General features: G+C 44.1%; 2 protein-coding genes across 2 annotated transcripts in view; both read right to left on the reverse strand.

Annotated features, from left to right (window-relative positions):
* Window positions 1–43,196: 43,196 nt before the first annotated feature.
* On the reverse strand, window positions 43,197–82,508 carry ONECUT2 (one cut homeobox 2). The gene is made up of 2 exons (XM_065890316.1): window positions 81,272–82,508; window positions 43,197–44,238 (listed from the first exon to the last, which is right to left on the reverse strand). The coding sequence occupies exons 1-2, from the start codon at window positions 82,506–82,508 to the stop codon at window positions 43,952–43,954; spliced, it is 1,524 nt and encodes a 507-aa protein (XP_065746388.1). The 3' UTR covers window positions 43,197–43,951.
* A 61,591-nt stretch (window positions 82,509–144,099) lies between these two features.
* ST8SIA3 (ST8 alpha-N-acetyl-neuraminide alpha-2,8-sialyltransferase 3) overlaps window positions 144,100–144,179 on the reverse strand; it is a 7,472-nt gene continuing 7,392 nt past the window's right edge. Inside the window, exon 4 of the mRNA XM_065890236.1 lies at window positions 144,100–144,179. This exon is cut by the window's right edge and continues 203 nt beyond it. Within this exon, the coding sequence (XP_065746308.1) occupies window positions 144,100–144,179 (80 nt within the window).

Below are 144,179 nucleotides of genomic sequence, written 5' to 3' on the forward strand. Positions count from 1 at the left end.
TCGTTCAGTTTCTCCGTCTTAATATGGAAATCCTCAGAGAAAGACAAAAGCTAATCTTTTCTTTCCTTATTTCTAAAAATTATAAAATTAAAAACATTTCATCAAGGTTGTACCCCAGACTTTGTAAATATCATTCCTAGGAGTGTTGTTCTAATTGCCTAATAATAGAGAGTCCATTGTAAAAAAACCCCTTCAGTAACTTCTCCCAGTCCAGTTGGCCTTCTGTGACATTCAGCTTTCTTTTTATAGAAGCTAGCGTCATAAGGTTTCAGGGAATGCACATCAAATGAATTAAGCCTGAATATCGGATGGCTCAAGAAACCTGAATTCTGCTTAAATCATTGCCAGTTGAAATATTTAATCATGTCATAATTATATTGAAGTTTTGTATGCTTGCTTTCTAACATTCCTGGTTAATTCAAACAGTGGCACCTGAAAACTTGATCTTTTTTTTGCTAGATTTCTTCCGGCTGGACAGTTGTGTGGTATGACTATTATCTAATCTTTGCCTTAAAAGACATGCTTCTTTTCTTAATACACTTATTTTGGAAAGTATAAAGTGTGCCAAGCCATAAGGCACCGAGGTGAGTGGTGGGTACCGGTGGGCAGTCCAGAGAAAGAAGCTGATGCTGTCAGTATTCGCTGAATGGCACCAACGTGACAAGCAACAGCAGTGGGCGCCCTTTAGCGGAACCATGGCTCCCAGCGTGAGATGAGTCTTAGGAGGGCTCTGGGGAGTGGGTGACCTCCAGAGAACACATTCACAATCTAGGCTCCCAGGAGAGGAAGAAGTGCTTCTGCTTTTGCTGTGGGAATCTTATTAAGCCTTTCTACAGGGAAGAGGAAGTGGAAAACAAATGCACCCGTGATAATCAGTTTCTTACAATACACTCTGATAGTGTCGGCTTAATCGTTTCTAGCTGAAATCATTAGCTTCCATTTTTAGCATTAACAGCTCCTGGCTAAATTAGTCTACGGTAAGCCATTAGGAGGGATGTTGGAATTAAAAACATCTTTGGAAAGAAGCCTGGTTTGAACCTGTGTTATAAGCCCTTGGGCAGGAGTCGCCGGGTCCTGTTTCTGGTTGTTTGACAGCTGTCACTCTGATGTTCCAGGTGCTGTCTCAGCAGCCGCAGGCCGGCTTTTTTCCTTCCACTCTCCCCAAGGGGTTGAAGCTTTACTTTCCTGACATATTAAGAAGTAATAGATTTTACCCTGAGAATTCATGAGGTATTTTTACCTTTTCCTTATTTAAAAAAAAATTATATACATGAGATGGGATTAACTGCACAGGCATACAAGCAGGGGCTTGCTGGCCAATTGTTCAAATTTCAGGTTGCTACACATAGCAATTATTAAAAGTGTTATATCTTACAGTTTAATTATATTTTAAAAAGTAACAAATACTCAAAAATCATTTCCCTATTATTTTACTATATTTTATCATCTTTATTCTAGAGGTTATTTATGTTTATGATACCTATATGGTGAAAATACTATATAATGATGATGAGCTACTGTACGTCTCCAGCTTTGTTCAGTGACCGCGTTGGTAGCTTGAAATTGGCTACAGTAGGGCTATTTACGTTTGGAAATCAGCAAATACTACAACGTAGGGCTTCCTTGATTGTTTTGTTGATTACCTAGACTTAAAGTGGTGGAAAAAATGTTCATACATATTAAAAGTTGTCATGTCGTTAGCCATTACATCGTGAATAGCACGAAAATTTGAGGAAATATCCTCCCATTATGTGAAAACTAATAGCCGATTTATCCAAGTGAAGTTTTGATATACAAAGTTGTTTTACGTTTGTATCACTCATTAATGTAAATGAAAACATCAGCATTCATGGCAGAACTATATAGGGTGGCTACAGATGTGAGAGCTTGATAAAAGTCAACAAAAGCATTCTCTGAGAATTGATTATATGGAATTTACGGTAAAGAGAATTATGTATTTTATTATTACTTGTAAATTGTGCATCCTGTATCTTTTATACTGGTAAAAGTTATAATAAACATACACACATGTACGTAAAGATTGTTTTTTTCAGAGAGCTGGTTGGTGACCATTTACCAAAACACTACTGCCTCAAACGGAACTTTTCTGGGATGATGGACGTGGTCTATGTGGATCGCATACTTGCGTTGTTCCCAGATTCATTATATAGAGAGAGGTAGCTCGCTCTGTAGATCGCTGTCTCTTTAGAGTGGAAGCTACCCCATGGTTACTAGAAATTTTAATCTTTTTAGTAAGATGCCAGTTGTGTCCAACAAAATCCCACGGGCCTGTTGTACTAACAGGGGCCCTGAGAGGCGAAGGTTTGCTTATATCTGATAAACATCCTTATAGACAGAATCTTTGGACATATTCTCAGTCATTTCCACAGGAAATATCCCTTAGAAGTGGGTTTTCTGGATCAAAGGATATTTATGCAGATTTTAAAAAGAGGATTAAATGAGATCACATGCCTAATGTATTTAGTAAGGTGCAGTGTTTGGGTGGGGTGTGTGTGTGTGTGTGTGTGTGTGTGTGTGTGTGTTAAAGGCCCAATAAATGGTAGCTATTATTGACTTGTGTTACTCACTTGGTTAGCAGACGATGGCTGTCTTGTTCTCAGTGTGACTTTATTCTAGGAGGTGGAATTTTACTCTGTTGTTTTTTCATGAAGATGTGATGGCAGAACGAATGTTATCCTCAAAGTTCAGAGCACTCACAGAGCCTCTAGGAATCAGGGATCAATTCTCTAGTCCTGCCTTTTATGTTCCTTGTTGCATTTACTTTGGGTCACTTGCCCTGAGAAGGTCACAGGTAGAGAGAGAAGAGACAGACTCTAAAGCTGTCGATCCTCCTTCATCAGTAACTTTGCAAAGAGTTTGAATGTTGGGAGAAAGTTGAGTTTCAGGTTTAAACAACTTGGGGGATTATGTGTGGATTTCACTTACCCTTTACGGGTCTGCAGGTACCTGAGAGTTGCCTGTGTGTGTCCCGCCTGCCAGCCTGTCGCCGTGTGGCTCTCAGAGGGCAGGGCCGTCCATCAAAGCCGGGCCGGCCTCCAACTCAGGTAACCACTGCACTTACACAATTGTCCCTTTAAGAAACGTCAGCAGGGAATGTGTTCCTTCCTGTTTCTGCGCTTCTGAAGGTTTTCATGTCCATGCTAACCCACTGCGGGTCTCGGCCAAGGCCCAGTTGCCCATCAATATTGTAAAGTAGCAGCGTTATAAAATTTATGGAAGACGCACAAAGGACAATTCCCTGAAGTGACCAGCCTGCTGAGAGGGGATATTGGATAAAAGGGGATTTCCCACTTGGAAACAGTGTGACATCAAGTGCCCAGCTGGGGAGACCCTTTATACTCGTGGGCTCGGAGCTTGGGGAAGAAGGAAATCTGACCTGGTTTCAAATCCCACCTACAACTGTTAATTTATTTGGTTATCTATTAACAGTCTCCTGGCAGCTTACTTTTATGTTTAAAATTAAGTGCTTGATTGATTATTTTATGGAACAGTGATGGGCTGTTGTTCTATACATAAACCAACCCATTAGTGGGCTCTCTCATTACTGATCTCTTTCCTTCTTTCTTGGCTCATTTTGTGTGCGTGTGTGTGTGTGTGTGTGTGTGCGCGCGCGCGTGCATGCACCTGAAGGTTGGGAGAGCTGGAGGAAAGGACTCTTTGTTCTGGGCTTGTATACATTCCCCAAACTACACATCCACAAGGATTTTCCAGCGTCCAAGGATTAATTCTCAGAGTCCCAGAGAATCTGTTATTATGCTGATTTCATTTTATCAAAAAATCTTAGCATAAGCTCTTAGTTTTAAAAACCTCTACTCTCCTTTTATCTGCTTTTGGAGACATCTTCAAATCTTTCTGTCTTTCTAAGATTTGCGTCTGATGGTTGGGACACTATTATTACTTTAAGTTGGGTTTATTAAGTATTAAATAGGTAGTCAGAGATATCTGTAAGGGAGAACCTGCTGACTCCTGTGCTCGGGAAGGTTTCTCGTGGTCTGGCTGCTTGCTGGTCTCTCGGCCCTTGCGGTGGACAGAGGTGGCCTACACTGGCCTGACCTCCCAGGATGTTCATCTCTAGCCATCAGAACAGTATTGTTCCAGGCTCCTCAGAGCAGCACATACAAAGCAGGATCTGACCTGTGTTCTACCTGAAAAAGGTTGGGAGACGCTGGAAAGAGGTGTCAAGGATGACAATCGAATGCACCTCTGTGTCCACAGTACCGTGTAAGAAGTAAACCGTGTTGTTCTTTTTCTAAGCTGCCCTCATTTGGGGTAGATGGTCCTTCCGATCTATAGATGAGAAGAACAGGTACAGGGACAGGTGATCCAGTCCATCAGCCCTCCCTGCTGCTTTGCCTGTCATCTTAGGAGATCCATCTTAGAAGGAAGTCCAGCTCCCTTCATCTCACAACCCGAGGGTTCATCGTGAATAAACAAGCAATCTGTACCGTGGACCATACTTTAAGTAAGAAGCGTGTCCCTAAGATTTCTATGGAAGCGGGTTTTGTAAATCTAATTACATTTTTCTTTCCTCTCCTTTTTTTTTTGTGGCCATGCTGTGCGGCTTGTGGGATCTTAGTTCCCCGACCAGGGATGGAATCTGTGCCCCCTGCAATAGAATTGCGGAGTCCTGACCACTAGACCACCAGGGAAATTCCTAAATCTAATTACATTTAACATGTATTTTGGGAGGCAAAGGAATCTAAAGGGAAGCATCAACAAAGTAAAGAATGTTTCTCTAACACACTCTCACCTCGGCTAATTTGTAAATCTGGGTTTTGGACTCAGGCTAGAACATGTCTGGGGTCAGTTGCCAGGTCTTCCTGAGAAAGAAACTGGGCTCCATTAGGCAAAAAGTAGATGGAATAATAGTCCCAAAAGCCATTATTAGAAGCTGTATAATGGTAAAGGGCATGAGGACGGCACGTTGGTGTCTGGGCTGGGGGGGGGGGGGGGTGTTAATTTTCCAGGTGGCCTTTTCGTTCTCATCCCTCCTGCAAGAATAGAAATTTCAGTTTGACAGGACCTGCTGCTGGCAGCACACAGGTAGGGTCGGCTCCCTCTGGATCCACAAGTCCTAAAAATGCGCACAACTTTTCCGAGAGGAAATCCTTATTCCATCTCATCTCAGTTCGCGAGGGCTGCTGTAACAATGTACCTCAAACTCAGTGGCTTAAAAATCCCAGAAATTTATTCTGTCTCTGTTTGGAAAGCAAGTCCAAGGTGCTGGCATGGCTGTGCTCACCACAGAGGCTCTAGGGAGGACCTTTCCTCGGCTTTTTCAGCTTCTGGTGGTGCCAGGTGTTTCTTGGCTTGTGGCTGCATCACTTCAATCTCTGCCTCCATCTTCCCCTGGCTTCTCCTCAGTGTCTGCATCTTCGCTGTCATCTCAGACAAGGAGATGTGTCGTTGGATTTAGAGCCCACCAGGGTAGTCCAGGGTGATCTCACCTTAAGATCCTTCATTACATCTGCAGGGACTCTTTTTCCAAAATGGGTCACATCCTAGGTCCTGTGGGTTAAGCCACAGACATGTGTTTTAGGGAGATCCCTTGCAACCCCCTGGAGCCCCCGTCTTGCCTTTCCCAGAAGCCTCTCCCACACGTGCCTCAGGATCTGGGATGCTCCCATCTCCTGCTTTATGGTCAGAGCATAGAAATGGGGTCCCAGGGCTGAGGTGGGTGGTTATAAGCACAAGCCTGGATTCCAACAGGACCTGGAACCCAGCCCTGGCTCCCCATGTACCAGACATGAGACCTGAGTAACCAAACCTCTCAGGATGCTGGTTCCTCATCTCTAGGATAAGAGTAATATCTACTAGCAGCTTGTTGTAAAGAAAAACCGAGACGACAGGTAAAAAGCAAATGCTGTGGACCAGAGTGATCACTCACTATGGTAGCCATTATTATGGGCTGGGAATGGAGGAACCTGGGTGCTTCCATCTTGCCTGGTCCCGGTTAGCCACGAGACCTCTGGTGGGTCCTGCCCTCTCTGAGTATCAATGAAACAGATAAAGAGGCAGTACTCTGACAAAGTGATGCCCAGCCCTTTCCAGCCACAGTGGCCTTGAACCCTCAACCAGGCAGAGACTACCCAGGAGTGCTCCGAGGCTCTGGCAGCTCTCAGTTTTGACCAGCTTTAGTGGAGTTCCTATATACCCTTAGACTGGGCTTCCAAAATAGTGTGGGGAATTTTGCAGCCCATTTAAAAATAATGTTTGCTGCTCAGTTATCCTTTGGAAAATGGTTTTGGTGGGTTGTACTTCACTTCCTGAGAAGGAAGCAGGTTATGGGATTCCTGAGTTAAAGAACAGGGTTAGAGAGCCAGTTCTTTAGTCCATTCTCCCGTGTCGAGGTACGATTGTCCAGAAACAGAGGAATCATGACAGATTAGAGGTTGTCCTGGCACCTGAGCAGAGCCTGTGCTGAGCAGGCCCTAGGAAGGCACAAGTGCGATTTGAATTTACAGATGAAGAAATCGAAGCTCAGAGAGGTGAGGTGACCTGGCCAAGGTCACACAGAGCTGGTCTTCCAACTCTCAGACCAGCATTCTTTCTTTCTAGGGTTCTTATTTCATCCACAATGACTTTTAGGTCCCACTGTTCAGGACACATTGTTATTCAACGCAGTTGTGCTCCTGTTCAGATATCATTAAAAATTTAGTCACCCCTCCCAGGGAAATGACCATCTGATGTGAAGTTAAAAGGAAAGGAGGAGGGTGGCTGTATGAGATAGAGCAGAAAGAAGATTCTTCCAAATGGAGGGTCTGCAATGAGGGCCTGGATGATCCTATATAATGTTTCCATTTCACAATAGAAGACACATTTTATTTGCAAACCAAATCTTTATTTAAAATGATAAGGCACATCTATGTTTTTCTACCCGTGGTCTAGTCTCCGAACAGAACTTTTGCTCATACGAGGTTATTGGGCAACGTTCTCAAGATCTATTCATCAGTTTCCCAGCACCAGGATCTGCTCTGGCTAAGCTAGATATCCTTTGATGTATATTTTTTAAAGAAATGAAACTGCTATAGTAATAAACAATGAGAGCACCGCCTGTTCAGCTCCCGAACTATTTGAATTGTATTTCTCATCAATTCAGAAATTAGTCTGACCTTTGCCCAGGGGCATGTGTGCCAGGTATTAAGGGCTGATGAGGGACAATCTGTGTGGTATGGGAGGTGACATCTGTTCTGCAGAACATGACCTGCTTTGTGGGGCTAACCTTTCACCTATCTGACACCTATCTGATCTTGTCTTTCTTATTGGCTGTGTGATCCACTGCCTCTCAGCCTGTTTCTGAGAACGGTTCTGGTGGCCAAGGAGAAAGCCCTTGGCCTTTGATGGGCCTCACACATCTGTCCACGGCAGGCTTCGCCGCCGGGCAAAACTTAGGAAAGGAAAATGCTTGATTTTCGAATGGTGGTGGCGTATTGACCAGCGTGTGTGTGTGTGTGTGTGTGTGTGTGTGTGTGTGTGTGCGCGCGCGCACGCACGTGCCCTTGCATGTGGATGGGTGGAGGACGAGGGGAGGAAACCAATTTATAAATCACATCTTACAAATCCTTCCATTTTGAGCAGGTTGTAAACTCATTTCTTTGCTCTTCTCAAGCTTTGGTTTATGTGTCGGGATCATGGGATTTGTGTCCCTTCTTCTGGTCTAAGTTTGGGTTTAGCAAGATGCTCCATAAAAATGTTCAGTAATTTGCATGCTCTGGGCTGATTGAGTTGCATCCTTCATATGACCATTTTTAGATGGATTGTCGCTGTGGGCCTCTGTCCTTTTGTTTTCTGGGGTTCAGAGGTTACATCAAAAACCTCCCTGCCTGCCGCCTGATGTGACCTTTGAACTCCAAAGGGCACAAGATCATGAGGCCATAAAATCAGGCACAAACACTAAAGGTGTCATTCTGATTGACCTCCGAGGACAGGAGTTTAGGGCTGGATCACATGATTCCGGGTGGAGGAAATACTGAGAGAGCAAAAAAGCAGGGAGCACTGCACATCTGAATCTCAATCCATGGCCAGGAAGGATGTGAGAGAGCCTCGGGGGAGGGACATTACGCCAATTGCTAAAAATGTCAGCTGCATCTTTCTCAGCCATTTCTGGAAGGACAGTCCCAAGAGTATGCAGCGTCCCCAATCTGAGCCTGCTGGGTGGAAGATGTTATTTTTTAATTCATCTTAACCAGGCTCACTTTTCTGTGTGCTGCCTGCCTTGGCCAGCAGGAAGGCGGCAGGAAGTTATCAGGAGAGGGTCTCTGTGCTGACATTCAGTGTTCAAGCTCTCAGGAAGGACAGCAAACCAAGGCTGAAATCTGAGAGCTGCTGCCTGCCCGGCGTGGAAAGAAGACTTCTATATTAGCCGCTGTTTTTTTTAAAAGGGGAAGAAGCACGGGCTCAGTGTCCAACCTCCCCAGAGTCTGTCATTACAAAGGGGAGAAATCTATTTGGAATAATGATAAAGGTCTCCTTGTGGCTGGCTAGCATTTCAGGGCAAACCAAAACAAACATGCAAGGGAAACTCAGCGGAGCCCTGCGGGGCCCAGGTGGAAAGTGAGGGTTCAGGCTCCTTGACACCAAATAAATTATCCAGAATATTCTAAAATCATAAATGGGCTGCTACTGATTTATGCTGAGGCTTCCAAGATCTTTCAAAAATACACGTGAGGAGCGTTTCCACTCCGCAGCGGCCTGGGAAATGCTCCACGGCAGCAGGAAGGACCGGAGCCCAGCCCGGCTCAAGACCTGCAGCTGCAAATAAGATGCCGAGGTGGGAAAAAGCCTGTAAACAGGATCAGAAGTGGGTGAGAGGGGTGTCCTTGGAGAGAGGTCAGGGTCCACTCTGGATTGCACAGAGGGGGACACTGAGCCCCATGACGAAGGTGACCCCAAGATATCTGTCCCCAGATGTTGTTCTCACACCCAAACCAAGTGGAGGGAAGGGCCGTTTTTTTTTGCGGTACGCGGGCCTCTCACTGTTGTGGCCTCTCCCGTTGCGGAGCACAGGCTCTGGATGTGCAGGCCCAGCAGCCATGGCTCACGGGCCCAGCCGCTCCGTGGCATGTGAGATCCTCCCGGACCGGGGCACGAACCCATGTCCCCTGCATCGGCAGGCGGACTCTCAACCACTGCGCCACCAGGGAAGCCCTGGGACGTTTTCAAAGGAGCAGAGATGTGTGGAAATCTGAGGTCCCGCCTCAGGGGCACAGAAAGGGACGCTCCTGGCCTGAAACTCTGACCAGGGGGCTGTGGGTTTGAGGACCTTAGAGGGCCAGGCAGATATTTGAGAATTTTAAGCTAAATACTTGAGAGTCAGCTGAAGCTAAGGAATGAGGGTCCACGAAGGGATGCTAGAGGGAGAATGGGGGGCCTGGGGGCAGCCAGTAGGCCCGAGAAGAGCCTCAGAGGGAAGAGGGCGCTCACTAGGACGGTGGGTTCTTCTCAAGCTGGGGAGGGATTTGCAAATGTGAGACAGAATGCAGGAAGGACATTTTCTCTGGAATGGCTAGGTTTTATACTTGCTGCAGGCCCTGGGCATTTAGGGATTAGCTCCCAGGAAGAGCCGAGCTGCTGCAGCAAAACTCTTACCTGTCTCTACCTCTTAGAGCAGCTGTTTTGAAGGTGGGGCCTGGTTCCACTGAGAATTGACTGAGTTTGGAGTATCTGATGCACCAATGACTTTGAAAGGTGGCGTCCGCCCAGGGATGAGACCGGGTCTCCTGTCATCTCTGATCACCTGCGTCGTCTCTTGACATCTGCTCCATCGGAGGTCAGAGGGCCCCATCTGGATCCTTGTGCTTTGTTGGATTTAGACCAGTGGCGGTTTAAAGACCCCGAGTTTCCCTGGTTGGCCTGCTAGAGAGAGAAGTCACCCTGTCGGGGAAGGGGGTAAACCCCAAGGCTGTAGGAGAGCAATGAATGGAGGATGATTTAGATTGGCTGCTGGAGCAGGTTGGAGAGAGGGCAGAGAACAGCTTCTCTTTCACAGTGGGGTGGGGAAGATGCTCCTTCAAGCGCCCACACAGCTGGTTACCTTGGTCTGTGGGCCTGCGGTGTGCTGCCTGCACACCACTGTTTGAAGCCCACCTTTCCTCAAAAGACCTGGTTAAATACCCACCCACCTCCAGGAAGTCTTCCTGGGCCAGCCAGACCAGAGTGAGCTTTCATTTCAGATCACGCGGAGTACCATTCATTCAGCGTGTATTATGCTTGGCTTCCTACTGTCAATTAAATAGACGGCACAGGGACATATGCATTTTTATGTGTATTTATCTACATCAACAACTAAATCCTCCTGCAGCTTAATTAAAGGTTCCTCCAGAGCAGGACATATGTCTTTCCTCTCACTCATCCCCCTCTCTAAAAATATTTATTGGTTAATTGATATATTGACATCTCAGGTGCACCACACATCTTCCTTGGGTGGACGTTGATCTTATTAGAAGCTTAGCAGAACAATGAGTGCAAATCCTCCCCAGCTTCCCTACTTCAATGCTCCGTGAGTCAATGGATGTGTAGAACATCCACCCAAATGACAGCACCGTCCCGTGTCACTTCCACACAGTGGTGCTCTTGGAAGGTCCAGGGCATAAGAGAATTCAGTTTTGGTGGCTGTACAGGGTGAATCAGGCCAGAAACCGGGGCTCTGACACCTGGACCCCACCCTCAGAGATTCTGATGTAAGTGGTCTGAGTTGCGACCTTGGTGTAAGTATTTCTGGCAAGCTCCCCAGATAGCTCTAATGTGTAATCAGGGTTGGGGATCACTGGTCCGTATGGTGAAGTAAGACTGGCTCCTGGCTCCTGTGTTTACCTGTTACAGTTTGCACCCACACAGGTCTGCAGTCTCTCTCAATTCCAAATCAGTGGGAGAGGACATTTGATTGGCTGAGCTTGGGATCAGGGGTCCACTTTGGTCCAATTAACCATGGCCGGGGTGGCAGTGGTAGCGGTAAAGTCATGAATTACCAACCAGGCAATCGCTACTACTTTAAATTTGGAGTCTGTTTCCCAAGAGTGGGAGGTTGTGAGCTGGGAAGACATCCCCAGAGATGACCGGTACTCCCTGTGCCATTACAGTATCAAATTGTTTTGAGGTCTGTGAGCTCTTCAAAGACAGAGCCTGTCATTTGGGGAAACCCCATGTATTAATCATCGTTTTTATTTTCTACGTGGTGTGATGCTTTGACATCTTGGGGCCTTGAAGACCAGGAAGAAATTGGCCCTCCCAGCGTTAGCTAATTCCTAGAGCTAGCAAACAACTGTCTGCAAGCATGCCTTTGATATGCAAACCAGCCAATCCCCAAGTCCATACACCACACTCACCTCCTTTCATCAGGCTCCACAGTCTAGGACATTATCCTCTGGTCCTAAATCACCCCAGGGCTGGGTACCAGAGAAGTGGGGACCACCTCTCTATAGCTCAGAGCCTGTGGAAGTTCTTCAAACTATCCAATGCCAAGCTTGCTCCACTGCTCACCCTGCCTCACCCATTCCTCCCCATGAAAACCACCATAAAGGACTTCCCTGGTGGCGCGGTGGTGAAGAATCCACCTGTCAATGCAGGGGACATGGGTTCGAGCCCTGGTCGGGAAGATCCCACATGCCACGGAACAACTAAGCCCGTGCGCCACAACTACTGAGCCCGCGTGCCACAACTACTGAAGCCTGCACGCGCCTAGAGCCCGTGCTCCGCAACAAAGAGTAGCCCCTGCTCGCCGCAACTAGAGAAACCCTGCGCACAGCAACGAAGACCCAACGCAGCCAAAAATAAATAAATAAAATAAGTAAGTTTATTAAAAAAAAAGGAAAAAAGAAAACCACCATAAAGACACTTGCCCTTGCTTTCTCCTTGCTTCTTCTGCCTCCTGACTGACCCTGGCGCTTCCCTGTGTGGCCCTGCTATGGCATGGTGTGGTGTGGCATGGCGCACACCCTCCTCTTGGGAACTATAAGGATCAAACTATCTTTTCTTTTTCATGTTTGTATTCATCCACATAACAGCCACGCAGAGCATCTTATGTAACACTTTCAGCATCCCAGAAATTTCCTCCGTACCCCTTGAAAGTCAACACCCACCCACCCGGAGGTAACCCCTATTCTGACTTCTGTAAGTTTTAGATGTTCTTGAACCTCATGTCAGTGGAACTCTTTTGCATCTGTCTTCTGACACTCAACATTATCTCCAAGATTCGTTCACGTCATTGCATGTATTTGTAGCTTGTTCTCTTTTTATTGCTGTGCAGTATTCCACTGCATCAAGATGGAATCTATAGGACTTGCTGATGGGTGTCAGAAACTGTCTTTTAGGGGCAGTTATCTCCTGATCTGTTAGCCTTGCTGAACCCGAATTAAAACCAAAATCCTTGGTACATTTTAAAACACCCCAGCACCTGGCACAGTGCCTGTCACAGAGAAGGTGAGTGATAGAAATTTGTTGAATTGAATGGGTGGACTTGGATGAATGCACGGACGGACGAGCAGACCCTTGAGAATCTAGTGGGGGCACGGCTGTGACGTGATATGCTCGATCCAGCCCGGGGGACGGATGCCCGTGCTTCTTCTCGCAAGCTCCCTTCCTCTGTCGTAAGAGGAGCCATAGGTAATTACAGTGGAAGAACAGAATGGAGGGACCACGTGACTCCCTGGAAAACAGCAATCAGACTGAAGACCCAGGGCAGAAGAAAAGACGTGAGTTCAGTGGCCGTGATCTTGTGGGAGCCCTTCTCGGTGTTTGTAAACAGAAATGATGAATGAGTAGGTTCTGACATTTATGTCACTGTGCCGGGCTTTCTGTCCCCTTCTCCTCACGTTCTCTCTCCAGGATAAAAGGTGCTTGGCACCAGAGGACTGTTTTCCCTTCCAGTCAGAACTGGGGAAACTGACAAACTCAATTCTGCTTCATTAGAGCCCTGGGTGAATTATGGGAAGTGGAGGGCAATCGTGACCGGAGCACAGTTAATGAACCCAGGACCTCCAGTGATGGATGGATGGATGGAAATGAACATTAATCTACTCTCACTTGCTCCTATGATGTCATTTTGAACCAGCTGTGAACATCACCCAGAAACCAACCTGGAGCCAGAGCAGTGATAATGGGGGTGGCGTTGCTGAGGAGAAACGTTAGCCGGATCTCAGGATTCTGACAGTTGGTCCTGCCACGAGTTCATTTAAATGCTCCGTTTAGCTCTTGAATTAAAACAAGACAGGGCTAAAACTTTAATCAATCCAGTTCAGCCGCCACACTCAGGCAAGAGCGGAGAATAAAATGAAGGTCACAGGAGAAGTCTGCGAGAGAGAATTTGACAGTCTGTGCAGATGAATGGGGGGATGCCAAGTGGCCTTTGAGATGAAAAGGAGGCCCCAGGCGGGCAGTTCCTTTAGGACAGGAGTGGCGATCTGTTGATAGCTGGTGCCAGATTCCTGGTCCCTGTTTTTCTGGAGCGTGCAGATGTGTGTGTGTGTGTGTGTGTGTGTGTGTGTGTGTGTGTGTGTGTGTTCACCGGCCCAAGTGGAAAAATAGGTAAGAAACTGCTAAAAAAGACCAAAACAAAACTCCTCTTCCATCACGTTCACCTAACTAGAGACTTATTTATGTTATTTAGCAACCACTTTCCACGGAAGGTTAGTCCATATTTTGATGTTCACGGCATTTCTCCACAGAATCTGATTGCTTTAGCCTAGATTCCTGAGCTCAAGGAAGGGGTGGGGATTTCAAAACCAGGGTGTATACATGACAGGCCAGGCCCGCGGCAGCATGAACAGCAGGGGACACGGGGGCACCAGGGCCCAAAGAGCAGCTTCTCCTCTGGACTTTTCTTAGCAACCTTCAGGCACCCCTCCACAAGGTATGGGGAGGCCCACTGTCTTCTGCGTGCTTAGGAGAGGCCCAGGGGTGGGGAGAGGACAGTGGGCTCAGAGGCCCGGCAGCGGGGAGCCAGGAAGATGCCGTGGAGACCTTGGGGACCATCGGTCACATCTGATGTGACTGCAGCCCAGACATTCTCCCCGTGACACCCACCTTCATTGCCTTGGCCCTTCATAGTCTGGTACTTAGACACTATCCTGGGAAAGGAGGAGAGAGGCCTTGTATTGAGTATGGCTGCTTCCGTCCTGCCTGCCCAGATAGCCTGATTGTGCCCGTCCTCCTCGCAACCTCTCTGACTTCGTCTCTCCCACCATCTCCCTCTCTCTCTCCACTCTAGCCACACTGGACTCCTTGCAGATCTGTCTACGCCAAGACACACTCTGTCTCAGGGCCTTTGCACTTGCTGTTCTCACTTCCTAGGACATTCTATGCCCAAATATCTCATGATGCCCTTCCTACTTCACTGTTGAAATGTCACATTTTCGGATAGGCCTTCCCTGAAAACTTATTTAAAATAATACCACCATCCATCCTGCTTAGTCCTCTTTATTTGTTTATTTTTTGTCTGCAGCGCCCTCATCACCACTGACATTATATGTATACACCTCCCCCATATATACATTTGTTTGTTTTTTTATTGTCTCTTTCCCCCTGTTAGGATGTCAGCTCCATGACAGCAAGGACTCCATCTATTTATATCTACGGTGCCCGGACAGAACGGTGCCTTCCCGGATGAATGGGCGAATCCACATAACCCCCTACTCTACTGCTCGGCTGTGCAAGGAGCACAGGGGACTGGGCTTCAACCTGCACCTCAGGGGTTCTGTCACAGACCCTCTGCCTTTGGGACCCACCGTTTAAGCCCTCTCTTCCTTCTCTACTTCTCAGCTCCCTCAGCCCAGAGAAACTTTATCTTGCCTGGGGCAGAGCTGTCTGCCTCTGACCGATCACAGTATTCTTCCAAATCTATTATTTATGCCTCAACCGTATGCCCTGAGTCCTTCAGGCCTGAGGCTTCTTAGGCTCAAAAGCCAGGCTTTGAAACACATAAAGCTTTCTCCCCTTCTTAAAACTCTAGTCTCTGCTGTTTCCAAAAGCCTATTTTGTAACACAGAAGCAAAAGCTGATTCCTTTTGCTGCATTTTGCAATGTTATCACTTTCCTAATGCAGGTCTTGTGAATGTCCCTGTGGCTGCCTGTATCAGAGGGCAGGCCAAAGGGTAAGGAAGAAGGTAGGGTTGGTAGGGCAAAACTATTATCTGCCACATACTCTATAGTAGAGGAACTCCCACTAAGTGTTACAAGTGCAAATGACCTCAGGAAAATCTCTTGAAAGGCACTTTCTAATGGGTGCTAAGGAATTAACAAACAAACGAAAAACAGTAAAACCCAGGGTTGCTGGGAATGTGCGGAAACACGATACATTGCTGACGCTGCACTCGTTTGCACCAGGATTTCTAGAGAGCAGACTGACGAAAGCATAACAAACAGGAGCTACGAAAGAGTTAAACCCCTGGTGATGCATTGGTATTGCCCCTGGTCAGCCCATCTGGAGAATATACTCGATGAGTATAAGCCAGAAGGAACAAAGGAAACAGTGTAATTTGTTCAAAGATAGTCGTAGCGTTATTTTGCAACAATGAAAACACCCAAGACAGGAGGGGGCAGCAGACTATGATCTGTTAAGATGTAGCTGCTCTAACAAACAGTACCAAGCCTTGGTGGCTTATCACAGTAGAAGTTTATTTCTTGCCACAGCACAAGCCAACGGGGGGCTTGGTTGGAGGAAGGAGTTTCACTACACCATATAGTCACTCAGGGACCCACGCTCCTGCCATTAATGGCTCCACTGTTTCCTCTCTGCATAGCATAGGTGGATGAGGGAACAAGGGCAACAGAGGACAGAAGGGGAGCTTTCATGAACCAGATCTGGAGGTCTGGAGGCAACCTTACTTCTTCCTATAGCCAGAACTCAGTCATCTGGCTGCACTTAACTGCAAGGAAGTTACATTGTTACGTGCCCAGGGTGGAAGGGCGACAGGGTTGGGTGAACACAGCAACGACTGCCACATCTTAAAATGATGTGCGTGTTGACTATGCTGACACGTGGAAATTTAAATATTAAATAATATTAAACAGAAAAAGCAGAACACAGAAGCACCAATTAGGACTAATTACTAGTAAATATATAATTGCAACTATGTAGATTCACCAACTGGGAAGTGATTTTAGAGTATTGTGAGCTTTTTAGCTCTTAGGGATCTTTTTTCCTCCTGTGAAATGCAAACATGTGATAAGGTGGAAAGACAGGGGTTGTGGAATCATGTGACTGGAAGTTAAGTTCCATTATGCTGTTTACCTTTTTGAGAGTTTTTCACGAAAAACATGGGTGCTTTTTCAATTATTTTTTTTCCTGGCTAGAAAAATAAATGCCTTTCCTTGTAGAAAATTAGAAATATATTTTTGAAAGTATATAATCATTTTTCAACTCACTGGTAACCACGGTGGACATTGCTTTCCAGTGTTTTTTCTTAGGCCTATGTTTATATATTTAAGATCTTATACTATAGACCATTTGCAGCCAGCATTTTTTCACTTAACACTATCTCATAAATATTTTCCCCTGCCACTAAAATTATTAGAAGATTAATGTCTTTATATCATTCCATTCTGTAGCTATGCCATAATTTAAACCACTCTCCTGTTGGGGGGACATTGTTTCCATATTTTATTGGTATAAATTACTCTTGAAAGAATGTCTTTTACATACATCTCAGCCTACATTTCTGATCACTTTTTAGATATTATAGAGGAATTACCAAGTCAGAGAACATGATTATTTTCAAGGTTCTTGATACTCATTGCCAAACTGCCTTCCAGAAAGGTCATACAATTTATATTCCTCTCACTTCACCTCTGTAGTGTCTAGTGCTATAAATCTTTCCATATTTTACTAATTTGATAAGCAAGAAGCTGTTATTTGGTGACTTTGTATTTAATTTCTTTGATTACTTTTTGTGGCTGAATAGCTTTTCTTATGTGTATTAGGCAGACATGTATTTTCTCTTTTGTAAATTGTCTATTCATAACCTTTGCCCATTTTTCTATTTCTTTTCCTTATTGATTTGTATAGATCTTTTAAATAGTAAGAATATTAACCTTTTGCCTGTCATGTATATGGCTAATATTTTTCCAGTTTGTTTGCTTTGCTTTTAATTTTTTAAAACTAGACATCAACATCTTTGTGTGGTATACTCTGTTAGTATTTTCCTTTGTGATTTTCCACATTGTTTGATGTTTGAAGAATTCTTCCAATCCGGGGATCAGAAATAAATATTTACCTACATTTTATTATAGCTTTTTTATAATGGGAGGGTAATATAATTTTAACACGTCTGCAATTTATTTTATTTTATGATGTGAAATGAGGATTTAGATATTTCCCACCACCAAGACAGCCAATGTTTCTAAAATCACATTTGAATAATTAATTCCTTTTTCCCTGACTTGTAATACCTCCTTTATTAGCTATGAGGCTCTTATCAAAGTGCAGATTTTAAAATCTGTAAGGTGGAAATAGTCATCTGTCATTCAGCACCCAGAGCTGTCATGAAAATAGAATGAGATAAATCTATGTGACATGGTTTCTCAAATCCTGAAACATTCTACAAATGCTTTGGTGGCTAATGAAACTTAAGAAAGAGAAAGGAAAGAGAACATCGATGCCAAAGTGTTTACCATTTTCCTAAAGCAAATGTATGTGATAACATCCAGTCACTGTTGATTACCTTGGGTTTGAACCACCATGAGGGTTATTGGACTTTTCAATCTTTCTCTTTCGTAATTATGTCTCTCTTTGCTTGTAATCACACTTTGCAAAGCCAGGAGAGAAGAAAAGATAGACTGTTTTCCAGCCAAGTCTTATGAAGATGGGAAGGAAATTATTTTGGGCCCGGGGGGGGGGGGGGGGGGGGGGGCGGGGAGTGGGAGGTTACAGGACAAGAGAAATTAACAACAGAAATGACATTTGGGCACTGTTTAGAAGTTTCCATTCTCTCTTGTTATCCTTATTCCCCAGGTCTCCAGATGAGAGCTGGCTGGATTCAACAGCTCAGTCAACCAAACAAGGATTTATTGAGGCTCTGCCATGAGCACTGCACCGGGTCTTGGTGAGAAATACACTGAAATGTAATGGACTATTTTGTGCTCAAGGAGAGAAGACTGTCACCCATGAAAAAGCCAGCCGAACTAAGGCCCTATATAGGCAAGTGCCAAATGCGATCACAGAAGAGCCAGTGACTCATAAATGTTCCTGGTGATGGGAAATAGAAAAAACAAACAAACAACCACCAATAAATCTATACCATTTTGTGTGTCTGCCCAGTTTAGAAAAGAAGACGATGAAATGACAGCAGTGGGCAAGTTCAGAGTACTATACAAACAAAGATGACCTGACATCAAGTTTAGGTCTGCTCCGTTGGGGAGCCGACCTGAAAGGAGTTCTTCTTCTGATGGGGAATAGGCCCCAAAGGGGAGAATGATGTCAGTGTGAAGAGTGTGAGAGATGGTCAGATTTGTTTGTCCGCTGCTAGAAAGCTATTTCCCATAGCAGAAACTTAGGGGTGGGAATGGGTTTAAGAGGAGACGTCTGGGGGAACAAGGAGCAATGGAGAAACAGCTGAACATTTTTGTGGCGTTTTATTTCACCATACAAACTATTAGACGACAGTGGTTTTCCAAAGATTACATACTCCATGTGTTTAGTCAGCTCTGGGCTGGTATACTCCTGGTAGACTTGATCTGTGATTTTGCTGGAACGTTTGCCTCGTTGGGATTTGACAGCGTGCCACGAATAGAAGAAGACCCTCACTCTTGCTTTCCTATGGATCTGACCAGGCCCATCCCAGTCACGCAGATCCCAGCGTTCAAGTACTCACAGCCTTCCTGCATTGCCGACTTTGCTTCTTCTATTTCAAAACCAGACGAAGTCATGTTGTTCCATATTCAGAAAGCTGAGAGTCTGGACAGGGTTGTTTTTTTTTTTTTTTTCATGGGGGACAATGGTGAAAGATCTACTATCCGCTCCACATGGCCTTTGGTAATTTTTTCTGTCATCTTTTTTTTTTTTTTTTTTCTTGCGGCACGCGGGCCCCTCACCGCTGCAGCCCCTTCCGTTGCGGAGCACAGGCTCCCGACGCGCAGGCTCAGCGGTCATGGCTCACGGGCCCAGCCGCTCCGCGGCACGTGGGAACCTCCCGGACCGGGGCACGAACCCGAGTCCCCTGCATCGGCAGGCGGACGCTCAACCACTGCGCCACCAGGGAAGCCCTTTTCTGTCATCTTTAAGGATGATGCACAATGTGTGAATATGGCCCACAACTGAGGCCTAATTACGGTTTTCCAGCAAGTGTGCTGCATTTTGGAGAAAGCCTTAAATGAGCCCTTAAGCGGTAATGCCTCTGAGTACACCGCTGGGGGTCTGGAGCAGAGCTCTGATCCCTGTACCCGGAGCTGACGGCTCCCGCGCTGCTCCCACGAGCACTTTTATCACCAAGTTATTAGACCATTATGGTCTACGATTGTCTTTTACTGCCTTTGATTTTTTTTCTGTTGTCAGACGTGAGGAAAGTGATGTGTAATGTGATCCAAAATGCTGTTGTTTGTTTTAATCTACCCTTTTAATATATTATGGCTTCCTGCCATTACCCTTCTCTGGCAGGGCCCTGGGGCCCCTTGGAGACAGTGGGGTCCTGCAACGTGCCAGGCACTTTGGTGCAAAGTGCGGGCACGTGTGCTGCTGCCAGGTGGGGACTCAGAGGTCACCGGGAAGGGAGGTGGCCTGGGGACGGGGCAAGTGGAAATGTCCCCCCAGGAGGTCTCTTACAAGCTGTGAGTTCCAGCAGGTGTTTGCACAGATTTGGGGTCCAAAGCCTTCCTGGGCTTGAAGTTAAAGTCACTGTCCGCAAACCCATCTTGGCAATATTAAAGAAGATGCTCATCTCCGGGAAATGCTTCGCAGTGAGACATTCATTGTTGGGGGCTGTCGTATGTGACAATCACACGCAGGCCTGAGAAACTCTGGTCTTCGCTCTGTCGCTAACTGGGCAAGTCTCTTTCCCTCTCAGGGCCACTTGGGCCCTCATTTCTAAAAGGAGAGTGTGAGACTAAATGACCACGGGCCCTTTCATAGTTCACAACCCTTTCCTGTGGACCCCCCGTCATCTCCCCAGCCTTCCTGGGGGTGATTGAGTATCTTATACACAGGCTGTGATTCCTCTTCCCCCTCATGAGAAACTGTTGGCTTGGGAAGACCGGCGGTCAGTGAACCAGGGAAGGCCGCGAGCAGAGCTATCTGTGCTTCCTCTGCTTTTGTGGTGATCCCCAAAGTCGTTCTGGAAAGTCCTCTGGGAGAGATGGCAGAGCCTGGCCCACTCTGCACGCCCAGCTGGATGCCGGCAGGGAGGCTGATCGCCCCTGTTGGCCTTTAGCCACAGAGCAGGCAGGCTCTTAAAACGAGACACGTGCCTTAAACTCTTCATTGGATCAACCAAAAAAATTGAGTGAATATGTGTCAGTGCACTAGCTCTTCTCCTCCTATATGGCCCCGTGAGAAATGCAGGGAGAGTATTTATGCCGTCTTTACGGCTGAGGCAGCTGAGGCTCAGAAGTGTTAGGGAACCATCGCCAGAACCGAGAGCAAGTACACAGAGACTAGAATCCATGTCCCCTCACCATTAGGTCAGTGCTTTCCACTATATTACAGATGACAAAGCACAGACAAACCCTTATCCCTCTACCAAAGCACTCATTGTTAGGGGAGAAGGAGAGGGGAAATGACTGGCAGAGTCTCTATACACCCCTTAAAAATGTTTCAACTTAAATCGTTGGGCATGAAAATTGGGCTCTGTTTAAACTTCCATTGAGACAGATCATTATTTAACAGTGAAAAAAAACTATGGCCAATAGAAGTTCTGCCATGAAAGTCAAATTCAAAAGTCATACCCTTGTTCATTTTTTTATGGGAAACAATGGCTTTAGGAGAGGAGGAATACTGCCCTTAAAGACAAGTGGTCTTTTGGTTCAAGATGGCAGATGAACACAAAATCCCAGTGAAATGACAGTGAAGAATAAATCTATCACAGAGCAAGCATGGAACTGGGGAGGCCCTCTGAAGCCCAGAGATTCTGATTTCTGTAAGAGATTCAGTTAATAAACCCAAACAGTTATCTACAGGAAGGAAGCACGCTGTCTGGAGAAGGCTAGGGCTTCTCCTGTGTGTGCTGGTGTCGTACAGTAAAACTCTTTTCAATTTTTGGCAATGAGTTAGGGAGGGGGTATAAGGAGGTGCCAGCTCTCAAGAAGTGAGTTCCCCATCAGCCACCACTACTGCCCTGATTCAGGTAAGAGCCAGGTGATGTGTGGAAATGCACATCTTCTTAGAGGAAACCCATCGTGGCTTCCTATACCAGTCACCTGAGCTTTTCATTCGTAAATATGAATGGGTAGTCCGAGATCAGCAGACAAGAAAGAAAACAACAACACAGGAGAAGATTAACATAAACAAAACCCAAAGGAAAAAGGTACCTCAGGAATGGAGAGAATTTTAATAAATCTGATTAGAATCCTCAGAGAGATCCAAGATCTTATACCCATAAAGCGGGAACAGGCGGCTATGAAAAAAATCTCCAGGAAAACCAAAAGACTCATTGGAAATTAAAAACATGACTGCTAACATAAAAGTAATAAAATGGCTGAAGATGCATTTGATGAAATCTCTCAGAGCACAGAGCAAAATAATGAAAAGATGAAAAATATGAGAGGAGAATTATGAGGCATAAATCCTTAGTCCAGACGATCCAGCATTGAAGTAATGAGAGGTCTGGAAAGAATGGATGTAAGGGAGAGAAAATGATGACACAAATTGTAGTAGCATTTGTCTAACAAGAAAAGAAAAACACACATTTTAAAAGTCAACAGGCACCCCGATTTCTGAGCAGGAAAATGAAAAACGACCCATATTTTTAGGTGAAGCGATACACCACAAAAATAAGAAGGTTTTAGACCTGCGCTGTCCAACAGAGCCAGCTGTCACATGTGGCTGTTAAGCCTGTGACATGTAGCTAGTCCAGACCGAGATGTGCTACCACTGTAAAATATACACTGGATTTCAAAGGTTTAGTGTGAGAAAAAGAATGTGAAGTATCTAAATAATAACATGTAAATTATTCACTACATGTTGAGATTCTACTTTGGATATATTGGATTAAGTGCAAATATGCTATAAAATTAATTTCATCTGTTTCTTTTTACTTTTAAGTGGCTGCTAGAAAAATTTTAAATTACATGTATGGCTCACATTATATTTCTATTGTACGTTGCTGTTCTAGAAGCATCTAGAGAAAGAGAGAGAGAGGGAGGGGTTACTAATAAAAGAATGAGTATTACAGGCATAAGACTTCTTAGCAAAACACTGGAGGACAGAAATAATGGTCTTTAAATTTCTGAGGGGAAAAAAAAGATCTTAAATCTAGAATTTAATATCCAGCCAAACTTATCAATTAAATATGAAGGGAAAGGGACTTCCCTGGTGGTCCAGTGGTTAAGACTCTGTGCTCCCAATGCAGGGAGCCCAGGTTCGATCCCTAGTCAGGGAACTAGATCCTACATTCTGCAACTAAGAGCCTGTATGCCACAATTAAGACCCGGGGCAGCCAAATAAATAAATATTTAAAGAATATATGAAGGTAAAATAAACACTTTTCCAGCCATGTTGGATTCAGAATGATTTCAGAATCCTTATGTACCAAGCAACCTTTCTTTTTAAAAAGTTTACAATATTTGAGGATGTACTCTGTTGAGAGTACAGGAGGGAGAGAAGCAGCTTATGGCTCAGGAAACAGTGGGGGAATTCTAGGTGTGAAATGGAAAGGATGACACCTCTGCAGCAGCCCGAAAAACACAGCTCAGATTAAAACACCAGATCAAAAGACCCTAAAAGGAATTCCTTCAAGAATAGAAAGAGGAAGATTTAACAGGCAGGACAATTAAGAAGCTGGGAGTTCTTAGCCCAGTGGGGAAGAAGACAGGTTTATTTTCCTCTCAACAAGAAAAAAGAAGCCCAAGAAACCAGAAATGCCAAGAAAACAATTGAAAAATTAGAGAAGAAAGTGTTGATTCAAATACAAGACGAGCAAAACTGTGGCCTGATCATTTGATGGAATATAAGAGAGGTCATTTGACTTTAACCCTTGGGACTTTCTCCTTTGAGAGAATCGGTGACAAATTATATTTCATTTTCAGTGGACCTAATCACACTACTTCTGCAGTGACAAATAGTTGAATGATCACATTTACATAATTATAATTAGATGGTTACTAGTTTCAATTTCTATAATCAAAACATAAGACCTGGGGCTTCCCTGGTGGCGCAGTGGTTGAGAGTCCGCCTGCCGATGCAGGGGACACGGGTTCGTGCCCCGATCCGGGAAGATCCCACATGCCGCGGAGCGGCTAGGCCCGTGAGCCATGGCTGCTGAGCCTGCGTGTCTGGAGCCTGTGCTCTGCAATGGGAGAGGCCACAACAGCGAGAGGCCCCCGTAACGCAAACAAACAAACAAACAAACAAACAAACATAAGACCTAATTTTAGTTATAGAATAGAATGTGCAGGTCATAAAAGACATTGTTAAGGTAACGCTCCAGCTGGCAGAAGTCAAGTTGAGAGCAGGGAGAAGGAAGGGCGAGTGTAGGGGCGCAACTTTCCTCATTTTACTTTGGGATGATACAAGAGATACTGTGTAAAGAAGACGGAACGAAAATACAGGATTATGTATACATCACTTAAAAGTATAAAGACAACTGATAGAAAAACCACACACACTAATATAACTAGCAAAACTCAGGGGAGAGAGAGGGACAAGTGGAGATGTGAGCTGAATTTCTTGTCTATCAAAGAGGATGGAAATGACTTGATTTCTACTGCTGGTAAATTAAGAAACTGAGATCTTAGCATATCATTTAGAATTATGGTGGTAACTTATCAGAAGAATTAAAAACAAAATGTTTGAAGGGACTTCCAATGAAGTGTGGGACTTGGGTAGGCGAGGTGATACGGAGTTTTTATTTAATAACAGTAAAGTACATGCTGTTTGAATTTTGAAACTGTGCACACGTTTTAAAATGTTTTTGAAAATACATTTATAAAAAATTGGTGTTAATAGGTATAAAGAAAGCCCTAATTAAAGAGTAATTCTTCCCTGCTGGTGACATTTACTAGCTTCGGTCGTCAGCTAACGATGCATCTACTTGTCCTTTGGGGGGTCGCTGCTCTGCGGCTAAGTTCTTGTTCTTTGTGTTGACACACTCCATCATTCTAAATCAACATGTGCACTTAACAGTGCTATTTCAGCCTTAATAAATATTGTATCAACATTCGCAGGAGATGGTATGAAAAGAGGTGGGAGCTCATGAGACACGGATTTTTCTTATCAGGGCCATTGTGCATATATTTGTCAAAGAGATGCACACAAAAAGGAAACATTTTCACTGAGGTTTTGGAAAACTGGATGGAGAAACTTAAGTGTCTTTATACATTTCCTCAGGAACGGGAGAAAAGCCAAGGGCTTTCTGGACTGCTCGGGGCTCATCTCCTGGCCCCAAGTACGTTAATCTGTTTCTTCCATTTGGTTTGCAGCCCCTGCGTGTTGTCAGCTGCATGGTCACCCAGAGAACACAGTGTCTGGGCGCTTTTCAGAGCCTTCCCACGGAAAGTAAAGCCCCCCCCATTCTACTCCAGCTGACACCAGGACTTGCCCGAGCCAGGGAATGGTAGCCTCCACCGGAAGCCATCTCTCCCCGGCTCCAACCTGGGGCTCAGGACCCCTCTTCCCAACAGAGCTCTGCTTACCCCTGCTCTCTGCTTTCGTCAGTTCTCTGCCGAGGAAAGGGCTGCTAACACTTGGCCGGTTCCTGACTGCACTTCTCTTGCTTTGTTGGGTGGCTCCTGGCTCCTCTCCCCCGGGACTGACCCTTCCCATTTTCATTGTTGCCCACTTGCCTCTAAATCTCCCATCCCCCTTTGTGAAGATAAGAGACCGGTGACGCAAAAATGAGTAAAGTTCAGCCCTGCTTCAAAGCAGCTCACAGGGCGGTAAGGAAGGTGGCGAGTGATGACGAGTCATGAGTGGCGAGTCTCAGGCTGGTAGAAACACAGGGCTGCAGGGACGTGCATGGCAGAGACCCCTAATCCAGATATGTGCCTTAAAAGCTAAATAGGAGTTCATCAGCCCAAAAAAAGGTGTTCTAGAAAGAGGGAAGAGAGGGCAAGGGGCAAGAAGTAGACGGAGCCTTTTAGGTACCTATGACTGGCACTCCAAAATTAGGATCTAAGGTGGGAGGCTGGATGGCAACGCTGCCGAGCCAAGTTCATTTTGCCTGACGCATAGCAAGCCCAAATGCTGAGACACAGAGGTCTGCAGCAGAGAGGCCTTGCCGAGCAAAGAGACAGAAGAACAAACCGCAAATCTACCTCCCGAGGGCAACGGGATGGGGATATTTATAGGATAACGAATAAAGAGGCAGGGCTGTCTGAGGCGTGGGGAGCGTGGGAAGTATGGGGAACGTGGGGAAAGGTGATTGGAAAAAGGTGTGATAGTCATCGTTCTGCGCAGGTGTAACTAAGTTACAGGCCTCTGACGTCAAAAGGTCACTGAGCGGACACTCGCGCATGCCCGGTTGAAGCGACGGTGGTCCTATCCAATCTCCACCAGCTCAGCTTCAACCAGACACAGCTGATTTCAAGTTCCTGGAAAACAACTCTTATTGTTTAGGCTACATACTGCTTGGAGGATATGCAAGTCTTAAAATGAACTTGATTAGTGAAGGCAGGTGAAATAGATTTGACTAATTACCCACGTTTTCAGTAACAGGCGAGGCTGGAGATGTGGGCAGATTTCAGATCGAGAAAAGCCTTGAAAGACATGCTAAAGACTTGGGATTTTATCCGAGAACATTGGAGAACCACCGAAGTTATTTAAGTAAGGAAGGGACAAAATCAGATTCATGATTTAGAAAAAGATCTGGCTGCATTGTAGACAATGAATTTGAGGGAGACAGTCCTGGAGGCAAGAAGATTAGTCAAGACACTTTGTAACGATCCAACGATGAAATGATGGGTGTGAGGCCTTGAACCAGGGCAGTGAGACAGGGAAAGGGGCAGATCTGAGAGATACTGAGCAAGGGTAATTGTCACCAATTAGGTAAGGGAGAAAAAGGATCCAAGGATGACTCCCAGTTTCTGGATTGGGCGATGGAGTGGCCATTCACTATGATGCAGAACACAGGGCTGAATTTGGAGGAAAATGAGGAGTTGAGTTTTAAGTTGGTTTTCTGAGTTTCAGATAGCTATGGAATATCTATATAATATGCAATTAGATATATTTATAAGAAGCCCAGGAGAAAGATTTGGGCTATAAATAAAGTTTTGAGAGTTTTGAGAGTCCTCAAATAGCATATGGGTGAGATCAGTCGGGAAGACTCTTTAGAGAAGATAGACACTAGGGGCTTTTTTTTTTTTTTTTTTTGTGGTACGCGGGCCTCTCGCTGTTGTGGCCTCTCCCATTGCGGAGCACAGGCTCCGGACGCGCAGGCTCAGCGGCCATGGCTCACGGGCCCAGCCGCTCTGCGGCATGTGGGATCTTCCCGGACCGGGGCACGAACCCGTGTTCCCTGCATCGGCAGGCGGACTCTCAACCACTGCGCCACCAGGGAAACCCAGGTACAACTTATTTTTTTTTTTTTTTTTTGCGGTACGCGGGCCTCTCACTGTTGTGGCCTCTCCCGTTTTGGAGCACAGGCTCCAGACGCGCAGGCTCAGCGGCCATGTCTCACGGGCCTAGCTGCTCCGCGGCATGTGGGATCCTCCCGGACCGGGGCATGAACCCGTGTACCCTGCATTGGCAGGTGGACTCTCAACCACTGCGCCACCAGGGAAGACCTAGCCTCTTAATTTTCTATTTCTGATCTTCGAGAGTCCTATCTAGCTGTTTGGGGGAAGAGGGTAGAAACCGAGTCTTACTCTGTCACAATATCTCAGTCTCTTGCTGTTGAAACAATCTGTTTTAGGAAAGAGCTGAATCTTACAGATTTCCTCCCCTTTCCTTCCTCCTTCTCCAAGTGAGTGTCTGGCATTTTCATGGGAGGGGAGAGTGAAGGGGAAGAAGGCCTATAAGTGGGTGTCGTAGGTTAGGTTCCCTGGGAGGCAGACCCCAAGATCCACACACAGGAGGTATTGGGAAGCGCTCTTGGGAACAACCCCTATGAGGGGGCAGGAGAGCAGGACGGAACAGAGGGAAATGCTGGCCTGCAGTCTCGGGGGTAAGTTCAACTTGGGAGGATTTTATTAGGAAGTGCCTTTGGTCACAAATCCAATCCAACGTCTCCAATTCAGCTCTACCAATAAAACAGATTTAAAAATTTTAATGTTTAATTATTGTCTTGTTTCTTAATTAGTTCTGCACTCGAAGGGGAAGACGGGGGTTATTTATTGGTCTCCTTAAAATCCAGCCAGAGTGCTGAAGGTGAAGATAATAATGACAATACCATGATAATGATGATATCGAGGACCACGTGAAGCTCAAATGAGGTTACTCAAAAATAATCCTGTTAGGAGATGTATTTGTAGCCACTGGTTCATACCAACACCAGCTACTTTCTTTGTGGTTTCAATTTTGCAGCTTAGTATCCTTTAAAAATTCATTTTTGTGGGCAGTTTGAGTACCCACAGCCAACAGTGAGATCTTACCTGCACTTCTGTGTACTTCTCTGTGGTCTGGGAAGTCCCAAATCATTGCTTGTCAGCTCCGTGGAGTTCCATGCACATGTCCTGGATGGAGTTCCCCAAGGGCGAAATGAAGACTTGGAGCTGTGAGCAAATTCTGAGCCATAACCTACAGCATCCCATCTGCGAACACATCTGGTGGAGATGTTGGGGGGACATTTGAACTGTTTGTCTTCGCTTCCACCCACCTCTACTGCTTAGTGATCAGGGCCTCCTGTTGGAAGAACGCAGGAGTAGGAGTCCCAGCTGTGAGCACGATAGTCTAAGCTCTGCCATTAACCCAAGGAAACGCTACACAAGTAAGAGCTTAGCCCTGGAGTCAGGCTGCCTCCTGCGTGACCTGCAGCAAGTTACCCAATCTCTCAACACGTGTTTTCATCTGTAATGTGGAGATAATTATAGCACCTGCCTCATGCAGTAGTTGGTCGAACAAGATGAGATAAACCGCACACATGGTAAATATCCATCCATGTGAGCTGTTATTATTAGGTGACTATGAAACCCTTCACACTTAATTATTCCATGGGAATAATAATACCTGCACTACTGGTTGCAGGAAAAGTGAGATGAATAAATAAAGGAATAGGAAAGTAGTTTTTAAATGCCAGTGTAAAGTGTCATTATTTATATTGAAATTAACACATGCTCTCCGATCATTTCTAACACAGGATGTGGATAAAGCCTGAACTGCTGTTGTAATGACCGTGACTTACTGTAACAGGCCAGAGCACAGAGAGTGTGGTGGAATGTGTGTGCTGGTTTGTTCAAGCTTCGATCTGGGGGAAGTAAGTTGTCCTCATCAAGGGTGTGCAGCCCTGGGTGGTCAGGGAACATGGTTTCTGAAGGGTCTCACTCCGGGGCAGCCACCGCTCACACTAGTGCTTCAGCCATCTACGTCTCAGTCAATGCCAGGCTCTGCTAATCAGCCCACCGAATACCAGAAGTGGCATCTTAATGGTGAAAATAGTAGCCTGTCAATTACCACGAGAAATGTGACCAATGGACTTTGGTGACGGTAAGATTAAAGGTGTTAAGATAGGTGTGTTAGAGAGAGAATGCCTCCTGCACTCCCTTGTCTGCGCAGAATGGAAGAATCTCTGAAACCTTTCGCCAGAACCCTTGGGGAATGCAAGGGAGGTCTGATCCCTAAAGGACCCTGTGTTCCATCTTTGGTTTAGGAGGTTGCCTGTTGTCTGATGCTCATACGGCATCTGTATAAGGATAAGGTCAGGATGGGTTATCTCTGAAGTTTCAATGGGTTAAGAATAAGGTAATCTTTCTTTACAGGGGCATCCCTAAGCTTTTGTAACCGAAGGCATGGATGACAGATCTGGTGATGATAAAACGTGCCTTGCATCCTGTCAGAGGTAAGCAGTTGCAGTCTTGCCAAGCAGAACAACTTTACTGCTGTTCTTTGTGAAACCACAGTGGGATGCAGTAGGGAGAAGGATGCTTAATCCTTTCCGCGGAAAGAGAAAGAAGCCAGCTGAGACATGGTCAATGAATGAAAGCAGTTTATTTGACATTAATTGCAGGATTTACAGCACTACCATTTAATGAGAGGAATAAAAACAGAAAGAATCCAGTGTAAGCAATGTTGCAGACAAAACATCAGGGTGGGAAATGAGCGAAATTGAAAATGCAATTAACATTCGAAGAAATCTTCCAAAGGATTGGGAGCTTAGCAAGGGGTGAGCAGCCCCCCGAGAATGGTGTGTGATCCTCTTCCTCGCCAGGATTTCAGGGCAGCCACTGAACATTTACCCTGTTGACCATCCCTGGAAAATCTTTCAGCACAGTCTGACTTAACATGTCTGAGATGGGGCAAAAATCCGGGTTATATGTTTGGAAATATAGCTTAGGGTGAAAAGAAAATAAGAATGTGAATTAACTAGGGTGTGGGGTTTTTCTTTTTCAAAACAGACGTGAGTACAAATTTTAGGGGTGTGTTTTCCTGATTTTAAGTAGGAGAGGTGATGTCAAAGGGATTGACTAAAAATAAAAGTTTGAAGTTTTCCCCTATGATTTTCTTGGAGATAATATCTGCAAAAGCAAGGAAATAGAACAAGAGGTATGCATGTGACTCTTTGGTCTCTTATCTTGGAATCTGGATAGAGACCTATGAAAGGTGCCTGGACTTCTACTAAAGGGCTGGGTTTCTGGAAAAGCTTACCGACCGAGAAGCCCCATGGTTGAGCACGGGCTCTGACAGGGATGGTTAACCATGGTATAGCCATTTTCCCATGGCTTATTGAGTCTTCTCTTTCCCTTTTTAAACTTTAAATAGAGCTGGGGCAAATTCTTCTCACTTTCCATCTTCCTTCCCTCGTTTTAGTCACTTTCAAAATCATAAAGCAACCAACAGGTTGGAAAGGATTCAAGCCCCACAGGCCAGCATGTGAAATTAAAAGGTGTTTTTAATACCCCAAATTAATACATCTGAGGTCATCAGGGTCTAAAGTGAGAAAACAGCCCAAACTGACTCAATCCTGAGAACAAAAACCAATGAAAGAAAAGATATTGGAACTTGTCCTCACTCACTTTTGGTGGGAAATAGTTTCTCTAGTAAGAATTCATTGACCAAGAGAGAATCTACAGCACCTGTACCAATAAAATATTAATTTGGGTAGAAGTATTAGAATAGGAAGGATGCAAAAATTGGCCAGGCTCTTTCCCTGCAGTCCAGGAAAACACCTTCTTGGAGAAAAGCAAAGGATGAAGAAGAGAACTAATGGGAATGCTGGTCAATCCCGAATTATCTTTGCCCATAAAATTCTTTGGCATCTGAGACCAGGAGAGGAGAGACTGAATGGTTCTAGGGTTGAGGGGGAAAAAATAAGAGTTGGTGATTGGAAATATGGATTAAAAGAGAAACCAGCACCAAGATTATGTCCGTATCACTTCAGCCCTTGCCTGCCAAACTCAGACGTTCTTTATCATTTTGTCAGCGTGAAGGTCGTCTTCTTGCTTCCGGAATTCCAACTTGCCAGGTGTCTTATAACCTTTCATGGTAAGAAGTTTGCTGGCCCCGTTTAGACTTGTGTAACACAAAACGACATAGTAAAGAAAGGAAGTAATATTCTAGCTTCAAGGAAGTATCTGTTAATGGTATGACTAGGTAGTCATTGAAGAGTTAACCCTGCTTCCCAGGTAGCAGGTTTCCTGTCATAATTTGAAAATAACTTTCCTAGACAGTAACCAGACTCTGAAGCTAAATGCCAAATTGGGTCAAAGTAAGGGAGACGGGACACTCCCAAGCTGTATAGCTTTTAGACTAGGATTTTCAAGCAGAGATAAAGGAGGCACTGGTGGGCCATGTTCTTGATTGGCTCAATAGCTATGGTTCAGCCTGTCCTCTAAGAAAGACCAGTAACATGGGCAGTGTGCATGGCCCCCTGAGAGAGGAGCCAGGCACAGAGAGGCACTGGGGTCTCCTTTTCTCTTGTCTATTTTCCAGATCACAGAACTAGAAAGAGCCAAAATATAAACTAGAAACAAAATGACAGAAAAACCCATTCACACCTTTCTTGGTTTTCCAAATACTTATTTGCCAAAGCTATAGATGGACTCACTAAACCAGGATGCAGAGGAAGAGTGATGAGGGAGATTCTGATTTAGAAGAGCCCCACTGCATTGTGGGCACCTGGAGCCTTTGCAGTAAAGTGATGGCGCAGGTAAAGCCAACCAGATGGGCCGCCCACAACTTTGACTGGTGGAGCCCAGCTTGAGGATAGGTGAGTGCCTGGTGGGCGACAGAAGATTCAGGATGGCTATGTTCTCTTCCTTGTCCTTCCTGTAAGAATCGGGGTCTGCCTTCATGCTGGCATGTGCTTAAGGCCAAGGTATCTCAGAGAAGTGCTGGGGTCAAGAAAGTGAGGTTAGAAAGTTTGGACCCAGCTCTCTTCAAAGCTGATAGTTACGGAGATCTCCTCCTAGAGCCAGACTCTACCTTCTAGCCCATGACCTTTCATTTCCCAGGCCAGGCCCATGTGTCCCCATGAGAGCAGGAGTGAAATCCAGGCCAAGCTGAGGTAATTCCACAGTTCTGTGTCTCCAAGGAAAAGGACATCCACCGGCACAAAGCATTGAGTAAAAACCCTTTAATAACAAAATAACATTCACGATGTAGCTACTTCAGTTGTCTGGAAAACCCAGCTTACACTTGATTCAACATACCACTTTCCACAAAGTTTGAAAAAAAAAAAGGACATAAAATGGCATAACAAAATATACCTCGAGTTTCATAAGACAAGTCTTCTTGGCAAACCTCGTGAGCCAGACCCATGCATCTCTCGTAATAAAAATTGTTGGGTACACAACAAACAGAGTAAACTCCTCTGTTTACTTTGGATCGAAAATACATTTGAACTTCATAGATTCTACAACATCTGCATTGTGTGTAGGTTTGTGAGTGTGAACAGAACTTGACTGAAACAAACATCGATTTGGTTTATTGCAGAAGAACACGTAAAGCTTTCTGGAAGAGCAAGCACTACTACAGTCATTAACTGTCTCGCAAAAGCCAACTTAAAATTCTTGTATCCATTCCCGTCTTTGGCAGATTAATAAGGGGAGAAATCAAAAAGACTGTGTCTTACAAAGCTTTCATTATCACAATCTACTTTATAAGGCCAAATAAAATACGTTTCTTTGTATTATGAAAGAAAGCACATGCTCAATATATTCCCATTGACAGGTCATATGAACGCTCTACCATTGATGATTGCCAATATGTGGCAGAGCTGGCTGCTGCTTTCCCACCGCTTTCCTAAGCTGCATTCCTATGGAAAATAAAGTGTGCTTGGCAATCGATTTGGCTTTATGTCAAGCATACTGATTTGGGGAATAGGTATGAAACTTGAGAATGGGTCTCAGAACCCAAATATAAGAAAGAATGAGTTTGCCCAATCCACCACAAATGAAAGCTACTTTTTGAGATATAGGCGGGTCAGATAATTAGGGAGTTTATACAAAGACGGTTTTCCTAAACGAGATTTCAAACCTTCTTATGCCCCCTTTAGGATAGATGTAACATTGTTGGGCAGAAAAGAGTAAATTAGAATCATCTCTCACTCTAGGGAGGAAATATCGTGATATGGCTGCACAGGTTATGTTTTGGGGAATGGCCATCTATTTTTGCCCCAAAGACTGGAACAGCTTGTGGAGTTGTCCAGGAGAATGGACAAAAAGCCAGAGAAGAATTATTGATATTGATGCCATTTGAATTGACCTGACAGCAAAATACTCTAGTATTCTTCCAAGAAACCAAGCAAAAAGTGGCCATTCCCAAGCAAAGATCCAGGAGAGGCTAGAGCTGGATGAATTCGCCTCTCCATACACGTGGCCAGTTACGTCTGAGGTCATGAACATAAAGCCAAAATGACTCCTTTTCACGGAAACTTAAGATGCAGAGTTGTTTTTCAATGCTTGTTTCCAAACCCCTCTCGCATGGAAGTGAGACAGCTGGGTTCTGAGGATCTAACCACAGAATGTGAGTCGGCGAACTCAAACTTGGAATGACCCTTCTTATAACCTTTGAACTCAATTTAATCTGACTCATTTTGAAATCCCAACAGAGGTCAAGGTATTTTCGAGGTGAGACATCTCCCAATAAAACCAATATTACCACTGTCTGAGGCTGAACTGTGTACATTTTCACAGTTTAATGTATACACAACTGTTCCACAACCGCTAACGAACAACTGGCGCCCATGCATAAATAAAGTCCATTGAACCAAAGGGGAAGATCTAGTTCAAAATGAAAAATGTTGCTATTAAGACCACAATGCATCACACTGCTAAATTTTTAGCCTCATGCATAAAATTATAGCACTGATTGGCAGTTGCTAATTATAATACTACACTGTTAACACAGGACAACTCATTGTTCAGACCAAGTGGCACACATGTAGAAAATAAGAATTTTCTTTTTCAACAGAGCAAATGAACACAGATTGTTTCTTCAGCAAAATAGGAAACTGTAAACTTTGGGCTCATTCTGCAACTTTCCCCAATCCAGAATAAATAAAATCCAAAGGGGAAAAAAAAGAACACATTTTTTTTAAGCGCACCTTTTCGTCTATTACAAAAGCACAACCTAAAACGTATAAAGCTTTTTTTCTTTTTTTTTTTTTAAATCACAGTTACCAAAAGAAACAGTGAATAATTTATTACATACGCTATAATAACATTACTCTAAACACTATTATCTATGAGGTATATCTGAGAAAATTCGGTAAGGAATTGCGCGGTCTGCATTGCCAACATGCCCAGGTTCATATTAAAGCTTTGGAACCGTGAAGAACTAGAAAAGGGAGAAGGACAGGGAAGGCAGAGGAGGAGAGATAGAGAAAAAACCTTTGGTATTAGTACAAATCTCGTTCTTTGCAGGGTTGCATTGCAAAGCACCACAGTACAATAAGCCCACCAATGTACTGTATGGAGGCCCAGTGGAAGCTGAGGTATTCACAGGAAGGATTAAAAAAAGCACAGAGAAGTCCAGACTGGCTAAATCGTTGCTTTGGTTCAAGCAAGGCACTCGTCCCGTGGTTACGTCACACTTTGCAAGTGAAGCATGGGGCTGAGGGGGGATTGCTGAGGAGAGGTCTGCCAATCGGGGATGTTTTCTGTGTTCAGGCCGCCACCGGTCTGCCTACGTTCCCTCTTCTAGGGGCTCGGTGGTCGGAAGGCTGGGGAGGGCGGTGTTGGCTTATAGAGGAGCACTTCGCTGCTCAATGAAAAGATCTTTGTTGTGTCTCCCAGGTATCTGGAGAATTCTACTTCCAATAGGAATTTGGGAAGAAAACCAAAGCAATTTGCTGTTTGGAAGGCAGGCCTTACATCTCTGCCTGGTATGGAGGGGAGATGGAGCTTTGAGCCTGTTTGGACAGGAGAGAACTCTCACATGTGTCAGTACGGTGCTTGCAAACTACAGGAAGGGGGTAAGTGAGGGTTTCTTAACATCTGTCAACCTAACCTCTGATTTCTTCCACTGGCTGCACTCTGGATGCAGGGATCGGATGAGTTGACTGGTCTTTTCCCTTCTTAGCTTCTTTGTCTAAATTGTCTCTTAAAAAGCTAAAAGAGAACTACGTTATGTGAAATGCAAAATACTAGTACTCAATAAGGAACCATACAGGCTAGAGGCCGGTCTTTGCATATGTCTGAAACCCATTTGGTCAAAAACTGAGAATGATTCATTGGCTAACATACAAATCACAGTGATGACTGAATCTTAGTAGTGACTTAATCATTTAATGGAATCGGAAGAAACTTAAACAAGACCAATTCATTTCATGAGTAAGAAGGGAAAAGAATCAATTTTAAGTAATCATGTCTTAAACTGGCATATTGATTTCTCTGAAATTTTGAGGTCATCTTTTGTTTCCAATGAGTAATTTTTCAGCATCCAGTGAGGTAAGGCTTAAAGAAGTTCTCTCATAAATACAAAAAGTTGCCCTAGAAATGATGTATCAAGTCAAGGGGAAAGGGAAAAAGCTGAAGAGCTTAAATGTCACGTGTGCAAACAGTGATCAGACTCCCTCCCTCTGATAAATACTGACCTAAAAATATGCGTAATAGTTCAACTCAACAGACCAAGAATGCACTTTCTCTTCTCCCTTAATTAGAAGTTTATATATACAACACTCTGGAATGGGGAGGTTTTACAGTGATCTCACTGGATCAGTGTGTACTTCCAGGCTGTAAACCCCTCTATGAGCTCTAATAAATTAAGGCTGGCCACCTTTACAAGCAATTGATCATATGTGACTTTACGTTGAGATTCTAACTAGACAGATACTGAAATGCCTGTGACTATTTTTACAGAGTAAAAATGTTCAGTGACAAGCCCCAGGCCCCCTTCCTCTTTGCCAACGTGTGGCCCATCTCGGCAGAGGCAGCACTGAGCAACGGGCACAGACTGGAGGAGAAGGCGGGAGGCTTGTCTGGGCTTTGCCTCTAGATAGATACTTGTGTTGGATAACTATTTCACTCCCCCGGGCCTCCAGGGGCTGGACTAAAAGATTCCTAAGGTCCCTTCCAGCTCTACTATTCAATGATTAGAATTTCTATGGTCTAATCATTGGAAATCTCAACTGCGATAGCTCCAAAGCAGGGAACAGAGCTGGGACTGAAGGCCACTTCCAACCAGTCTTCTTCACCAATTTGGAGTTTGAATTTCAGGAATCCAATTACAGCAGCATCTGAACTTGCACCCTGAACATGTGGAGGGGACAGCAAACAAATGAGAGAAACACAGAAAATATCCCTTTCCAAATTAGCAGCCACTGTCGCATACATAACTATTTCTTTGGGGTATCTGAGCTGTGGCTGTACATACCATATGTCAGAGAGAATAGTTAAAATTATAAAAGAGCACAAGCAAAATGCAGACCGCACAGAGAAAGAAATCTTTGGTATCTTTGGTGTCATCAACACGATTAAAATTACAAATGGAAAAAGTCAGTGAGGTAGCCTTCTTTGGTTCTCACTAGAAATAGAAAGTTTTTCCTTTTTTTTTTTTTTCTTTTTTCTGCTTTTTTTTTTTCTTTTCCTTTTTTGTTTTGTTGTTTTACACGCACACAGAGTTCATTCTTGGAAGCAGCTAGTTTAAGGGTTTCCCTCTTTTTGCTGTTCTGATTTTTTTTTTTAATCTATTTTTTCCAGTTTCTGTACAGAAGCCCCAAAATCCAGGCTGGTGAAGCAGGGTCTCGGCTTACGTTTTCTGAATGCACGGGTTCGGGTTGAATAGTCATTGCTTGTCCACAAACTTTGCTCTGTTGTTCTGACAGCAAACAAACTGCAGTGCTCTCTATTGTTTTAAATAAAAAATATAAACTATATCGTGCACCTTTTGCAGGTGCTGAATAAGTTAAATAAATAAGTTACAATATGAAGGCTCTGAGGGCCCCAATAATTAAAAGGTGAAGTTCGCCTGGTACCAGGTGGGGCTGTGAACTTAAATTAAATAATTTAATCACTGCTACTTAAACTATTTTCAAAGTTAATTCAAGAAGGAAAAATACCTCGACATTTTTTTTGTAACCTGTATTTCTCCCCTGTGTGTAACAGAACTTCTCTGCTTTATAAAGCAAAACTTCAAGGGAATTCTAAAAGGGACTGTGCATCTCTGATGCACAATTGGTCTAGGTTTTCATAAATAAGCACAAAGAGTAAAACCAAAGTAAAGAAAGATGATTAAATAATTACTAAAATCCTATACATTTGTGTGCTAAAATCTAATTTAAATAAATTAATTACATTAATGGTACTTAGCTTGTTGGTCATAACCCAAAGAGATGAAGGGAAAAAAAAAAAGGTTTCTTTTGACTGTCTTCATTTTTCGATGGACAAAATGTATAGCTTCTTTCCATAGTCTAAATGAAAATAAAGCAGGAAATTCTAACGTCTACACTTTCTCACTTTCAAAAAGACCATTTAAGTGTGACAAGCATGAAAAAAAAATCACCACGTTCCCTGCTCTTAGCTAGTGCAGCATCCCCAAGACCATGTCACCATTTCCTCCACCCTGGAAACCAGAACTCACTTTCTCCTTATTAGTTCATGCTTTACTTTGCCATTTTTTCCTTCTTTTTCTTTTTTTTTGGTGTGTGTCCTTTTTCAGGTCTTTGGATTTAGCTTTAGTTATGAGAGATCCAGAATAAAGCTATTCAACCGAAGTTATCAAGCACGTGTCATTCTTACACAGATGATTAAATAATATCCAAGTTTTCTTGAAAGTTGAGTTTATCTTGGATGTGCCCAAATGAAGGTAATTCCAAGTGTACAGAATGAAGATGCTGGGATACTTTTTTTTTTCCTGCACTTTAGTTTTCAATGTTACAATAAATAATAAAAAACAATGTACATTGTAGAAGTACCACATACATGTTAAATGATCATTTAAAATGTATTTATTGTAACAGATCACTATTTATGTACATATGAATGTGTCTGTGCACACGTGTCTGTGCAGTCTGAACACTCAGAGGCAATGTGTGTCGCTGTGAGGATGTCTATGAGAATGCATGTTGAAAGGTGCATCTAAATCTGTATACACCCAAGCTGACAGACTGTATAAGGTTTAGGCAAACTTATCTACCAAGGTTTACGCTGTGAGAAATGCCTCTGCTAAAGATGGAACAGAGTGGAAGACTTCCATGGAATGAACGGACCTGTAGCAATGTGTCTTTTTTTTTTCCTATACACATTTTCTCCACTAAAAGGGAATTAGCTGGTTAATTCCAGGCAACCAAACTCAAAACTGGTAAGGAAAGCTTAGGCTCAAGCTTCAACTTGCCTCAGACTGTCAGAACCTTTTTGGTATCTGAGAACAATGAATACTTCCGGTCCCCATGGGTTTCATGGAATAGCCCATCAGCTTCAACTGTAAGTTCTGTGTCTACCTATGTGAAGCCCTATGTTATTTTAATATATATATGTATATGTATATATACGCACACACACACACACACACACACACATATATATATATAATTTTATAACCCATTCTGAGACTTTCTAAAACAAACAAACCCTCCCTTCCCCCTGCCCTTGGAAAGAAACAAATCAAAGGTAGAAAATAGGCACTGGGACATCCATATTTAAAGCCAATGTCATTAACTTAGGAGATTTATACAGCAAACTTGGGTGCACCTTCTGCCTTTAGTAAGGATTTTGTGGCCTTATCTGAAAACTAGAATCTCCTGTTGTTTTAGAGGTGACTTGGTCTTAACTAAACGTACAAAAGTATTAAGTTCTCCAGTCTTACAGGTAAACATCCGAATGTTACAGACATAACAGCTCTATCCCTTTTCTGTCTACTGTCTTTCACTCTCTCTTCCTGGTTAGACTAACAAGTCTGAATCACAAGGCATCAGCAGCAACAGCAACAAAAAATCAGCTCTGATCTGTTAGGATTCGGGACAGTTATCATCACAGTACCTGTGTCTGGGCTTTGGGGTCAACCTTGACCACACGTATCACCTCTTTTTCTCTACTTTTTCATATACTCCATTATTCTTCAACAACACTGGAACCCAGCCTGTTCTTCTTCTATGTTTAAAAATTCCTACTATACAACCTCCTGAAAAACAGAGTTCACCAAAAAGGTATACTGTCATGACATTTCGGTAACGGTAATCAAAAAGACACTTCTATAATTCTACCAGCATTTTTAGAAGTGGGAAAGTGTTCGCCCTGCACCCAGTAATGATATAAAAAAAAAATATGTTCAACTTTAATTTATTGGCATGACTAGGTGGGCACCCAGCACAGGTAAAGTAAAATGGGTGATCATCTAAAAGGTATTTATGACAACACTGTAAAGCAGTTATACTCCAATAAAGATGTAAAAAAATAAATAAATAAAAAAATAAAAGGTACTTATATTTGGCTTTGAAATACATTGTTTGATTTACAAAAATGTATGTATGTGTATCAGATTTATTCCTAATTTTGATTTTATTTTAGCTAGTAATAAAAATTAGCTTGAATTTCCAAAGCCCATAATTGCCAAGAGCCTGCAGGAAAAGAGACACTGCAGAGGTGATGCCTTGATTTCTTCAAAGTGTCACGTTGGTACCTTCCTGCCTCATTCCCGCCTGTACTGTTAAGTGGTACAACCTACACACTACTTTACATTTTAGAAAAGGCTTTAAATATTGTGGATGAGTTTTTATTGTTGTTGCTGTTTTCTTTTTAAAAAGAAATATATTGGCTCTTTTTTTTAATAAAAATTTCTTGGAATGAAAGAATTATATCCCCAGGACCAAAATCACATTGAAAACAAAAGTAAGCAAGCCTATTTCCCTAAAGAAACAGAGAATTTTCCACTCAATAGCCTTTGGATTTCTGTTGCTTCGAGAATGTGAATTTTGGTTCAGAACTGTCCCTTCACACTGCCCCTTTCATTGCTGATGGCTGAGGCATGCCTGGAATTTTTCTTGGATTGAGGAAATGGATCCTCAATCCAACAGGTTAAACGTTGAAGTCCAAAGAGTTATTTTTTTCTGAAATTATTAACTTAAAGTAAGGTTTAAAAATGTTTGAGGAAACTTACTGGGTCAAATTCCATTACCTTCCAGTTTGCAGGGTTTTTTTTTTTTTTTCTTTCAGCTTTTTAACAAACTGAAATTCTGTAGGGCTTAATTTTTCAATACACAGATATACAGATACACAGATGTATTTATATATGTACGTAAATAATTTTTTAGAAGCAAGCACTTCTCTCTGGTATGGCATTATCTGGTATGAGACATTTATCAAAAGTCCCTAGCGGGAAGTTCTTGCCTTTTTTTACATTATGACATCTTCCTCTGGTCACCAGGAGTGCTGAGGGTGTATGTGACTACACCTGGTTTGACCAGGGTTGAAATCTCAGGCCACAAAGGCAGCCTTTTTCAGTTTAGACATCTTCATAGGATGCCAGAGACCTAGATGCTGACATTAGCATGCCAAAGGATCACTAACCAAAGCAAGCAGGCTCGGTTCCTCAGTCCAATCTCTAGAAGAACAAGCATTTCCATCGGCCATGAGTCACAAGGATTCATTTAGAGATACCCAAGTTGAAATTCATTTTGATCCACCCATAGGAGAGTTCCCCTGCTGAAATATGCTCTTTTCTTGGTCATTCGACAAAGGAGACATGGAGAATGGGCAAGAGACAAAGTGACACAGGGCAAAGTCAAGGAACATCCCCAGGTAGGATGAGTTATAGAAGCCATGGAAAGTCGCCTTCTTTAGTGGCTACATGGCTGCTGCCCCTGCAAAGGGAGACCCACACAGTGGGAGGAAGGAGGTGGCATAATAGACAATGGGGTTCCCAAGGGCAGGACTCTGGGGTTCTCCCCAAACCCTGCCTTGTGTTTTCTCTCTAGGACTGAGACACCCGCACCCCCCAACACCGCTGCCTCACCCCAGTGCCGGCCGTGGCTGCACACAGGCTTGTCTAAACTAATTGGTCATTACCACCCTGAGGAAACCTGATCAACCCATTGCAGCAGGAGTTGGACTTCCCCTGTGAGAAGTCCCTTCGGTGGATCTACTTACTGAGGGGCATCTGGAACACCCTGATGGGACAGGGCGGTTCCTGGAGAACAGACCTCTGGGCTGGCCTCATCTCTGTAACTGGTGGGAATGGACCACTGAGCTTTCCCAGCAGTTAGAGAAGATGAACACTCCCTGGCCACGGCCCAGAACTGGTGGATGGACCTCACTCACCACCCTGATCATGGTTGAGACATAGAATAGAGAAGACTCAAAATACAAATAAAACTCATTCGTCCCATGGGTCCACTTAGCAACAGGTTAACTGTTGAAATGCTTAAACTTGACTTTCAACCTTTCCCAGGAATTTTCACAGAAATCTGAATACTCTAAATCATCCACAGCAGCAAATATACTCTGGGATGGCATGAGAAAGGAGCACAGTTCTGAACTGAATACTTAAGAAATGAAGCACTTGACAAAAACAAGATGTGAATTTGAACAGCAATAACTTTGGGTTATCACCAGTGTCAAGTTGAATCTATATATGTATTCATATATTATATATATCTCTTTCTTTAGAAATGCAACCTTTACAGCTGATTTTTAAAAAGCTAATAGAAAAGTAGAAACTGACAATTATTTTTACACATTTTCCCCCACCCCCCTGTTAGGATGTAGCAATCATGTGAAGACGAGGCTTGTCAATTCCTCTATAAATTCTTTGGTTCTGTGGCTTGGGAGAGGATGTGTCACCGAGACCCCTACCCTTGACCCTCACTCCCCTTCCCTCCCCTGATGATGAGACTCTGAACATAGAAGGAACCAAGACTAAGGATTAAGCATAACATTCAAGTGACAATATTATTCCCCACGCTCTGCTGAGCAGAGAGGAGAACTGTTCAGTATCCCAACATCTTAAACTTGGATTCCATGGAACCTTTTGAGAGATTCCATGTCGGGTAGAAAGCCATAAAACAAAATGATAGGGAAACAATAAAACCAAACAAATGACCCTTTCCTTTCGTGGCTCAGAAACAAAATTGATTACCTTTACACAGATCAATGGCGCTATTAGTATTTAAGCCAGGCAAGAGGAGATAATGAACTGAAACAAAGGTGTGAGAAATCCTCATCTTTGGTATTGTAGCTGTTGAGGTTTCTGTTGCTCTGTTCCGTGTTCTTTTGAAAAACTGCATAGGCACAAATTAAAGACAATCTTCAACTTTTAGATTACCGCATGAGTTGTCAAATGAAGCAGCAGCCACGGAGGCTTTTCCTTATTTCTCTTCCTGTCTCAACCCTTTCTTTAAAATCTGCTTCCAAAAAATGTCCCAAGAGGTCTGTTTGAACACAGTGTGTCTCGCTGTTTTTCTGTTTCTGGTTTTTGTTTTTTTGTTTTTTTCCTTTTCTGGCGAGCTTCCTTCTCGTTGGTGGTGATTTTCGGTGATTTACGTTTTTATCTATTTATTCATTTTAATGGGACAGTTTTGTTTGTTGCAGAAGTAGGCGCAGAAAAAGTTTCTTTGGTTTCGATTAAGTAATTCATAAAAAAAGTCAGTCTCAAGTGTCTGTAAAGAATCATTGCAGTGTTTGGCTTGCTTTGAACACCCCCGTGGTGCCCACCTGGGGCCATTCACTGGTAAATATGCACATGGTGACCTTTGCAATCTCCCAGGGTTCTGTGGGTGCTCTTCCATTTGCCGTGGGAAGGTGACAGCCAGGAACCAGAAAGCCACTCGCTGGGTGGCTTGGCTAACATCCTTGGTGTAGCCGGTCCACTCAGCCCGACGATGAACCAAATGCAAGAGCTGAATGCCATTCGGAGTTGCAGAGGTTTTCTGACTTCTAAGAAGTAATCACAGTATTTTTCAGGCTAGAAAATGGCAAGTAATAAATGTCTTTGGTTTGCAGTATTCTGCTTCTTTGGTGTGCTGTGTTTTCTCCAGATTTATTCAGCTGTTTTGCTAGATGATTCAACAATGGAAGAGATTCAGGACCAGATGACGGTTATGAGTAACACGTATGGTGGTTTGAATTATTTATTTTTTCCTTGCTATGAAACACTGAAAACGTCCCTACCGATGGGATGGACAAGGGAACAACCCAAATCTGAAGGAGCGAGAATGTATCATGTGGTCATAACGCACAATAGGAGGAACCAGGTGACAGATAACCAAGAAGGATACATTTGTGATCTAAAAAAATCTAGATCTTTTAAAATGCTGCATTTGCTCCGTGTACTGTAACAGTTAAATTGGCCTCCTGAGTGTGCGTCTGCATTATGTACAAACAGAATTTGTAGCAAACTGCAAAATGTGCTTGAAGCCATATTCCCAATGATTCCCTCATGACTTCCTAACTGGTGTCTTGAAAATCGAGATGCGGTGAATCCAGAACCTTCCTGACTTCTCTGTTTATCTTCGTTGTGCTTGATACTTTGAGCTCAAGTGAACTGATCTGGTTTTTTTTTTTGTTTTTTTTTTTTTGATGGATCCAAGACCACGTGAGATCTCCAGGAGGTAAGGAAAAGAAAATTGTAAACTGGATCAACTCAAAGCATTCTAAACCATTCAATGAAAAAGAGGCCTGAGTTGGAAAAACAGGTCCTCGGATTCTTTTTTTTAACTTCCATATTTAAAACTTGTGCTCAGTAATTGTCATTCTGATGTTTTTTTATGTTATGGCTGTGAACGTCGATGAACTATGGTATGATGAGGCTAAGCACTTGGAAAGCAAATGAGGTCGTTCTTGTTGCTAGATTCTTCTCTTGTTGTAGCATCTTGGGAGCCCAAACTGAGAGTCCTTACACAGGCCAGAGTCCCACTATTACTCACGGGAACTTCGACTGCAAGAGGCTGGCGGGACTCAGAGCGGGACCGTTGACATTCTAAGCAATCCTGAGCTTGACTGACACCACGCTGAAACTGACTTGCTGCAGAAAGGCCCCATTTGGGTTTCTGAGGTGCTCAACGTACTTGCTCAGAGGACAAGGTCCGGTTCAAAGAGATTAGTTTTCAGCTTGCACTTGGACTCCATAGCCACTAAAAACCAACGAACGAAAAGAACACCTGGCCTATGATTACAGCTAGAATAGAATTTTCTTTTCAAGAGAATTGTGCTTTCAAATCACCAGTGAAGGGCCCCAGCTAAGAATCCAGCGTCTTTTTCCTTTGCATTTTCTTTTGGTATCTTTTGTCCTCATTTGGAGGTGACTTGTGCCCAACTGAGAGTCCTTCCATCACGCTTTGGTACAGGTGCCGGAGGCGGACGAGGGGCCCCCCGTGCTCAGATCGTCCTGCCACTTCTCCAGGCTGCGGCGCCGGGCATTCATGAAGAAGTTGCTGACGGTCGTAAGCTCCAGGCCCAGCTGCTGGGAAATGGTGATCTGCATCTCCTTGGATGGGCGTTTGTTCTCCTTGAAGATGGCGAAGAGCGTTCGGCGTTGGAGGTCGGTGAACACCAGGCGGGATTTCTTCTGGGAATTGTTCCTGTCTTTGTTTGGTTCTTGCTCTTTGCGTTTGCACGCTTGAAGGGGAAGAGAAGAAGGAGAGAGTCAGTGCGAGCGTGAGAACGTGATCCACTGAGAACATTGACAAAGTCAATGGGGATGGAAAGTCAAAGGGGATGTAAACCGTTAAACTTTATTGTGCAAATTGCCCAGCTGTCAATAACCAGCCTTCCCAGTTCATCTATGGGTGATGGAAAGCCTCGGTTAGTGGGGGAAGGGAGAAAGGAGAAAAGAGCAGGGCTGTTTACACAGTCTGGTTTTGAACCAAATGCTTTCTCTTTCACTCCCTACCCCCCACTGCCACCCCCTTAAAACTCTTTACCTGTGAAATCAGGTGCTCTGAAGGGATAAGTGACTTCCCCAGGGGGAAGCCTGGTTACTAAGTTCCTCTTTCATGGTCACCCTCTGGAATTGTTTACAGATGAGCCACAGTGACTTTCTGGAGTCAAAACTTAAAAGTGCGTAATTTCTCAGAATCAAAGCTTCCACCCTCGTGACTCAAAGAATTGTTAACAGAATGAAATTAGAAGTGACAGAGTGATGGTATCATCCTGACCCCAAATCCCGTTCTTCTAGACTTTTGAAAAATAAAAAAAATAAACAGGAGGGAAAGACTGTGAAAAAATTGGTTTAACCAGTTTTAATTTGGCTGGTCTGAAGTAAAGCCAGTACAAGAAGACCAGGGCTGAGGTTGGCCAAAGAACCCAAATTTACAGTGGATTATTTTAGGGCCCTAGATGTGTCAATTAGTAGATGCAGAGTCTCTGATTCAGTAGATGGGTATCCACATCTGGGGTGCCATGTGCAGCCAGGACATTAATTTATGTGTCACTACCTCTGCCTTACCCTACAAGTTTCTAGAAGGCAGGGATCAGGTCTGTGTGATATTTCCGACTGGCTCTTTCTGGAGCCGCGGACATAAATGAACACTTGGGATGCTGATGACAAGTGGTGTCTTGACTCTTTCAGGAATTTGCACACTTCACAGACAGATTGGGTCTCAGAAAAGTAACTTTTAAGGGCTAAATAATATTGTGCATACAAATCACAAATTTAAACATGGGAACACGTGTTAAAATCACTGGACAGAAACCACAGCTCATCCAGGGGTTCTGTACCGCCTCAGCAGAGCTAATCCAGGAAAGGCGAGGAGGGAGCAGAGGGCCGGCTTTGAGCATCCTTCCCTGGATCAAGTCCTACTGGACATTCTGGCTCCAGGTTGAGAATTTCTTTGTACTCAACTGACACTCCCCTAAGGCTAGCAGTCGTCTGGAGTGCTGTCTGGAAGCCTTTTCATACTTCTCAAAGCCCTGATTTGTGAGTTTTGCTTCTGAGCTTTGGGTCAGGCCATTTTCTACTCTTTGCATTCTGCAGGGAGCATTTGGTATAGTGGGGCCGCTGGCTGCAGTTTGAGTATCAGGGGAACATCCTTCAGACTGATGGGTCTTCGGATTTAACCTAAGGACCAACACTCATAGCAAAGATATTCTGGAAGCTGAACTTCCCCCTACCCAACTGGCCATCCTCTCTGGTGGATGCTATCCGCCATGAAGGATCACTCCTGAAATAAGTGAAGAGCCATGATAAAAAGGGCAGGAACAGGAGAACCCTCAAAAAGGAACACTGTTGGGCTACGTCAGCTTTGCGGAACCCTCTCTTCCTGACTTCTCCTTCTCTCGTTTCTAAAAGTAAACGTATTACCTTTGAAAATTAAACACAACACACACATACACACCTATAAAAACAGTATGTTTCCATCCCAAACCCCATTCTCTTGGGAGGTTTGGACGTTTTCAGATAAGGGGCGCTTCCCCCGAAATGGGAACTCAGAGAGAAAGGGCTGAAACGGCTTACAGTCACCCTTCTCCCACAGGAATTTCCCGGTAATGATTTCTTCTTTGATTATCCCTGGGAGGATCTTACACTTCTGTTGGATTTTTGGATAGTTACCATAACCTCATCTGTAGACTTCCTCTCTCTAGTGCAATCCTCTACAACAGTGCTTCTAAAGTTCAAGGTGCACAGGGATCATTGGGAAGCTTGCTCAAATGCAGATTCTGAGGCAGTCAACCCAGGTGGGGCCCGAGAACCTGCATTTCTAACGAGCTCCCAGGTCATGCTGCTGCTGCTGGCCCATATGCCTCGGTTTAACTAGCGAGCATCTACCTGATTTCTAAAATCTCAGAGGAGCACCCTGATGGAATGGAATGTTCTGGAACCAGATGCCTGGATTCTCTCACCTGCGCTCCTTCACCTACAAGACTTGGGACCTCGGTAAATGACTTAACCTTTCAGTGCCCGTCTTCCTCACCTGCATAATGGAAATAAGGTGCTCACCTCTGTAGAGGCTTACGTGAGGCAAAGTGTGTGAATGCTCCCTCCCCACCTTCCCTCTGGCTGCATAACCCCAGTAATCCTGAGGACGATAAAAAGCAGAATTATTCTCATTTTAAAATGAAATAAATGGAGACCTGAGGGTGTAAGCGATTGACCTGAGGTCACATTCCAAGTTGGCTGCAGACCCAGGGCAAGAATCCAGCCCTTGGGTCTGTCCATCTTTCTCCCCTATAGAAATGGCACCCCACGCCATTGGCACCTTAGAGGGACTCTATCTGCACGGCAGCCTCGGAGGTTCTACCCCCCCACCCCGAGATTCTGACTTTTACCTGGGGGGGCAGTGTTCTGGAATCTGGGGAGATATTGAATATAGTTCCCTGTGCGGTACGGTAGGTCCTGTTCTTTATTTTATATACAGTAGTCTGCATATGTTAATCCCAAACTCCTAATTTCTTTCTCCCTCCCCATCCCCTGCTATCCCCTTTGGTAACCATACGTTTGTTTCCTATGTCTGTGAGTCTATTTTTTGTTCGTAAATAAGTTCATCTGTATCACTTTTTAGATTCCACATACAAGTGATATCATATATTTGTCTTTCTCTGTCTTACTTCACTTAATATGATAATCTCTAGGTCCACCCATGTTGCTGCAGATGGCATTATTTCATTCTTTTTATGGCTGAGTAGTATTCCATTGTGTGTGTGTGTGTGTGTGTGTACCACATCTTCTTTATCCATGAATCTGTCAATGGATATTTATGTTGCTTCCACGTCTTGGCTATGGTAAATAGTGCTGCTATGAACATTGGGGTGCATATATCTTTTCAAATTAAGAGTTTTCTCTGGATATATGCCCAGGAGTGGGGTTTCAGGGTCATATGGTAGCTCTATTTTTAGTTTAGTTTTTTTTTTTAAGTTTTTGGCACGGGGGATCCTAGGTCCCCGACCAGGGATCAAACCCATACCCCCTGCATTGGAAGCGTGGAGTCTTAACCACTGGACTGCCAGGAAGTCCTACTTTTAGTTTTCTAAGGAACCTCCATACTGTTCTCCATAGTGGCTCCACCAATTTACATTCCCGGCAACAGTGTAGGAGGGTTCCCTTTTCTCCACACCCTCTCCAGCATTTATTATTTGTAGACTTTTTAATGATGGTCCTTCTGACTGGTGTGGTGGTGTATTTGCACTTTTAATAGGGAGTTTAGACAGTATTGATGCAGGTCCATGTTGGCCTGTCAGGTACATATGATTTAAGAAACAAATGTTAAAAGTTTAACGTTCAGCAGCCTGCAGAGAGAGAACAGATCATCAGATCCTGTGTATGCCTTGCCAACAGCTCTCCAAAGACAACAGACTCTACGTCAACAAATGCAGAGCTGCAGCTTGTGGTCGGCCAACGTACGGCAAGTCCAAAAGCCCAAAATAATGAGGCCGCAGGTACATGACCGGCCCCAAGTCCTCACAGCTGACAGTTGCCACTTCATGATTCTTACAAAAGCAGTTGGTCAGGAGCTGAAGGAAAATACAAACAAGAGGGCAAACACCTGCTTTGAAAGTCTAAGAAAAAGTAGACGGATTGAATGATGTCTGGAAGCTGGCAGGAAGGTGGGAACCTCAGAATTTCTCAGACAAGGTGTGGAGCTAGCTTTGCCCAGAGGCACAGTCAGAGTGTAAATGGTTTGGGTGTTAGAACATTACACGCTACAAATGCCCATTTCAAAACAGCTAGGGAAATGTCAAGTAGCTCCCTACGGCCCAGGAATGTGTGTTAGAAACCCAACAGACGGTGTTCATCAGTGGTGTGGATGGAGTGGGTTCCTGCCACTCACGATAAACTCTGCTCCAGGAGGGTGAGAGGTTAGCCCAGACTCCTGCAGGCACTGGGATCTGCTTCTCTTCCCTCTTCTAGGAAGGAAGCAGGGAGGGCGTACCATGGGGTGATGTGTGTGTTGCCTGACGGGAAGAGAGAGAAATCCCTCATTCTCCATCTTCCTTCCTCTTCGGGGGAAGTGGTCCCTGTGTGGGTCATGGAGGTTTGAGGGCTCATTTCTATTTCAAAGACAGGGAGAAATCATGTTTTTGCCCACAATGAGGCTACCTCCTGGGGCCACAGTGCCTTTTCCCTCCTTTTGGGGGCAGGAACGATATCAGCTCAGATGGGGAAGGCTGCCTGTCCCCCGTGGACCAGGACCTGGGACTCGCAGGTATATACAGATAGGGGTATCTGTGATTAGTAACAGAGGTGATAGCTACTGCCTAAGTAGGGTCCTGGGTAGACAAATTTTTTAAACCACTGGGTTCCCAGGGTGAAATAATAAGAAGGGAAGCCCTGGTTCAAGGCACAAGCCCTCCCCGAGACCGTGAGATGCCAATTCACCTTTTCCCAGGTGGTCACCCTCAGAGGGTCAGAGACAAAAGTGCATCTCGAAGCATGCGCCACTTCCCTGGAGCTGATCTTCCTAAACCAGGAGAGAAAGAAGAACTTCTCTCTACCACTGGCCCTTTCTCTCTGCTCCGCACACGGTCAGGCTGCTCCTGGGCATTCTCAGGAGCCCAGCTGTCCTCGGGCGCCCAGGGGAACTGGCCATAGCGCTGTCCAGCGCCCGCACACGGACAGCACGAAGGCGCGCCCCGTCAGGCACGTGGCAAGGTTGTAAAGCCAGAAGTCATTCCCATTAGAAGGCGGCTCACAGGCAGGTGAGGCAGGGTGAGGGGCGGTACCAGAGGCTCAAGAAATAATATTAAGGAGGCCACGGAAAGCAGTGCGTCACTCCGGTGAGGGCCCTGGCGCCGACCCCAGAGGGCAGTGACTGTGTCGTTTCTCTGATGGAAAAGGCTTATTTTCACCCACCCCTAATTTTACTTCTTGGGACAAAGGTCTTTGGTATTTGCCTGCTAGGGGTGGAGAGCTGTGGGAAGCCAGGGCCCGAGCCGCGGGGCGGGGAAGGGAGGCAGGCTGGGAGGGAGAAGCAAAGCTGGGGAGGGCCGCCACCTCTGCGCCGCCCGCCTGGTTTTCGCCGTGGTCTCCTCTGGGAGGGCCCGTGCCTAGACGCGGGCGGGCGGAGCGACCTCGGCTGTCAGTGTCTGCAGGGTAAGGGGGGTGGTAAGGAGCTAGTTCTACGAGGCAGATCCAGGCCGGGGGTCATCGGAACCGCGCTTCGCTTTAACGCCTGGTCCCACAGCCGCAGGGGCTTCAGCTCTTCAAGGCCCCTGCGCGTCTCCCTCCGCCCGTAACTCCATCATCACGCCTGAGTCACAGAACGACGGCGCTCCTGTCGGGTCTGGGGCTGTTGGTTTCACGTGGGGAGCTAGAGGTCAGCGAGGTGAGCCTGAGAGGCAGGCAAGGTCTGGACTCCCATGAGCACTTTCTCTCTTTATTTTTATTTTATTTTTAAATTTTTGGCCATACCCCGTGGCATGCGGGATCTTAGTTCCCTGACCAGGGATTGAACCCATGCCCCCTGCATTGGCGCGTCTTAACCACTGGACCGCCGGGGAAGTCCCAGCACTTTCCACAGGCTCTTTGACGGGAACGTGGGGCAGAGGTGTGGATTCCCATTCTGCACGTGGTGAAGGTTCAGTGACTTGTTTAGGGTGACACAACTAGCGTCAGGGCTGAGACGTTGGCCTGGAAACCCCTTCCCAGCCCCGCCTCGGTCCTGAGGGGCCGGGGAAGTAAGAGGCACCCAAAACCGGCCCGAATCCTCGGTCCTCCCTGCTCTGGAGCTGAAACTACCCACGCTACTGGGATTTTGACCCAAGAATTCAGGTCCCTGTTGAACAACTTCTGCTGTATTCTGCTGGCCTGAAACGCTCCCATTTGTTTTTGGAGAATCCGGCCCCATCTCATGATTTGCTACAGAGTTACGAGTACCGGAAGGGTCCCTCGGGCTCCTTCAACAAGCTGACAGGAAAGGAAAATGTCTCATGGAAATGAATTACAGACTTGAAACAAAAGCCTTTGTAGTTTTATTTTTCTTGAGGCAACTGATGGGGGGAGAAGACTAAAATGGACGAGGGCAGGGCGGTTTCCATCCAACCTAAGCTCAAATTCAGCTCGGCCATTCACTAGCCGTGTGACCTGGGTATGATCACCGGGCCTCCCTCTCCCTTGGGGTGACTGGGCCAGAAATGATTGACGGGTCCATTCCATCCTTCGGATGGATTTGCCCTCCATGGTCCTCTCCCTCTGCCTGGTACCATACAAATGCTGTCTTCCTCAGTGACATCTCCTGGAGGGGTCAGAAGAATTAAGGACATCGTTGGCTGTTAATCTGCGAGCTGTTATACACAATCCACTCTGCCTCTCAAGTCCCATGTTGGGCAGGTGCCCCTTTGGGGGATACTTGCCCCACCTGCCTTAGTGAGAAATGGAATCGGGGCTTTTCTTTCCTTCTGGACTTGAAGCTTCTGTGTCTTTAACCTCCAGGACCGCCTCGCAGGGGTCATGAATGACCTGCTGGTGAAGGTGCCGAGCGTGAGTTAGCAGCAGGGCAGTCGTGCTACAATGTGGTGTCGAGGTCTGGAATCGTCGGCCCCCTTTGGCTTGTCCTCTCATCTCTGATCTTGCCGATTTGTTTGTTCTCCGCTGGTTGTCTCCTTCTCATGAGCTTTCTGGCCTGTCCCAGTCCTCCAGGAATCCAGCAGCCCTTCCCTCTTCTGCCCCCGTGCTCCCCTTCCTGCCCCCCAGCTCCACGCTTCTCCTCCCTCACAGCCCAGCATCACCTCCCGTGTTGACCGGTTAGCCCTGGTGTCCTGCGGAAATGGACCTTTCCTTCCAACCCTCCTCCCTGGAAACCACAAACACACAGGCCGAAGAGAGGTCCTTGCAGAGGCCCTGGGGAGGTGAGGGGCCGAGCCCCCGCAGAGGAGGGGAACTCTGGCTCCACGAACATGATACCATGTCCAGAGATGCTCGAGGATGGGCAACGGAAAGCCACCCTCCAAGAGGTATCTGGAAGAAGCGCCAAAGTCTCAGGTGTAGGCCTAGAAGAATCTTTTTCAGTGTGGTTTCTGCCCCCCGGCTGGCTGCCCCGACCCCAGGCTCCCCTCCTGTGCTGGCTGATGCTGAAAGCCTCCTGCTTCAGCTTAATCCAGTCAGTGGAAGGCTTAACCCCTGCCAGACTGACTGCACCCCTCCCCCTTTGGAAGAGGGCCGTGTAAATCCCCCTCCGCAGTCATTCTGTGCAACGTCCTCAGTACAAGTGAGACGCGGCTCTGAGCGCAGGCTTGGAGATGGGGGAGCTGAGGCTTCCGGGAAGCAAGGCAGCCCCACAGTGGGCAGTGAGGCTGGCTAACTGCAAAACTGGCCCCAGTTCTTCTCGTCCCACCATCCCTGTCCCCTGCAATGTCGCTCTGCAGCTCCCCTCCAGCACGGGATGGAGTTCGTCTGTCTTTCCCGGATCTGGGCCGGTCTGGCGATTTGCTTTGGCCAACTGAATGCGGCAGAAGGGACAGCCCAGGCCTCGAGAAGCCGAGTGCTTTGTTCACGCTCTTGGAGCTCTGGCCGCCACATGACAAGCCCAGGCCTGCCCGGGTCAGCCCACCCCAGCTGCCCCAGCAGCTGACTGCAGCGAGCCCAGCTGAGACCCCTCAAGCGTGGCCTGGACCAGCAGAACTGCCCAGCTGACCTGGAGACTCCTGAGCAAAAATAAACGTTCATGGCTTTATGCCATCGGTTTTGTGGTTCTGTGTTACGTGGCATTCCTGTGGTGATATACAGCTGACAAAGAAGCAAAGAACAGCTGTTGCCTTCCTGCCCAGGCAGGGAGTCACATGTAGGGTAAGAAGTCTCAGCTTGAAGTCATGACCTTGTTTCAGATTCCACATTGGCCACTTATCAGCTGCATGACCTTGAGCCTCAGTTTCCTCATCTATAAAGTGGGGATACTAATTGCAAACCCCTCTGGACATCAAGGGGCTAGCTGTAATGTCGGTGTGCACAGTAGGTGCTCAGTAAATATCCTTCCTTCCATCATAGAGAAGGAAGAAAGAGGAAGGGGGGTGAGAAAGTGAGGTTAAGAATTCATAGTCTGAAATGATTTGCCAAGACTTACTCAACGGTAGATGAAGTGTCCAGAGGGCTTATAGCAAACAAAAGGTTAAAGATTTTTGTTTTCCTTGTGAAGCAGTCTCAGAGCCAATTCCCAGCCTCGTAGAAAAGGTAAGACTGTGATGTGTTTTTACATATGTGTCAGAGATCCTAATAGGTTTTGGACCCCTGGTGTTTCCTAACATCACTAATTTATGTCCAAATACATTCTACATATGATGGGTATTGTTAGCCCCTAATAAATAATGCAGACGTGCTCTACTCTCCTTGCATTCAGTGAATACTTTCCCTGAATTGCTCAATGTGATCTCGCCAGGGCACCGGGTGGGGTGGGGAAGGAAGTCATCGGGGTGTGCATTTTTCAGCGTGGTCACTTAACCTCCGAGTATATGGGTTTGAAAACGATGCCGAAGGAGAATCATTTCCAGCTTTCAGCTGGAAAGCCTGAAGCTGCCATCTTCCAAGGGCTGTGCAGAGCGGGAGAGTGACCCTCTCCAGCAACAAGGGCACACCCACAGGGGCTGGAGTCGGGTTGGAAAGATCAACTGAGGCAACCAACTGGGTTATGCTGGAAAAATCAATTACAAAAGTAAGGTCGTATTTGTACCTCCAGCCTTGTTCGGAGAATTCTGTGGGGTTTGGAGGTAAGAAGAGGGAAATCAACTCCTTTTACTTCCCTTTGTTACTGTCAGGATGGGAAGGAGTGATGGCGTCCAGGAAGGCTCCCTTCCTCTGTAACTAATTTGCATATTCAAGAGCTTTTAAAATAATAACAGCATCCCTTGCATTCAAATAGGGAAGCAAGAATAGAAGAGTTACATACTCTGATAGTACATATTTAATGTTCAGGAAGCCATCAGTGCTGAACAATGCCATCAATGCAGGCTCCTCGGGCCAGCAAAGGGAGAGGTGCTGGCACACTGCTACAGGGACCTGGAGAGGAGGGGTGTGACACACAGGACTTGGGGTTCAGGCTCTGAGCATTGGCCACTAAGGCCAGAAGGTGGCGCACCAATCACTCACCGGGGAGGCGCGAGGGCTTGATGAAGGGGGAGGGGCTGCAAAGGACAAGATCTTTTCATCATCATTTGATTATCTTGTGCTCTTTAAAACTTGGAAACTATAAGTAGTTTGCAGTTAGATGCTTTACAGTTTTCCCTGCTTCTCTTTGATTCCTGACCTTATTACTGAACTCCACCTTGGTCCAGATGGTCACAGAGCCAGTAGGGTGAACTTGGCCCCTGAGAGCTAAACTCCAACTTCCCTCTTGTTTCTCCAAACATCCCTGGCCTGAGTCTAAGGGGAAACTTAATGGCTTTGTCTCCGGGATGGAGCTGGCTTTTCTCACAGACCAGATGCCCATCCGCTCAGGCAGCAGAGCCAGTGACATCCAGACCAGCATCCATTTGGGTGGCCAAGAGCAGAGACAGGGAAGTTGCACGGTGCAAATGGATTTGGAGTCATTCCCGGTCCCTGGGGTTTTAGCCCTCCTTTCACCCCCTTCTAACTGGCCTTCCGTGGCGAGAAAAACCTCTAAACCATTTAGCAAATTATCCTGGACAGACAAGGCAACAGGATCCGGGCTGAACAACCCATGTGCCAGTGAGGTAGCTGCTGCCCGGCCTATTAGAGCAAATATCACGGGCGGGAGATGCCAGAGCAGGAGGGAAAGAGGAGAGAGGAGGGAGAAAAAACAAGAGAGCAGGGGACCACGCATGCGTGAGCACACACCCCTCATTCTGGAGGCTCTGGAAGGGGTCGCATCCAAAGTGCAGAAAAGTCAGGAACCTCAGGAAGCCTGGCATTGCCTGGAACGCTTGAGCCCCACCTTAAGCTTCACTTCTGACCTGGGGCACGTCTCTGCCCATCTGGGTATCCCTGTGGTGCCCTCTTCTTCCCATTTGGAAATCACGGGTGATAACTCTCTGCGCTCCCTCAAAACCCCACCGCCCATGACTTCACTTGGGTTGGGTTATAAACACGTTGGTTGTGACAAACCAGCACCTCCCAGGTCTATTTATTGTCGCATGAGAGGCAGCCATCCGGTCACCATTCGCAGTTCCCTTGCCTCAAAGACATCCTCTGAAGAAAACAAGTTTAATTTCCTATCCCTATTTTCCCTTCAATACAAAGTCACTGAAGGGGACTCAGCAAATGGGGTCCTTTGATGACTGAAACTTGCTTATACAGAGGCCCAGTGTGGCCCCAGAGGGTGGATCTCCAGAGGAGGGTCGCCAGTCCTCTGCACCCGAGTTGCCCACTCCTCCTACTGTCCCTCCCAGCAGGTTCTGCCTGTAGCTGGGGCTCGCTCACCCAGCGTGGATGTGCCTTCTCCTCCTCGGCTTCCCTTTCAGCAGAAACTCTGGGAGTAAAAGGGGAGCCCCAAGGAACAGGTTTCTAACAGCAGATGTTCCAGGCCAGCTGGTAAAATCACCGAGTCCTAGAAGGGCAGGACGTTAGAGACCATTTGGTCCTATCCTTTATTTTAGATATAAGGAGTCTGGGGCTCTTAGAGGCGTCATGATTTGCCCAACGCTGACCACAGGGAGTCAGTGACCGAGCCCTGAGAACCCAGATTCCCTTATTACTAGTTCAGTGGTGTTTTTATTTCTCCCTTGACTATTAGAATAAATCTTTAGGGGGCACTCAGCCTTTGAAATCACGATTCCTGGTCATCTATTCTGCCTATGAAGAAGACTGGCAAAGACAGACCTTTAGATCTGCTGCATATCTCTACTCGGCAAGCTATCCAGGAGGTTGTGAGTTGCTAAAACAAATATTTAATTCTGGATAGAACATCTCGCTAAAAGTGGTTAGGAGAACCCAATACAGCCTCTCTTAACTTCCCACTAAAATGATCTCGAAGACCTAGAATAAAAGGTAAAACTCACCAAACTGAACACTAGGACTGCCGTCAACCTGCACGGGGGCATTTCTGAGGAATTCTCACCTAAACACAAGGCCAATGGAATTGGATTGAAAAAATAACACCTGAGTCCTCCAGCTGTTCAGAAATTCAAATTAAGCAGCCATCACTCAACTTGATAGGTGATGCCTTTTGAAACAGCCAGAGTGCTGTCCACTCCCTTCTACCTACTAATTGAGAACTGCAACTCTCAATGAACAATTGGGCAAAAAAATTGAGGGTGGGGTGGGTAGAAGAAGGACTCCAGTGGTAGATCGAACCCTGGGAGGTATAGTTTCCAAAGAGTGCTCCACGTGAGCTAAGGACAAGAGGAAGATTTGGCACTTGGTATCTTGGGGATTGATGCACATACACCATTTGACCAGCTTGTCAGCAGCTGAGGAGTGGATGCAGGAGATGAATCCGTGTCAGTCCAGCAGGGCCAAATTACAAGAAAACTGGTTAGACTGTAGGAGCTGGGTTAGGTATATCAATTGGCAATTTAGTGTAGGTCTACAAGGGTGAGTGCACCAACATCCAGAAAGGAGGCTGTGAGGACAACACACACCCTTCCTATTAACTATATCAGGCCTGACAGGGTTTTTCTCATTTGAGTATGAATACATAGGACAAAAGGAAAGAGATGGAAAATACTGGAAAACAGAAAAATAGATCACCATCTGAAATCAGAGAAAATTCATCCGAAAATATCTTATAGAAACTTAAAGAACATTTTAGAGAGTCATTTGGTATCTCAAGATAATGCAAAAAGAGATGGCTTCTATGAAACAGGAACAGAAAATGATTAAGAAGAAAACAAGACAGAACTCTATAAATAATAGTAGGTAATAAAGAAAACACAAGATAAGAGATGGGAAAGACAAAAAAAATTCTTGCAGGAAAATGAGAAATACATAGCATTGGAGGAAATTAAGAGCAAAATTGATACCACAGTTGTAATGTTAGAATTTATGCAGTTCAGGTGGTCTTTCCTGCAGCGAAGCACTCTTAGTTATATAATGACTCAAAAAGTGTATCTGTATACTCTTTATGAAAAGAAAACTGAAGACACACTCCAACTTCCTTGGAATATAGCAAAATTAAAAGCTCAAGAATGTGATACTGTCCTAAAAAAGGACTGGCCAACAGCTCTGTGTGGCTATGAATACTCCTGAACATATCCCAAACATCCAAAGGGGTATCATTACGTTAACAATCAGCACCTTTTTGGAAAGGCTACACCAATGAAACTTCAGGAAGGTAGAAGGGTCAGTGCCTCCTTTTGCAACAGGATTTCAATGATATTTAAAAAGAAATAATTCCATTATTAATGATTTTCATCATTATGTAAACAGCATAGTTTGAAAAAAGGAAATTCTACTGGAAAATTATCTCCCCCTTGCAGAATTTAATACCAGATTCATAAGTGCAGTTAAAGATGATTAAATATACATCAAATTATGAAAAACAAAACAACAACAACAAAAAACCTAGAAGGAACATTTCAATGTGTTAAGTTTCAGGTGAGGCCTGAAAGCACCAGTATCATTCAGTATTATGCTGGAAAAGTAGCCAATGCAATAAAATAAGAAAAAACAATAAGAAGTAGGAATTTTAAAAGGAATGAAACTAATTGATAAAATGACAAAATTCGACATAAACTGAGTGCTCATGATTTCATGGGCATTTTTGAAGTTGTACTAACTCATTCAATTTTTAAAATCAACCTATGAGGTGGTTTACAATTAATTATCCTGAGTCACAGAGGATTAAGCAAATTACTTAAGATTACATAGAAAGTAATAGAGTTGGGTTTCAAACTCAGGTAGTCAGATTCTAAACTCCTTGTACCTAACAGCTACCCTATCTTGCTTCTCTAGGCAGAAACAGAACCCTCATAAAAATAAGTTAATATGATTTTTTAACCTAGAAAACCCAAAAGCTTCAATACTCAAATTATTAGAACTAATAAGAAAGCTCAATAAGGTGGTCAGTTTTAAGATGAACATACGAACATCAATATTGATTAACATCCATAGAAAATCCAAGATTATACACAGATAAACTATTAGAATGAATACGAGAATTCAGCAAGGTTCCTAGACTCAAGATCCATAGACAAAAATCAACTGTATTTCTGTATAACACAACAAACAGAAAACGAAGACGATACCATTTATAATAGGATTAAAATATCAAGTACATAGAAATAAATCTAACAATAGGTATGTAAAACTTTGACAAAGAAAACTATAAACTTTGTTAGAGAAATTAAAAAGTACTAAATAAATGGATGGGAAGACTCAATATTGTAAAAAGTTTAACTCTCTCCATGTTAATCTATAGATCCAACCAAATCTTTAATAAAAATCTCTAGTCAAGCTATTCTTGATGAAGACGAGCAGATGGAAAGACTTGCTGTCTTAACTATCAAGACGTCTAATCAGACTCTAATTGTGTAGTATTGGGACAAGGATATACAACTAGACCAGTGTAACAGAAGAGAAAGCCTACAAACAGATCCACACACCTATGGATATGGGATTTAATGAGAAGATTCGCACGTCAGAACACGAGGAAAGGTATTCTTTCTAATAACGGAGCTAGGGGAATTAGATAGGCATTGGGGCAGGGCTTAATTCTTGGCCCCCTACTTCCTGTCATATATAAAAAATAAGTTCTGTATGGATCACAGACCTTAGTGTAAATGGCAAAACAATTAAGCTTTTAGAAAATAATATAGGGTAATATCTTCATAATCTCAAGAAAGATTTTTTAAACAAGACTAAAAAAAATACTAACTCAGGGGCTTCCCTGGTGGCGCAGTGGTTGAGAGTCCGCCTGCCGATGCAGGGGACACGGGTTCGTGCCCCGGTCCCAGAAGATCCCACATGCCGCGGAGCGGCTGGGCCCGTGAGCCATGGCCGCTGAGCCTGCGCGTCCGGAGCCTGTGCTCTGCAGCGGGAGAGGCCACAGCAGTGACAGGCCCGCATACCACAAAAAAAAAAAAAAAAAAAAAAAAAAAAAAGAAAGAAAAAAACTAACTCGAAGGAAAAAGACTGAAATATTAGAGCACATTACAATTAAGAATTTCTGTATATCAAAGGACACAAACAAGAGAGTGGAGAGAGGGAGAGAGAGAGAGAGGACAGCCATGGATATCTGCAGCACATATGTTTGATAAAGGGCCTGAACTCAGAATATATAAAATCTTTTGGAAATCAACAAGAAGTCAAGACATCCCAATAGGAAAACGGCAAAGACTTGAACAGGCACTTTACAGGAGAAGAAATCCAAATTTCCAACAATTATGTAAAAAGACCCTCAAAGTTACTAGTAATCCAGGAATTATAAACTTAAAACAACATTATACATCCACCTAAATGGCTTAAATGTAAAAATCTCTCAATACCAACTGCTGGCAAAGATATGGGAACTCTCCCAGGCTGCCAGTGGGAGTGTAAATTCGCCTAACAGGTTAGAAAACGGTTTAGCAGTATCTGATATAGTTGAATATATGCATGCACTATGATCCAGAAATTCTGCTCCTAGATAGACTGCCTCGCTGCAGATGCTATCATAGGCTGGCACACTCCCTGGGCTTTTTGATAGCTGCCATCCCAATGGATGTGAGGACAAATAAACATTTTAAGAAGAGAACTGGCTGGCAGAGGTCTGAGAGAGAACCAGACTTCCAGATTCTAGCCCGTGCCTAGCCACACGTCTGCTAAAACCGAAGAAAATCTGTTTTCCCTATTCGTTCCCGAGTACAAGTTCTCAGGGCAGATTTCTCTGAGCACTATCCTGTCCTTATCTCACGGTCCAGAAGAGGCTAAAGCCATGCTCACCTCCCACCGGGAACTCGGCCCCCTCTGCTGCCCTGGACCCCCTCCAGAGGACCAGTCCTGAGTGCAGGCTCCCCTCTCTCCCTGCATCCAAAGGGCAGGGGCGAGGGTGCAGCTGTAACCAGACCCCATCAGAGCCGCTGAAGATGTGCCTGTGGATCAGAACTAATGGCATTAGGCGATCACTCAGGGAATAGAGCTGCAATTACTCCTTGGACGCCTTCTCCAAGATGACCACATGCAGAACACCAAGAGGGGAGAGAGTAACGAATCACCAAGTGAATTAACCGCTAGCCGCTCTAATTAGTTTTATCATTTTTCATGAAAACACTAATGAATATGAAATAATGTGGCCATGAAACCACTAAGACAATTAATGCTTCGGAGTAATTTGGGGTCAGAAAAGGATTCTAGAGACTGTTTAAATAGTCTCAACAATCGTGTGTTGAGAATTCAGAGGAAGCCCACGGCTTCAAAATCTTCTATTAGCAGGTAAGTTGCTACTTCAGGAAAAGCAACAGCGAGGTGTCTGTGGGTTTTCTTTCCTCCCTCCCTTCTTTCCTTCCTTCCTTTGCATATTAAGCCTCCTGGTTTTGGGAATAAAGATGATAGCATGAACCAAAACAGGAGCCTTCAGGGAGTGAGACGAGAACCAAATGAATGCACAGTGAGTGGTGGATCTGGGGAACAGGAGAAAGAGGCAGGGTCCAGCCATACTGAAACCAGAAAAGAGGGAACAGTACTCAGCACTTTTTGCCTCATCGCTACCTGGACGTGGGAGAAAACAGCTTTCTGAAATGACTCCCAAACCTGCGATCATGATGCAGATATAAGATAAGCTGAGCCTTGCGGGCGGAGCTATAATTTTTCTATGTACAACTGTACGATTCTAGCAAATGTAGAGTTTGTGCTCAATACATACCACACTCTCCAAATGGACCTTACCCCAGCATAAGTCGGTAAGGATGCAGTCAGAACCTACCGTGAGCACAGCAGACTTCCGTGTTCTAGGCACGAGCTTAGCGAAATGCCTGTAATTGTTAAGAGTCTTAAAAGGACACGGGGGTGGGGGGGAGAGGGAGTGGTGGCAGGAGTGAATAACACTGCTGCATGTTTGACCAGTTTGCAAGGAGAGCATCCAAAGACCAATGTTGTGTCTGGCAATCTCTCTCGTCACAAATGCCACTGGTGAAAGTGACAAAAATTATGCTGAAGGATAGACCTGTCCATGTGAAATAGGGGATTATCCTGGGTATGAAGGAAATAAGATGTAAAAGTGCCAGGTGCAGTGCTAAACACTATGGTATCTCATTTAACCCGCACACCAACCATCTAGTCAGCACCAACATTATCCCCATTCTACAGAGGAAGCAACTGAGGCTCTCTGAGGTTAATGACTTACATGAGGTCACATAGCTAGTAAGTGGTGTAGCTGGGACCTAAACTGGATCTGTCTAACCCCGAAGCTCACGCTCTTGATGACAATGCCAAGCAATACTCTTTTTTTAAAAAAAAGTATTTTATTTATTTGGTTGTGCCGGGTCTTAGTTGCAGCAGGCGGGCTCCTTAGTTGCAGCATGTTAATTTAGTTGTGGCATGCATGTGGGATCTAGTTCCCCGACCAGGGATTGAACCCGGGCCCCCTGCATTGGGAGCTTGGAGTCTTAACCACTGCACCACCAGGGAAGTCCCAAGCAATACTCTCGATATGTAAAAAATATGGAAGAATTGGTGACTCAGGCCAAGTCTCCTGCTTATGTACAGAGAAATTACAAAGGTAATATTAATCAATTAATAGTAATAATAATGATTCAACTAAATTAGCAAGTATTCACAATTGACCAGTTGTTCTGAGCATCTATATGCATTAGCTTATTTAAGGCTCACAATAACCTTATGATATGCCCACTATTATCTGAGGCACAGAGATTGCTATAGACTGAATATTTGTCACGCTCAAATTCATATGTTGAAATTCTAACTTCCAGAGATGATGACAGTAGTAGGTGGGGCCTTTGGGAGGTGCTTAAGTCATGAGGGTAGTAAACCCTTTTGAATATGATTAGTGCCCTTATAAAAGAGGTTCCAAAGAGCTCCCTAACCCCTTCCACCATGTGAAGACACAATGAGAAGTCTGCAGCCTTGAAGAGGGCCTTCACCCAACCAGGCTGGTACCCTGATCTAGCTCTTCCAGCCTCCAGACCATGAGCAATAAATTCCTGCTGTTAATAAGCTGTCTGTGGTATCTTGGTACAGTAGACTAAGACAGAGATAAACAAGATAAACCTTGAAGACTCTGAAGATCTACTCAATTCTGAAATGTTTAAAGGTTAATTAACAATGCAACAAAAAGTACATCTTTGGAACTTTTTTTTTTTTTAGTATTAAAGCAGTGCTTATGGAATGCCAACTCTCCAATTACAGCTCTGTTACCGCAGGGTCCTTTGCCACAGAACTGAATGGGATGGCTAGTCAGGATAAAAGATGAGCAGGGTGTGTTTTTCTTGTCTTCGGTGGCAGGTGGGTGGAACTGAGAGATAAGGCCTTTCTCCTGGGTTTTGCTTCCAAAGATACAAAACATCAGGAATCACACCTCTTCCACTGGGGATGACTCCTCAGACCGATAACCTTATTTGCTTTCAAACTCAATCTGGAATTCTACCCACCTCCGCTATGCAAATAAGACTTTTGTATGCCCTAAAGGGGGCAAGTGGCCTTGAGCTGGACTCTGAACTTGCAAACAGGAATTCCGGGACTCCAGCTAATCCATGAAAGAAGTTACAGGTTTCATTCACAATGCTCAGAATTCGAATAAATCAGCCTGCCAAACCACAGGCACAAAAACACAAGGACTTTTTGGAATTACAGGGTGAACAAGTTCAGTAACCAGGGACAGCTTGTTATGAATAACAGGAGACTACACTTGCCTACAAGGGTGTCATTTCTTCACATCCATGGGACGTATAAGCACTGGGCATTGATTCATGGGATGCCATTTCATATGCATGCAGAACAAATCCAGCTAAACAAAGTTATCTGCCCAATGGAACTCGAAAATATTTCTCAATTGAATTTTAAACAGACCTCGATGTGAAGGAAATTTAATTAGGTAAGTAATATAGAACACAATGAAATGTCCATCAAAATTGCTTCCAAAGGTTTAAAATGTTTTCCTTTTCAGACAATGTAGTTAGAGCTGCTAAGATATCTATGTTAGTACAATGTCTTGAAAAGTGGGCCTGGGAAATCAATATGATCACCTCTCTGAATTAAGTATGCGCAAATGAGAGCAACTGAGGTCCATATAAATCAGCTCAAGTAGCCCTCTGTGTACCAGACCATTAGGGGACAGGCAGAGAGGAAGGAAGATGCAAATAAACACATTATCTGAGGCATACTCACTAATGGAAGGCATCTCTTAACACCCACATTAAGAATCAAGACAAAACCCGTCCAGTATTTTTAACACTGCTTATGATTTAAAAAAATAAAAGCACGCCAGAAATAGAACCTAAGGTTAAAAAAACAAAACACCCAAAACAACCCTCAACAAGCCTCAGACATTGTTAGAATCACAAATGAGTAAATCTCTTGATCTTTTGGACATCACCTCCAAATTGCTTCTGTATTCATTGGTAAAATGAATAAAGTGCTGGCATCGTTTGGATGTTGTCTGTGCAGAATAATGGAGATCTGGATTGGATGGCTTAACTTCTACAGGCAACAGATTTGGACTTTTTTTCTTTTTTTGCGGTACGCGGGCCTCTCACTGTTGTGGCCTCTCCCGTTGCGGAGCACAGGCTCCGGATGCGCAGGCTCAGTGGCCATGGCTCACGGGCCCAGCCGCTCCGTGGCATGTGGGATCTTCCCAGACCGGGGCACGAACCCATGTCCCCTGCATTGGCAGGCGGACTCTCAACCACTGTGCCACCAGGGAAGCCCAGATTTGGACTTTTGTTCCTCAGATGGTTGGTGGTTATTTCAGTGAAAAAAAAAAACACAAAAAAGTTTAAAATGAAGTCTTAAAATACATGTAGAGGTACATGTGGTCATCTGGTGGGGCTAGAAGGGACCTCCTGTTAGGACACCAGAGCTGTGTGACCCTGGGGATCACCTGCACTTACTGAGTGCCAACTATGGCCAGCACTAGAGGGAAGATGAAGGAGAGCAAAGCCAGGCTCCCTGCCTGCTACCATCTAGGGGGAAGGTCAGGCATGGCCACAGATCAGCCTAGTACAAAGAAACATGGCTTCTAACAAGCTGGGCATAGTTTGTTACTTGTATAAAGTATAAGGTAATAAAGGGTTTTGAAATACTTCCACACTTATTTCCTATTTGTTGCCAAATCTGCTGTCCTTATCCTATCCCAACCATAGGAATGACTTCCTGCAAGAATGGAAGTGAGCTAAAATATGTGGTAAGAGGTAGATGGCAAAAAATACCAAACCCCTCAAACTCCAATTCACCCTTTCCTGTACGAGGCTCCTTGCCATGGAATCTGGTAGTGCCCCTCTACTCTGTCTCTAGGCTCAGCCATGTGACTTGCTTTCACCAATGGAATGTTACTGCTTGTGCTTTCCCCTTTGTCATTGTGGTGAGGACATACCCAGGCTACTCCAGTGGTCCCAGGATAGGAAACATGGAACAAAGCCACCCACAGACACATGATCAAGCCAGCCAAACCACAAAGGGAAACCCAGCTGGGATCAGCCTAGATCAGCTGAATCCTGCAGATATCTGAGAAAAAAATGTTTATTGTTTTTGTAAATTAATTTTTATTGGAGTATAGTTGATTTACAATGTTGTGGTAGTTTCTGCTGTAAAGCAAAGTGAATCGGTTATACATATACAAATAGCCACTCTTTTTTAGATTCTTTTCCCGTACAGGTCATTACACAATATTGAGTAGAGTTCCCTGTGCTATACAGTAGGTTCTTGTTAATTACCTATTTTATATATAGTGGTGTATATATGTCAATCCCAATGTCCCAATTTATTCTTCCCCCCCAAATATCACATGATATCGCTTATATAAGGAATCTTAAAAAATGGTACAAATGAACTTATTTACAAAACAGAGTCCCAGATGTAGAAAACAAACTTATGGTTACCAAGGGGGAAGGCGGGTAGGGAAAATGCTTATTGTTAAACACCATGAGTTTTGGGGTGGTTTGCTACTTAGTATTATTATGGCAATAGGTAACTGATACATAGCACATAATAGATGTTCAATAAAATCTGTATCTTATATCCTTTCTCTCCTCCTCCCCAACATCCAAGCCTGTCTTATCCCTCAGATCATCACTCTAGGCAAGGAATTCTGTGGAAAAGTCCTGACGACAGCTGATCAGCCCATTACCTAACAATGATCTTATACAGATCATCTCTCATACTTACATCGTTCTCCGAGATGGACATACTATTCCCGTTTTATAAAGGAGGAAACTGAGACCCCGAGAGGTTAAATCAGAGCTAGTAAATGGAAGAGTTATAATTAATATCCAAGCCTGTCTGACTCCAAAGCCAAAGATCGTTTGTTCTGCTGTGCTACTTACTCTGCTGCTACTTCTATAAGATCAGCTCTGAAAGAGGCAGGGAGAAAGGAATGCTTGGTGCCTCCAATCCCTTCCCAACAGCCTAGGATAGAAGGATCTGGGTCCTACAGACACTATTCCCAGGACCTGTCATACACTCCCTCTCTTCTTAGCTTGGGGCTCCTTCCCCATCTCAGATAGGGACGCTCATACCCTAGGGACTTCTGGAGCTCTAAGGAGGCAGAAGACTTGGGCTCCTGAGTTGGTGTGGCTTCCAGTAGAAAAGCCCACCTATCTCCACTGTAGATTTTCCTCCCTCTCCCCTCCAATCCAATCCCTACCTACCCCCAACTCTGCCCTTTTAACTGACTTTCCAAAATCTGTCTAGGGAAGCCTAAGTCCGAGGCTCTAGGTGGAGAACTGGTCAGGGGGGTGAACTCAGCAGTTCTCCTCCAGGTCCCACCTAATTCCTTTGGAGGATGGCAGAGGATGGAAGATGAGGCACCAGGAAGAAGGGAAAACAGGAGCGTGTGGTCTTTCTGGACATGGCATGTCCAGGCCATGGTACCCTAGCCAGAGAAGGGGGCGGCCTCTGAATAAGGGCTCAAGGCTCTTCAGAGAGGCCTCAGAGCTGCCTCTTGCTCTGCCCACCCCTGCCTGTCTCTGCCTCTGTGTCAGTGGAAACTTGTTTTGGCTACACGAGGCGCACAGATGACAGTCACTGAAGCCAACTGCTTACCAAGCATACCTAATTATCATGCAGCACAGAGAAGCACTCAGTTAAAGGCATTTAAAAAAAAAGGTCTGGAATGTCTTAATTTAAACATTCTGTTCATATATGCCTGGTCTTCATAGTGTGTTACTCATGTAATATGAATGTCAAAATGTAACTGTAAAAAAAAAATCTCCAGGCAACGTATAATTTCCACCTAAGAGGTACAGCAAATTATCTTAGTTTCAGTTTCTCCCTAAAGTTGAGGTAATGGTAAAACCTCTTTTCACTCAATCCTGTATGGATATTATGAAGAGAAGTGAGATTTATCCACTCAAATCTTAAAATTCCAATAAAATCAAAGGTGAAAGAAGCTAGTTAATTTTTGTCCATGTGTAATTACTTAGATCAGTACTATGTAGGCAGAACTGTGTATATCCCTGAAAACCTTTGAACTACTGGGTTTCAAAGACCTCAAATAACTTTACGTACTCATTTGCCAAAATAAAAGGAAATGAGAAAGAAAAAGGGTAAACTAACAAAAATGTTGACCTCTGGCTTTTTTCTTTACAGGTAAATTTAAGTCAAAAAAATCTAGGAATTTGTACCGTATCAAGTTACTGCCATTTTAATACAAATTTGGTTTATTAATAATTAAAATGACTTAAAAGAGGAAAACAGTCCCTCTGATTTGCTGATGTGTTTGCAGCCTCAAATATTCTGAAATGGTAACATTTTCAGCTGTGTGTGGAAGCAGAACCACCTTTGTTATTTACCAAGCCATCATGAGAACTGTTTTCCCCATATTAAGCTTAGGTGTCATTTCAGGTTAACTCAGGAATCTATTTTTGACTGTGTAAGCAAGTATTTCTGTCAACGATCAAAATATTTACAAAAAAGAATACTCCTATTTGAAGAGTAGAGGCTAAAGATGTAAAAAAAAGAAAAAGAAAAAGAGTAGAGGCTAGAAAAGAATGCCAGCTATAAGGAGACATACAAAACCTAACTCCCAGGCTTCCCTGGTGGTGCAGTGGTTGACAGTCCGCCTGCCGATGCAGGGGACACGGGTTCGTGCCCCGGTCCGGGAGGATCCCGCGTGCCGCGGAGCGGCTGGACCCGTGAACCATGGCCGCTGGGCCTGCGCGTCCGGAGCCTGTGCTCCGCGGCGGGAGAGGCCACAACAGTGAGGTGCCCGCGTACCGCAAAAAAACAAAAACAAAAAACCAAAAAACTCCCACACCTCCCCAACCCAGTGACTGAAATTAGGGGAGTCCATAAAAATAGGCAGGAATGCATCAAATGACTCAGTTGAAAAAAAATGCCTATTCTGTGCTCAGCCATGGACCAGCAGCTGTGGGAGGCACAAGGATATGGTATCTCCTCTCCAGAGCCACAGGGAAGGGATACAGGAGAGATCTAGAGAGGGGTGTGAGACCCCAGCTCAGAAGCTGCTATGCAGTTTGGAACAGATGACTGCAACCAGAGTTGAGCAAAGGGAGAAAAAAGAATGGGCTAGAGTTTGCTGGGAATGTTCAGAGATGGAGTGCCTAAGGTGGTGGCCGGGGACGATCTGGAGAGGGACAGATGAGATAAGGCATTTCGGGCAGCAGGAAGAGAGCGTGCAGGGACATCGATGTGGCGAAGAGGGCAACGTATGAGCAGGACAGCAAGAACTACCTGTTCGAGCAGGTTACCTTGGCAGACTAGAGTCAACTGGTAACACCCTAGTCTAGTGTGTAGTGATGGTTTCACATCCCTCACCTCACTGGAGATACTAGTCTGAAACTTTGGATGGGAGATTTAACCCCACTTCAAGATTCCCTTTAAAACTCATACATACCTGTAGTATCTTAGCTTAGGAGGAAAATGACATCACTGAGAACTCGATATCATGAAATATGAAATACTGCCTCCAAATGATGCACCAACACTGATGATTCTTTTTCGAATGCCATTCACTAACTTGGGGGAGTAAAATGGGCAGAAACAATGTCATATAAAGGTATTCATTAATTTATTCATGGATATTTACTGGCTGCCTATCACATGCTCTATCCAATCTTTGGTCTCACAGAACCTACAATCTGGGGTGGGGGAAGGACACTGACAAGTAAGCAGGTGATACCTATCTGTGTTCTATGTGAAATGGGATAGGTGGTCCAGGGAGACCCCAATTTAGGAGACCAGAGAAAACTTCCTAGACCTTTAAGCCAAGATTTCTCTTAAAGACAAGGAACTCTAGCCCATTCTTTAAGCCAAGATTTTGAGGTGAGGTTAGCTGAGTGAGGGAAAAAGTGTTCTAGGCTAAAGGAATGGCCTGGTGTGTTTGAGGAGCTAGGAGTACAGCATGTCCTGCGCGCAGAGTAAATGGGTGGAGTGATGGGAGATCACTGGATGGGAGGCTGGAGGTGAGCAGGGGTTAGTCTATCCTGCTCAGGGATCTGTACCTTTACCAATGGTCAAAGGGAGCTAACAAAGGGTTTTAAACAACAGTGTACTGTGGTCAGATTTGGGTTCCAGAAAAATCACTGTGGCTTAAGGCTGGAAAATGGATGGGACAAGGCAAGACTGGAGACAGGGAGACCAGTCAGGAGGCTGTTGAAATTGGTGATGCCTCCAATGAGGGCAGCAGTGCAGGGGATGGAGACAGATGTTTAGGAGGTATAGTCCACATGGCTAGTATGGCTGACCTGGGGGAAAAGGAAAGAGTTTGAGTTGACTTCCTGGTTTTTGGCTTGAGACTCTGTGTACAAGATGCTATTACTGAGAGAGAGAGAATAAAAGAAGAGACTCATATTCGGTGGTGGTGGTGATGGGGGCTGGGGGTTAAGAAGAATGAGTTCTCTTTGAGGTGCACTGAGTTTGAGGACACCCAGGCAAAGATGTCCAGATGCAGAATACAGGGACCTGGAACTCAGGAGAGAGATCAGGGCCGGAGGGAGACCTAGAAGTCCTCAGCGTAGCAGGATGACAACCAAACAGATGCAGTCTTCCGGGGTGAGTATGATGAATAAATAGATAGAATAGCCTAGGCCTGAACGCTGAGCTAGATGGAGGGAGCCCAGAAAGGAGACCGAGAAGCAACAGCCAGGATTCCAAAAAGGAAACCTAGACAGTACGGTATTCCAGAAAGCACGCTCAGGAGTGTGTCACAGGCCATGGAGGGGCCAAGTTGAGGTGAGGACTGAGAAGCATCCATTGGATTTAGCTACAAAGACCTCAACAGTGACATTGGTGAGAGCAGATTTAGCAAACAGGAGTGGCCAGAATGAGTCAGCAAAGGCCTGGGACTGAAAGGGGAGGTGAAAAACAGAGACTGAGTTAGAGCAACTCTTTCTAGAAGTGAAGGGAGGGAAGAGCTAAAGTTGGAACAGGTGTTGGGGGAGCATTAAAAAAATATAGGCGAGTCTGGAGCACAAAAATTCGGATGGGAAAGTGCTAAGAAGAGGTTATAAACACAGGAAGGGATTGCGTCCTGAGAAGGTAGGAGAGGCAGGGGCCCAGAATGAGGTCAAAGAATTGGTTTTCAACAGGAAGAGTGTCTCTTCTTTTTCAGAACAATAATAAAAAAAAAAGGATGAGAGGGGTTAAACATCGAGAGTGACTGAGGAATTCACTCTCATGCCTTGAACATGAACTGATATAAACTCGGGTACACGTTAGGAGGCATCTGAATCCAAGACTTAAAAACAAAAAACCCTTTAGATTTGGAAATCTGTCGCTCTGTTTCAGAAACACAAAAAGTTCTTTGAATCCACACTTTTTTTTTTTTTTTTTAGTATTTGGAGTCAAAGAAGACTATTGGGGAGGTACTGTTTACACTGCAGTCTTCTCAAAATATCTTTTAAAAACCACATTGAGTTCACTAGAAAGGAAATGCATTTAGTATAAGGCCTTGCAGAGTGCACGGCCTTATTTTAATAAGATGCAGTGATGCATATAAAATAGACTTGAAAAAAAAGGCTTTGCTTACTGTCAAATCCATGTTTTACCAGAAAAGGTTTTGATAGTGTAACCCAACAACTACTAGGAAATGCATGCCTGCAAGTTCAAAGATCATATGACTTGAAGAAACTGCTTTAATCAGAGTTTATCAAATAGATTTAAAACCAGTTCTTAGATCTAATTCAAATATGTTCCTGCTCATTTATAGAGCAAGAGTCTAGGTATTTAGACACAGAAAATGATTTTTTTCAACACTGAGAGTGAATGCTCTACCAGATTTGTTTTGTTTGGGGCTGGATTGTCTTCCTTTCATCCAAGAGCCACTTGGAATTTAAAGATGAATTATCACAGTGAAGAAAATCTCATCTATCATGCCCTTGACTTTCTGTTTAAAGGGGATACACTTGTCTGTTCCTATGCTCCACCACCCCGAGAACCACTTTAACAATAAATTAGGCTTGAACGAAAGTTTCTTGATATAAAGCAAAAGGTTTACATTTTAATTAGCTCTGGGAAGTCAAGGGCCCTTTTACTAGAAACCTAAAGAGATGAGAGCTGTGCTTAATCACAGACCAAAAGGACCCACCTGCCTCCTTTCCCTGTAATAAAAACACAAATAAAGCAGAGCTACTGAATGAAAACAGCCAGAGTCAGGGGTCAGTGCCTAATGTCAGCTCTCACCGTGGCCAGGGCCATGTGACTCCGTTGTGTGGCTTCGTGGAAGTGACACAACCCTTGGCCCACAGAAGCGGTGGAGAGGCTCCTCTTAAAGACAGCCCCATCGAGGAAAACTCTAAAGAAATCAAACCCACTTTCTAGATTTATTGGAGGTAGCCTGGCAACACTACTGCTGATATAATGTGAGAATCTTGCTTCATCTAATGAAAACCATGTTTGCAAAACTCACGTGGAGGCAGGGGTGGGGGGGGAGGGGAAATCCGTTTTTGTATATTTGTGTGCAGGGCAGCCAGACCGTAAACCTTGAAAGGAAACCCTCAATCTGAAATACCGTGCTGGGAGTAGCAGTCAGCGCCTGCAGAAGCCAGGAACATGGAGAAAAACATTTCAATCCCTCCGCCCCCGACAGAGGTAATGTTCTTCCTCTTGGAAAGGAAAGGGTCCTTTAGCATCTTTTGTCCTCTCACCGCCATCGCCTCCTCTCCCTTTATTATCGCTGACCTCCCACAGAGAAACGAAGCCACGGGCCGAGGGAGGAAAATCTGAGGCCCTGTTCTGTCTGAGGCTCCGAGATCTAGAGAGCTGGAGCTACTGATCGGGGTCCCGCCCGGATTTAACCCGGTAGAGGACCCATCTCCCTTCTCTGGGGTGAGATGCCAACTTGCTCAGAACCCGGACTGGGCGTGCTGGCTGCTAGGGCCCTCCGTGGCGCTGTTCGTGGTGCTGAAGCCTGCATCAAGGCGTGGAGGCAGCAACCCACGCACAGGCGACCAGCTGTCAGGGGCTCCGGGCCCTGATCCACGTGAGGCAAGTCTGGAAACAGCTGCCGCCCACAGAGCTACAGCCAGCGCCACAGTTTGGCTCCAAGTGTAGCTCACTGGTTTACTTCTTTGCAACTGCAAAATGGCTGGTTTACTTTTTCTCTTCCCAGGGGGTTTCACAGAGCCCACCTCTGGCTCACCGATCTGGCATATCTCTTTCCTGGTGTCCTCCCTGCTCATAGGAATTCTCTCACCCCCTCTCCTTCGTACAATACTTTGCCTTTGCAGAGCACCTTACAGTTGGTAGCGCCCTCACTGGCACCATCAATGGAGCCGTTTCTCTTACACACATAACCATTCCTCTTCTCTCCCACAGATATTTTTTGCCTTCTCTGCCCCTCATCTCTCAAGCAGGAGACTATTACCTCAGTGTGCAGGGTGGGCGAAACACCTTTACCCATCACAGCAAAACCGCTGATTTCTCCTTGGCAATGAATTCGGAGAGGCAGAGGTTAGAGTTCCAAAGGACCAGGAGAAAGTCCCCTAAGAAATTTCTAGGAAAATACGGGTAGTGGTCAGTAGGGTGGGGAATGGAGACACAGACACTAGGAACAAAGTGAAGAAAAGAGCCTGGGCCTTCGAGGTGCAAGGCTTGTTGCAGTTAGAAGACTCCTGGCAGGTGGCACTCTAGCTCAAGGTGCTTTGGGTAGAAGCCTTGACTGTGCTCCTGGTTCCACCTCAAACTTCCTTTCTGCTAAACAACCCCCTAGCCAGGGTTGGAGGTCTGTCTTCCTCTTGATCCAAGCACTCTGCTAAAAAGCACCGTTCGCACAATTCTATTTACCGTAATACACAATGATGAAGGGAACATAACTAAGAAAGAGAGGGTCAGTGGGAGGATTTTTTTCTCATGTGTGATTGACGGTGCTCAGATCAAAACTGTGTAATCATCAATAACACGATTCAGCAATTGGGAAATGCAAACAAGTTGTGCAAGTGCTTGCTTTGGTCAAAGCCCTGGAGGGGCCCACGGGGCTGGGCCAAGCTTGAAGAGGGCAGTGCCAACAGGATGCCCTCCCTCCCACCAGGGCAGAGCTGGCTGTGCCTACAGCCTGACTGGCGTGACCTTTGCCTTTTGCAACACACATGCGGTTGGGCCGGCGTTAATGGCACTTTGCAGGGAGCTCCAATTGAGTAAACAAAAAATGCCTTGCCCTGTTCTAATGGAGCACATTATTCTGAGGCCTAAGCCTTCATCCAGGCCCCTGCAGCTGCTCTGCAGGTCAGTGCTACCAATAAAGCAATTAGCCAATGAGAAAACTCTTCTTCCCTGAGGGGGACTTGGAGGCTTTGTTGCAGTGGCTGTGCTTTGCTTTGGGTTTTTAAACAAGCAATCCAAGTTGATCTGAGCCTCTTACATCAGACTCCAGGATGAAGACACTGAAACTGTGTGTTTGCCGAGTGTGATATTTTAAGGAGCTGGTCCCTTGTTCAACACAGACTGGAAAGCTCACTGCTTCCTGTTCAATTAACCTGAACCATAGCTGAACTCTGCCCTTTGAACTCACTCTGCAGATAAATACATTAGCTCACCTAAGGAATCATTAATATTTTTCAATCACATAAAACAAACATGAATGTCTGAACACAACCCAAGAGATAGCCCATTAGGAATAGCACATGGAACATGTTGAAAAAAAAAAATCACAAATGGATGTTATTTACAGAACAAAAAGGGTCAAGGAAAAAATAAAACGGATCATGCCAACAGTTCTGGAAACAAAGGCGACTTTCATTTTCATTTCTGCAAACACAAAGGGTACTGAGCAATATTGAGCAATTCCTGTTCCATCTACACTGCTCAATAAGAAGAAGTTGTACCCTACTCCTGGTCTGGTTTCTATCTACTTCCATCAGAACACACAACTCCAAGCCCTTCTCTTTGAAAGTGACTTCAGTGTTCATGCTCATATACAGAGTCCAAAATATTACATTTCTGGGGACGATTTTACTCCCAATTTGCTACAAATGAACCAAAATAATTTTTGTGGAAGATCACTGCCTTTAAGTGAACCACTGTAAATGAACCAAGCTAGTGGCTTGATTGAAATAATTTTACAGTAGAAGATGATGTTCCTGTGATGTTGTTACTCTAGCATCTAAACAGATTTTGTTTTGGGGGGAGGGAAAGAGAGAGAAGAGAAAAGAGGAGATCGCTAAATGCATCTATTTCGTCCTTATCCCTGCATGTCATCTTAGAAGAATGAGAAAAACATTCCCCAACCAAGTCATTACACATTTCAGTCTGATTCAGTTTCACTTCCCACAATTCTGCCTCTTGACTCCTCCCCTCCTTCCCCCTTTTCATTTTTGTTTGGTTTGGAGTGTGGGCTTAATGCCCAGCTATCCTAGATGAGAACACTTAAAGGAATATCGCAAGCGCAAAGGGTAAATCTATTGAATGAGGGTCTTTAACTATGTGGTTTCCTTAAAGGGAAAGGCTGGATCAATAGGATCAATATGAAAGGTTTCCCTGGCCCTGCATAAAAGGGTAAGGGCTTCTCTTTTCACTGGTTTAACTTTACTCTCTGACAAATGCAAATCAATGGGTCTGTGTTTACAACAGATTCCCTAACAGACCCAACCTGGGTAAAGCCCAGAGCCTCGTCCTGGGGGTGGGGAGTCCAAGCTTGCTCTAGGGGGATGCTCTAGGGCAGAGCTTAAGGCTCAAGGCCCTGGGGGTGGAGTGGGCTTGCTGCCCACTGGGATCCTGCTGCTGCCGCCTGTGGTCTCTCCAAAGAGGACAGAAAAAAATGGAGCAATGGAGCTCCAGACTCTTCCAAAGATGCCTCAACCCAACATAAACATAAAGCCCAAATTCCTAGGATCTGGTGAGCCAGTCAACCTTGTTTCCTACCAGTATAGATCTGGGAGGTTGACTACACAGAGGAAGCTGGAGTGGGATACCTACAATTGGAGCGGCCCATGCATTTCAGCTCTAGAATTCTCCTTCTGTCCTTTCTTAGGTGGTAACTGGCTCTCTTAGCTATTACAAGGCAAACCACTGAAACCGTGGGTTCTTTCCCCCTTAATTTTACCTTTCCCTTTAAAAACGTGATGCTTTCCAGAGATTACATGACTTCAAGTCAATACCAGTTACAGAGAAATTATTTTTCTTCCTGCAGGAGAAAGTATATGTATATTTGATTACATGAGCCAAAGTCCAATGCTGATTAAATTACATTGGAGGTGTGCTTCCAACCCAAACAAAGTCTGCTTTCTGCAGAAGAGTAATGGATCTTTAAATGGCGAGAGAGGCGCCAAGGTGGAACGCAGAGCTTCCCTTCCCTCTGGGACAATTTGTGTTGGACAGTTTTTCACAACAATGTCCACAATGTCCACTTCTCCCCCAGTGAGACTAGCTCTGTGTGCACAGCCCGCAGCCTGCTTCCATGCCTTGCCATGCCTCAGATGGGCTGAGCTACCCAGGCTACCTCCCTGCCCCTGCAAAAACCTGTGTACATTTCTCAGGGTCTTCACCTGGAGTGAGACTTGGAAATCAAAAGTCAAGCTTTTCCCAAAGGCGCTGAAGTGCATTAGGGGGACAGACTGGGTGATGAAAGGGGGTGCTGATGGGCCCCCAGCCCACCTTGAGCAGGCTCTGTACCTGACAGTATAAATGTCCCTGTTGGGTTCCCTCATAGTGGTCTCTCCCCACCAAGAAAAGTATCCCCTCAGAGGAAGCAATTGTCCCCAGGTCAGGAAAAACAAGGATAATCCAGAATTTGTAGATGAAGTTTAAGGCCCAGGGTTCCTCCGTATTCACCCTTTTCCCCAGGGCCCTTTATCCAGACAATTGTTTCTGTTTATTCCCTCCTCATTTTCCTTCCTTTGGCAAGAGCCCAGAAACTAAATCCCTCTGCTTCTCCTCTGAGGGTTTCATTCCTCCAGGGATACCCCCGACAGGATACCACTTTCCCTCAAGACAGTTTCTACCAACACCAGCCACCAGCAGTAGTGTGGTGGCGTCCAGTACCTTCTTCCTGAGAACTCTTCAACCCCCTTCGTCTGATCTTCCTTTAGAAACAGGTTCTAGAGCCCAGAAAACCAAGAGGCGACCCTGAAGTGAAATTTTGGATTGAAGAAAGCTGGAGAGGCAGCCTCTTTACCCCTCAGGGTTCAGGCCTGGAGCTCTAGAAGGTAAACCCTGCCCAGGGTCCCCTGTTACCTCTGGGCAGACACGTGTCTCTGGAGAGAAGTGGGGCCGTTCTCAGAGACACAGAGAATCTGGGCAGCTCAGTTTCCCCTCTGCCCCACCCTCACCATTCACCAGGAATCCAGCCCTGTTTTGGGATTCTAAGATGGGGTTGGAGGAGACTCTAAGATTCCACCCTCCAAAAGCCCACTCGCCCCTCCCAGAACCTAAGAGCCCTTCACCGGGAGCTTGAGGGGAGGGGCCCGCTGTCTTCCTCACCAAAAGGAAACCTTGCCACCTTTTTGGTTTCTGTATCTGATCACCGGACCTAGTTCAATGTAGGTTTTCAGAAGAGGGGTAGGGCTCATTCTGACTAGGAATCAAGGAGCTGTATCAAAGCTCCCTTCTCTAAGGAAACCCACTGGAAGGAAGATGACCCCTATCTCTGGGGAGGACAGAAAGAAATGACTGCTTCCCCTTTGCCACATGGCAAAGCAGAATAACGCAAGATTTGGGGGGTTTTCTCTCTCCTTTCTTTCCTCCTTTTTCTCATTTCGTTGTTGAAGGAAGGAAAACACTCCTTTTCGTCCAGGTTGAAACCTTCTCTTGAAGGAAAAGCTTAGTATTTCTAAAACTGGAGAATTTATAATTTCAAAAAACCCAAACAATTTAGTTCTTATCTCACCCCCACTACCGTCCCAGCTCTTTCTTTCCTTCATCCACCTTAGTGTTCCTTCTGGAAGAATAAACTATTTGGCGAAAGGAGCCGTTGGCAGGATGTGGAGGTCTTCCTGCCGGAGGGAAGGGACAGCTCTGAAGTTCTTTCTTTTCCCGTCAAGGCAGGTGTCTCAGAGAAAACCTCTCTACTAGGGCCCGGTCTGAGTCCCGAGTCTCAGAGGGGAAGATCTCTCCAGCTGCTGGGAAGGGGAGCTGGGGCGGGGCAGTTCCCCAGGCTGGTGTTTCTTACCAGCCGGGGCAAGAAACAAGATTCTTCTCTGGTTGTGACCCAATTAGCCCAGAGCAGACCATTCTGAGGGGTGAAGCCCAGGCCATTGTCACTGGGGTCTCGTTTAACTGTCCAACTAATGCACCAGCGTAGAAAGTCTGCGAATGGGAACATTTAATGAGAATGTTCTTTCTTAATGAAAACAAGGATGGGGCGGATCTGCGGATCAGGAAGCTACGAGGTTAGCAGGCAGCTTTAAAGACGTCGTTTCTATACGTCTGTGTCTCTAGCTCTGCTTTGCAAGGAAGTTCATCTGTACCATTTTTTCTAGGTTCCCACATATATGCGTTAATATATTTGTTTTTCTCTTTAGAGACGTCGTTTCTAAAGTTCGGCTTGGACGTTCCCTCATATGGAGAGGAGACCAAATTTCCGGGATGGTTTCCGTGGAGGAAAGAAGTTGCTCCCGGCCCTGCTGGACCAGATGCGGGCCGCGCGGGGCAGAGGCGAAGGCACCCTAAGCACGAGAGGACTCGGGCGCCGTACCGTGCGACGCCTTCGGTATACCAACCACCCGCAGAGCCCGCGGCAGCGAGCGCAGAAAGCGGCGTTGCGCGCGCGGGGACCCGGGGAGAGGGCAGGCAGCCTGGCGACAGCAGGAAACCTCGAGTAGGAAGCGGCGGGCTGGGGCCGCGCGGGGTGAAGCAGCGGCCAGACCCGAGAACCCGCCTGCAGCTGCGGAAGCAGCGCGGCGGGAGCGCCGGGGAGCCAGGCCGCTGGCGAGCGCTCTGCTGGGAAGAGGGCGCCGTCGGGCTTACTGGAAACGCGCCGGATCAAGTTCCAGATCAATGAAATCTGGGTCTACACGTTAACATTATTGTTGCCAGCATTAATGCTCTTTTAATCTTCTAAACATTATCAGCATCGATCTCCCTCCATATACACATTTGTTTGAGAAAGTGACATAACCACATGGTGGAAAGCCTGGAATAAAAATAAATGCGCAGCCTCTCGCATCGAGGGCGCCCGTGGACCCAGGCTACTTCTCGCCCGCGGGTTCACTAACCTTCCTCGCGTCCCGCCGGCTCGGCCCAGCTCCCGCCCTAATGCGGGTTGGGAAGGTGTTCTCGACGCACCGGGGACTTGACCAAGCAAGGATGGTAGTGAGCTTTTCAATTATTAATCCGACCAGCCAGCAGGAGAAAACATCTTGTGTTCCGTACCGACGTGGTACATTCGGCCTCTCCGGCTCGGATCCCGAACTAAACCTTCGGGAGAGACCGGCTGAGCCCGCCGAGAGGCTGACCAGAGGGAGGGGTGGGAGTCGAGGTGCGGGGCTCTGCGGATGAGGTCCCCGCCCCCGTCCCTAGGCTTAGGGTGGCCTGAGGACGTCCCCTGGCGCCAAAAGGAGCCGCGCACGCACGTGGTGCCCCTGGCAGGCGCCGCCGCGTTGTGCCCTGGCCACGCTCCCCTGCCGCGGGCGTCAGGTGGCCCAGGCGACATCCCGTTGGGTTGGTTAAGGGCCCTCCGCTACCTCAGCAAGAGGTGGCTCCGGACTGGTCGCTGGGAGCTGCTGCCTGGGGAGGCCGGGCGTCTGTTCGCCGCGGGGACGCGAGGCAGGCTCGGGGCGGGCCGCCCCGGGAGCCCGGCTCACAGAAGGCGCAAACCTGGGCAGGGTGTGTCGTCGGAGGGTCTCTGCTCTTGTCTTCCAGTTGTTGGAGGAAACCACTCCCGCCACCGGGGCCTCGATCGTCCTCCGCGAGGCGCCCATCCTTGGCCCGCGGAGGAACCCACTTTCTTGCCTGGGTTCTCTCGGTCCCTCCTGGTTCGTGTGTGCTTAGTTCAGAGGCCTCTTGAGGATTTGTGCTTGAACACGCTGGAGTTTGTCCTCGCCGCCTCTTGCCGGGTTAATAAAAACTGCTCTGCCGGTGCCAGACCCGGGGACCGCGGAAGAGACCCAAGCCCGCATGGTTGCAAACAGTTTCGGCCCTCGCCACCCTTTATGAACGAAGTCGTGCACTTGGAGCCCATTTCTCTGAAATCTACTGTTGAGGCAATCTGAGCTCCCCCATCTTCTCCCTTCCCTTTTGCTATGCTGTCCCGGGCTGTGGATACACCGAGGCGGTCGGCGCTTCTGTTGTGACGGGGGTGTACTTCACCTAAGGGTGAGGTTGCCGACACCGGCCCAAATCAGGCATCTTAACTCTGCAGTTCCTCAAACCCCTATCTGCTTACCTCTGGCAAGACCCAAAACGAGAAAGAGAAAGCGAAATTAAAAGAGAGAGAGAGAGAGAGAGAGCGCTGGTCTCGATGAGATGGGGGGCTGGTCGGTCTCGGCGAGGTTCGGGCCTGGGATTCAGGCAGAGCTGCCCTGTAGAATCACTGGGATTGTTTAACCCCCAGAGCTCAACGGTGTGGGCCCTCGGCAGCGTCCTGGCGAGATTCCGATCCATACTCCTGGTGGAGAAGGGCTCAGCTTTTCTTCTCCATTTGCTCCTGTCCCCTAGCGCTCCAAGTACATAATACCAGTCCCAGCTTCTGCATCAGTGTCTGAAGAGACTGATCTACTGACCCCAAACTGAAAAGCTTCCTATGTAATAATAACCACTCAACACACTTGTAGTTGCTGATCGAATGGCCAGATAAAAAGGCTAAAGCTCTTGTCCCTTTTCAGCTCTGGGTAATAAAACAGACACACATTTGAATGCCTGAGCAAAGCGGGGTCCCTCGCAGGAAATTCCCAGTCGCTGAAGGAGGCTTTCAGACTCCCACTGAGGGGGCTTTCTTGCTCCTGCTCTGAAAATCCCCGATGCTGCCTGAGGCCAGCCCCTGAGTGGCCCCGGGACTCTCCCGTGGTGGGTGGTGGGACTGGGGTCCCCCAGGGATGCACACTCTCCCCCATCCCAGCAATGCTGTTGCAAAAATGCTTGAGACTGGCTAGTCAGGAAAGCATTACTTTCCAAATCACTTATACATTGGCAGAGGGCACGTGTTTTAAAAATCTCTGTCTTTTTCGGGACAGGCGTGAGGGGGCGGCAGCGCTCTGAGATCAGCCTGACTAGAATAGCTGTCATCCTGCCTTTACCTTACCCTGGTCCCCCCTCCCCAAGACCAGCTGCCAAGTTTCTTCTGGCTGCCTGTGCCCAAGAAGCCAGCCCTTGCTAAAGCTCACCCGTGAGGGACTAAAGGCCTTTTCAGGGGCCCAAGATAAAGAGGTACCACACTGTTTGGAATTGTCAGTAAGCTTCCAGTTTTTCACGGATAATCTCTATTCACTGCTTAATCTTTGCGAGGAACCTAGAGCAATCGGAGAAAATTGTAGGAGAGGATGAAGAGTAAAAAGCTAAATGAGGAGAAAGATAAAGTAGGTTTCCAAATCCATGCAGAACTATTTGGAGTCCACCGATGTGAGGAAGCCCTTGGCGGGGGGACTAGTTTCTTTACCTTTTCAGATCAACACTGCTGGGAGACTACTGACTGGAGATCCGAATCCTCCAACAGCGGGCAAAGGCGGAGGCTGTCAAAGTGGAAACGCCCCCTCCCCAAGCCTGGGCGAACACGTTGCCTGTCACACCCCCCAGCCGTCCGGCGTAAGGAGAGTGCACCCTACAAGCCAGGCTCAGCGGTGCGAGGATAGCCCCGGGGAGCCGGAGAGGAAGCCTGAGCTCACAGCTCCGGAAGCGCGTTGTGTGCGGCTCGGAACCGCGCGCTACCCACTACCCGCACCTATGTAAATCACTGCCACCACGAATTGTCCGCCAGATAATCCGACGATCGGGAGAGACAGCCTCAATCCAAAAGAAGCTGCCCATCTCGGCCTGCGTCCGGGTACCGTGCGTCCTCCCCAGTGGGGCGCCTGGACACTTTGCCCCTCTTGGCCCGTGGCAGGGTCCTGGGGGCAGCGCAATTGCCACGCGCACCGCGCTGGGTCTGTGCGCACTAAAGCGCGCAACTGTGTGCCAGTCGCAGCCACGGCTGCGCCTTTCTCTCTGGTTCCCGCCGCCCACGCAGGAGGTTTCTGCGCTCCTAGAACAATAGAGGGCTGTACCTCGCGGCTCTGCCGCTAGAGGAGGCACAAAGAGCCAAGCCGGCTACAGAACAATGTAACCAATGCGTCGACCCGTCCTCTCCCGCCGGCCGCAAGCCCTCCCCGTCGCCGAGCTACGCGCACAATCAGCGTCCGCTTAATGCAAAGGCGGAGCCTGTAGCCCGCGGCCAAGATGCGTTAACTAACCTGCATCTTAATTTTTCTACACCTCTTCCCGCGAGCTCCCAGTCTCTCCCGGAGGCCCCAAACCTCGGCAAATCCTGGCAGACGCTGGGAGCCGGGCAAGGGCAGCAGGCGAATGAGGCAGGACGCTCTCTACTCTTAGTTGCTCCTCTCCCGTCCTCCCAGAGAGGTGGATGTGGCAGTCCCAACCTTGGTCCTTGTACCCTCCCCTCACTGTGGGCAGTGACAAGGGAGCTGGCCCCAGCCTGCTCTTTCGATCATAAAGTCCCCGTGCCAATGTCAAGGCTGGAAACGGGCTCGGGAAGTGCTGTTGTACCCTGGTCACCCGTTCTCCGCGTGGGCAAGGCTGTGACTCTTGTCAGTGACCAAACAAGTTTGCCTCCCGCTCCCCCACCCCAGCCCACCAACTGCCTCCATATAGGGAGACCAGGCAGCTTGGAAAACTGAAACGTATTGCCTAAGCAAGCTTGGAAATGTATTGTCTAAGCAAGAGTTCAAGTGCACAGGGTTTCCAATAAAGGCAATCCCCCTTTCCTGTGAGTCCTGGAAAGAGAGGGCTCCTAGCGGACACGGTGCACCCCCATCGCGACTCCCACAACTGGGTAAGGTCGGAAGGAGAGGGCAGAGTTGGCACGTTGACCAAAGTGCGAATAAAATGCGGGTGGGGGTCGGTCAGGAAGCCCGGGAAACAAGGAGGGAGGAAGGAAGAGAAGAGAAAGGGAGAACAGAAAGAAGAGAGGAGAAAGAGGAAACAGAAGAAGAAATAAAGTGGAGAAGAAATAGGAAGTGTGGAGAGGAGGCGAGAACCCAGAGATGTGGCTAAGCGCCCTCACCCGGGGCCACAGGCACCCCGGAGCCCTCTCCCAGCACCCTGGCTCCAGGAGACCTCCAGGAGACCCTCTGGGCTTACCTGCCAGGCGTAAAGCAGACATGCGCTGGAACTCGGGCTCCTGCAGCCACTTCCACATCCTGCGGAAGGTCTCCCTGCCAGATTTGAGTTTACTCCACGGTTTGGGGTTCCGGAGCAGGTCGGAGAGAGTCCCCTGAGACCGGCACAACACCCTCTGCGCGAAGATCGCCTGTGGGATGCTGTAGCGCTTCAGCTCGGCGGTGATACGCTGGGCCACCTCTTTGGTGTTGATCTCCTCCAGCTGGCCTGATGTGGCCACCTGCGATCCCGAAGAGGACGAGGGTGGCCTCTCACGGCTAGGCGCCAGCACCGGCCCATGGGACTGAGCGTGGCCCGGGTGGTGTAGGCCGTTGAGGTGAGACATCATGGCCGCGGGCGGGGTGCCCAGACCGCGGGACAGGTGTTGCTCACCGCGGGTCAGCATGGCAGTGTGGTGCGCGTCGAAGTTGGGGCTGAGCATTTTGTCGTGGCCCGAGGGCCCGTAGCTGGGCAGGCTCTGCTGCGCGTTGTGGAGGCCGCCCAGCCCGTTGCCCAGCGGTGTGGCGGCTAGCGGGGACAGGCTCTGGCTCATGCCGGGCATCTCCTTGTAGGGGCTGTAGAGGTTGTTCATGGTCGGGAGCCCTCGCTCGTCGCGCATGAGGGTGAAGCTGCCGCTGACGTTGCCCGACAGGCGCTGGTGGTGGTGGTGGTGGTGGTGGTGGTGGTGGGGGTGCGGGTGCGGGTGGTGGAACTTGTCCGACACGGTGGAGATGGGCGGCAGCGGCTGGAGAGGCGTCAGCGTGGTGTAGGTGTTGCTCATGCCCATGCCGGGCGGGGACGAGTCGCAGGACATGCTCATGGCATGATGGAGCGGGATGGAGAGCTCGGGCCGGTAGTCGCCGCCGTCCAGGATCGAGGCCATGCTAGTGACCATGGCCGAGCGCGACGCCGCTGCTGCCGCCGCTGCCGCCGTGCCCAGCTCCTGGTGCGCCGTTGGCGGCGGCGGCGGCGGCGGCGGGCCCCGCAGCGAGCCAGCGGCGCCGCGGCCCGCGTGGTGAGGGCTGGTGCTGGCCAGCAGCTCCTGCTCATGGCCCGGGCCCCCGCCGCCGCCCCCGCCGCCCCCGCCGCCGCCCCCACCGCTGCCGCCGCCGGCCGGCCCGTGCAAAGTGCCCAGACTTTCCATTGTCAGCTCCGGGTTCATGGCGCAGCCTTCTAGGTCTTTGGTGAGGCATCGATAGGCGGTGTAGGCAGCCTTCATTCAGTCCATCGGGGCCCGGGGGCGGCGGGGGCGGCGGGGGTGGCCGGCGGGCTGGCAAGGCGCGCGTGGCGGAGCTCTGCCGCGGGAGCAAGGGAGGGCGCGGGAGTGCGTGAGCGTGTGGAGGGGGAGCGTGCGTGCGGGTGTGCGCCCCGGGCTGCGGGCGGGCGGGCGCGCCCGGGGTGGGGGTGGGGTGGGGTGGGGTGGGGGCGGACGGGGCGTGTGTGCGGGAGACGGGAGGGGGCGGGGAAGGAGGGAGGGATCACCGAGTCCCGCCGCTCGGGGCGGCGCGCTGCCTAGCCATGTCCAAGCCTGCTCCGGTGCCGACGTCTTCTGTTTGGGTGAGCGGGAGCTGTCCAGAAGGGCTCTGCCGCTCGCCGGGGCAGCCAACCTACCTTCCCGGACCCGGGGCGGGGCAGTGCCCGATGGGCGCCGCGAGCAGCCACTGCGTGGCCGCGACTGCCCCGGGAGGCGGGCCTCCTGCGCACAGCTGCCAATGGCTGAGGAGCGGGCGGGGCCGCGCGTTTCACGTTTGGCTGACGGCTCTGTGCTTTTTTTTTTTTTTTTTTTTTTTCCTCCTTTGCCACTGGAATCAAACGTCAAGGAGAGGAAGAGAGGGAGGGGAAGAGAGGGTAGTGGGGAGAGAGGCGAGAGAGCGAGTGAGGGAGAGGAATTACGTTAAAGATGCCGCTCTATGTCTCTCCGGAGCTGCTGCGACCTGGGCTAAAGGGCTTTGCTTCAGTTTCCCTTGCTTCACCCCAAAGCTTTTATCGAGGCAAGCCAGGAGGGAAAACTCCAGCTACGTGCTGGTGTAAAAACAATCCCACGTCTCCTAACAAGCCACTTCCCAAGCGTCCCTAGCTGGGAGCCAGTAGTTTAGCCTTTAAAAATGCGGGCGCTAATGTATTCTAATATAGGGTAAATTCCCGAGACTGGGGAGTGCGGAATCTACGGAGCGAAGGAACTCCAGCGCCCTCGCTGCCTGCTAGCTGCGGCTGGCGGACGCAAGCCCACCCGCGGCGCGGGCCGCAGTAATGCCTGCAAAGTTAACACAATAACATCATTTAATTACCCGGCGAGCCCATAAATCTCTCAGTTATGAGCCTTCAGAAGGGCCCCTGCTAGATTGCAAAACAAAACTAGAACACCAGGAGCTACGGTTTCAAGGTGACCAAATGCTTGCTGCGCGAGCCAGTTGGAAAGGAGTGGTGGGAGGGGGCGGGGGCTGGAGGGGGTAGTGTACAGCAGGGTTGTTGCCGATGCCTTAGTTAGCAAACTTCTCCTGGGGGTAGGGAGTATGTAAACGTCCGGGACGTTACTCGCGGATCTTCCCCCTAACACACACACACACACACACACACACACACACACACACACACACACACACGTCTCTCGAATCCCGGGAGAGGAACGCCCTGGGTTACGGCTGTGGATAGATGACATGGAGCCCATATCTGTATATCCAAACCTTGTTTCTGAAAAGACCAGAGCCCTGGTGAGTTCTAGAACGCTCGCAAGCCGCAGCTTCGAAAAGTGTACCTTCATCTACCCAGGATTGCCGTTGTTTAGTAACCCCTGGTCGGCGACTGGGAATGGAGCGGGGTTGTAGAGAGAAGGTGGAGATTTCTGCGGCCCGGGTTGGGGTGGAGGGGGTAGTTGAAGGCAGAGAGCCACTCGGCATTGAAAACCTTACAAGAAACGGATTCTTCCGAAGCAGGTTGCGTTCTGTTTGCCTGCGAAGATTCAAGCTAGCTGAGGTTGCGCAGATGTTGCCTTTGTTTAAAGAGACAGTAATTAAGGACAGGGTGGACATAAGTTGGAGAAGCGTGACCTATTTTCTTTTGATCAGCTGTCAAAAGAAGAGCAGGGGGTCTCCTTAAGACAGCCCCCTCCAACAACTTCCAGCTGTTAGAGAAAACTTGATAAGAAAACAAGGACACAGTCTGGAATACTGTATGTGCCTCCCTGGCGCTAGAGAAAGGTTTTATTCATTTGGAAAACAGTTCTTAGTCTTGGTGACCTTTTACGGCTGCCCTCCTCTCTCTTCTAGCTACAGAGCAAAAATATCCACCCCTCCCACGTCATGCTGTCACATGAACGTACAGTGACACTATTTCTAGATCAACTTTATTGAATTCTGGCCAATACCTTGCCAATTATTCTTTCAAATAGCCTATTCTTGTGATATCAAAGCCTGAGTAAGAAAGTGGATGATCCCCTGCTTTGCTAGACATACTTTTCTAGATGCTCACATCTTTTAATGTCACAGTACTAGACAGGTAAAATCACTCAGTTTTCTGTTTCTCTGACTTTCCTCTCTCCCTCACCTCCCCTACCATCTCTCTTCACCCTCCCCACCTTGTATATGGCAGCTGGACATTTGGGATAATTTGAAAGTTAATGTTTGAAATACACACCGAGTTGAACAAAAGTTCACAAGAGTGCAATCCCGTTGGTCCAGGAGTGCTCAGACACTGAAATAAGGCAGGAGAGGAGCAAGACAGGGGAAAAATCTGTTTGGTGTGCCCCAGTGCTGAAGGCAGCTTTCTCTGCCCTGGCTTCAGGCTCAAGCAGTGGCCAGTGACCCCAGGCTGGGACATCTGGTAGGCACTGCCTCCGTTCAGAAACCTAGGCATATAAATTGCCATTTAAATAAAATTTCAAAATTATAAACTCATTTCCCAGGCTACCAGGATAAATCTGCTCCTGGGTATTCCACCTCGGTGTGCCTGGGAGCAGTCACGTGCTGGGGAGTTGAAAGGTGAGTTGCATATTCTCGCTGCCTCGCTCCTTCCTCCCTCCCTCCTCCCCTCCCCTTCCCTCGATCAATATTGGAGATCTCAGGGAAATCATGAAATCGCATTGGCTTCTTTGTGTATAATTTCATTGGGCTAGATTAAAGCAGACTTTTCACGTTGTTTTTCTGATAGCGGTTTGAGGTTTTATATTTCAACCCAAAACCCATTGAAAAGAAAAATTAATGTGCTTGTTTACTCAGAATCCTAATTTTTACTGAATTAAGTTTGCATGTTTTCTCTCTTTCTTTTTAAACCGGAAAAATAGTATCTACTTGAAGATAATTTTAAGAATATCAGTACTAATACAATTTTCAAATATGTTTTGAAATATCTTTGATTTTTTTCTCTATAGTTCTTCGAGAAAATAAAAAGGAAGAGTTGCTTTCTAACCACCCCTTGTTAAGCACACATGTTCTAACCTTCGGAAGTTCTACGACTCAAAATTTTTTCTTTTAATTTGAAGTTACACTCCTGTTCCCCCTGACCGTATAGAAATGTGGCAGCAGAAGTGCTACTTCACGACTGTTAGAATCTGGACAAACAGTTGCACCAGCCATTATATCTGGAGCAGGATATCCATTACTTAGAATACCCCATTCGCAGGGCCGATTTTCTTCAAGACCAAACACTTAAATGATTCAAAAGAAGCCTGTAAATAAAATGCAGCTTTGACAACAAATATAAGCTATTGTACTGTAAAAGAAAAAAAATTGAAGTTGAGCAAGTGCAGAAAAAGACTGGAAAATTTTACTGGACTTTTCATATGTTTTTTTACATTAAAAAAATTTTAAGGGTCTGAGAGGGAGAGAGACATGAGCATTCAATTAAAACAGAGACCCTATAAATTATTCACGAAAAAAAATAAACACACCACAAGTAAACCCAATCTGGATAAGGGGTCCAACAGCTCTGTTTTTACTAAACAACTGTAACCACAGCCCAAACCCTGGGTAGAACGGGGGCTGCTTATTTCCACCCAAATGTTCAAAATCCTGAAGAAGGTTTTGTGTTGGGCAGAACGGATTTGCGCTACAACTAGGTTTATCAGAGCAATACAAAGAAACATAATGGTGGGCTGACTTGGACTATTTTATTTTTGTCCTTCCCCAAACCATCTGGCGTGTGAGTGTAGGGGTATTGATCAGGATCTGTGAGCTGCAGACCCCATGCCAATCCATAGCGTTTCTGGCAATCAGCGTCGCCCATGAATTGCAGCTGTCTGTGCAGCTCCTGAACAGAAATCTTCGAAAAAGTCCCCCACTTATCAAACACATCATCCGTTCAGGGGTAAGTCAATGTCATTTCTTTGTCATTCCATGAGCAGGGATTATGCAGGAGAAAGTTTTTGTTGTCTGTTGTATCTGCTGCTGTGCCTTTTTTTTTTTTTTTTTAAAGGAAGGAGAGCAATTTTCTAGCCATTGAATGGTAATGGTTTTCCAGAAAGGCCTCAAGCGTTTGTAGGAATCTGACGACAAATACTGTTTTAATATTGTGGGGGAATTTTAAGAGGAGGGGGACATTCTTATGTTGCTATACACAAACAATAATAGTGATAATAGAGGGTTCCTTTTAATGACAGAGGATTTTCTCCCCTTTTCTCGCAGCCTCTGGTGATGAAGACGCCACAAGTCTGTGATTACACTTGCAGATGGACGGTGGGTGCTAGTGGCGGAAAAGGCGTCTTCGGAATTGTGGCTCTGTTTGATATCTCCATTAGCTGCAGTTTTCTTCTGCCTGAAAGCTCGGGCTGGTTGAGCATAGGGAGAAGAAAACCAAAACCGATGCCTAGCCCCACTAACTCCCTTCGGCCTCTGAGCTCAGAAATTCACTGATACTTCTGAGTTTCCAGGTGAATCTAGGAAAGTCTGAAACAAAGTTTTCTAGGTGTTGAGGCCGAACCGGTCCTTTTTCGTCTGCTTCTGGCTCTGCGTGGATGTTGTTAATATCGAAAAGGCCAAGTTAGAAGAGCTGGCGGGGGACTGCCCTGAACTTTTGGGTGGACAGACAGACACTGCGCCAGGGTCGGGGGAGAGTTGGCGTTTGTTAGTGTTCTTCCCACCCTCAGCTAGCCTCTTAGGAAAAGAAAAACGAAGCTCCCGGAGCCCTCTCTGCCGGGGGAGCGTTCTCTCGGAGCCCTAAGCCCTGGTGCCTGGATTCGAAGGTGGGGAGTAGGGTCGCGGGGCGAAGCCAGCGGGACGTCGGAGCCTGGGCTTAACCCACCTAGCCTCAGTAGTCCAGGAGCGGGGAGTGGGCGAGCTTGGGGGAGGGGAGGGGCGGAGGAGACCCCATCCCAAGAAGCTTTGGCACCTGCTCTGGGGCAGCGGGTCTGGACAGGCAGCGGCAGCCCGAATCCAGACCTCCGCAGAGCAAAGCTTCTAGCGCGTCCGCCTGCCTAGTTTTAAAGAAGGCTTGGGACTAGGTCGGCCGACCTTGATCGCCTCCCTCCACTCCCTCAGAGAGGGGACTGCTGGAGTTTTGTGTCCTCAAGGACACAAACACACACACATACACACACACACACACACACACACACGTTTCTGTCCTCCTTCCTCCCTGACCTCTCCGGGTTCCCCGGCCCCCTCTCGGGAGGAGTTTGCCCGGGGTGTGTGCCCGGGCCTCTGATCTGGACCCGAGATGACTGTCGCCAGGGCTGGGTGGCGGGACTGCAGTCCCTGCCAGGGGACTTCCTTCGAATTCGGTGCTCACGACAGACTCTCCTCTGGGGGCCCCCCTTCCGGTTCTGTTTTAGAGGCTGCTACCACTCGGGAAGCTGGTGGGAGAAATAATTTGACTCTTGGAGGAAATTTAAAAAGTGAAGGGGAATTTGAGGATTCAAAGCTGCGAAGATCAGAAGGCTGATTTATTTATTTATTTAGTGGGAGGAGGGTGGGCACGGGGAGCCGGAAGCCTGACTCTCACAACTACGTAGGCTTTTTTTTTCCCCCTGAAAGAACGTTGAGCTTTAAGAAAGCAACTTGTTAATCTGAAAACCACGACGAATTTTCTCCTCACAGGCCTTCAGTTCCTGTCCCATGATTTCTCTCCCACCACAGCCCCGAAGTCTTGGTTTTAAACCGTGTGGAGCTGCGGTCGCATTTTCTTTTTACAGTGGGTTTCCAAAAGTACCATCCAAGTATACTTAAAGTTTTCCTCTCCTCCAGTTGTCACCCCACAAAAGAATAACTGGCTTGAGGTCCTTTTGTTCAGGTCAACTTGTGCGTGAAATCTTTTTGTTGTTCTTTCAAAGGAAGGCAAAAGTTGCAGTTGATTTTAAAAAGGACGAATTTAACTCTCTGAAAGTGGAGCGGTTTTCAAGTTGCTCTGAGACACTAAGCACGGGCGTCGCTTTTATTTATTACCCTCTTAAAACGATCATTTATTTGCTCTGGACATAACAATTTTTGATTGAGGATTCAATATTGTTTAGACATTAACACAGATACCTAGCACTTCCCCTCTCTATGAAAATGGGGGGTTTAAATTTTTTTCGTATAATTTCAATCGTCTAGCTACAGTTGATTTTTTTCTTTAAAGTAGAGTATTAAAAAAAGAGTTGATCAGATTTTAAACTTGAAAAATATTATTTCCGATTTCAAAGAAATATTTCTGTTGGAAAACTAAAACCCAACCCAGGGGTATAAAATATTTATGCGAATCAGACCATTTCTTTTTGTAAAAAAACGCATGATATATATATATTTTAGATTCCTGGGATATCAGCTTCCAAGGATATTAAATAACCAAGGAGTCCGAGGTGATTTTTCAAGGTGATACAATCAAAAGTATAACAGAAAACACACTCGGATTATTTTAGGAGCATTTAGTCTTTGGAAAATCGCTTCGATGCCACTTTTGAGAAATTCTGAATTGTTTCGTTTCCAAATGTGTAAAGAAAAAGCAACTCTGGCCAACCGTAGCGTTCAGGGGCGGCCGTGGTCGTTCGAGGAGCGGGCCACGGTCCCCGCAGGCCACTTCATCCAGCGCCGCGCCGGGCCTGGCCGGGCACAGGTGGTTTGGCTGCTTCTAAAGATGCCGGGCTCCGAGGGCGTCCTGCCGCCGGGGTTGGGAGAGCGATGCCCGCGGCGCTCCTGACTCCAGGGAGACCTGTTGGCCTCGAGGAAGCGGTGTTTGCGCCGACCGGCCGGCTCGGCGCGGAGACCGGCGTCGAGGCCGCGGGCGCGGGAGGCTGCGAGCGTCTCCCCTGTCGCACCGTGCCCTCCAGCTGCCCGGGTCCTGCCCTCCCGGCCCCGCGGAGCTCGGAGGCCCCGGGGCCCGCACCGAGCCGCTTCTCCGGGAGGGGCTGCGCGGCCCGGCGGCTCAGGAGGCGGAGGGAGCCGGCCAGGATTGATGTCTAAATCAATGCCGTTTCTAGGCGCTTCTCTCTACTTCTCTTCGTCTTTCTCAAAGGCAGATCGCCTCCCGAGGGTGGATTTCTTCTCCCTTCGCGAAGTCGGGGAGAGGAGAGCGTCCGCACTTAACTGAAACCTCAGCGCCACGCGAGGTCCCTGAGCGGTGGGGGGGATCTAGCAATAAGCACCCACATGGAGGGAAACTGCGGGCCTGGGAGCCGCTCGTCCCTCCTCATCCTCCTTTTTTCCTCAGGCTGCTCCCCCCTCCCGCATTGTTTCCTACACCTGAGCTCCTGCTTCCCTCGCCCAGACTGAATGGCGCCCCGGCTCGGGCTGTTCTCCCAGCAGTGGCACGTGGCGAGGCCTGCCCCCGACCGCCCTTCTAATCCCAACTGGACCCCCAATTTGACGGGATCCAGAAGGGGAGACCCCTAGTCTCCGACGCCAAACCCGGCCCTGCTCAGGCCGGCCTGGCTACTTCTGATTTAATTATTCACTGATGAATTAGCTGCAATTGTGAAAAATCAGCGGCCACTATTGATTCCCGGAACGAGTAGGGGGTGGGGAGGCCGCGGGGCGCAGACGGAGGGCGGGGAGTTGGCTCCGGCCCTCGGGTGCCCTCGACCGGGGTCCTCGCCGGGCCCCCCCGGCCCCCAGCCGAGCACGCGGCTTCGTAGGGCCTCCAAGCCTCAGGCTCCTCTCCTCGCGCGAAGACAGCCGGGGCCCGCCTGTGTGTGCGCGGGGCCGACAGGCCTGGTCTACCCCCCTCAGGCCTGCGCTGGCCTCCTGCGGAGGAGAACTGAAGACAAAGGGCAGGACCAGGGGAGGGACGCTCCCTCAGGGCTCGCGGGGGACGGCCTTGGGGGCGGCGGGCGCCTCAGGCTCGGCGCGGGTCTCAGGCTCGGCGCGGCTCCCGGGCCGACCCCGCGTCCTGCAGGCGGAAGGGCGCACCGGCGGCGCTTCCGGTCCCCGCACGCCCGGCTGGGGGGCCTCGTGCGGCAGCCGCCGCCGCCCGGCTCCAGGATGCCCCGGAACACCGGCTCCCCGCAGAGGCCGCCCTCCTCGTGGGCAGGGCGGGCCACGTTCGGCGGATAGTGGAGACTTCGCGCCGCCGCCGCCAGAGCAACAAGTCCAGGCGGGCTCGAGGCGGCGGCACCCCGAGGGCAGGCAGTGGATGCCATTTCCCTCTCCTTTGTACCAAACTGAGTGAGAGATGTGTGTCCTGAGGAGGAGTGTCTATGTGTCCTCAGAACCAGGAGTTGACACAACTGTGTGGAGAATACATGCTAAAGAAGCCGTTCTGGTTCTAACTGACTCAAAAAGGTAGAAAGATTTGGTGTATATACATAGCGTATGAGAATCACCCCCTCTCCCCGCCTCGCCTTTGTATCTATATCAGAAAAGCACTGGCAGCCAGAGAGTAGTCCTTTGACGTATACATTTTATGTCCGCTTCGTTGGGCGTCTTAAAACCATGTAGTTTTCCATTACAATTTGAAATTTTCTTGTACGACATTTTATAAGAATCAAATTATACAAGAAATATGTAGGCTATGTAGAGCAAAAGTATTACAGGTGTAAAGCTCCTCATTCCCGATGTCTCACTTTTCTATTTCCTTCTAAAACGGCCCTTAAGTATTTTACTGTCTTCCTTTGTTGGAGGAATGTGTGCTTCAGACTTTCTCCTGGAAAGAGTTGAGCACTGGCTCCCTGGAGATCAAATATAGAGTCAAAAAGGGCCCTCTCACTGCATTGCCTGCTTCATAATCCATGGGCTGAGTATAGGTCACTGAACACAAAATGGCCTTTCCTCTCTTGCTTACTGAGATGGTTTAATGGATTTTGTAATGGTTTTCCAACTATCAGACTGGGGAAACCTGGTTTGTGGGCATTGTTTTCACATCAACCAAATTCAGTGCATTTGTCAAATTCTTTACCTTACCGATATAAATCGGTGACAAGATAATGGAATTTTCTGGGATAATTTTGAAATATCATGTTTTGAAACACCAGGTTTCAAACATGCTTTGTAATTTTAAATGTGGAAAATCCTTAAAATTTTCCATTAAGTTGATCCTGGGCTTGGTGAAAGTTCTGGAAATCCTTTCAATAATATCCTATATATATCTGCTACAAAACTATGATGTTTGATCTGGTTGCAGTTTTTAATAGGTCTCTCCCTTCCCACTTTTTTTTTTTTTTTTTTAAGTAGGAGACTTTGTCGGGGAGGGAGTGAATTAGGGTGAATTTCAACCTCCAGTAAAATAGAGGTGGGGTGAGTGGAAATGTTTTTAGGAATTCACAAACCAACTAAGGTTACCTAGATTCATATGATTAAGGCAAGGATTTTGTGTTTTGGGAGGACAGAGTTTTTGCCTTATGCCTCTGCAGTTTTTGCTGTTCCCAGTGACGAACTATGTTCATCCCCAGTGAACTTGGCTAATATCAGCTCATATCTGAAGCTTCAGTTGCCATTTTTATACTTCATTTTTGAAGCTATTTGCATATCTGATTTACTTTGGAATTTTTTTACTTTCTTTTTTTCTCATACTTTAGTTTTTCTCCCTGTTATTCTAAACTTCTCTTTTTAGAGTTATTACTTAATTAAATTACTCATTACTTAAGTGATACCACTCATAATGGTAACTAATGCTATGAGATATCGTGGCATTCTTGGGGAAATGATGACTAACCCTAGTTTAGTTAAATTTTTTTTTTTTACTTGACTCTTTCATCAAGAAGAACTTGCCTTTGTTAAATATTGTAATTTAGATATTGGGACATAAATGGGGATAACTTTGTAATGATTAGCTTCATATTCCAAAAGCTTTAAGGCTTCTCCTTTTCAGAAATGAATTTTCTTTTAGTTCTAATTCCAAGTGACGTAATTCAGTGCGTGGGTTCTGGGTTTTTTGGTTCCTATCTGTAACTAATTTACAGACCAAGAAAGACAGAAGGAACAGAAAACAGAATGAGAGAACAGAAACTGTCATGATTTAAAGTGATTCATGAGACCAGAATTGCTTCAGAGTTATGTCATTTTTTGGAAAGTGTTACAAATTTTTGATTAAGGGATTTCTTCTGAAGGGAATTTTAAGATTTATGTGGAAAAATTGCTTGTTTAAGTCCTGTTTTTTCAAAGGGGAACCATAGCAATATTTACTATATCATCAAAGTGTCCTGGCTGGAGAGATGTGGGAAGTTTCAAGGGTCATGTTTAACATCAGGTTTGTTACACAATATAAGCAAACAGTAGCAACCCTGGATATTTTGTATTCTTGATATTCTGAAAAAAAATTGGGTATCAATCAAATGAACATATATTAAACCAGGGTCACTTACCTTGTAAATGAACCTTCTGGATGTACCCATTTTAAAAGTGAATAATCCCTTGGAAACCAATTATTTATAATTATATATATATATATATATATATGCTTAAAATATAGATTTCTGTAAGTTGGGGCTGCTTACAGTAGTAAGTAGTTAGGGTGGGGTGGGTGGGGTGAAGCAGGCAGTAGAAGAAGTTACATCTATAGGAGTTTATCCATAACGGGGTAAAATTTATCCCCGTGGTTTATTCTCCCCTTTATGACACTTCAAATCCTACCAACCTTTAATACTGTGTTTGTAAACTTTCTGGGTGATATCCACAGTAGGAAATGGATTTTACATTGCAACCCTAGCACATATATATGCACATTTCAGGAAGCAGAGACATCTTTTAAAGTGCCCTTTTGTAGCCAAACTTGTATTTGAAATTAATTACTAAATCTTAGAACCTTGTCTGATTGTTCTGAGAGGTGTCATTTTCTTCTCTGTATACCATGTGTTTTTCTTGCTGCTCATTCAGTACAATCATCTAAAGCTTGGTATTGTTACTTGTGTATGAAGTTCATTGGCTGTTTTAGATAGTGAGCACTTGAGGATGCCTTCCTGGAGGTAAGTCTCTAGTGGTATGCTACAGGGCCCTTGACCCTATCTTGTTCAATATTTTTTTTGAAGTCTTTACTGAAGGTTAGAAGGTCTACTCATCAAATTTTTAGGTGACACAAAGCTAGCAGTCATAGCCAATATATTGAAAGAGAAAATCAAGATTCAAAATAAAACATGAATGTTGGAAAGAAAACCAACATGATTTAATGGAACAAAGACCAGTATGAAAGCCCTTTATTGAGGCTGAAAATATAAATCAAAGGAGGTTCCTGGATTGTCACAACAATGCATGTGCAACAATGGAGATATCAGTGTACTCTAAATGCAAAATGATACAAAAGTATTATGTTGCATAAAAAGCTAATGTAATTTTAGGCTAAACTACTAGAAATATGGCATATAGCTTACAAAGAAGGTAACAGGTTCCCTGTATTCTGGGCTGGAGGCTTATCTAGCTCTAGCTACCTCATTTTAATATAGCTATTGATAAGCTAAAGATTACCGTGGGCTCTCAGGGTGTGAGGGAAGAGGAAACCACGCTTTATGTGGAAGAGTTAGAGCACATGTTTAAGCTGGGGAAGAGGCAAATGGTGTGGTACATGATTGCCACTTCAAATATTTGCCTAGCTGTCATGTGGCAGAGGGGGTAGAGTATTTTTTCCTGATCCTCGGGGCAGAGTTAGGACCAAAGGGTAAAAGTGACAGTGGAGTTGACTTTGATTCTAATAATTAAGGTTGTCCAAGAGTACAGCAAGTTACCACATGAAAAGTGCATTCTTCATCCACAGGTGTATTCTGCACAGGCTGAGTGAACATCTGGCTAGGATGCTATTAATAGGGATCAGCTGAATTAGGCAGCAGGTTGAAATAAGTGATCTTTCTGGTTGAATTCCAGAATTTTCTGAATTAATTGTTTAAAAATATTGTGCAAGTGATTTTATATAGATGATTTTAAGAGATAGATTAATGTTAATATGCTTGTAGGAACTTTAAATGTACATGGTAGAGCATTTTCTGTCTCAAAGTGCTGTAAAACCAATCCCTTATTTATGAAAAACACAACTTCATTATTTCTTGTCTGCATTTTTAAAATCCAAAAAAATCTCCGAAAATCAAAAGTTTTTCTAATCTCATGTCGAAATAGCCTTAACTGAACGGATGTGAGACTATTTCAGTCTTTATCCCACTTAGAATGAACATTTGTACATACCTCTGCAGAAATATTATTGTGTTTAATACAAGGTGCTTTCCCGGACCCTGTTTGGGGTATGTAGTATGTGATTTTTTGCTGCTAACACGTTTCAAATATCTGAAAAATTCTCAATTCTAAACCATCTATCTCCAAAGAATTTGGTTAAAGGATTGTTATTATTATCCATACTTACCTTATAATTAGATAGTTCTTGTTTTTTCAGAGTAACTTGAATCCATTGGCCAGAAATCTAGACAATAAGCTACATTACTAACCTGTGCTAGAATGATTCTCAAGAACTATTACTGAGTCCCTAAACCTTGTCACAGAAGGAATTTGCTTTATAAGCCAAATTTATACTAGATAATGAAACGATAAGTTGCTCTGCTGTTTCCATATTTATTTTATGAAGAGGTTAGTGGCAAAAATGATCAATGTCAAAGGTCTTCTCCCAAGCATATCTGATATTCCTTAAGGCTGGCTCTGGGTGACAATATCACACTTTTCTGGCCTAGGTGGAGGAGTTAGTAGGATCACTTAATTAATGGCTTTTATTTTACCAATCATTTCTGTAACTATTACTCATTCTGTAGACATTTATGGAACACCTACTCCAGACTGGCCCTCAACTAGGCAACAGACAAGATGAATGAAATGAAAATAGTATCCTTAATATGCCCACATACTAATTTGATCCTCAAAACAACCTGTAAGGTAAGCAAGGCAGACATTATTGTTCCCGTTAAAGATGAAAAAATGGAGTCTCAGGGAAATTAAGTGACTTTCTTAGGGTCACACATCCAGTAAGTGGTAGACAGGACTTGAATCCAAGGCTTTAGTTCAGAATCTACTTATTTTTCCATCGTATTAACATATATTAAGGACCTGTTGTTCACCATACAAATTGTATCTTCTCTTCACCCAAAATTTATCATCAACTTTTCTTTTACTTGGCTGCTCAGAATTTGTAGCCACTTTTTATGTTTGGAGAAGGCATTGTGAAATGCGTTTTTATGGGAGATTGGCTTCCAACTTCTTACTATGAAAGCCCAAATGCCCAAACTCTCCCTTTTCCATCCCTTGGCAGTTGGGACTCAGGAACATCAACCAAGCTCAGTCAATAAGATATGCCTCCCTCAAGGTCAAACACCAAAGAACAAAGGAGTGGGAACAGCCTAGAATTCATGCTGGTGAAGCTGGTGTACCCTGCGTCCAGCAATGTCAGCTGGTTCTTTGGTTATGATTCCTTATGCCTAAACTTTATTGATTTCAGACCATTTGCTGGACTTGGTTCTCATCCCTTTTGGGCTATTCTGTGAGCCATCTGATTTCCTTTCACTAAATTTGTTGCAAAAGTCAGCCTGAGTCAGTTTCTGTTGTTTTCAAGCAGGAACTTTAGAGAATCATTTTATAGACTAGGTACTGAGAATTGGTCAGATTGTGGACATATTTTGAAGAGAGACCTGACAGCATGTGTTGAGGCATTGGATATGGAATGTGAGAGAAAGAAGTCAAGGATGCCTTCAAAATTTTTGTTCTGAATAATGAAAGAATAAAGCTACCATCAGTTCCAGTTCTCTATTACCAAAAATCGCCCCCCAAATAGTGGACTAAAACAGCAACCATTTTTATTATCTCTCCGTTGACTTGGGCCTCTCACAGCATAATGGCTGAGTTTTGAGAGGGAGCAGTCCCTGAGGATGGACATTCCAAGAGAACCTGGACATTCCAAGAGACCTAGTCTCAGAACTCACATTGTGTCACTTCCCCCCCGTATTCTATGGCTAGAATTATTCACAGGCTCATCCAGATTCAAAGACGAGGGGACTCTGGAACAACAAAGAATGTGGACCCATGTTTTGAAACATTTATTAGGGAACTCTAAGAAAGGTGGGGAAGACTGGGAGAGGAAAAAGTTGAGGGGGGATATCATGTGTTCGGACTTGTTAAGTGTAGATGTCTCTTAGGCAATCAAGAAGAGATAGTGGGTAGGCAATTGGGTTATGAGTCAGGTGTTCAGGTGAGAAGTTGAGGCTAAAGATATAAATTTTAAAAAATATTCTTGTATTTTTTTCTATAGTTTTGTTTATTTATTTTATTGGACACACCGTGTGGCATGTGGGATCTTAGTTCCCTGACCAGGGATCGAACCCATGCCTCCTGCAGTGGAAGCATGGAGTCTTAACCACTGGACCGCCTGGGAAGTCCCTAAAGATATAAATTTAAGAGTTGTATGTGTGTACCTGGTGTGTAAAGCCATGGGACTGGTTGAGATAGATCAGCTAGAGATGTAGCCTTATAATATGTTTTGAAGTCAGGGAGTGTGACAGCTCCAGCTTTGTCATTCTTGCTCATAATTGCTTTGGACATTTGGGGTCTTTTGTGGTTCTAAGTAAACTTTAGGATTGTTTTTTCTATTTTGGTAGAAAATGCTATTGAGATTTTGATAGAAACTGCGCTGAATCCTCAGATCACGTTGGAAAATGTGGACATTTTGACAATGTTAATTCTTCCAGTGCATGAACCTGAGATGTCCTTCCATTTGTTTGTGTCCTTTAAATTTTCTTTTGTCATTGTTTTGTAGTTTTCAGCCTACAAGTCTTTCACTTCTTTTGTTAAGCTTATTCCTAAGTTTCTTCTTATTTTTGATGCTATTGTAAGTGGAATTATTTTAATTTGCTTTTCAGGTAGGTTGTTGTTAGTGTATAGAAACACAATTGACTTTTGTATGTTGATTTTGCATCTTGTGGCTTTACTGAATTTGGTTATTAGTTCCACAGTTTTTGTACAGTCTTTAGAGTTTTCTACATATGAAGATCATGTCATCTTCAAATAGAGGTAATTCTACTTCTTCCTTTCTGATTTGAATGGCTTTTATTTCTTTTTCTTGCCTAATTTTTCTGGCTAGGACTTCCAGTGCTATGTTGAACAGGAGAGGTAAGAGTGGGCATCCTTGCCTTGTTCTGGATCTTAGAAGGAAAGCTTTTGGCTTTTCATTGTTGAGCATAATGTTTGCTGTGGGCTTTTCATAAATGGCTTTTATTGTATTGAAGTAAGTTCCTTCTATACCTAATTTGTTGAGAGTTTTTAATCATGAAAAGATATGAATATTGTGAAATGCTTTTTATGCATCCATTGTGATGATCATGTGATTTTAATCCTTCATCCTGTTAATGTGGTGTATCATGTTAATTGATTTATATGTGTTGAATCATCCTTGTATCACAGGGATAAATTCTACTTAGTCATGGTGTATGATTTTTAAAATATGCTGTTGTATTTGGTTTGCTGGTATTTTTTTTAGGATTTTTGCATCTATGTTCAGCAGGATATTGACCTGTAGTTTTTTTCTTGTGGTATCTTTGTCTGCTTTGGTTTCAGACTGACCTCATAGAATTAGTTTGAAAGTGTTTCTTCTTCTAATTTTTAGAAGAGTTTAAGAAGGATTGGTATTCTTTTTAAATGTTTGGTAAAATCCACACATGAAGCCATCTGGTCCTGGGCTTTTATATGTTGGAAGTTTTAAAATTACCCCTTCAGTCTTTTTATTTGGTATGTGCAGAGTTTCTGTTTCTTCTTGATTCAGTCTTGGTAGGTTGTGTGTGTCTAAAAAATTCCTCTACCATGTCCAATTTGTTGACATATGCTTGTTTATAATAGTCTCTTATGATCCTCTTTATTTCTGTGAGATTAGTTGTAATGTCTCCTCTTTCATTTCTGATTTTTATTGAGTCTTCTCTCTTTTTTTCCCTTGTCTAGCTAAGGGTTTGTTGATTTTGTTTTACTTTTCAAAAACCAGCTTCTAGTTTCATCAATTTAAAAAATGTTTTTCTATTCTCCATTTCATTTATTTATGCTCTAATATTTATTAGTTCCCTCTTTCTGCTAATTTTGGGCTTAGTTTCTTCTCTTTTTCTAGTTCCTTGGGGTATAAATTTAGGTGGTTTATTTGAGATCTTTCTTTTTTTTCAATGTAGGTATTCATTGCTATAAAATTCCCTTTCTGTACTGTTTTCTTTGGCATCTCATTAATTTTGTTATATTGTATTGTTGTATTTTTATTTTCATTTGCTTTGAGATATTTGCTAATTTTCTTTTGATTTCTTCTTAGACCCAATAGTATTTTTTAGAGTGTGTTGTTTAATTTCCATGTATTTGTTAATTTTTCCATTTTTAAATTATTGATATCTAGTTTCATTCCATTGTGATTGGAAAAGATACATAGAATTATCTCAGTATTCTTAAATTTGTTAAGGTTTGTTTTGTGACCTAGCATGTGATCTGTTCTGGACAATGTGTTTCTGTGGGAGAATGAGGGCTGGAGGTGTCCTATTCTGCCATCTTGCTGCCCACCATTTTAAAAAAGTCCTAGTCACCTTCCTAACCCCTGGAAACCACTAATCTAGTCTCTATTTCTCTAATTTTGTCATCTCAAGAATGTTATATAAGTGGAATCATATGGTAGGCAACCTTTTGAGAATTGGCTGTTCACTCAGCTTAATTCTCTGGAGATCCATCTAGGTTGTTGTGTATATTAATAATTTACTCCTTTTTATTGCTGAATAGTATTCCATGGTATGGTTGTACCACAGTTTACTTAACTATGCAGCTGTTGAAAGATTTTTTTCCCCAGTTTTTGGTTATTTTATGAATAAAACTGTCATGAACATTAATGCACAGGTTTTTTGTGAACATATGTCTTCATTTTTCTGGAATAGATGTCCAACAGTGCAGTTGCTGGATTGTCTGGTAGTTGCATGTTTCCTTTTTTTTTTTAAGAAACTGCAAACTTTTTCCCATAGTGTCTGTACCATTTTGCTTTCCCACTAACAATGTGTGAGTGATTGAATTTCTTTACATCTTCACCAGCTTTAGTATTGTCAATATTTGTGTAGTAATGTTTCATTACAGTTTTAGTTTGTGTTTCCTTAGTGGCTAGTGATGTAGAAGATCTTTTCATGTGCTCACTTGCCATCTGTATATACACTTCAATGAAATGTCTGTTCATATGTTTTGCCCATTTTAAAATTGGATTGTTTGTCTTTTACTGTTGGGTTTTGAGAGTTCTTTTTATATTCTAGATAGTAGTCCTTTGTCAGATAGGTAGTTTGCAGATAGTTTTTCCCAGTCTGGACCTTGCCTTTTCCCTCTCTTAAGTAGGACCTTTCACAGAGCAAATATTAATTTTGGTGAAGTCCAATTTGTAAATTTTTTTTTTGTGGACCATGCTTTTGATTTCAAGGCTAAGAATGCTTTGCCTAGCCCTAGATCTATTGTCTCACATACTTATTTTTTCTAAAGTTTTATAGTTCTACATTTAACATTTAAATCCAAGATCCATCTTGTGTTAATTTTTGTAAAAGGGTGAGGTTTAGAACAAAGTTATTTATTTATTTTTTTGCCTGTGTATATCCAGTCACTTCAGCTTCATTCATTGAAAATGCTATTTTTACTCCGTTGAATTATGTTTGTACCTTTGTCAAAAATCAGTTGGGCATAAACATGTGGGTCTACTTCTGAGTTCTCTATTCTATTCCATTGAGTTGTGTGTCTGTCTTTCCACTAATATCACATAGTCTTGGTTACTGTAACTATATAATAAGTCTGGAAATCAGACTAATCCCTTCTCCTTTGTTTTTCTTTTAAACAATATTTTAGATATTTTAGTCCTTTATACATTTTAGGATAATTTTATCTATATCTACAAAAAATCTTGATTGGATTTTGATAAGAATTATGTTAAACTTGAATATACATTTGGAAATAATTGACATCTTTACTATGTTGTGTCTTCTAGTCCATGAACATGGTATGTCACTCAATTCATTTATGTCTTCTTTCATTTATTTTATCCTGATGTGTAGTTTTCAGCATACAAATCCTATACACATTTTGTTATGCTTTCCCTAAGAGTTTCACTTTGATTTTAAATGATATTTTATTAAAAATATTGGTATCCATGTGTTCATTGCTATATATAGAAATACAGTTAATTTTTATGTTTATCTTGCTGCTTGCAACCTTGCTGAACTCACTTATTAGTTTTTTTTTTGTTTTTATTTTTGGTGAGGTTCTTGGGATTCTTCTATGTAGACATTCATTGTCATCTGCAAATAGGAACAGTTTTATGTCTTCCTTTATTATCTGTATAAATTTTATTTCTCTTCTTGCCTTATGGCACTGCCTAGAAAACTTTTAGTACTGTGTTGAATAAGAGTGGTGAGAGTAGATATCCTTGCCTTGTTCCTGACCTTAATGGGGGACACATTCAGTCTTTCACCATTTAGTATAATGTTAGTCATAGATGCTCTTTATAAAGTTGAGGAAGTTTCCTATCTTCCTAATTTTATGAGTTTTATCATGAATAGGTATTGAATTTTGTCAAATAATTTCTATGCTTTGATTGATATATATGATCATATAATTTTTCTTCTCTTTTTAATGTGCTGGGTTATATTGATTGATTTTCTAATACTGGACTTACTGTGAGTCCCTGGAATAAACATCATTTAGTCATTGTGGTGATTAGTTGTATGTGTCAACTTGACTGGGCTAAGGGATGTCCAGACAGCTGATAAAACACTATTTCTGGGTGTGTCTGTAAGAGTGTTTCTGGAAGATATTAGCATTTGAATTGATGAACTGAATAAAGTAGATAGTTCTCCCCAATGTCAGTAGGTATCATCCAATCCACTGAGGGCCCATATAGAACAAAAAAGCAGAGGAATAGCAAATGTGCTCTCTCTCTGTGTTTGAGCTGAGATATCCATCTTCTCCTGCTTTCAGACGTTGGTGCTCCTGGTTCTTGGGCTTTCACGCTCATATTGGGCCTTACACCATCAGTCTCCCCATTGTAATTCTCAGGCCTTTGAATTCAGACTGAATTACAGCTTTCCTGTTTCTCCAGCTTACAGATAGTGGATTGTGGGACATTTCAACCACCATAACCACGTGAGCCATTTCCTATAAAACATCTCCATATATATACCTTATTGGTTCTTTTACTCTGGAGAACTCTTACTAGTGCAGTCATGTGTATAATTCTTTGCATAGACTGTTGAATTTTATTTACTAATATTTTGCTAGGGAATTTTGCATCTATATTCATGAGGGATATTGGTTCATAGTTCTTTCTTCATATTGTCTTTGTCTGGTTTTGGTATCAGGATAATACTTGCCTCATAAAATGAATTGAGAAGCTTTCCCTCATTCTGGAAGAGATTGTGTAGACTTGGTGTTAATTATGGTAGAATTCTGTAGTTAATCCATCTGGACCTGGGGAGTTCTCTTTTGGGAGTTTTTAAATTGCAAATTCAATCTCCTTAATAGTTATAACACTGCTCTATCTATTTCATGTTGGGTGTTAGGTTGTGCTTTTTGGGGAATTGGTACATTTCATTTAAGTTGTCAAATTTATATATGTAGAATTTTTCATAGTATTCACTTATTATCCTTTTGATATCTGCAGGGTCCCTTATTTTATTCATGATATCAGTAATTTGTGTCTTCTCTCTCTCTCCCTCTCTCTTCAGTCTGTTAGGTACTTGTCAATTTTACTGATCTTTTTTTTAAAAATTAATTTATTTTATTTTATTTTTGGCTGCGTCAGGTCTTCGTTGCTGTGTGCAGGCTTTCTCTAGTTGCGGCGAGCAGGGGCTACTCTTCATTGTGGTGCACGGGCTTCTCACTGTGGTGGCTTCTCTTGTTGTGGAGCATGGGCTCTAGGTGCCCAGGCTCAGTAGTTGTGGCTCACGGACTCTAGAGTGCAGGCTCAGTAGTCGTGGCACACAGGCTTAGTTACTCTGCGGCATGTGAGATCCTCCCGGACCAGGGATCGAACTCATGTCCCCTGCATTGGCAGGCAGATTCTTAACCACTGTACCACCAGGGAAGTCCCTATTGATCTGTTGTTGAAGAACTAGCTTTTGTTTCAGTGATTTTCTCTGTTGCATTTCTGTTTTCAATTTCATTGATTTCTGCTCTTTATTTCCTTCCTTTTCCTTGTTCTGAGTTTATTTTTGATCTTTTTCTGGGTTCTTGAGGTAGGAGCTTAGATCATTGATTTGAAACTTTTCCTCTTTTCTAATGTATTTAATGCTATGAATTTCCCTTTCAACACTGCTTTAGCTGCATCCTACATGTTTTGGTATGCTGGGTTTTCATTTTCACTCAGTTCTATGTGTTAAAAAATTTCCTATGAGACTTTCTGATGGAGTATTTTTAAGTATGTTGTTTAGTTTCCAAGATTTTTGAGATTTTTGGTTATCATTCTGTTATTGATTTCTAGTTTGATTCCATTGTGGACAAACAACACATTCTATAATTTCAATTATTTTAAATTCGTTGAGGTTTGCTTTATGGCTCAGGATATGGTTTATGTTGGTATATATTTAACAAGGAACTAGAAAATATAAAAAGAACCCATCAGTGCTGAAGAATACAGTAACTGAAATGAAAAATGAACTAGAAGGAACTATGTGATACAGAAGAATGTATAAGCAATCTGCAAGGTAGAATAATGGCAATCACCCAATCAGAACAGCAAAAAGAAAAACAAATTTTAAAAAATGAGGACTGTTTAAGGGACCTCTTGGACAACATCAAGCATATGAACATTTGCCTTATAGGGGTCCCAGAAGGAGAAGAGAGAGAGAAAAGGGGGGTAGAAAATGAATTTGATGAAGTTATGGCTGAAAACTTCCCAAAGCTGACAAAGGGAACAGACTTGCAGGTACAGGAATCAAAGAGAGTCCCAGACAAGATGAACCCAAGAGGTCCACACTAAGACATATCATAATTAAAATGGCCAGAGTTTAAAGAGAGAATTTTAAAGACAGCAAGAAAAAAGGTGTCGCATATTATGGAACCCCCATAAGGCTATCAGCTAATTTTTCAGCAGACTTTGCAGGCCAGAAGGGAGTGGCATGATATATTTAAAGTTCTGAAAGGGAAAAACCTACACCTAGGATATTCAACTCAGCAGCATTATCATTCAGAATTGAAGGAGAGATAAAGAACTTCTTAGACAAACAAAAACTAAGAGTTCATCAATACTAAACTGACCCAACAAGAACTGTTAAAGGGTCTTCTCTAAGTGGAATTAAAAGCAACAATAAGAAGTAAGAATCTATAGGAAAGGAAAAATTCCTCTAGTAAAGGCAAATGTGTAATAAAAGCTGTGGATCAGCCACTTACATAAGTGAGTACAAAGACTAAAAGACAAAAATTGTAAAATCAACTATAATTACAGTAAATAGTTAAGGGATAGACGTGAAGATATAAAATATGACATCAAAAGCACAAAATGTCGGGGAGGGGAGCAAAAAATGTAGATCTTTTAGAGTGTGTTTGTTAAATGACTATCAGTTTAAAATAAGTAGAGTAGTTGTAGATCAACATATGTGAACTCCATGGTAACCACAAATCAAAACCCTACAATATACACAAAAACTATAGAGAAAAGAACACAAGCATACCACTAAAGAAAATTATCAAACCACAAGGGAAGAAACTAAATGAAGAAGAAAAGAACAGAGAACTACAAAAGCAATCAGAAAACAAATAACAAAATGGAAATAAGTACATACCTATCAATAATCACTTTAAATGTCAATGGACTAAATGCTCAAATCAAAGACATAGGGATTGGATTTTTAAAAGACCCATCTATTTGCTGCCTACAAGAGACCCACTTCAGAGCAAAAGACACAGACTGAAAATGAGGGGATGGAAAAAAGATATTTCATGCAAATGGAAATTAAAAGAAAGCTGGGGTAGCAATAACACATCAGACAAAGTAGACTTTAAAACAAGTCTGTGACAAAAGACAAAGAAGGGCATTTTACAGTGATAAAGGGATCAATACAAGAGGATATAACATTAACACATATTCACCTAATATGGGAGAACATAAGTATATAAAGAAAATAGATTGGGAGTTTGGGATTGACATATACACACTGCTATATTTAAAATAGATAACCAGGACTTCCCTGGTGGCGCAGTGGTTGGGAATCTGCCTGCCAATATAGGGGACACAGGTTTGAGCTCTGGTCCGGGAAGATCCCACATGCTGGAAAGCAACTAAGCCCGTGCACCACAACTACTGAGCCTGCACTCTAGAGCCCATGAACCACAACTACTGAGCCTGCATGCCACAACTACTGAATCCCGTGTGCCTAAAGCCCATACTCCACAACAAGAGAAACCAATGCAATGAGAAGCCCACACACCACAATGAAGAGTAGCCCTCACTTGCCGCAACTAGAGAAAGCCGATGTACAGCAATGCAGACCCAATGCAGCCAAAAATAAATAAATAAAATAACTAAGAAGGACCTACTGTAAAACATTTTTATAAATTTAAAAAAGAAAGTATTAACAGACATGATAAAGGGAGAAATTGACAACAATACAGTAATAGTAGGGGACTTTAATACCCCATTTAAGTCAATGGACAGATCATCCTGAGAGAAAATCAATAAGGAAACAGTGACCTTAAGTGACACATTAGACCAGTTAGACTTAATAAAGATATCTACATTCCACCCCCAAATAGCAGAATACACATTCTTTTCAAGTGCACATGGAACATTCTCCAAGAGAGGTCACATGCTAGTCCACAAAAGTCTCAACAAATTTAAGGGATAGAAATTATACGAAACATTTGTTCCAAACACAATGGTATGAAACTAGAAATCAATTACAGGAAGAAAAATGGGGAAAAAAACCAAACACATGGAGACTAAATAATATGCTACTAAAAAAAAAAATCAGTGGTTCAAGGAAGAAATCAGAAAACACCTCTAGACAAGTAAACATAAAAACACAACTTCCAAAATCTGTAAAGTGCAGCAAAAGCATTTCTAAGAAGGAAGTTTATAGAGATACAGGACTACTTCAAGAAACAAGAAAAATCTCAAACACCACAACATACCATCCAAAGGAATCGGAAAAAGAAGCACAACAAAGCCCAAAGTCAGCAGAAGGAAGAAAATAATGAAGATCAGAAGGGAAATAGGGACTTCCCTGGTGGCGCAGTGGTTAAGAATATGCCTGCCAATGCAGGGGACATGGGTTCAATCCCTGGTCCAGGAAGATCCCACATGCCACAGGGCAACTAAGCCTGTGCACCACAACTACTGAGCCTGTGCTCTAGAGACCACATGCCACAACTACTGAAGTCCACACACCTAGAGCCTGTGCTCTGCAACAAAGAGAAGCCACTACAATGAGAAGCCCACGCAATGCAATGAAGAGTAGCCCCCACTCACTGCAACTAGAGAAAGCCTGAGCTCAGCAACGAAGACCCAACGCAGCCAAAAATAAATAAATAAATAAATATAAAAAGAGAAAGGAAATAAATAAAATCGATCGCCTCCCCCACACACAGAAAAGAAAATATCAGTGAACTGAAGAGCTGTTTTTTTGAAAGGACAAACAAAATTGATAAGCCTTTAGCCAGGTTCATTAAGAAAAAGAGAGGGAGGACCTAAATATACAAAATAAGAAATGAAAGAGGAGAAATTACAACCAATATCACAGAGATACAAAAAAATCATAAGAGAATTCTGTGAATAGTTATATGCCAACAAATTGGACAACTTAGAAGAAATGGATACATTTCTAGAAACATACAATCTTCTAAGACTGAATCAGGAAGAAATAGGTAATCTGAATAGACTGATCACTAGTAGTTAAATTGAATCAGCAATCAAAAAATTCCCAGCAAACCTCAGTCCAGGACTGGATGGTTTCACAAGGGAATTCTACCAAAAATATAAAGTAGAGCTAATACCTGTCCTTCTCAAGCTATTCCAAAAATTTGAAGAGGAGGGAGCCCTCCCAAATTCATTCTATGAGGCCACCATTACTCTGATGCCAAAACTGGACAAAGACACTACAAAACAAAACTACAGGCTAATATCTCTGATGAATATAGATGCAAAAATAATCAACAAAATACTAGCAAATGAAATTCAACCATATATGATATACACCATATATGGTGTATATCATACACCATGATAAAGTGGGGTTTATTCTAAGAATGCAAAGATGGTTCAGTATCTGCAAATAAATCAATGTGAAAAACCACATTAACAAAATGAAGGATAAAAATCACATGATCATCTCAAAAGATGCAGGAAAAGCTTTTGACAAAATTCACCATCCATTCATGATAAAAACTCTTATCAAAGTTGGTACAGAGGGAATATAGCTCAACATAATAAAAGCCATTTATGACACACCCGCAGCTAACATCATACTCTATGGTGAGAAGCTGAAAAGTTTTTCTCTAAAATCAGGAACAAGACAAGGATGCCCAGTCTTGCCACTTCTATTTAACACAGTTATTGGAAGTCCTAGCCACAGCAACCAGGCAGGAAAAAGAAATAAAAGGCATCCAGATTAGAAGGGAAGGAGTAAAACCATCACTATTCTCAGATGACATGATACTATATATAGGAAACCCTAAAGTCTCGACCAAAAAACTATTAGAAGTAATAAGTGAATTCAGTAAAGTTTTAGAAAAAAAAGATTAATATACAGAAATCTGTTGCTTTTCTATACACTAATAATGAACTATCAGAAAGAGAAAGCAAGAAAATGATCCTGTTCAAAATTGTATCAAAAAGAATGGAACAACTAAGAATAAACAAAGGAGGTGAAAGACCTGTACTCTGAAAACTATAAAACACTGATGAAGGAAATTGAAGATGATACAAAGAAATGGAAAGATATCTTGTGTTCATGGATTGGAAGAATTAATATTGTTAAAAAATTCTTATCTCCCAAAGCAATCTACAGGTTTAATGCAACCCTATCAAAATAACCCATGATATTTTTCAAATAACTAGAACAAATAATCCTAAAATTTATATGGAACCATAAATGACCCTGAATAGCAAAAGCAATCTTGAGGAAAAAGGGCAAAGTTTGGAGGTACCACGCTTTCTGACTTCAGACTATACTACAGAGCTATAGTCATCAAAACAGTATGGTACTGGTACAAAAACAGACACATAGATCAATGGAACAGAATAGAGAGACCAGAAATGAACCCAGGCACCTATGTTCAATTAATATATGACAAAAGAGGCAAAAATATACAGTGGAGAAAAGGCAAGCCTATTCAATGAGTGGTGCTGGAAAAACTGGACAGCTAGATATGAGAGAATGAAATTAGAACATTTTCTCATAACACATACAAAAATAAACTCCAAATGGATTAAAGACCTAAATGTAAGTCCAGAAACCATAAAACTCCTAGGAGAAAACATAGGCAGAACATTCTTTGACATAGTTTAACAATAGTTTTTTGGATCAGTCCCCTCAGGCAAAGGAAACAAAAGCAAAAGTAAACAAATGGGACCTAATTAAAATTAAAAGCTTTGCATAGCAAAGAAACCATTGACAAAACAAAAAGACAACCTACTGAGTGGGAGGAAATATTTGCAAATGATATGACCAATAAGGGGTTAATATCCAAACTATCAATGTATAAACAGCTCATACACTCAATATCAAAAAAACCCCCAAGCAACCTGATTAAAAAGTGGGCAGAAGACCTGAATAGACATTTTTTCCAAAGAAGACATACAAATGGCCAATAGGCACATGAAAAGATGCTCAACATTGTTGCTGATCACCAAGGAAATACAAATCAGAATCACAATGACTACAATGAGATATCACCTCACACCTGTCAGAATGGCTATCATCAAATAGTCTACAAATAACAAATGTTGGTGAGGATGTGGAGAAAAGGGAACCCTAGTACACTGCTGGTGGGAATGTAAATTGGTGCAGCCATTATGAAAAGTAGTATGGAGGTTCCTCAAAAAACTAAAAATAGCACTACCATATGATCCAGCAATTCCACTCCTGTATATATATGTATATATATATGAAGAAAAACACTAATTCAAAAAGATGTATGCATTCTTACCTTCATAGCAGCATTATGTAAAATAGCCAAGGTATGGAAGCAAACTAAGTATCCATCAGAAGATGAATGGATAAAGAAGAAATTACATATATATATACATATATATATATATATATGTATACTGAAATATTACTCAGCTATAAAAAAGAATGCATTTTGCCATTTGTAACAACATGGATGGACCTGCAGGGTATTATGTTTAGTGAAATAAGTCAGAGAAAGACAAATAGTGTATGTTATCACTTATATGTGGAATCTAAAAAATAAAACCAGTGAATATTTCAAAAACAGAAACATACGCACAGATATAGAGAACAAACTAGTGGTTACCAGTGGGAAGAGGAATGAGGGAGGGGCAAGACAGGGGTAGAGGATTCAGAGATACAAACTATTATATATAAAATAAATAAGCTACAAATATATATTGTACAGCATAATGAATATGGCCAATATTTGATAATAACTTTAAATGGAGTATAATCTATAAAAATATCGAATCACTATGTTGTATGCCTGAAACTAATATAATATTTAAAATCAACTATACTTTAATTAAAAAAATAAATATCCATCTCAAGATAGTACAAAAATGACAGGAAATTAAGCTCAAATAAAGGGAAGGACTAAAACAATACAAGAAGAAGTCATTGAAATAGGTTTCAGATTTGGCCTTCTAGGATATTTGCTACACCAAGATATACCTATTTGGGGGCAAGTTTACATTTATTTTTTCAGTCAGATAAATGAAGTCAAGTTATAGCACTTTGGCTTGATGGTATAGAAAGACTGGCTTAGACATTAGCATGCCTGGGTTATAATCAAAGTTCTGCCATTGAACCACATGACCTCTTCATGCCTTGCTTGTATCTTTTTGTCAAATAGGATTATAATACCCAACTTATTTCATAGCATTTTAGATCTTCTTGTATTGGAATAAATCCGAAGACTAGGTAGAGATTTGAGCCTAGAATCATAGGTTCTAGCCCTGCCCCTTTTACCAGCTTTATGCCATTAAGTCACTTATCCTCAGTGTCTGTTTTCAGCTAGAAAATGAGAAGATTACACTCCCTCCTAGCTTTCTAAATTAAGAAGGAAAATATAATTATCCCCATCTTACAAATGAGTGTATAGGTTACAGAGAAGCTAACTCAGTTGTCTAAGGGCATACAGTTCATTGGTCAGGGACAGGACTGGGAACAGTCAACATCTAAACATTTTTAAATTAATGCAGAATATGCTTGACAGAAAAGTGACCATCTACATGGTATTATCTGAAGGACTGATAGTTTCTGAACTTTTTGCTCAACAATTATTCTTTTCTTGGCTCGCCATGGCATCTGAAATTTCCATCTCTTCTCATTTCTTTAGGTTAAGCCACCAACGACCTTGTGAAAAACACGGTGCCACACTGAAAAGGCACATATGTGCCTAACCCACCACCGAGACTTTAGCACTAGTGCTTCGATAGTATTGTTCCAGCGTGGAGCGGCAACTGAGTGAATGGAGCCCACCAAGGCTGTTTTCAGGTACTGAACAAAAGCCAAGTTAAGGCATGGCTTCTGAGATTTATGGGAGTCAGTGTCCCAGCTTGGTCAAGCATGAGTGAATTTTACGAGTCTTTTGGTGTGCTATCAATGTAGATCATTAATGTGAAGAAACAACATTTTATAATTAGAATGAGTTTTAAAATTCTGCAGTATATTTCTTTTGTGAAATGGAGACCTGTCACTCAAACACCAAATGCAACTCGGTGTGTTAGGGAATTCTTAGAGAACTATAACAGTTGTTTCCATGATAGCCAGTGGCTGCTCATGCCATGGCTCAGTCCTGTGGAGAGGAGCTGTTGCTGAACAAAGTTCCTGGCCTGGCCTCTGGAGTGGTCATTTACATGGGGGCGGGGTGTAGAAATCCCAAGTTTCACAAATGGGGTTCACAAAGGGGGTGCTAGAAATTAGTGTGTATTACAAAGGCATAAATAGGAAGTAAGATTTGAAGTGGCTCTGGGAGAGAAAGCTGATTCATAGACTTGGGGTACTAACATAGATAAAGAGGAGAGAAGGGTTAAGGACAAAAGTTAGCCTTACTCATAGGAAGGGAATACAGAGATCAGGGCTGTTTAAAGGTGAGATTAAATGGAATGGATTGGATTGATGGAGTTGGACTGATCATCCTGATCTGGCATTTGTTTGAGTGTTCTTGAATTTTCATCTGTGTGTTTCCTTATAATACATATGCCGATACTGAAGGGGTTCAGTGACTCAGGGATCCAAATTCATGGACTCACTTTAAGGAGACAGATAGATGGGTTTCCAACCTTGCAGCTATTTGGCTACGTTCAGGTCCCACTTAAGAATATTACCCAGATTTAAGATAATCCTCAAAGGATTTTGGTTCCATTAAAAATTCTGAGTATAGGCTAGACATAATCCTCGATTCCTCATTTAATAAAATATAAAGGGAAATGGGTGCACACACCAGAACCCCGAGATAGCAGATGATTAGAAATAACTTGACTGGAATACTTTCAGACAAATAGAAATACATTTGAAATCTTTGGGTGACTTTTCATGTGGATTGGAGAAATGTAGTTTCTCCTTTCCTTTTGTACTCTGATACCAAAAAAAATATCTCTCTTTGACAGAGTATAATAGAAGCATTTATACTCGCCAGTATTTATAGGGTGCCAAGGCCTGGTATTATGGATTCCTGTCTTGAAAGTCAGGGAAAAGATTTTAAGCATCCACCCAGCAGCAAACACTGCACTAGTTGCTTTGAAGTTAAAAGAAATGGAAGAGAAGGACCCTGTTCTTGTTAAGGAGACAAGGCCAAACCTCTGAAAATATATGAAATATTACATATTAAATATATTGTGCTGTAATCATAATTGCTGGCATTTTTGTACCATGTCATGGTTTCAAAGTAGTTTTGCAAGCTTCTTTTCGTTTGATACTATCCATATATGGAGTGTTTACTATGTGCCAGATATCATAAAATATTATCTCATTTAATCTTTCTGAGAATCCTCATTCTAAGAATCATGCAGGTACTGTTATCTTTACAGATAAGATCTTCATGGCAGTTCTGATGGTAGTCCAAACAACCTTTTAACATAGTTTAGGAGACAGGCTCATGGAGGTTAAATGACTTCCTTAGGGTTATTTGACCTTAGTGACCTAGTCTTTCTTAACCTTTTCTCATAGGCTAGTCTACAATGATACCAGCACGTGAACTTTCTGACACTAAATGTCTTTAATGTACTATCTTTAAACCAACACTTGGTTTATATCTTTGTATCTAAGTCCAACATTTTATGTTAGAAGAAGTCGGATACTATGCAGTGGATTTATTCAATAATCTGTGTAGCCTCATAGATTCAAAATGAGACATGGAGGGAGAATTACTCCTCCAGATTTTAAGAGGGCAGCTAGATTTGATTAAGTGGAGAACTTTCTTAACGAGATGGACCCAAGATAAGAAACTTCTCCTGCTATCTGTTCCAGTGCAGTCTGTTTAGGCCATGTGATGATGTGTGTGAGTATAGCTATCTTAGATTCGGTACTTGGAAATAAACTTTGAGACAGAGTTTCATGCAGAAAGTTTATTGCAAATGTATTCAGGAGAGACATTTGTAAGGCAGTGGGGAAGGCAGGACTGGGCTGAGGGAGAAACCTACCTGTAAAATTGATACAGCCATTATGGAGAACAGTATGGAGGTTCCTTAAAAAATTAAAAATAGAACTACCATATGACCCGGCAATCCCACTACTGCACATATACCCTGAGAAAACCATAATTCAAAAAGGGTCATGTACCACAATGTTCACTGCAGCTCTATTTACAATAGCCAGGACATGGAAGCAACCTAAGTGTCCATCGACAGATGAATGTATAAAGAAGATGTGGCACATATATACAATGGAATGTTACTCACCCATAAAAAGAAACGAAATTGAGTTATTTGTAGCGAGGTGGATGGACCTAGAGTCTGTCATACAGAGTGAAGTAAGTCGGAAAGAGAAAAACAAATACCGTATGCTAACACATATATATGGAATCTAAAAAAACAAAAATGGTTCTGAAGAACCTAGGGGCCGGACAGGAATAAGGACGCAGATGTAGAGAATGGACTTGAGGACATGGGGAGGGGGAAGGGTAAGCTGGGACGAAGTGAAAGAGTAGCAGTGACATACATACACTACCAAATGTAAAATAGTTAGCTAGTGGGAAGCAGCCACATAGCACAGGGAGATCAGCTCGGTGCTTTGTGTCCACCTAGAGGGGTGGGATAGGGAGGGTGGGAGGGAGACACAAGAGGGAGGGGACATGGAGATATATGTATACGTATAGCTGATTCACTTTGTTATACAGCAGAAACTAACACAATATTGTAAAGTAATTATACTCCAATAAAGATGTTAAAAAAAAACCCTACAATTAAGGCAATAATAAAGGAATAACCTAGAAATAGTAAAAAAGAAAGAAACCGACCTGTACTTCTGTGGCAGCAGGGCCCCAGCTGATGCCACAGGGAGCTCTGGAGCTTGGATGGCCCTTTAACGTTGTCCCATATTGAGGCATGGGGACCAGGCCTTTGTTTCCCTTCATAAGCCAGTCATTGACCATAGGTCACCCCCTTGGAGGGGCTGTGATCCTTGGTGAGGCAGATCCCTGCAGCGGAGGGCAGTTCCCAGGAGGAACTCAGCAGTGAGTCTCCAGCACCTAGCCTTCTTAGCAGCTGGGGCGTGAGTGTGTTCATCCTGAAGAGGGGATGTGGGTGGAGTGCCTTAGTGTGCACTACAGTCCATCCCTTGTGCTACTCAAATCCACTTGATTTTTATAATAAATTTACTCTATCTGGGAAACTTTTTTTTAAGATTTTTTTTTTTTGATGTGGACCATTTTTAAAGTCCTTATTGCCTCTGTTTTATGTTTCATTTTTTTTGGCCGCGAGGCATGTGGGATCCTAGCTCCCCAACCAGAGATCGAACCCGCACCCCCTGCATTGGAAGGCGAAGTCTCAACCACTGGACCGCCAGGGAAGCACCCTGGGAAGCTTTTTTTTAATCAAATTTTGATTGGTCTTGCTTCCTGGGAACTTACAAATGAAGTTTAGTAAGAAATGCTACAGCTCTTGTGGCTATAGTTGATCTCAAGGCTGTAACTAATGCTTGTTATTATCCTTTTTTATCATTCATTCTAGATTTCTCTCAACTCTGGCTAACCCCTCTGCTGGGCTAGGTGGCTTACCTCCCAGAGGGTCCTGAGCCCCTGGTTACTGTGCCCTTCTTGGGCTCTGTTCTTATCCATTTACCATTAAATGGTAAGCGTGGGACACGCAAGAGACTCCCCAGTGGACCACCTGATTGCCAGACACATTCTTCTGTACTTCCACTGTGTAGCAGATGCGAAGCTCCCCCTGTGGGCCACGGTTAATTACTCTTGCCAGTGTGGTCGATTCCTTTGCTTGCTTGCTGGTCTCTTGGCATGAGGATCCCAAAGTAGTCGGGTGGCAGCTATAGCTTAAAGTTTGAAGGGACTCCTACTGTGTCCCCAGATAGGAGCTTCCGTCCTCTGCAGAGCCTAGACTTGTGTGGATAGCATGTGGGTTATGGAGGCAGGGGTGGTAAATAGTTCCACCTCTTGGTTCCTGGACCCGTGTACTCTACCTGATGGGGACACAGTACTATGCACTGGCCATTTAGAGTATATACTGAGTCCTAGAGGATCCTGTGCCATCCTCACAGGATATCATCTCCAAGACGGCCCCTCAGCTGTGTCACTAAGAAGATGTTGCACTGCTCGTTCAGGCCAGAGACTTCTCAGTGGAGCAGTATGTGATAGGAGCAGCAAGTCCCATGGTCACACGCCCGCTGCCACAGCACCTCTGTTGTGTAGTGGGTCCCTTGGTCTGAGGTAGTGTTTTGCAGAATCCCTTGTTGGTGGGTCAGATACTCTTGTAGGTCTTTGGATAGTGATACTGTCTACGCCTGTGGACAGGAAAGGTAAACACATACCTGGAATAAGTGTCTGTCCTATCCAAGTTGAATCACTGCCTTCCCCAGGGTAGAAGAGGCCCAATGTACTTGACTTGCCGTGAATGGCTGGCTGATTGCTTTGAGGGATGGCGCCACATGTTGGAGGTTCGGTGATATCTGGTGCGGGCACGTGGTAAGCGGGAGCCTGTGCTGTTGGTTTCGTGCTTAGGCTTCAGTGATCATGGCTGCTGTGTTTCATGCATTGTCCCAGCACTGGGGCGGCTGATGACAAAGATGGTCAGTTCACTCTGTCCACCTGGTTGTTTAATGTCTGCCACCAGAGGTGGTCTCTGGTGAGAATTAACATGTCATTCAAAGGTCTTCATCGTTCATGCCTTCTCCCATAGGTCATCCAAATGCCTCTTCCCAAAACTCTTTCACCCCAAGCTTCCAAATAATCTCCTGGCAGTCCCCTGACTAACCAGCTAGGCCATTGTCCACGAGCTAATGTAAATTCTAGCCTCTGACTGCTTGTCTTTTTGCACAAACTGGAAGACTCGTGTATCACTTGAAGCTCTGCCCTCTGGGAAGACTGCCATCTTCTGGGCCTACTGAGTGGCCTATAGTACAGCAACATCATTGGGTCCAGAGAGTCCGTCATGCAGCCGTAGGAGAGGTGCCGGTGCCACAGTACCGGAGGGCGTGTGGATCTGTGCAACTCGCTCACACAGTCTACACGCACTCCCTGAACTTGCTCGTGACTGATCCCTGTTGGACCACTTCCATGTTTTAACAATTTTTTTTTGGTCTCAAAAAGATATGATGGTACCGTGACATCTGGGAAAGTTCAAAGACCTAATATATTCTGTATTTCCTGGACTAAAGGTTAAATAATAGCTTGTAAGAAAAAAAATGTTGGTATCAGTTACCCATAGTTCAGCTGCATCTAGGAAATTTGGCCACTCACTAGAAAGAGAATTTCAGAGAGTGCCAAAATACCTCCAGTGTCTAAGCAGATATGGCTGGCCAAAACTAAATTATGAAGGAGACAAAGTTTGTTTTTTCTTTTTATACAGTTTTGTACTTGAATGTTTTTATGGTAAAAATTGGAAAGTACTTGGGTTTTTGTTTTCAAAAGACTTGGATTAAAATACTAGCTCCAGTGCCTTCCAGCTATGTGACATCAGGCAAATTATTCCTTCCTTCCTGTCTGAGACTCAATTTGCTAGCTAAATATTGTAATTAGTAGTACATATCTCATAGGGAGAGGATTAAATGAGATATTCTTTAAAATCATGCCTGGCATAAAGGATGTACCATTTACATGCTGAATAAATGATTGGAGAAATGATTGGTATTTTGAGCTAGTGTGTGTGGAGTACCCAGTGCAGTACCTGTTGTGAAGGAAAGGTCAAGGGGAAGAGGAAAAAGGACATTTGAGCCAACTCCAGATGAGCTGGAGTTGGCTCAGATGTCAGAGTCTCTGCAAGTTGGGAGGTGGCAGGTACTGAGAATGTTCAGGAGCTCTGAGCCATCTAGAATCATCACCCTAAAATCACTGAGAAATTACAGGGAGACCTGGAGGCTTGTGCAGAGGTTGGGGGTAGAATGATGGGCAAGACCATTTTAAGGGGTGATCCTTGTGACATATTTATATTCCTTGAAACTCCTCTTTTCCCAAAATGTGTCTTGTGTTTGAGGTCCCTCCATCTAGACTTTGTCAACATGATGTCCCACCCCTCCTAAGCCTACTCCCTGGTTTGCTAGGCTCTTCTCCTCACTCCTCCTCTCTCCTGCACCTTTCCCAATATGTTTCTCCTATTTGGATGGTCCTCATGCCTTTTCTTTTCAACAAAATCCTTCTTATTCCATTTCATCCATTCAGCCTTCTGGGGTGAATCCCCCTCATGTGAACCCTCTCCTTCTTACTTTGTACCAAATAGTCAGGCGCCCCCCCCGCCCCGACCCCAGTTAGCACAGGATGGATCTCTGCTTACCTCATTTATGTATTCCTCATTTCTCTGTGGAGAGTTTCTGGAGAGTAGCCATCACAGTGCTCAAAAAAGAGTACTGGCTCAATACATATTTGTTGGATAATTATCATTTGTCTATTTTTACCTTCCAGCAAATTAACAGGGAAGTCCCTGAGTAGAGAATCCTGATTCATTTTCAGAGTGTCTTTGGAGACACATGTTACTTCCCTGAGCCTCAGTTTCATAAATTGAGAGCATTGGGTATGATCACTAAGGTCCTTTTCAGTAAGAAAAGTACATGATTCAATGAAATATGAGGCAGTAACACATACGATATCAGTTCTTTGCATGGCTGACTTCTTGTCATTCAGGTCACCTGGTCACTTAACATATGACTTCAGCTCTTAATTTTAGATAGTAATAAGTGCAAGGAAGGAGTTGCCTTCCTCCCTCTTGCCTGCCTTCCTTCCTTCCTTCTTTCTTTCCTTCTTTGTTTATTTGTTGATTGTCTGTCTCTTCTCACTACAGTGTGAGCTGCAGGAGGTCAGAGCCCATGTTTTATTCATGGCTGTGTCCCAGCATCTATAACAGTGCCTAGCAGGTGCATAGTAGGTGCCCTGTAAATATTTGTTCAATGAATGAATGAGGTCCATAAACTGGATCAATCCAATTATGTTTGCACTGTTAGTAGCCAGACTTCTTACCACTAGAAGAGTTCATCCCAGATCCCACCTAGAACTACCCATAGGTTGGCTGGGTAAATGGGCTTCCTCATTGCCAGCAAGTCCCAGGGTGGGAGCTGCCACAGCACCTTGCTGTTCCTTTTGACTTTATATTGTGCAGTGGCTTCTTATAGCCCCAGCTTTGGGAACCATATGTGTTGGAGGCTCTAGCTCTGTGGAGAGGGTTTGAGGATTTGTTTCAATTTATGAGTTCTTTGGACCAGTCTTCTCTCCCTTTCACAACAAGTCTGGAACCATAATTTAGTAAACGCTGTTGATACCTTTTCATCTGCCACTGGTTGGTTCATTACACTGTCTGGTTTATATGGGCTGCCAGGAGATTGTCAGCTCATTCGTATAGCGCTTCATTATTTTCAAAGAAACTAGTATTCACCGTTGAGGATGGCTGCAGATCTTGCTCTGCCGAGATTCTGGAGATAAAGCAGCTCTGCAGAGAAATGCTTGCTTGAGGCCCAGGGCTAGTGGAATTTAGTACGTTTCTGAAATTGAGTGTTTTGGGTAGGGTGGTTGTCTGGAAGAGCTAGGACACCTAGGGTGGGAACAAATGTCAATTTTAGTTGAATTGTAGAACAAGGGCAAGGAGAAGGTGGGGAGAATGACGGATACATACCAGAGACTGAGTTATGCACAGTTATATCATGTAATCCCCTAGCAAAACAAAGGAGAAAACCAGTGCTCATTGATTTAAATACCTGCCAGTGAATAGATGGAGCTAATGACTCAGCATAGACCTGGCTGACATGGCTTTTTTCACTACACTGTGCAGTGCCCAGAACAGTGCTGGTGCACTGGGGAGTCTTCACTGAGTGAATGCACGAATACCGACCAAGCTTGGTTTTGTCTCTTTGTGGCTCCCGCTTTGATGCCCTCTTCTCCACTCCACTCCAGAACTGTCGGCCTGCTTAGCTCTCCTTGCTGACCTGGGTGCTTCCCGTGAGTCTGTCACTCTCTGAACTCTCTGATCTATTTTTCACCTTGCACACCCAGCTCCCCACCCATCTAGACCCTCTGGTCATGTTCTTCCTCTTTTTAGGACCTTTGCTAGGAGGTTGGCAAAATAACGTCTGCCTCAACGTTTACGGTGCTCACTCTTCACTTACCTCCTGGAAGAATTGCTTTTACACCAAGGTGTTTCTCTGATGGCAGTCATTTCAGGGGCAGTTGCAGTTAGGTAGAGGAGCTAGACTTTGGGTGGGAGGGAAGGCAAATGTCTTTCAAATCATCCTAGACTGTCTGCTGCTTGTTCTCCTTCTGCTGAATGAAGTAGAACTGAGAGGGAAACCGAGGGGCAAGGAGAGTGTGTGTTTGGGAGATGGGACAAGGGTGTTCCAGCTTTGAGGAAGGAACCAACAGCTGGCAGACCAGGACTTTTAAGTTTCCAATGAAGAAGAATGAAAACAAAATCTCTTCTCCCGACTTCTTTCCTTAAAGAATTTAATGAATAGAACGGGAATTTTGTTATCCTAGCCCTTTAAGAAAATGTGGCTCTGTAGATAACAATCTACCCCATCAGAAGAACCTATCCATCATTAACAGGGAGGTTTAGGGGCAGTTTTGATGCCCAACTTAAAGGCTCCAAAACCACGCACCAATGGTGCCCACTTCACTACACCTCCCAGCCCCGCGGGGCTGTCTGCTTACTGAAGACCAGCCCCAGGATCAGAAAAGTGTAGAAGCTGTGTGGCCACTCCTGTCTCCTCCCAATGCAAGAATCTCTCCAATAGTTTTTTTTTTTTTTTTTTTTTAACATCTTTATTGGGGTATAATTGCTTTACAATGGTGTGTTAGTTTCTGCTTTATAACAAAGTGAATCAGCTATACATATACATATGCTCCCATGTGTCTTCCCTCTTGCGTCTCCCTCCCTCCCACTCTCCCCATCCCACCCCTCCAGGCTGTCCCAAAGCCCCGAGCTAATATCCCTGTGCCTTGCGGCTGCTTCCCCCCAGCTATCTACCTTACTACGTTTGTTAGTGTGTATATGTCCATGACTCTCTCTGGCCCTGTCAAAACTCACCCTTCCCCCTCCCCATATCCTCAAGTCCGTTCTCCAGTAGTTTTTGATGTCATCTTGAAAATCTCCCGAGGCAGCCCATTCAATTGCTTTCAAGCCAATGGTTAGTAAATCCTCTTCCTACTTGTGACTGCCACCCCTTAGTCTGTGTTTGGCCCTGGGGAGGAGAACAGATTCAGTCCTCTGCCTCTGCCAGGCACAGCTCCCCAGTCTCACTTCCTTGCTCAGCCTGCAAGAGAGTTCGTTATGCACGCAGCTCTTCAGAAGCACAAAAGGCAGTGTTGAATTAAACTCACAGAAGCAGTGCTTTCTAGCTCATGTCCTCTGACCCTCGTCCCCAAACACATAAATGTGGGTAAAGTATTCAAATGTGGATCACAGTTTTTCTGTGGACTGTGTGGCCGAGTCTCTGCCTCTGAGCCTCTGCAGCTTCATTTGGAGTTTCTGGCTCTATGTTCAATGACTCTAAGCACCATGGAAATAATCCCTGCTGTGTGTGTGTGTGTGTGTGTGTGTGTGTCTGTGTGTGTGTGTGTGTGTTGAGTGGTAGGGTGGGGGTAAGTAAGCAAGGAAGGAAGAACGCCAGAGATCTAGATTATTCTATAATTGACAAAGAAGGAAGACCCTTCTGAAGTTGTTGCAAAGTCCTCAAGTAAAGTCATTGCACATAACATGGCCATAGTCACTAAACTTGATTAATCATCGAGGGGAGGGGAGGGTCCAGCTTTCAAATGCTCTCTCTCTGGACACAGCATCATTTGTATATTCAGTTGGTATTTACTGCATGTCCACTGAATGGACGATCCTATCACTGATTCTACATGGAATGCATTATCTAAGCCACCTGTGAGTTTGAGATTGAGAGAAACGTCAGTGATACTAGTAAAATCATAATAATATTAGCTCGTTTAGTGAGTGCCGACTCATTAGACAGATATTGTATAATTCACGTAACCCCCACTCCAGCATCCCTCCCTGTAACATCCTTGCAAAGTGGATATTATCAGAGGTTCTAAGAGCAGTCCATGCCAGAGCTGGGACTGGAGTCCAGGCTTTTCTGACACATAGCCTTGGTTCTCTCCGTGAAGCCACACCACCTTACCACAGGGACAGGAGCAGAAACCAGTCACAAGGCAGAAACAGCTATTTTGTGCTGAAAACACTGAGTTCAGCCTCACTGAGCAGGCAAACATTTCGTGGAGTAGGTTTAGTCTAGGCAGACATCCTGGAAGAGGTGTCTCCTCAGCTAAGTCGTACAAGAAATAGAGAGCTCGAATTCATGGGGAAATCAACTTGGGCTTGTCTTGGATTTGGTTTGCTTAGGGACCAAATGCACCTGATGAATGGAAAAGCTACCCCATTTCATCTCCCCTCCCTTTTTCCTTCAGTCAGGAGAAGTCTAACTTAAAGGAAGTGGCGAGGGGTCCCCTCTTCCTGGGTCTCTCTTTTTGCCTGTGCTGAGGTAGGTAAACGCATCTCCCTTTCATCTTCTTCCTCCTTCTCCCCTCAGACTGGAGTTCCCATACTGCACTTTGTGGTTTTCACTTAACGAATGTTAATGAGATGAGATTGTAATCACCGGATTTTATAAATATCTCATCCACAAATTGGACCACAAAACCCAAATGAGCCAGCTGAGCATCTATATTCTGTGAGCCTGTGTTTTCCCCACAGTCTTAACCAAAGGATGTAAAACACGTTCTTGTTTTGAAGCTGTTCAGGCCCATGGGTGTTAGATGCTGAGGACAACTGCTGTTTGCCTGGCCTTAACTCAAGTGGCTTGTTGGGTATGAGCCTTTCACACAGTCCTGGGTGATGTAAGGGATTTAGGCTTGATCAATTATACCCTTTTCGAGTTAACGCTAGAAAAATGAGAAATTGATTTTTTTGATGAAACAATATTTTAGAAATTCCGGATATAAAAATGGGATTTGACCTCTCTTATCAAGTCAGCTATCATCATGATGATTGCAGTCTACAATTATGCCATATTTTGTATGTCATGGCCTAGTGCGACCAGCTTGTCAGATTTGTTCGGGGAGAGGGTAGAGCCATGATAAAGCATCCAGCTGCGACTGCTCTGTGGTGTGAAGGGGAGAACCCGGAGGACCCATCTTGTTCAGCAAATCTGCTGGAGTGAGAGCATCGTCAGACCTAAGCATCAGAATCTGACCGTCCTGCTTAATCTCTCTGCAGAGATCTAATAAGCAGAAACTATACTGAATGATTTTTCTGGTGTTTCACGTTTTACTGGATATTTCTTATTTTTACACAATATGCTTCTATTACTGTGCCCAAATCATAACCAAACAATAAGCGAAGAGATGACATGTATTGCAGACAGCCTATTGACTTACTGATAGGTTAACAGCATTTTGAAGGTAGGGCTAAGCTTTACTCACTTTAGTATCCTCAGCACCTAGCACAATGCTTGGCCCATAGAAGGGACTTAATTACTGTTCATTGAATATTTGAAAATAATAGTCTAGCTTGGAACTATCTAAAGACTAGTTCCCAGGCTTCTCCACTGCAGTAACATGAAAGAGATCCCAATTCTTAAAAATTTACCAGTAAAAAATGTTGCTTGCTTTGGGTAAGTGACTATGTGCAAGGTGATGGGTTAATTTGAATGACCTCGTAAATGAAACAAAAGATAAATATTATGGGATGAGAATATGAACGATTTAGTTAAAAACCACTACCACCATACCTCTTCATATCTGGGAACATGGATGACTATACCTTTAACTTTCTTAACTATTCACTCCCAGACATTGGGCCTTTTTTTCAATACCATTTATTTGATCACTGATTTAAAATGTCGTTATAATCACATACTGAATTCTTGGATCTGCTCTCAGAATTTCTGTTCTAGACCAGAATATATTGATTTTTTTTCTGTCTACTCATTCACTAATAATACACTTTTAATTATGGTAACTTTCTATATGTTTTAATATCTGCCAAAGCTAGTCATTCATTACTAATTGTTTTCCAATAATTTTTTGGTTGCTTTTTGCATAGATAGTCTTTAGGCTGAATTTAATAGTCACTTGGTTAAGTTGTTTTTTGCTTGCTCTCTGCCTTCTATTCCCAAAATCTGGTTGGAACTCTTATGGGAACTGTGTTAAATTTATTTATTAATTTGTGAGAAAATTGACTAATTTATGACGTTACATCTCTCAATTTGTATATCTCCCACTATGGAGGCAACAATACAGAGTATAGCATGGAAACAACCAAACTAAGAATCAAGGTGTATGAATTCTAGTATCTGCCAAGTTATAACTATGTGCCCACTTATGCTGCAGTTTTCTCATCTCAGACGTGGAAAAACATAAATACCTTTACATATCTGAGGTTTTAATACTTCTGGGGCTTTTAATGATGTACTGTCCATTGTTTGACAGAATATAGGTACCCTCCTCTCAATTCTAGGATTTTGTGTTGATAAAAAATTAGATTATAGCTCAATACATAGAGGACTTCTAATTCTTGTTAGGGAGCAGGAAGTTCCAAGAGACCACTGCCTCCACCCCAAAAGGTGAATAAGTTAGGTAAGCTATAGAATCATAACTTTAACAACTCATCAGACACAAGGCTCCACGAAAAACTATGAGAAGTAATAAATGAATTCAGTAACGTTGTAGGATACAAGATTAATATACAGAAATCTGTTGCTTTTCTATACACTAATAATGAAAGAGGAAGGAAGAAAATAATCCTATTTAAAATCGTATCAAAAAGAATAAAAATACCTAAGAATAAACTTAACCAAGGAAGTGAAAGACCTGTACTCTGAAAACTGTAAAACACTGATGAAGGAAACTGAAAATGATACAAAGAAATGGAAAGATATCCCATGTTCGTGGATTGGAGGAATTGTTAAGTATTGTTAAAATGTCCATACCACCCAAAGCAGTCTACAGATTTAATGCAATCCCTATCAAAATATCCATGACATTTTTCACAGAACTAGAACAAATAATCCTAAAATTTATATGGAACCACTAAAGATCTCGAATTAGCCAAAGCAATCTTGAGAAAGAACAAAGCTTGGAGGTAACATACTCCCTGACTTCAGACTATGCTACAAAGCTACAGTCATCAAAAGCTTTTTCACAGCAAAAGAAACCATAAATAAAATGAAAAGACAACCTACTGAATGGGAGAAAATATTTGCAAATACTATGACTGATAAGGGGTTAATATCCAAAATACATGAACAGCACAAAAAAACCTCAGAGAACTGAGGACAGACAGAAACTTAAGGGAAATACAATTCAGAAGTAATAACCTGTTTCTAGGAGGGAAGAGCAGGGCAGTGGGAGGGAGAGAAACATGCTAGAGGCAGGGATAAGAAGCCAGCTTAGCTTCAGATAACCTAAAAAAATTAAGTGTTTTATTGATCTATAATTAACATACATTTCAAATATTTGAAGTGTAAAATTTGATATGTTTTGACATTATTATATACCTATGAAACTATCACCACAATCAAAATAATGAAGTTTCTTTGTGTCTCCTTTGTAATTCTTCCTTCTCAACCCACCCTCCTCACCCTGCCTGCATCCCCAGGCAATCAATGATCTGCTTTCTGTCAGTATGTGATTAACTTGTATTTTCAAGAATTTTATGTAAATGGAATTAAGCAGTATGAACTCTTTTAGGTTTAATTATAATTATTTAGAGGTTTACCTATATTGTTGACTGTGTCAATAGTTCATTCCTCTGTATTATGGGGTAGTATTACCTTGTATGGCTATACCACAGTTTTTTTCAGCTTGTGTAAGTCTGGCAAAATCTTTTTCCTGAGAGTGGACCTTTGTTATGGATAAGGCTCTGGCTGGGTATATTCAAAATGATCACTCTTCCTCTCCGCCTTCTAGAGCTATAAACTGTATGATTCCTTTTGTATGAAGTCTAAGAACAGGGAAAGTAATCCATGGGGATAGAAACCAGATTGTGTTTGTCTCTGGGGCAGGATAATTGACTGAAAGGTGATAAATGGAAATTTCAAGATTGACTGAAAGATTTTATATGTTGTTTTAGGTGTCAAAAGTCATTGAACTAGGGCTTCCCTGGTGGCGCAGTGGTTGAGAGTCCACCTGCCGATGCAGGGGACACGGGTTCGTGCCCCGGTCCGGGAGGATTCCACATGCCGCAGAGCGGCTGGGCCCGTGAGCCATGGCCGCTGAGCCTGCGTGTCCGGAGCCTGTGCTCCGCAACGGGAGAGGCCACAGCAGTGAGAGGCCCGCGTACTGCAAAAAAAGAAAAAAAAAAAAAGTCATTGAACTAAACACCTAATATTTGTGTACTTTATTATATGTAAATTATACTTCAAAAGAAAAAAAAAAGAAAAATCCTGCCTATAGATATGGAAAAACACAGTAATATTAGCAAAGTGTCTGTAGTCATGGAGATCCTGATGAACGGAGATACCAGCACAAGCCTAGATGAATAGCTCGGGAGAGGGAAGTTGGTGCCCACCACTCACTCCGTGAGCTTGCATCAGTCACTTCACTTCCCTGGGTCTTAGTTTCCTCCTCTATGGAAAGAAGTGGCTAGAACAGGTGATCAGTAAGTAGGGTGATCTTATATATTGTACACATCATGGCATTCTTGAGAGGGAGGTGAAGCTCTCATACTCATGAAGCCAGGAGAAGAGTGGTAAACTGCTCCTCTCCTGGGCAGATGGGGAGGAATTATTATCCTATCAGATAGGGTCTCTTAAATGGCAAAGTGACATTTTGTGAGGTGACAGCCTCGGTGTCAGCAGCAGTCTAGATCTAGGAGTTGTATCTTATGTGTGATCTCATGGCTTCTGTTTGATCTGTTGATGTGTCAGGATTTGTCAGCATAGCTGCTTGCAGGTCAGTGAGAGAGGTTTTTATTTAGAAAAGCCTCTAGTTCTTCCTGTCAATGGGCTGCTGCCTTCCACTTCTATGGAATAATAAAGACTTTCTTGTGGTAAGACATTGACATTTCTAGGTTAAAAACTGTTTTTGAAATGAAGCTAATTCTCAGTAGGATGAAAAATGGATCCTGCTTTCACCTGTTCTGATAACATGAAAATAGTGGGCCTCCTTTACAACAATCACCGTATTTTTTTTCACTCTTTGGAGGCAACCGATTAACCTGTATTTATAAAACTCATAGAGATTATAAGCTATTAGGGTCACCTCTGTGCTGCCAAAGCTTTGAAGGGACTGAGAAGAAGGTTCTAAGTGACTAGGGTTCTGGCCACTCTGAAAAATAATAATGTCAGTTTGATGGAATTCAGTTCTCTAAAAGAGACATCTCACTAGGATCCATTCCTAGAAAGAATCCAGTGGGTACTCTACATTTGTATATAGAAGTGATAGGGACTAGAAGACATCTCGGAGGTGACTGGGAAAGGCTCCCAAAGTCAGTGAGCGTCCCTCAGGTCCTAGGAAGGGAGTGGGACTTAGATAAACAACTGTATTTGTAAATAAATCTAGTCTCTCAGATGGTCAGAGCAGGAGGCAGCCGTCTCATTTGTATGCTGCTAAATAGGACCTCTTTGTCCCCACACATGCCCCAGTCGGTGGATCCTGTCTTGAGAATCAGGAGGGGAGATTCTAATTCTGGGTTTGCCCTGGGAAGGTCAGATTGCCTGGTGGTAAGTTCATGGGCTTCATTAGCATGACCTTTGGAGGTTGGTAACCACGTGAGAGGATGGTAGAGGAGATAAAATGAGATGTTTCAAAATCCTTTGGCATACTCCCTGGTACATGGTTCTGTAAATTCCAATACTAGAAAGTTAGATTCTCAGGTTCTGCATGGCGCCTCCTCAGTCCTTAACCTTTTTTGTGATGTTGGATCTCTTTGACAGTCTGGTGAAGTCTGTAGACCATGTCTCATAATTTAAAAAATGCAATAGTTATATTGCATATAACTATCAAAATAGTGAAAACAAAAATTTTGATATAGTAATATATTTTCTTAAATTAATGCATTAAATGAGATCTAGTGGTGGCTTTAATACCCATTTATTTTGAAGTAGTGATGAACATATTTTAAAATATCTGCTGCAATTTAATGTATTAAAATATCTGGGATTTCTATTGGTAGCAGAGTCACAGATATTGCTAATATCACTGTGATTTGTTGCCTATTTTCATAATTGAAAGCAATTTGTAAATTTCAATTAGAGATTAGTCAAAATAAAGATGTAATTTGTTTTGCATCTAGATTCAGGGACCTCTTGAATTCTGTTTAGGGAGAACAACTGTTTCCCAGGACTCTTGGGGATAGTCCTATGCACACTGGGACATTTGGTCACTTGGACCCCAGGTTAAGCTCTGGGAGCTTCATAGTAAGATGTACATTTATTTCTTAAAGGCAAGATATTACCCTACTATTACCTTTTCATCTATCAGGAGGAATTCGAATTAGCTTCAATGACCAGACTTATCCGATGATATATTTCCTTTAAATCTACTTTGCTTTAATTAAAAAAAAATTTTTTTTGTTTTAAGTTTTCAGTAGACCCTATTGTGCTTTCATTGTTGCTGTTGGAATGCTGACACGTGAATCACTGATTACAGATAACAATGGTTGTTTCAAATCTAAGCAGTTGCCTTTTGGTTAGAGGCGTCTGAAAGCCAAGTACAGCTTAGGGGTGGGCACAGAGAAGCCACGCAGCCCACTATGGCACGGGGCGGAGGAGGTGGGTGCCGACAGGGGTGCAGGAAGCTGAAGATGCACTTTGTTTCTGATGTCCTTGTGCTTTTCTTAGCACGATCGTGCAAAGGGGCTGAGAGTAAGGGTCAAGGGACTTAGATTCCGGTCTTGCATCTGTCATTTACAAGCTGTGTGACTTAGGAGAAGTCAGTCACTCCTCTGAGCCTCTGAAGTTCCTTCCAATGTTAATATCCTCTGCTTGTCAATCTGAGAAGCCATTCACCTGGAGCATATCATTCCTTCGTGTCCTGTTTCTAGATGGAGGACAGGAAGTATGCTGGGGTTGCTTTGACCAAGACATTTTCCCCCTCACTCCCCACTTTGAGCCAGGTCCAGAGAGCCATTAGTCATGGCTCATGGAGGTGCTGGCTCCTGTTCTGCAGGCTCCCCACAGGGAACGCTGTGGGGAATGAATGGGGCCCCACTGGCATCTAGCTGAAGTGAGTTATTTGGGACAATTCTCTGTGGAGATTGATATTCCTGTGTGTGGTTATAAAAGTGTGCAGGCCTATTGGTTTTTCCTGTTTAGCTTCCATTGTTTGGTTGAACATTAGCTGATGGATAAGGATGCCTCCCTCTGCGGTCCCAGTGCTTCATCCTGTCAGGGTGTTTGCTTATGGAAAGGGCTGAGCCATAGGCCAGGTTTCCACATGCCCTGAGGAAATCTTAGATTTTTAAATTGTGTTCAGAATGGAACCATTGGATTTTCTGGGTGGGAGAGGAAAGAAACAAAGTAATCAAACATTTTTTTCCCTGATTATAAAAATAAATGTTCATTGGAGAAAGTTTAGAAAATTACAGACAGGCACCAAAATTTCACCATGCGGGGAGAGCCATTGTTAATTAATATGCTGGTGTCTCTCCTTCAGGTAGGGATATGAGGGAAATGCCATAATCAAATATCTGAAGGGATTTCTGAATATATCTACTCATGACAACTATCTCTATTATTCTGAGAGCTTCATGCTGAAATTAAGTAGTATGTGCTGATGACTCAGAGCTATTTACTTTAGAAGAAAAGCATTGAAAACCACAGTAGAATATTCTGGCTGGGTGGGACAGGCTGACCACAGAGGAGTAAACTCTCCTACATGAGGCTGTTCAGTGCTAAGACCATACACGGAGCCGCACTGGCTTCCTGTCTCTGAAGCTGAATGAAGCATTTTCTGTTGATAGAAATGATACTACCAAGGAGACAGGATTAGCTGCTGCAGAAACTTTACAGATACAACTCTAAGGAGAGCCACAGGCAAGTCTGAGCAATTGTGCAGTTAACAAACACCGAGTATCTCTTGTAAAAGAGTCAGAGTAAAGGACACAAAGAAGTATGGGACGTGGTCCTTGCCCTCAAGTAGCTTACATTAGTTGGGTTACAAGGTGCAAAGCATAAAATACAAAGCAAGATGAGCTAAAGGTCAAAGAAGTAGCAAATACAAGGAATGCCATCAATGGTGGGGATTTGAGGGCAGAGTAAGAGGGAGAGCGATCTCATTCAGGATGAGGAAATGGGAGTGGGGAATGGGAGTGGGGGATGCACTCCTACCTGTGGGAGGTGGGACCTGTACCTGGATACCAAGAGCTTAAACTAGAACAATTTCTATATGCAAACCATCTTTTGGTGATACCCATTTTTGAAAGCTTAAAGTCTAAGGAATTGTATTAATCTAGGTTATATGTTGGTAATACATTAACCCCCAAATCTCAGTGGTTTAACAGCTTGGCTTGGCTCACTTGGACACCTCTGGAAATGCAAAAATCATGAATAGGTTTCTGAAGATGCCAGTTTTCTATGAGGCTGTTGGGAATCTGCCCACCCCAGCTTCCTGCCCCTCTTCCCATAGCCACTTTCTCCCTCCCTAGAGGGACTGTCTGTCTTTTTTCATCACCGTGCTGCCGCCTATTTTAACCCTTGAGCTTCTTCTGTGTGTCCCCAAACTGGCAGCAGAGGAGGCCAGACTCCTAGTTCCAGCTCCCAGGGTTATCCTGATAACTCTGTACTTACATGGGCTGGGTTTTGGGTGCTGTGGGCTTGCCGAGTCACGTTCCAAGGGCCTGGCTCGGGGGACACCATCACAAGCCGGAGATTATTGTGGTGTGTGCATCTCAAGGGCAATCCCTGGTTACAGAACAAGGTGAAATCTGGAGTTGGCATTACTGTATCCAGCCAGGGGCAGATGAGGACACCAAGCTGGGAGCTGAGTGGGAGGGGCACTCTGGGGAGATAATATGTGAGGAAAGTCAGCGCAGTTAGACGGAAAGGAAACGAGCAACTTCCCTGAAGCAGAATGCTGGGACTGTTTAAAGGAGCTGCCAGACAGTTCACAACACACAACAGGGGAACAGTCTAGGTATTCAGCAAAAGAAACACAGGGAATTACAAAGATTAAAGAGGATGACAAAGTTCTTTGGTCCCTTGTCCCTGGTTGGTAGCTCAGGATTCTCTTCTTTAGATAGTATCCAGATAGCCCAGGCTTCCTCCTTTTATACCAAAGACTCACTGAACTTACCTCTTCCATCATTCCTTCTTTCTGCTCTAGTGTTCGCTGTATTCATCACCTGGAAAATTCCCTCTCTTAGTTAGGGCTGGATCCAAAGAGTGAGAATGGACAGATCATGTAGTGTTCCCTGGCGCCAGTGGATCGTTTCCTGGTCTAGAACATCTAGGTGAGGGTGTGGGGATGTCTTCCATCTGGGAACCCTCAGCTACCAACAGGAAAGACCATTTAGGCCATTTAAGCCTCCACATTTCATGTAAATAATCTTATCTCCTAAGAATGAAAGCTCCAAGTAGCCTTTCTGGTCTTGACATGATTCAATGCAGAAAACTTTCTTGTACATGTTCCATTTTGAAGGATGTAATGCTTCCAAACTGGACAAAACAAATCTATGTAGCCATTTCATTTTCTGGTTTTCTATTTAACTCTGACTTCTCTCTTCTTTAAGTCACTCAAGCACCCTCCTTTACTATATCTACACTTAATTAAAGATAGTTTCAGTGTGTTCCATTTCTGAGAAAAATATCTCCAACTAAATTTCCACCTTACTTCCCAATAGGCTTTGTTTACTGATTAGGTCACAAAGGTTTCTGGAAGCTAAATCAGAAGTATTCGTGTTTGTGGCTAAAGTTGTTGAGATCTATATCTATATATCTGTGATGTCTGCTGCAAGATAAGAATGAGTTTTAAATTGATCTTTAAGTGTCGAACAACTATGTCCACTGGAACATTTTAGACATCTCTTCTGAACTTATACTTCATGTCATGGGTTGGTCAACTTTCATGTTTTCTCCTACATGTTTTTTACTTTCAATGTGGTGCGTGTACCCCAGCCAGAAAACTCACTTATACAAGATCAGTATCCCTGGCACTGAGCATCTCCTTGGTGTGGGAAATGAGCTCTTTGTATAGTAGGAGCTTTTTTTTTTTTTTTTATTTCGATACACGGGCCTCTCTCACTGTTGTGGCCTCTCCCGTTGCGGAGCGCAGGCTCCGGACGCGCAGGCTCAGCGGCCATGGCTCACGGGCCCAGCCGCTCCGCGGCATGTGGGATCCTCCCGGACCGGGGCACGAACCCGCATCCCCTGCATCGGCAGGCGGACTCTCAACCACTGCGCCACCAGGGAAGCCCTAGTAGGAGCTTTTTTAGAATTTGTTGATTTTGGTGGTGATGTTTGATTTGTTTCTGAATCCACTGTTGGAAACACATCCATTTATTGTCTATAGATTTCAGAAAGCTTTATAAAATATAATTTAAGAACGTAATTTCCACCACCCAGTAATGCTGTTGGGCTCTTACGGTATGGGTTTGTTAATTTTGAAGGGGAATAATGTCACCAGGAGCACATGTGAGTCTGTGATCACTGAATCGTGTTCCATGGGTCCTTGAATATGGGTCCTTGAATTACTTGGTGGATGGGGTAATATTGTAAATGGATGTAGTGGGTTGAATTGTGGCCCCTAAAAAATATGTCCACCTGGAATGTGACCTTATTTGTAGTAAGGATCTTTGCAGATGTAATAAGGTAAGGATCTTGAGATGAGATCATCCTGGATTAGAGTGAGCTCCAAATTTCTTATAAGGCAAGTCCTTATAAGACAAGAGAATGGGAAACATAGACACACAGAGAAGGCCATGTGAAGATGGAGCCAGACTGGAGTTATATATCTAAAAGCTAAGGAATGCCAAGGGTTGCTGACAGCCCCAGAAGCAAGGACAGAGACATCAAACAGTTCTTCATCAGAACTCCCAGAAGGAATCAACCTTGCTGATACCTTGAATTCAGACTTCTGGCAGAATAAATTTCTGTTGCTTTAAGCCACCAAGTTTGTGGTGATTTATTATGACAGCCCTCGAAAACTAATACAATGAAGGTTGTCAAGTGATATATTTTGCATACAGGAAGGAGCATGTTACTTAAAGCAAGGTTTGGCAAACCATAGCCCCACAGGCCAAATCTGGCTGCTGCCTGTTTTTGTAAATAAAATTTGTTGGAACACAGCTGTACTCATTCATGTATCATCTCTAGCTGCTTTTGTGCTACAATAGCAGAGTTGAGTAGTTGTGACAGAGACTGTGAGACCCACAGTGATGAATATACTTATTTATTTTGGGTGCAGATACAGATTTACTTAAGAGAGGGACAATAATAGGGAATAGGGAGTTCTGTAGTTATTTCATTGGCCACCCTTAATAAATCTGCTTTGAAAATCTGTATGTTCTAATTCTGAATTTGCTTTTACAGTCACATCTCTCCTGTAGAAGTAGAGATATTGATTTTAAAAAGTTCAACAAAATAACTGTTCTGTGGGATTTGTGTAGCCTCAAGGTAGATTATTTACCTCATCCTACTCATTCTGACTTCTTGGACTTATTGTGAACTGGAAACACTGTTAGGTTGGTAGGATTGAGTAAGCAATAAACATACTCTCAGAATAATGAAAAGAGCTATCTATCATTGTATTGAAGGTCCATCTCTCCCATATGGTCCTGGGTGCTTCTTATTTGATTAGCAATGAGGATGTGATTGGATGGGCTTTCTCCTTTGATGAGTGAAGTTTCTCCCAGCTCCCAAACAAGAGAAAAAGTAACTGAATTAAGTAGCACACAACAATAGCTTATTTACTTACCTTAGCATCGTATATAAATAGGCATTACTTCTCTGTTGGGGAGTCATCCTAATTGACGAAGCATGCTTTCCTCCTAACCTTTTTGCTTTTTTAAAGCCTTTTAAACTTTTCTTGTGAAACAAAGATTTAAAAATTTGATCATTGAACTTCTACTTGAACATTTCTGACTGGCTTTGAAAAAGACTTCTCTTACAAAAATTTGTCATACCTCTTGAAAATCCACTTAAAGGGATTTATACAGGGAAACAGTCATTGATGTTCAAACATTCAGTTACAAAGACATTCATCAAAGCACTGTTTACAGCAAAGAAAAATGGCAAAGAACGCAAACTTAAATTTGAAACAACAATGGAGAATTGGTTAAATAAGATACAGCTTCTATTCTGTGAGCCTATCAAAGAATATTTAATAACATGGAAAGCTGTTCTTGATATATTTTTAAGTGGAGAAAAATCAAAAGAACGCAACCGTATGCATGGTTTAGAACAAACACACACTCAAAAACAGGTGAAAAAAAAAAAAAAACAGGTGAAAGTTTTAGGTATTTTTTTATAGTCTTTTGCTTATCTCTATTTTCTAATATTTTTTTCAAAGAATATTTTTATAATAATAAGAAAAAAGAGTTAAAATGAGCAGATTTTCCTTTCAAATATTTTCATTTAGAATTGAGAATTGTTAGTTGATATAAAAATAACTGTCATTTGCATCCCAGAAAATTGATAAAGTACTTAAAATGTGGTTCGCTAGGACAATACATTTAGATAAGTCACTTTAACTCCTAAGCCTTGGTTTCTTCATTTGGAAACCAGAGCATTGAATTCATTGAATCTCTAAGTTCCTGGTCACCTATGATATTCTGAGTGGTATGATATAGTGTTCAGAGCAGCCTGTTCACCAAGCTAACTTACTCACTGAGAATAGTGTGCTCAAAATGGGGGATACCTCAGCTATTGAGGCTGGTATGGGCCACCCCGGGCCTTTGGACCCTGTAGAAGGCCCGCTGGAGAAGGAGCCCACACTCTTGCTTAGACTAACGCAGAAAGCTGATTGCCTTACTGACCTGGGAGCCTTGGGTCAAGTTGGCCCCCCCTCCTTTTTTTTTTTTTTTTTTTTTTTTTTTTTTTTTGCAGTACGCGGGCCGCTCGCTGCTGTGGCCTCTCCCGTTGCGGAGCACAGGCTCCGGACGCGCAGGCTCAGCGGCCATGGCTCACGGGCTTAGTTGCTCCGCAGCATGTGGGATCTTCCCGGACCGGGGCACGAACCCGTGTCCCCTGCATCAGCAGGCGGACTCTCAACCACTGTGCCACCAGGGAAGCCCAAGTTGGCCCTTTTATAGGTGGGGTTTCTTTAATTTTCTGTCTTGGTCAAGCTGTGGCAGTGCATTTTCTTAGGGAAAAAAAAATTCTACTTTTAAAATTTAATTTGTACCAATTGGCCCCAGGCAAAGAGAGCCTGCAATAAGCTTAGTGTCAATTTCACGTTTTGCTGAAGTTTGTGAAGTGTTTTGTTTTGTTTTAGAATAACTTAACCCCTTCTCTGTGAGAGGTGATGGGGGGAATCATCAGCTTGTCAAGTAGTTTTCAGAAAATATAAGCCCTGAGTATTACAGCTGGTGTCTAAAGTTTTTATTGCCGTCACTCGAATTTAATGGGGCATCCTTTACTCTGTTTGCCTCTCCCTTTCTCTCTGTCACCTGCATCCCAACATTCCCTGGAGCTGCATAGGGTAAATGATATTCCCCTGTAATGTGTTGAACTATTTCCCCAGTAAGACTTTTAAGTTCCTTCAGGAGGGGCATTGTGATTTTGCTCATTTCGTATCTTGTTCCTATCCTGCCTGGTGTTATAGGTAAGTGACCATTAAGGACTTTTGATTTGAATCAGAGAGTACTGCAACAAACCCTCTCTGATGCAACCCTGTTTACCAAAGGTGGGGTGTTTCCAACCATACTGTATTTTTTTTACGCTACATAAGTTCTCCTTTTGCTTAAAATTACAATCTGGGTGCACTTTGGTGCATTAATATGCTGGGACATTCTTAATGTTGGAGCATAGATATTGAGAAAAACAATTCTGGGACTGTTCATTCGTTCAGTCAACAAATACTTATTCATGGTGCTATCTGAGGCAGCAGAGTCAGAGCAGAGTGAGGACTTTTGGTGTCTGTGGTGTAGGCACAAAGATGGGAAGAGAGATAAAAATAAGTAGAAGTGATATTCAGACTCTATGGTGTATCCATCCATCCAGCCAGCCAGCCAGCCAACAAATATAAATTGATAGCCTACTAAGTTCCTAGCACTGTTATGGGCACTGGGGGCATAGGCTGATTAAAGCAGGCAAATTTATCTGTTTTGGAGAAGGTAGAGTTTATAGTATAGTGGGAGACACAGAAAAACTATGAATAAATAAATAAATGCTATCATTTCAAGTGAGGAAAGAAAATACTTTGAGAAAAATAACACAGGATAAGGGGATGGAGGCTGATGGGGGCATTCAGGGCAGATGGTCTAAAGAGTGACTGGAATAGTGTGAAGATGCAAAGAAAAGAGCCCCGGAGTGAGAGTCAGTTTCTCATTTTAACTCTGCCACTAACAGTGCAGCATGAACCAAGTCCTTAAGCATCCCTCTCTCACCTGATTAGTGATGAAATAAAATGATGTATGTGACTGTAATATTCAAGAGTAATGTATTATTATTAACAACGTTAAGGCCTGTTGCATGATTTGCATTTAAAGGACCTAGGGAAAAATTGGGCATGGGGGAGGTATTAGTATTTGTGGCTAGTTCATGGCCGTAGACAGCCAAGCTCAACCTTTCTGGAGTTCTACAAATCTCCAAGGAGAAATCCTCAAAACACAGGGAATGAAGAAAGGAGGATGCATTCAGTGTCTTTGGATGCAGTGTGTTAGTGTGTGTGTGTGTGTGTGTGTGTGTGTGTGTGTGTGTGTGTGTGTGTGTGGCTGTGGTGGGGTCTTCCGAATGGGACAGAGACAACGAGCATTGTTTTCCAGTGCACAATAAAACAGTTTATTTAAAAACAATGCATTCAGTACTGTGTTTGGCACACGAGGCAATGAGGCAGGCACATTCACACTTAACAGGTACATTTGGGGAGCTGTTGAAGCAAATCATTGCATTTTCTCCATAAACTACAGTCACAATATACACGTGATTACCTTTACAAAAGAAAAAGATGGTTGTCCTTGTTCACCACGAAGGCAGGAGGTTATTTACATGTTCCTCAGTCCAGCATGCTGGCTTCCTTTAGGTCTCCATGGCCCTGTCAGTCTGGCAGCTTGTTTCTAAGAGCAGCTGAGGCTGCCTCTCACAAGAGATGTCAGCCTGGGTCCTAAGGGTTGAAGCTTCTTCCAAAGAGCAAGAGGTCTTCTGATTTAGCTGGGAAGGAGTGAAGTCTTCAATGCCAGTCTCTCAGCATAAAATAGCATTTCCAGAACAAATGCACTAGGTGCGTGGGGGGAGGGCTCCATGGTTATGACAGCACAAGAAGCACTTATTTTTCCTGACACATGCTGCCTCCCCATTTCTTTAATAACTTACATTCACTGTTCTCCTACCTTTTGGTTCCATCATTACACTATAAAGAACTTTGTAACTCATCCTACACTGATATAATATTCCTTAAAATGATGCTAAAATGAAATGGTGGAACCAAGTAGTTAAATGAGAGAAGATACCGTAAACATTCTTTTGCCTTGTTTTCTGATTTATGCTTTCACGATGGATTGTCAACTTTCCTTCTAAAGAACGGAGGCAGTATGGTGTGGTGTAGTAGAATCAGTGGTGGGGAGACCCAGACGCTAATTCCAGTTAACTAGCTGGGCAGATAAGCTTCCTACTTTGAACCTCAGTCGTCTCATGTCCATGTTCACCTAGAATCTAGACCTGAGTGAATGTCTAGATCGGTGAAGTTCTGCTATGGACTTAGGTGACTGTCCTATGTGAGTAAATGAAGAAGCATTTGGTAAACCATGGTATTTTTGTTCTGTGTCCTGGGTGAATTTCAGTGCTAATTGCTGATGTTCCGTGTTTGGATCTCAACCCGTCAATAAACCCCTGCCAGGGTTCTTGGCTGTAAGGCTGCTTTCTGCCTAGTAAGGGCTTAGATCTGGATCTTGAAACGGGGTTAAAGAGTATTTCTCTCACGGATACCAATTATACTAAGTCTTGCAAAATGGTCTGGATTCTAGATTTCAGAGGGAAATCTCCCCTTCCTTTTTGAAAATAATTAAATGACTTTATTTCACCTACATACATTGACCAAACCTCTGTCCCATTATCTACCAGATTTTCTCCCTACCCTCCCTAGCTAAAGATGTTATGGAGGTGGCTGGTTCCTCAATGCTGGTTTTTCTGTCGATTTATTCATAATAAAATGGGGGCTACTGTCAAATCCCTTCTGTTTGTAACTATGGACTTAACCTCTTTGGTGTCCAGAAAAGAGCCAGAGAATGAAGCCCTACTTTGTGCCCAGGCTCCATGCAAATCGTTCTGAATACAGAAGAAAACATTTTAACATGTACCTGACTCATTTAAAATAAAATGTAGTGTGTTAAGTATGGAGAAACAAGCTCATTTTGGTAACTGTTAAGAAGAACAGAAAACAGAGGCATACCCTGGCCTTTGGAACATAGTATAGAAAATGTCCAAGTTGAGCTTCAAACATTCACAGTCTAGAAAGGTTTTACAGAACCTATAGGATATTTTACTACAGCAAGGAAAGCAGATTTGGTCCTTTATGATCTGTTTTTGATTGACTACATGCAGAATAAAAACCTATGGCCACTTATTGTATGTAAGGAATTAAGTACATTTTTTTTCCAGCATTACCTTCCAAAGGACTTAATTAAACCCACCTAAGAATGACTTACATCAGAAAACCTTTAATTTGCAAACAAAGCTTGTTCTGTGGCTCACTAGGGTATCTGATTTCTAGACACTCAGGAAATAGGGCTTTCACTTATAACTAGTGGTGAGGAAGGAGGAAAGTCGTGCTCAATGCCCAGGGACTGCAGTGGCCAAATGTTTTCTGGTAGAGTTTTTTCAGGGTCCAGCCTTACACTAGCTTAGCTGAGGGCAAGGCATCATATGCTGCCTTCCTTTACAGTTTTCCCAGTAGTATTCTTATTTAGTGGTGTTTTTAGCCCACTAGGAATTTTCTGAGTGCAAATAAAGCCCAGCGGAGTGCATACTCCAGCTCCAGATATGGGCATGATGCTTAGCTGAGTGTCCCCCTGGTAAGGCAGAGACATTTGAACTACGAAGCCTCTCCAGGTGTAATGGGTCCAGGGAAGCATATTGGATGTGTTTTTTCCCCTGCTCCTTTGCAGGCACTAATTTCTGGATGCCTGTCAATCTTGTGCCAGAAGGTTGAGGAGAGGACAGAGAAAATTAGAGAACTGGGGAAACAGGCGATGGACTAAAGGATGTAAGAAAAGATCAGCTAAACGTGGTTTCAACTGGCAGTTAAAGAATGTTTACCTGGAAGCTCAACTTTAGAAATCAGACAAGCCATGGCTAGTAATTTCCTAAGGTTCTGAGGGGTTTGTTGAGTGCTTCCTAAGAGTCATATGGCTAGGGAATATTTTGAACACCTTAGGGTCCTTAGCCGCAAGGACCAATAATATACTAAAAATTAGTAGAACTGATCAAGGTGGAAATGCCTCTCTGTGCGGAGGGGGGGGCCCTTGGGAGTCCCTCCAAAGCCACTGCTAGTCGTCCTATTTGGTATCACTGACTCAGAAATTGTTCAGGCAGTGCTGTGCTGGAGCCAGCTCATAGTGGCTCTTGAGAACATATTGTGACATTTTCAGCTGGTTGATCAAGTTAGTAGTTTGAAATTGGCTATGATGAGAGTATTTACACCATGGAAACTGGCAAGTCCTACAGATCAGGGCTTCATCATTCTTCATAGCCAGTTGTTAAACATTTAGCAGCACACCAGAGAGCTAAAGCTGTCTCTTAACCCCACAGAAGGGAACTCAAAGGAGATCTTTAGTATCTCTGATGATTAAAGGCTTTCCATGTGCACAGCTATAGTAAGGAGCCTGGCCACAACTTCATTAGGATGGAGGCGCCTCATTCAACAGAGGCTGGCACAAGGCAGCCAGTGCCAACTGGCCACCTCTCTTATACTCACTTGGTCTTAGAACTTTAGCTTCTTGATTTTTTTTCTTTTTTGACTGGTTTCGTTTTAACCCGAAGATGTGTGCATTTGGGGCATTACCTGGGGGTTGAGAGATCAGACCACTTGAGGAATATTTTAGGCTCTGGGAATGACATCTAAGTAGAATCTGAATGAATCGTTTAACTTCCCTGTTTCTCAGTCTATCTATTTATAAATATGAGTGACCTGAGATCTGTCTCTTAGTTTGAAATATAAAGAGTGAAACATAAAGAGCTGGCCTTGAGGTAAAGTATGTTAAAGCTATGTTCCCCGCTCTGTCTTCAGGCTTGCATCCATTCTGACTAAATTAACCAGTAACTGTTCACTTACGAATTAGTGACTGTTCAGTTTAGCCAAAATAGTTGAATGGTTAAGTCACTAAGACTGTGTCTATATTGCCATGGTAACTCCAGGGAACAGATCTGATATTAACTGCAGGAAGAGTGATAAGCATGCAACTACTTTGGTCAACATGGCATACATGACTTTGCTCTATATTTTTGTTTCTCAAATTGTGGCCACAACAGAATCCCCGGGGAATCTTTGTAAGCTGGGCTTATTCCAGGACATTCTGAGTCAGAGGTCTGGGGTGGGGAGCAGGGATTGTATTAGCTTCTCCTGTCATTCAGCTTTGCTTGCCGGACTGTGAGTCCATTGTAATTAACAACAAGAGAGTGAGCTTCACTGAGGATAAAAACATCTGTTCAAACACATATATCTTCAATAATAAGTCATCACAATAAAAAGAAATTTTAAGAAATACTGCATAATACAATAATGACATTCTAAAATGTTTCCCATTTCAAATGTTCTATCTATGTGGCAAAGCACTCAAAGTGTGAGAGAGGCATATTTAGTCATTTTGGTCCTTGGTATCAACTCACCTGTGGCCTTGATTAATTGGGCCACAGAGCCCAGACAGGTCCAGCAGGTGGCCTAGGGGCTCTAAGTCCCCAGCACCTATGATCCTCCATCTGGGCTTTTCAGCCACATACACATAACCCCAACTTTCTTTGTAAGCAAAAGCATAGTTCTACACATTTAGGGAGAAGTAGAGGCTAAACAGAAACTTTTGCCTGGCACATTCAAACAACTGAGGGGAAAAGGACTTAAGGATCTAGAATTATACAGAAAATTGCTAAGTCTCTCATTTTGCACATGAAGACCCAGCCCAAATTATTCATTATTATTTGCACATCTTCTTAGCGTATTGAACTAAATGCAATAACGTGGAGTCTGTTGTTGCAATTACTTATAATATGGGAGGCATTGACAAAATGTATTTTTATCTCAAGTGGCCTCAACTGAAAATCATACATATGGAGAAGTACATAACCATCTTCAGTATTCAACTTTTAAATTGTGTATACATATTACTAAAACACGATTTTATTAAGACGAATAGATTATTAGATAAGAGTCCATCTGTCAACTGGGAACTGTCAGTAACTGAATTGTGATTTACCAGATTTATCAGAATCATGATTTACCAAGTAGATTTCCTCAGTTTAGGGGAGAATGCAGCTTATTACCAGTGGACTGTTGTATACCTAGGCAAGCATCTCCTTTTCCATTTTTCATTGAGAAATAATTTTTTTTTTGGTGGGGGGAGAATCTTTTTTCCTCTTTTATAACTTATTTTCTGTGCCTTGTGAACCCAAGACCATAATCACTTTCCCTTTGAGCCCATTTTTATTTGATGCTGATAAGCCAAGAAGTACTAGATGAGGAGTCAGAATCCCTCCACTGATTTCCTGTGCAATCTTGGGAAAATCACTTAGCCTTTCTGTTTCTTCATGTCTCATTTGGAAAGTCAAGAATTAGGACTAGAGCTACTCAAAGGCTCTTCCATTTCCAGCGTCCTAGGGCTCTAGAATTCTGTCCCTGCTACCTTTGCCCTCAAGTCAACACCACTTTACTGTCTGTGAGTGTCTAATAATTAGTAATTTGCCCTAAGTCAGAAGAAATGCTCTTCCATTCCTCAGCTTCCCCACCAAGTTAGGTTACTCCTGGCACTCACATTCATGGATAACTGGAGGCCTGGGCACAAGGAGGCTGGGGGAGCCTCTTCTTTTGCACATCCTGGCTGGTAACCCCATGGTCAGTGCCTGACATCAAAGTTACACACAGACAGCACAGCGGTAACAGTCAGCACTGCTAGGCATACGCACTACTAAACGCACGGCACTTGTACAATGATTAAGGACAGATAAGACACAGGAGCAAAGGCGGAAGAAGCACAGATGTTTAATCGTCAAATATGGGGAATGTTTTCTGGGTTTGGGAGGGATTCAAAATACCACACCTTAAATCTGCCTCACCTGGATCTGCATGTCTGCACATGACACTCAGAACAACTGATGAAAACTGAGGGACTAGCATTAAACAGGTGGCTAAATGTTTGTGGTTTTTTTTTCCTCTGCAAGTGAATTGGTCATTTGTACTGGTGTCATGTGTAGACAGACTTGGGGGCTTTATGGTGATATTCATTCCAATAGCTGGGGGTGGGCTCTGCCGTGAGTATCTGAAAAGAGGAAAGATTCTGACAAAAGGATGCACTTAACCTAGAACCAATAAAGCGAGGGCAATGCAAATGCCAGGGGTTTGTACCTGTAGCTGAATCAGGAGGGAGGACCCAAAAGGCCCGTCTGCCCAACTCCCTGCTCTTGACCACACAGCCCCGGGAGTTCTGCCTACTTACACCACTGCCTTTCTAACCTGGACTCATGGGACCCACCAACTCTTTTGGTCGTGATAGTGGTTATATAGGTTTAATCTTTGAAGCGGTCTTTAAAAACAAGAAGAGTTTTTGTATGATCAGCTAGAGGCTGCTTTTCTCTATGCTGGAACTGTAGGTCAAGGGCATAACTAACAATAAAAACAACAGTAAAAGCTGCCATGTAGTATTGAGTGCTGACTACATGCCAAAAACTGGGATCAATGCTTCACTCACATATTGAATCTAATTTTTGCAAAAGGAGGATATAGGCTGCATATAAAGAATTTATAATTATGAGAATTGTGGTTAACCACTATGGGAGGACTTGGGATTTTCTTGAGTGTTTTCAAGAAAAGGGAAGTATGGTCTTTTTGGATCAGCTCCCGGAAGTCCTACCTGGAAACAGGGGTTGAGCCTGATCTCTTAAGTTCTTCTAGTTCTGGGAGACAGGTCTTCAACATTTTAAGTTTTTTGAAAGTGATGGATGAAATGATGTTGGGAGATGGCAAAGTCCTCTCACTCTAGGTTAAAATGGAGCCAAGAGTGAAGTGAGATTTACAAAATCTCCCTGAACTTAAAAAAAAAAAATCCCCAAACTTGCCATTCTGATATCTAATTTAAGTGGTCCACTAATAGACAGTTAACTGGTTTTAGGGATTTTGGTCTTTTGCTCTTTTAACGTTCCTGGTTCAAAGTGTCTACATATTTATATTTAGTGAAATCTAATGGGCACATTGGCATTAAAACTCCAGAGGCAGAAGCTGGCTCATATAGTATTGGCATTAATATCACTTAGCTGTAACCAAATGAACTAAGTGCTTAGGAAGAGCCAGCTAAACACTCCTGTCAGTTATCCATCTCTCAGTGACCCTAACAGAGAACAGCATGAGAACTGTAGTACTTTCCTCTCTAAAGTGATAGGGAGTAAGCATGTGGTTTTGGTGCCCATCAAATTATACCATTGAACTTGAAAATGTTTTAAATAGCTCTCCTTCTAATTATTTCAAGTATCGATCTGTTTTAGTGTTTCCCATTTTAAAACATCTATTCCTGTTTTTTCTTGTCTGTTTGGATGATTGCCGTTCACACAACATTGTGAGATGTGTCACGATTGGTAACACGTTTGCACCTGTATGATTTTTCTTTCACTGGTTAGTACTGGATCTACGTAACCTGCTCTGATTAGCTTTCTGGAAAAAAAATTAGAATAAAACAGCCCCCCTTTAGGACCAGGCAGAACATGAGCATAAGGACTGAGTCTTTCCTTACTGAATTTGGTTTGATTTTAGGCGTGATGATACCTTCTCAAGGAGGGGCAGTGAGCTGATTACTGAACTATAGTAATTATTTGAAACGGTATTTGTAACATGACAAGCAATCTAGATGAAGATTTCTGGAAAAGAACAAGCTACCCCGCCTCAATGTATTATAAATGTGCTTGACTGGTATTTGGAAAGAAGAAAGAAACTCTTATTAAAAATTAACATCAACTTGGCCAGGCTTTGGGCTGAACTGGAAGAACAAAGTGCTGCTCACTGAAAAGCCAGGGACAGGAGTGATGGGATTTCTACTCCTAAGGCTGAAATAATGGAAAAGAGAACAGCGAGTGAACTCCTCTGCAGCAGGCCTATACATCTCCAATTCCAAGGGTTTATTTAGTACCAATCTTGCCACTACACAGTGGCTTTTCCTTTCGAAATGCTTAATTTGTAGGTGTAAAGATCCAATTTCCGTGGCAAGAGGGAGTATGTGGTGTCTACACTTGTCTTGAAGTTCTGGAGCAGTGCTGACGGACGCAGTGATGCTCAGGATGACCTCGCCTCAGGGCTATTCACATGGGGACCTGGCCAGCCTCAGAGCAGCTACTCTGCTTTAACCCTGCTGGTTCTCAGAGGCCCTAATCATAGTTACAACACTTTAGGGGATATGGGACCCATAGCAACTTCTAAGTATTCTCCTTCCAGGTTCTTAAGCTGACTCCTTGCCTCTATATTCTGAGAGAATTCCCAGCCCAGTGCTCGGGTTGGGACTGTGGGAGGCACTAGACCCAGGCTGCAATGCCCTGCAGACGTGGCAACAAAATGATCTGCCATAACAGCCCTCATGCCAAGAGATGAGATGCTGCCCACGGCCTAGGCTTTCTCCGTGGTAGTGAAAGATGTACTGTATTATACACCTCTCGCCAGAGGGGAACCACGCTGCTGCAGGGGGACTTCACGGAGCAGTGAGCACTTCGTGAGAGGCATTTCTTATAAAAGTAATCATAAGGGGATCCCCACCATGATTTGCTCAGTTTGTCATGAAATATCAAAGTTACCCAGAGCCTTGAACATATCAGTTACAGATGCAAGACATACAAGCAAAGCTATTTCAATAGGATTCCTAGCAAAAATATTAAACTCCACGGTGGGGGGGGTGTCAGGGGAGTGGTTGGGGGGGGAGAGAGAGAGAGAGAGAGAGAGAGAGAGAGAGAGAGACAATATACGCAAGCCAGTCTTTTATGTTATCATTTTAAAGAGTCTGATCCCACCCAGGCAAAACTGAAATCCTGCTCAAGTTGGCCAGAGGCCTCTGATTACGAGGACTGTATCTGAGCAAAGCTGCAGAAACTACAGCCCTAATCCTCATAAAAAACGGGAGGCAGTTTATTATTAAAATACAAACATGAAAATACTTCAGACCATTTCGTTAGCAGCATAGTTCCAAACGCAACATTCCCTTTATCGATCAGGTTTAAGTCAGGTGGCTTCCAAGCATCTGTCCTGCTAAGACCCTTAAAAGAGCAGTGCAAAAGGGGGAGAGAAGACATCTTTCCTTTCAAGTGGCAGACCATCCTTATAAGACATTCTCTAGGGCTCTATTCTGTCGACTATTCAGTGTGAGTTGGGGCACTTTTAAATCAGCCATTTGGCACTTCCTGTTCGCAGTTCCTAGGCACAGCGTGACAGAGTCAGCTTGGTGAGCCCTTCCCCGTGCATTCGGTACAACAGCTGAAACTCAGCAGGCAGCT

Source organism: Phocoena phocoena, chromosome 13 (genome assembly GCF_963924675.1).
Source record: "Phocoena phocoena chromosome 13, mPhoPho1.1, whole genome shotgun sequence".
NCBI lineage: Eukaryota > Metazoa > Chordata > Mammalia > Artiodactyla > Phocoenidae > Phocoena > Phocoena phocoena.

Bases quoted from the DNA above. Each gene is read 5' to 3' on its own strand.
- ONECUT2 (XM_065890316.1), bottom strand. From the start codon at position 82,508: ATGAAGGCTGCCTACACCGCCTATCGATGCCTCACCAAAGACCTAGAA. The intron at 44,239-81,271 runs GTAAGCCCAGAG...TTCCCCTTCAAG, and splicing joins GTCTGCTTTACGCCTGGCAG to CGTGCAAACGCAAAGAGCAA.